Genomic DNA, 144,179 nt, shown 5'->3' with positions numbered 1-144,179 from the left:
GAAAAAAAAAAAAATTGGGAAATTTGGGCAATTTAGTGACTATAAGAAAATGGACCGGGATTATAGCAGAGCAGTGCAAAATCCCCAAACATGCCAAAACTAAGCTCCCAGACATTGCAAAAGCAGGAAAAAATGTCAAGGAGGAAGACACAACATGGAGGGGAAAATATAAGAGACATGGCATGGATGCTTAAAAAGAATTCAAAAAACCCGAAAAAAATCTTTCGCAAAGTCAAAGCCATCAAAAGTCATGGCATGTCATCAAGGGCAGGGACATGCACCAAAGATTCCTCTCTTGGTGGCCATTGAAATCGCAAGATTCCGTTTCCCTTCCCGAAAGGAAATTTCATTTCCTTTCGGGAAGGGAAACGGAATCTTGCGAACCCAAAAAGAAAGGCCAACAAACACTCTGGAAAGGAGATGGGATCAAATGAAATCCAAAGGAAAAAAAGGCAAAAAACTGCAGAAAATCGGGAGTTGTAGTGTCTTCAAGAAATGGTCTGTGAGGAAATGAGCTGCACTGCAAAGGACCAAAACATGCCAAAACTGAGCTGACAAATGTTGCAAAAGCAGGGGAAAAAGTCAAGGAGGAAGACAAAACCTTGAGGGGAAGATATGAGGGACATGGTATGGACACTGAAAAAGTCTAAAAAAAAAAAAAAGGAGAAAATCTTTCCCATATGCTATTAGTGCAGGCACATGCAGCAAAGCTTGCCAAAATTGATCCCCGCTGAAGGCCAAAAGAGAAAAGAAGGACTTACAAACAGGCTGGAATGGAGATACCTTCAAAGGAATTGCAAGTGGAGGAGAAAAAAAAAAAAAATTGGGAAATTTGGGCAATTTAGTGACTATAAGAAAATGGACCGGGATTATAGCAGAGCAGTGCAAAATCCCCAAACACGCCAAAACTAAGCTCCGAGACATTGCAAAAGCAGGGGAAAATGTCAAGGAGGAAGACGAAACGTGGAGGGGAAGATATCAGGGATGTGGTAAGGACACTTAAAAAAATTGAAAATGAAAATGGAAAAAATCTTTCCCATATGCTATTAGTGCAGGCACATGCAGCAAAGCTTGCCAAAATTGATCCCTGCTGAAGGCCAAAAGAGAAAAGAAGGACTTACAAACAGGCTGGAATGGAGATACCATCAAAGGAATTGCAATTGGAGGAGAAAAAAAAAAAATTGGGAAATTTGGGCAATTTAGTGACTATAAGAAAATGGCCCGGGATTATAGCAGAGCAGTGCAAAATCCCCAAACATGCCAAAACTAAGCTCCCAGACATTGCAAAAGCAGGAAAAAATGTCAAGGAGGAAGACACAACATGGAGGGGAAGATATAAGAGACATGGCATGGATGCTTAAAAAGAATTCAAAAAACCCGAAAAAAATCTTTCGCAAAGTCAAAGCCATCAAAAGTCATGGCATGTCATCAAGGGCAGGGACATGCACCAAAGATTCCTCTCTTGGTGGCCATTGAAATCGCAAGATTCCGTTTCCCTTCCCGAAAGGAAATTTCATTTCCTTTCGGGAAGGGAAACGGAATCTTGCGAACCCAAAAAGAAAGGCCAACAAACACTCTGGAAAGGAGATGGGATCAAATGAAATCCAAAGGAAAAAAAGGCAAAAAACTGCAGAAAATCGGGAGTTGTAGTGTCTTCAAGAAATGGTCTGTGAGGAAATGAGCTGCACTGCAAAGGACCAAAACATGCCAAAACTGAGCTGACAAATGTTGCAAAAGCAGGGGAAAAAGTCAAGGAGGAAGACAAAACCTTGAGGGGAAGATATGAGGGACATGGTATGGACACTGAAAAAGTCTAAAAAAAAAAAAAAGGAGAAAATCTTTCCCATATGCTATTAGTGCAGGCACATGCAGCAAAGCTTGCCAAAATTGATCCCCGCTGAAGGCCAAAAGAGAAAAGAAGGACTTACAAACAGGCTGGAATGGAGATACCTTCAAAGGAATTGCAAGTGGAGGAGAAAAAAAAAAAAATTGGGAAATTTGGGCAATTTAGTGACTATAAGAAAATGGACCGGGATTATAGCAGAGCAGTGCAAAATCCCCAAACACGCCAAAACTAAGCTCCCAGACATTGCAAAAGCAGGGGAAAATGTCAAGGAGGAAGACGAAACGTGGAGGGGAAGATATGAGGGACATGGTAAGGACACTTAAAAAAATTGAAAATGAAAATGGAAAAAATCTTTCCCATATGCTATTAGTGCAGGCACATGCAGCAAAGCTTGCCAAAATTGATCCCTGCTGAAGGCCAAAAGAGATAAGAAGGACTTACAAACAGGCTGGAATGGAGATACCTTCAAAGGAATTGCAATTGGAGGAGAAAAAAAAAAAAATTGGGAAATTTGGGCAATTTAGTGACTATAAGAAAATGGACCGGGATTATAGCAGAGCAGTGCAAAATCCCCAAACATGCCAAAACTAAGCTCCCAGACATTGCAAAAGCAGGAAAAAATGTCAAGGAGGAAGACACAACATGGAGGGGAAAATATAAGAGACATGGCATGGATGCTTAAAAAGAATTCAAAAAACCCGAAAAAAATCTTTCGCAAAGTCAAAGCCATCAAAAGTCATGGCATGTCATCAAGGGCAGGGACATGCACCAAAGATTCCTCTCTTGGTGGCCATTGAAATCGCAAGATTCCGTTTCCCTTCCCGAAAGGAAATTTCATTTCCTTTCGGGAAGGGAAACGGAATCTTGCGAACCCAAAAAGAAAGGCCAACAAACACTCTGGAAAGGAGATGGGATCAAATGAAATCCAAAGGAAAAAAAGGCAAAAAACTGCAGAAAATCGGGAGTTGTAGTGTCTTCAAGAAATGGTCTGTGAGGAAATGAGCTGCACTGCAAAGGACCAAAACATGCCAAAACTGAGCTGACAAATGTTGCAAAAGCAGGGGAAAAAGACAAGGAGGAAGACAAAACCTTGAGGGGAAGATATGAGGGACATGGTATGGACACTGAAAAAGTCTAAAATAAAAAAAGGAGAAAATCTTTCCCAGATGCTATTAGTGCAGGCACATGCAGCAAAGCTTGCCAAAATTGATCCCCGCTGAAGGCCAAAAGAGAAAAGAAGGACTTACAAACAGGCTGGAATGGAGATACCTTCAAAGGAATTGCAAGTGGAGGAGAAAAAAAAAAAAAATTGGGAAATTTGGGCAATTTAGTGACTATAAGAAAATGGACCGGGATTATAGCAGAGCAGTGCAAAATCCCCAAACACGCCAAAACTAAGCTCCCAGACATTGCAAAAGCAGGGGAAAATGTCAAGGAGGAAGACGAAACGTGGAGGGGAAGATATCAGGGACGTGGTAAGGACACTTAAAAAAATTGAAAATGAAAATGGAAAAAATCTTTCCCATATGCTATTAGTGCAGGCACATGCAGCAAAGCTTGCCAAAATTGATCCCCGCTGAAGGCCAAAAGAGATAAGAAGGACTTACAAACAGGCTGGAATGGAGATACAATCAAAGGAATTGCAAGTGGAGGAGAAAAAAAAAGAAAATTGGGAAATTTGGGCAATTTAGTGACTATAAGAAAATGGACCGGGATTATAGCAGAGCAGTGCAAAATCCCCAAACACGCCAAAACTAAGCTCCCAGACATTGCAAAAGCAGGGGAAAATGTCAAGGAGGAAGACGAAACGTGGAGGGGAAGATATCAGGGATGTGGTAAGGACACTTAAAAAAATTGAAAATGAAAATGGAAAAAATCTTTCCCATATGCTATTAGTGCAGGCACATGCAGCAAAGCTTGCCAAAATTGATCCCTGCTGAAGGCCAAAAGAGAAAAGAAGGACTTACAAACAGGCTGGAATGGAGATACCATCAAAGGAATTGCAATTGGAGGAGAAAAAAAAAAAATTGGGAAATTTGGGCAATTTAGTGACTATAAGAAAATGGCCCGGGATTATAGCAGAGCAGTGCAAAATCCCCAAACATGCCAAAACTAAGCTCCCAGACATTGCAAAAGCAGGAAAAAATGTCAAGGAGGAAGACACAACATGGAGGGGAAGATATAAGAGACATGGCATGGATGCTTAAAAAGAATTCAAAAAACCCGAAAAAAATCTTTCGCAAAGTCAAAGCCATCAAAAGTCATGGCATGTCATCAAGGGCAGGGACATGCACCAAAGATTCCTCTCTTGGTGGCCATTGAAATCGCAAGATTCCGTTTCCCTTCCCGAAAGGAAATTTCATTTCCTTTCGGGAAGGGAAACGGAATCTTGCGAACCCAAAAAGAAAGGCCAACAAACACTCTGGAAAGGAGATGGGATCAAATGAAATCCAAAGGAAAAAAAGGCAAAAAACTGCAGAAAATCGGGAGTTGTAGTGTCTTCAAGAAATGGTCTGTGAGGAAATGAGCTGCACTGCAAAGGACCAAAACATGCCAAAACTGAGCTGACAAATGTTGCAAAAGCAGGGGAAAAAGTCAAGGAGGAAGACAAAACCTTGAGGGGAAGATATGAGGGACATGGTATGGACACTGAAAAAGTCTAAAAAAAAAAAAAAGGAGAAAATCTTTCCCATATGCTATTAGTGCAGGCACATGCAGCAAAGCTTGCCAAAATTGATCCCCGCTGAAGGCCAAAAGAGAAAAGAAGGACTTACAAACAGGCTGGAATGGAGATACCTTCAAAGGAATTGCAAGTGGAGGAGAAAAAAAAAAAAATTGGGAAATTTGGGCAATTTAGTGACTATAAGAAAATGGACCGGGATTATAGCAGAGCAGTGCAAAATCCCCAAACACGCCAAAACTAAGCTCCCAGACATTGCAAAAGCAGGGGAAAATGTCAAGGAGGAAGACGAAACGTGGAGGGGAAGATATGAGGGACATGGTAAGGACACTTAAAAAAATTGAAAATGAAAATGGAAAAAATCTTTCCCATATGCTATTAGTGCAGGCACATGCAGCAAAGCTTGCCAAAATTGATCCCTGCTGAAGGCCAAAAGAGATAAGAAGGACTTACAAACAGGCTGGAATGGAGATACCTTCAAAGGAATTGCAATTGGAGGAGAAAAAAAAAAAAATTGGGAAATTTGGGCAATTTAGTGACTATAAGAAAATGGACCGGGATTATAGCAGAGCAGTGCAAAATCCCCAAACATGCCAAAACTAAGCTCCCAGACATTGCAAAAGCAGGAAAAAATGTCAAGGAGGAAGACACAACATGGAGGGGAAAATATAAGAGACATGGCATGGATGCTTAAAAAGAATTCAAAAAACCCGAAAAAAATCTTTCGCAAAGTCAAAGCCATCAAAAGTCATGGCATGTCATCAAGGGCAGGGACATGCACCAAAGATTCCTCTCTTGGTGGCCATTGAAATCGCAAGATTCCGTTTCCCTTCCCGAAAGGAAATTTCATTTCCTTTCGGGAAGGGAAACGGAATCTTGCGAACCCAAAAAGAAAGGCCAACAAACACTCTGGAAAGGAGATGGGATCAAATGAAATCCAAAGGAAAAAAAGGCAAAAAACTGCAGAAAATCGGGAGTTGTAGTGTCTTCAAGAAATGGTCTGTGAGGAAATGAGCTGCACTGCAAAGGACCAAAACATGCCAAAACTGAGCTGACAAATGTTGCAAAAGCAGGGGAAAAAGACAAGGAGGAAGACAAAACCTTGAGGGGAAGATATGAGGGACATGGTATGGACACTGAAAAAGTCTAAAATAAAAAAAGGAGAAAATCTTTCCCAGATGCTATTAGTGCAGGCACATGCAGCAAAGCTTGCCAAAATTGATCCCCGCTGAAGGCCAAAAGAGAAAAGAAGGACTTACAAACAGGCTGGAATGGAGATACCTTCAAAGGAATTGCAAGTGGAGGAGAAAAAAAAAAAAAATTGGGAAATTTGGGCAATTTAGTGACTATAAGAAAATGGACCGGGATTATAGCAGAGCAGTGCAAAATCCCCAAACACGCCAAAACTAAGCTCCCAGACATTGCAAAAGCAGGGGAAAATGTCAAGGAGGAAGACGAAACGTGGAGGGGAAGATATCAGGGATGTGGTAAGGACACTTAAAAAAATTGAAAATGAAAATGGAAAAAATCTTTCCCATATGCTATTAGTGCAGGCACATGCAGCAAAGCTTGCCAAAATTGATCCCTGCTGAAGGCCAAAAGAGAAAAGAAGGACTTACAAACAGGCTGGAATGGAGATACCTTCAAAGGAATTGCAATTGGAGGAGAAAAAAAAAAAAATTGGGAAATTTGGGCAATTTAGTGACTATAAGAAAATGGCCCGGGATTATAGCAGAGCAGTGCAAAATCCCCAAACATGCCAAAACTAAGCTCCCAGACATTGCAAAAGCAGGAAAAAATGTCAAGGAGGAAGACACAACATGGAGGGGAAAATATAAGAGACATGGCATGGATGCTTAAAAAGAATTCAAAAAACCCGAAAAAAATCTTTCGCAAAGTCAAAGCCATCAAAAGTCATGGCATGTCATCAAGGGCAGGGACATGCACCAAAGATTCCTCTCTTGGTGGCCATTGAAATCGCAAGATTCCGTTTCCCTTCCCGAAAGGAAATTTCATTTCCTTTCGGGAAGGGAAACGGAATCTTGCGAACCCAAAAAGAAAGGCCAACAAACACTCTGGAAAGGAGATGGGATCAAATGAAATCCAAAGGAAAAAAAGGCAAAAAACTGCAGAAAATCGGGAGTTGTAGTGTCTTCAAGAAATGGTCTGTGAGGAAATGAGCTGCACTGCAAAGGACCAAAACATGCCAAAACTGAGCTGACAAATGTTGCAAAAGCAGGGGAAAAAGTCAAGGAGGAAGACAAAACCTTGAGGGGAAGATATGAGGGACATGGTATGGACACTGAAAAAGTCTAAAATAAAAAAAGGAGAAAATCTTTCCCATATGCTATTAGTGCAGGCACATGCAGCAAAGCTTGCCAAAATTGATCCCCGCTGAAGGCCAAAAGAGAAAAGAAGGACTTACAAACAGGCTGGAATGGAGATACCTTCAAAGGAATTGCAAGTGGAGGAGAAAAAAAAAAAAAATTGGGAAATTTGGGCAATTTAGTGACTATAAGAAAATGGCCCGGGATTATAGCAGAGCAGTGCAAAATCCCCAAACACGCCAAAACTAAGCTCCCAGACATTGCAAAAGCAGGGGAAAATGTCAAGGAGGAAGACGAAACGTGGAGGGGAAGATATGAGGGACATGGTAAGGACACTTAAAAAAATTGAAAATGAAAATGGAAAAAATCTTGCCCATATGCTATTAGTGCAGGCACATGCAGCAAAGCTTGCCAAAATTGATCCCCGCTGAAGGCCAAAAGAGATAAGAAGGACTTACAAACAGGCTGGAATGGAGATACAATCAAAGGAATTGCAAGTGGAGGAGAAAAAAAAAGAAAATTGGGAAATTTGGGCAATTTAGTGACTATAAGAAAATGGACCGGGATTATAGCAGAGCAGTGCAAAATCCCAAAACATGCCAAAACGAAGCTCCCAGACAATGCAAAAGCAGGAAAAAATGTCAAGGAGGAAGACACAACATGGAGGGGAAGATATCAGGGACATGGTATGGACACTGAAAAAATCTAAAAAAAAAAAAAAAGAGAAAATCTTTCCCATATGCTATTAGTGCAGGCACATGCAGCAAAGCTTGCCAAAATTGATCCCTGCTGAAGGCCAAAAGAGATAAGAAGGACTTACAAACAGGCTGGAATGGTGATACCTTCAAAGGAATTGCAAGTGGAGGAGAAAAAAAAAAAAATTGGGAAATTTGGGCAATTTAGTGACTATAAGAAAATGGCCCGGGATTATAGCAGAGCAGTGCAAAATCCCCAAACATGCCAAAACTAAGCTCCCAGACATTGCAAAAGCAGGAAAAAATGTCAAGGAGGAAGACACAACATGGAGGGGAAAATATAAGAGACATGGCATGGATGCTTAAAAAGAATTCAAAAAACCCGAAAAAAATCTTTCGCAAAGTCAAAGCCATCAAAAGTCATGGCATGTCATCAAGGGCAGGGACATGCACCAAAGATTCCTCTCTTGGTGGCCATTGAAATCGCAAGATTCCGTTTCCCTTCCCGAAAGGAAATTTCATTTCCTTTCGGGAAGGGAAACGGAATCTTGCGAACCCAAAAAGAAAGGCCAACAAACACTCTGGAAAGGAGATGGGATCAAATGAAATCCAAAGGAAAAAAAGGCAAAAAACTGCAGAAAATCGGGAGTTGTAGTGTCTTCAAGAAATGGTCTGTGAGGAAATGAGCTGCACTGCAAAGGACCAAAACATGCCAAAACTGAGCTGACAAATGTTGCAAAAGCAGGGGAAAAAGTCAAGGAGGAAGACAAAACCTTGAGGGGAAGATATGAGGGACATGGTATGGACACTGAAAAAGTCTAAAATAAAAAAAGGAGAAAATCTTTCCCATATGCTATTAGTGCAGGCACATGCAGCAAAGCTTGCCAAAATTGATCCCCGCTGAAGGCCAAAAGAGAAAAGAAGGACTTACAAACAGGCTGGAATGGAGATACCTTCAAAGGAATTGCAAGTGGAGGAGAAAAAAAAAGAAAATTGGGAAATTTGGGCAATTTAGTGACTATAAGAAAATGGACCGGGATTATAGCAGAGCAGTGCAAAATCCCCAAACACGCCAAAACTAAGCTCCCAGACATTGCAAAAGCAGGGGAAAATGTCAAGGAGGAAGACGAAACGTGGAGGGGAAGATATCAGGGACGTGGTAAGGACACTTAAAAAAATTGAAAATGAAAATAGAAAAAATCTTTCCCATATGCTATTAGTGCAGGCACATGCAGCAAAGCTTGCCAAAATTGATCCCTGCTGAAGGCCAAAAGAGAAAAGAAGGACTTACAAACAGGCTGGAATGGTGATACCTTCAAAGGAATTGCAATTGGAGGAGAAAAAAAAAAAAAATTGGGAAATTTGGGCAATTTAGTGACTATAAGAAAATGGCCCGGGATTATAGCAGAGCAGTGCAAAATCCCCAAACATGCCAAAACTAAGCTCCCAGACATTGCAAAAGCAGGAAAAAATGTCAAGGAGGAAGACACAACATGGAGGGGAAAATATAAGAGACATGGCATGGATGCTTAAAAAGAATTCAAAAAACCCGAAAAAAATCTTTCGCAAAGTCAAAGCCATCAAAAGTCATGGCATGTCATCAAGGGCAGGGACATGCACCAAAGATTCCTCTCTTGGTGGCCATTGAAATCGCAAGATTCCGTTTCCCTTCCCGAAAGGAAATTTCATTTCCTTTCGGGAAGGGAAACGGAATCTTGCGAACCCAAAAAGAAAGGCCAACAAACACTCTGGAAAGGAGATGGGATCAAATGAAATCCAAAGGAAAAAAAGGCAAAAAACTGCAGAAAATCGGGAGTTGTAGTGTCTTCAAGAAATGGTCTGTGAGGAAATGAGCTGCACTGCAAAGGACCAAAACATGCCAAAACTGAGCTGACAAATGTTGCAAAAGCAGGGGAAAAAGTCAAGGAGGAAGACAAAACCTTGAGGGGAAGATATGAGGGACATGGTATGGACACTGAAAAAGTCTAAAATAAAAAAAGGAGAAAATCTTTCCCATATGCTATTAGTGCAGGCACATGCAGCAAAGCTTGCCAAAATTGATCCCCGCTGAAGGCCAAAAGAGAAAAGAAGGACTTACAAACAGGCTGGAATGGAGATACCTTCAAAGGAATTGCAAGTGGAGGAGAAAAAAAAAAAAAATTGGGAAATTTGGGCAATTTAGTGACTATAAGAAAATGGACCGGGATTATAGCAGAGCAGTGCAAAATCCCCAAACATGCCAAAACTAAGCTCCCAGACATTGCAAAAGCAGGAAAAAATGTCAAGGAGGAAGACACAACATGGAGGGGAAGATATCAGGGACATGGTATGGACACTGAAAAAATCTAAAAAAAAAAAAAAGGAGAAAATCTTTCCCATATGCTATTAGTGCAGGCACATGCAGCAAAGCTTGCCAAAATTGATCCCCGCTGAAGGCCAAAAGAGATAAGAAGGACTTACAAACAGGCTGGAATGGAGATACCATCAAAGGAATTGCAATTGGAGGAGAAAAAAAACGAAAATTGGGAAATTTGGGCAATTTAGTGACTATAAGAAAATGGACCGGGATTATAGCAGAGCAGTGCAAAATCCCCAAACACGCCAAAACTAAGCTCCCAGACATTGCAAAAGCAGGGGAAAATGTCAAGGAGGAAGACGAAACGTGGAGGGGAAGATATCAGGGACGTGGTAAGGACACTTAAAAAAATTGAAAATGAAAATGGAAAAAATCTTTCCCATATGCTATTAGTGCAGGCACATGCAGCAAAGCTTGCCAAAATTGATCCCTGCTGAAGGCCAAAAGAGAAAAGAAGGACTTACAAACAGGCTGGAATGGTGATACCTTCAAAGGAATTGCAATTGGAGGAGAAAAAAAAAAAAATTGGGAAATTTGGGCAATTTAGTGACTATAAGAAAATGGACCGGGATTATAGCAGAGCAGTGCAAAATCCCCAAACATGCCAAAACTAATCTCCCAGACATTGCAAAAGCAGGAAAAAATGTCAAGGAGGAAGACACAACATGGAGGGGAAAATATAAGAGACATGGCATGGATGCTTAAAAAGAATTCAAAAAACCCGAAAAAAATCTTTCGCAAAGTCAAAGCCATCAAAAGTCATGGCATGTCATCAAGGGCAGGGACATGCACCAAAGATTCCTCTCTTGGTGGCCATTGAAATCGCAAGATTCCGTTTCCCTTCCCGAAAGGAAATTTCATTTCCTTTCGGGAAGGGAAACGGAATCTTGCGAACCCAAAAAGAAAGGCCAACAAACACTCTGGAAAGGAGATGGGATCAAATGAAATCCAAAGGAAAAAAAGGCAAAAAACTGCAGAAAATCGGGAGTTGTAGTGTCTTCAAGAAATGGTCTGTGAGGAAATGAGCTGCACTGCAAAGGACCAAAACATGCCAAAACTGAGCTGACAAATGTTGCAAAAGCAGGGGAAAAAGTCAAGGAGGAAGACAAAACCTTGAGGGGAAGATATGAGGGACATGGTATGGACACTGAAAAAGTCTAAAATAAAAAAAGGAGAAAATCTTTCCCATATGCTATTAGTGCAGGCACATGCAGCAAAGCTTGCCAAAATTGATCCCCGCTGAAGGCCAAAAGAGAAAAGAAGGACTTACAAACAGGCTGGAATGGAGATACCTTCAAAGGAATTGCAAGTGGAGGAGAAAAAAAAAAAAAATTGGGAAATTTGGGCAATTTAGTGACTATAAGAAAATGGACCGGGATTATAGCAGAGCAGTGCAAAATCCCCAAACACGCCAAAACTAAGCTCCCAGACATTGCAAAAGCAGGAAAAAATGTCAAGGAGGAAGACGAAACGTGGAGGGGAAGATATCAGGGACGTGGTAAGGACACTTAAAAAAATTGAAAATGAAAATAGAAAAAATCTTTCCCATATGCTATTAGTGCAGGCACATGCAGCAAAGCTTGCCAAAATTGATCCCTGCTGAAGGCCAAAAGAGAAAAGAAGGACTTACAAACAGGCTGGAATGGTGATACCTTCAAAGGAATTGCAATTGGAGGAGAAAAAAAAAAAAAATTGGGAAATTTGGGCAATTTAGTGACTATAAGAAAATGGCCCGGGATTATAGCAGAGCAGTGCAAAATCCCCAAACATGCCAAAACTAAGCTCCCAGACATTGCAAAAGCAGGAAAAAATGTCAAGGAGGAAGACACAACATGGAGGGGAAAATATAAGAGACATGGCATGGATGCTTAAAAAGAATTCAAAAAACCCGAAAAAAATCTTTCGCAAAGTCAAAGCCATCAAAAGTCATGGCATGTCATCAAGGGCAGGGACATGCACCAAAGATTCCTCTCTTGGTGGCCATTGAAATCGCAAGATTCCGTTTCCCTTCCCGAAAGGAAATTTCATTTCCTTTCGGGAAGGGAAACGGAATCTTGCGAACCCAAAAAGAAAGGCCAACAAACACTCTGGAAAGGAGATGGGATCAAATGAAATCCAAAGGAAAAAAAGGCAAAAAACTGCAGAAAATCGGGAGTTGTAGTGTCTTCAAGAAATGGTCTGTGAGGAAATGAGCTGCACTGCAAAGGACCAAAACATGCCAAAACTGAGCTGACAAATGTTGCAAAAGCAGGGGAAAAAGTCAAGGAGGAAGACAAAACCTTGAGGGGAAGATATGAGGGACATGGTATGGACACTGAAAAAGTCTAAAATAAAAAAAGGAGAAAATCTTTCCCAGATGCTATTAGTGCAGGCACATGCAGCAAAGCTTGCCAAAATTGATCCCCGCTGAAGGCCAAAAGAGAAAAGAAGGACTTACAAACAGGCTGGAATGGAGATACCTTCAAAGGAATTGCAAGTGGAGGAGAAAAAAAAAAAAAAATTGGGAAATTTGGGCAATTTAGTGACTATAAGAAAATGGACCGGGATTATAGCAGAGCAGTGCAAAATCCCCAAACACGCCAAAACTAAGCTCCCAGACATTGCAAAAGCAGGGGAAAATGTCAAGGAGGAAGACGAAACATGGAGGGGAAGATATCAGGGACGTGGTAAGGACACTTAAAAAAATTGAAAATGAAAATGGAAAAAATCTTGCCCATATGCTATTAGTGCAGGCACATGCAGCAAAGCTTGCCAAAATTGATCCCTGCTGAAGGCCAAAAGAGAAAAGAAGGACTTACAAACAGGCTGGAATGGTGATACCTTCAAAGGAATTGCAATTGGAGGAGAAAAAAAAAGAAAATTGGGAAATTTGGGCAATTTAGTGACTATAAGAAAATGGCCCGGGATTATAGCAGAGCAGTGCAAAATCCCCAAACATGCCAAAACTAAGCTCCCAGACAATGCAAAAGCAGGAAAAAATGTCAAGGAGGAAGACACAACATGGAGGGGAAGATATCAGGGACATGGAATGGACACTGAAAAAATCTAAAAAAAAAAAAAAGGAGAAAATCTTTCCCATATGCTATTAGTGCAGGCACATGCAGCAAAGCTTGCCAAAATTGATCCCCGCTGAAGGCCAAAAGAGAAAAGAAGGACTTACAAACAGGCTGGAATGGAGATACCTTCAAAGGAATTGCAAGTGGAGGAGAAAAAAAAAAAAAAATTGGGAAATTTGGGCAATTTAGTGACTATAAGAAAATGGCCCGGGATTATAGCAGAGCAGTGCAAAATCCCCAAACACGCCAAAACTAAGCTCCCAGACATTGCAAAAGCAGGGGAAAATGTCAAGGAGGAAGACGAAACGTGGAGGGGAAGATATCAGGGACGTGGTAAGGACACTTAAAAAAATTGAAAATGAAAATGGAAAACATCTTTCCCATATGCTATTAGTGCAGGCACATGCAGCAAAGCTTGCCAAAATTGATCCCCGCTGAAGGCCAAAAGAGATAAGAAGGACTTACAAACAGGCTGGAATGGAGATACAATCAAAGGAATTGCAATTGGAGGAGAAAAAAAAAGAAAATTGGGAAATTTGGGCAATTTAGTGACTATAAGAAAATGGACCGGGATTATAGCAGAGCAGTGCAAAATCCCCAAACATGCCAAAACTAAGCTCCCAGACAATGCAAAAGCAGGAAAAAATGTCAAGGAGGAAGACACAACATGGAGGGGAAGATATCAGGGACATGGTATGGACACTGAAAAAATCTAAAAAAAAAAAAAAGGAGAAAATCTTTCCCATATGATATTAGTGCAGGCACATGCAGCAAAGCTTGCCAAAATTGATCCCTGCTGAAGGCCAAAAGAGAAAAGAAGGACTTACAAACAGGCTGGAATGGTGATACCTTCAAAGGAATTGCAAGTGGAGGAGAAAAAAAAAAAAATTGGGAAATTTGGGCAATTTAGTGACTATAAGAAAATGGCCCGGGATTATAGCAGAGCAGTGCAAAATCCCCAAACATGCCAAAACTAAGCTCCCAGACATTGCAAAAGCAGGAAAAAATGTCAAGGAGGAAGACACAACATGGAGGGGAAAATATAAGAGACATGGCATGGATGCTTAAAAAGAATTCAAAAAACCCGAAAAAAATCTTTCGCAAAGTCAAAGCCATCAAAAGTCATGGCATGTCATCAAGGGCAGGGACATGCACCAAAGATTCCTCTCTTGGTGGCCATTGAAATCGCAAGATTCCGTTTCCCTTCCCGAAAGGAAATTTCATTTCCTTTCGGGAAGGGAAACGGAATCTTGCGAACCCAAAAAGAAAGGCCAACAAACACTCTGGAAAGGAGATGGGATCAAATGAAATCCAAAGGAAAAAAAGGCAAAAAACTGCAGAAAATCGGGAGTTGTAGTGTCTTCAAGAAATGGTCTGTGAGGAAATGAGCTGCACTGCAAAGGACCAAAACATGCCAAAACTGAGCTGACAAATGTTGCAAAAGCAGGGGAAAAAGTCAAGGAGGAAGACAAAACCTTGAGGGGAAGATATGAGGGACATGGTATGGACACTGAAAAAGTCTAAAATAAAAAAAGGAGAAAATCTTTCCCAGATGCTATTAGTGCAGGCACATGCAGCAAAGCTTGCCAAAATTGATCCCCGCTGAAGGCCAAAAGAGAAAAGAAGGACTTACAAACAGGCTGGAATGGAGATACCTTCAAAGGAATTGCAAGTGGAGGAGAAAAAAAAAAAAAATTGGGAAATTTGGGCAATTTAGTGACTATAAGAAAATGGCCCGGGATTATAGCAGAGCAGTGCAAAATCCCCAAACACGCCAAAACTAAGCTCCCAGACATTGCAAAAGCAGGGGAAAATGTCAAGGAGGAAGACGAAACGTGGAGGGGAAGATATCAGGGACGTGGTAAGGACACTTAAAAAAATTGAAAATGAAAATGGAAATAATCTTTCCCATATGCTATTAGTGCAGGCACATGCAGCAAAGCTTGCCAAAATTGATCCCTGCTGAAGGCCAAAAGAGAAAAGAAGGACTTACAAACAGGCTGGAATGGTGATACCTTCAAAGGAATTGCAAGTGGAGGAGAAAAAAAAAAAAATTGGGAAATTTGGGCAATTTAGTGACTATAAGAAAATGGCCCGGGATTATAGCAGAGCAGTGCAAAATCCCCAAACATGCCAAAACTAAGCTCCCAGACATTGCAAAAGCAGGAAAAAATGTCAAGGAGGAAGACACAACATGGAGGGGAAAATATAAGAGACATGGCATGGATGCTTAAAAAGAATTCAAAAAACCCGAAAAAAATCTTTCGCAAAGTCAAAGCCATCAAAAGTCATGGCATGTCATCAAGGGCAGGGACATGCACCAAAGATTCCTCTCTTGGTGGCCATTGAAATCGCAAGATTCCGTTTCCCTTCCCGAAAGGAAATTTCATTTCCTTTCGGGAAGGGAAACGGAATCTTGCGAACCCAAAAAGAAAGGCCAACAAACACTCTGGAAAGGAGATGGGATCAAATGAAATCCAAAGGAAAAAAAGGCAAAAAACTGCAGAAAATCGGGAGTTGTAGTGTCTTCAAGAAATGGTCTGTGAGGAAATGAGCTGCACTGCAAAGGACCAAAACATGCCAAAACTGAGCTGACAAATGTTGCAAAAGCAGGGGAAAAAGTCAAGGAGGAAGACAAAACCTTGAGGGGAAGATATGAGGGACATGGTATGGACACTGAAAAAGTCTAAAATAAAAAAAGGAGAAAATCTTTCCCATATGCTATTAGTGCAGGCACATGCAGCAAAGCTTGCCAAAATTGATCCCCGCTGAAGGCCAAAAGAGAAAAGAAGGACTTACAAACAGGCTGGAATGGAGATACCATCAAAGGAATTGCAAGTGGAGGAGAAAAAAAAAAAAAAATTGGGAAATTTGGGCAATTTAGTGACTATAAGAAAATGGACCGGGATTATAGCAGAGCAGTGCAAAATCCCCAAACACGCCAAAACTAAGCTCCCAGACATTGCAAAAGCAGGGGAAAATGTCAAGGAGGAAGACGAAACGTGGAGGGGAAGATATCAGGGACGTGGTAAGGACACCTAAAAAAATTGAAAATGAAAATGGAAAAAATCTTTCCCATATGCTATTAGTGCAGGCACATGCAGCAAAGCTTGCCAAAATTGATCCCTGCTGAAGGCCAAAAGAGAAAAGAAGGACTTACAAACAGGCTGGAATGGTGATACCTTCAAAGGAATTGCAATTGGAGGAGAAAAAAAAAGAAAATTGGGAAATTTGGGCAATTTAGTGACTATAAGAAAATGGCCCGGGATTATAGCAGAGCAGTGCAAAATCCCCAAACATGCCAAAACTAAGCTCCCAGACATTGCAAAAGCAGGAAAAAATGTCAAGGAGGAAGACACAACATGGAGGGGAAAATATAAGAGACATGGCATGGATGCTTAAAAAGAATTCAAAAAACCCGAAAAAAATCTTTCGCAAAGTCAAAGCCATCAAAAGTCATGGCATGTCATCAAGGGCAGGGACATGCACCAAAGATTCCTCTCTTGGTGGCCATTGAAATCGCAAGATTCCGTTTCCCTTCCCGAAAGGAAATGAAATTTCCTTTCGGGAAGGGAAACGGAATCTTGCGAACCCAAAAAGAAAGGCCAACAAACACTCTGGAAAGGAGATGGGATCAAATGAAATCCAAAGGAAAAAAAGGCAAAAAACTGCAGAAAATCGGGAGTTGTAGTGTCTTCAAGAAATGGTCTGTGAGGAAATGAGCTGCACTGCAAAGGACCAAAACATGCCAAAACTGAGCTGACAAATGTTGCAAAAGCAGGGGAAAAAGTCAAGGAGGAAGACAAAACCTTGAGGGGAAGATATGAGGGACATGGTATGGACACTGAAAAAGTCTAAAATAAAAAAAGGAGAAAATCTTTCCCATATGCTATTAGTGCAGGCACATGCAGCAAAGCTTGCCAAAATTGATCCCCGCTGAAGGCCAAAAGAGAAAAGAAGGACTTACAAACAGGCTGGAATGGAGATACCTTCAAAGGAATTGCAAGTGGAGGAGAAAAAAAAAAAAAATTGGGAAATTTGGGCAATTTAGTGACTATAAGAAAATGGACCGGGATTATAGCAGAGCAGTGCAAAATCCCCAAACACGCCAAAACTAAGCTCCCAGACATTGCAAAAGCAGGGGAAAATGTCAAGGAGGAAGACGAAACGTGGAGGGGAAGATATCAGGGACGTGGTAAGGACACTTAAAAAAATTGAAAATGAAAATAGAAAAAATCTTTCCCATATGCTATTAGTGCAGGCACATGCAGCAAAGCTTGCCAAAATTGATCCCTGCTGAAGGCCAAAAGAGAAAAGAAGGACTTACAAACAGGCTGGAATGGTGATACCTTCAAAGGAATTGCAATTGGAGGAGAAAAAAAAAAAAAAATTGGGAAATTTGGGCAATTTAGTGACTATAAGAAAATGGACCGGGATTATAGCAGAGCAGTGCAAAATCCCCAAACATGCCAAAACTAAGCTCCCAGACAATGCAAAAGCAGGAAAAAATGTCAAGGAGGAAGACACAACATGGAGGGGAAGATATCAGGGACATGGTATGGACACTGAAAAAATCTAAAAAAAAAAAAAAGGAGAAAATCTTTCCCATATGATATTAGTGCAGGCACATGCAGCAAAGCTTGCCAAAATTGATCCCTGCTGAAGGCCAAAAGAGAAAAGAAGGACTTACAAACAGGCTGGAATGGTGATACCTTCAAAGGAATTGCAAGTGGAGGAGAAAAAAAAAAAAATTGGGAAATTTGGGCAATTTAGTGACTATAAGAAAATGGCCCGGGATTATAGCAGAGCAGTGCAAAATCCCCAAACATGCCAAAACTAAGCTCCCAGACATTGCAAAAGCAGGAAAAAATGTCAAGGAGGAAGACACAACATGGAGGGGAAAATATAAGAGACATGGCATGGATGCTTAAAAAGAATTCAAAAAACCCGAAAAAAATCTTTCGCAAAGTCAAAGCCATCAAAAGTCATGGCATGTCATCAAGGGCAGGGACATGCACCAAAGATTCCTCTCTTGGTGGCCATTGAAATCGCAAGATTCCGTTTCCCTTCCCGAAAGGAAATTTCATTTCCTTTCGGGAAGGGAAACGGAATCTTGCGAACCCAAAAAGAAAGGCCAACAAACACTCTGGAAAGGAGATGGGATCAAATGAAATCCAAAGGAAAAAAAGGCAAAAAACTGCAGAAAATCGGGAGTTGTAGTGTCTTCAAGAAATGGTCTGTGAGGAAATGAGCTGCACTGCAAAGGACCAAAACATGCCAAAACTGAGCTGACAAATGTTGCAAAAGCAGGGGAAAAAGTCAAGGAGGAAGACAAAACCTTGAGGGGAAGATATGAGGGACATGGTATGGACACTGAAAAAGTCTAAAATAAAAAAAGGAGAAAATCTTTCCCATATGCTATTAGTGCAGGCACATGCAGCAAAGCTTGCCAAAATTGATCCCCGCTGAAGGCCAAAAGAGAAAAGAAGGACTTACAAACAGGCTGGAATGGAGATACCTTCAAAGGAATTGCAAGTGGAGGAGAAAAAAAAAGAAAATTGGGAAATTTGGGCAATTTAGTGACTATAAGAAAATGGACCGGGATTATAGCAGAGCAGTGCAAAATCCCCAAACACGCCAAAACTAAGCTCCCAGACATTGCAAAAGCAGGGGAAAATGTCAAGGAGGAAGACGAAACGTGGAGGGGAAGATATCAGGGACGTGGTAAGGACACTTAAAAAAATTGAAAATGAAAATAGAAAAAATCTTTCCCATATGCTATTAGTGCAGGCACATGCAGCAAAGCTTGCCAAAATTGATCCCTGCTGAAGGCCAAAAGAGAAAAGAAGGACTTACAAACAGGCTGGAATGGTGATACCTTCAAAGGAATTGCAATTGGAGGAGAAAAAAAAAAAAAATTGGGAAATTTGGGCAATTTAGTGACTATAAGAAAATGGCCCGGGATTATAGCAGAGCAGTGCAAAATCCCCAAACATGCCAAAACTAATCTCCCAGACATTGCAAAAGCAGGAAAAAATGTCAAGGAGGAAGACACAACATGGAGGGGAAAATATAAGAGACATGGCATGGATGCTTAAAAAGAATTCAAAAAACCCGAAAAAAATCTTTCGCAAAGTCAAAGCCATCAAAAGTCATGGCATGTCATCAAGGGCAGGGACATGCACCAAAGATTCCTCTCTTGGTGGCCATTGAAATCGCAAGATTCCGTTTCCCTTCCCGAAAGGAAATTTCATTTCCTTTCGGGAAGGGAAACGGAATCTTGCGAACCCAAAAAGAAAGGCCAACAAACACTCTGGAAAGGAGATGGGATCAAATGAAATCCAAAGGAAAAAAAGGCAAAAAACTGCAGAAAATCGGGAGTTGTAGTGTCTTCAAGAAATGGTCTGTGAGGAAATGAGCTGCACTGCAAAGGACCAAAACATGCCAAAACTGAGCTGACAAATGTTGCAAAAGCAGGGGAAAAAGTCAAGGAGGAAGACAAAACCTTGAGGGGAAGATATGAGGGACATGGTATGGACACTGAAAAAGTCTAAAATAAAAAAAGGAGAAAATCTTTCCCATATGCTATTAGTGCAGGCACATGCAGCAAAGCTTGCCAAAATTGATCCCCGCTGAAGGCCAAAAGAGAAAAGAAGGACTTACAAACAGGCTGGAATGGAGATACCTTCAAAGGAATTGCAAGTGGAGGAGAAAAAAAAAAAAAAATTGGGAAATTTGGGCAATTTAGTGACTATAAGAAAATGGACCGGGATTATAGCAGAGCAGTGCAAAATCCCCAAACATGCCAAAACTAAGCTCCCAGACATTGCAAAAGCAGGAAAAAATGTCAAGGAGGAAGACACAACATGGAGGGGAAGATATCAGGGACATGGTATGGACACTGAAAAAATCTAAAAAAAAAAAAAAGGAGAAAATCTTTCCCATATGCTATTAGTGCAGGCACATGCAGCAAAGCTTGCCAAAATTGATCCCCGCTGAAGGCCAAAAGAGATAAGAAGGACTTACAAACAGGCTGGAATGGAGATACCATCAAAGGAATTGCAATTGGAGGAGAAAAAAAACGAAAATTGGGAAATTTGGGCAATTTAGTGACTATAAGAAAATGGACCGGGATTATAGCAGAGCAGTGCAAAATCCCCAAACACGCCAAAACTAAGCTCCCAGACATTGCAAAAGCAGGGGAAAATGTCAAGGAGGAAGACGAAACGTGGAGGGGAAGATATCAGGGACGTGGTAAGGACACTTAAAAAAATTGAAAATGAAAATGGAAAAAATCTTTCCCATATGCTATTAGTGCAGGCACATGCAGCAAAGCTTGCCAAAATTGATCCCTGCTGAAGGCCAAAAGAGAAAAGAAGGACTTACAAACAGGCTGGAATGGTGATACCTTCAAAGGAATTGCAATTGGAGGAGAAAAAAAAAAAAATTGGGAAATTTGGGCAATTTAGTGACTATAAGAAAATGGACCGGGATTATAGCAGAGCAGTGCAAAATCCCCAAACATGCCAAAACTAATCTCCCAGACATTGCAAAAGCAGGAAAAAATGTCAAGGAGGAAGACACAACATGGAGGGGAAAATATAAGAGACATGGCATGGATGCTTAAAAAGAATTCAAAAAACCCGAAAAAAATCTTTCGCAAAGTCAAAGCCATCAAAAGTCATGGCATGTCATCAAGGGCAGGGACATGCACCAAAGATTCCTCTCTTGGTGGCCATTGAAATCGCAAGATTCCGTTTCCCTTCCCGAAAGGAAATTTCATTTCCTTTCGGGAAGGGAAACGGAATCTTGCGAACCCAAAAAGAAAGGCCAACAAACACTCTGGAAAGGAGATGGGATCAAATGAAATCCAAAGGAAAAAAAGGCAAAAAACTGCAGAAAATCGGGAGTTGTAGTGTCTTCAAGAAATGGTCTGTGAGGAAATGAGCTGCACTGCAAAGGACCAAAACATGCCAAAACTGAGCTGACAAATGTTGCAAAAGCAGGGGAAAAAGTCAAGGAGGAAGACAAAACCTTGAGGGGAAGATATGAGGGACATGGTATGGACACTGAAAAAGTCTAAAATAAAAAAAGGAGAAAATCTTTCCCATATGCTATTAGTGCAGGCACATGCAGCAAAGCTTGCCAAAATTGATCCCCGCTGAAGGCCAAAAGAGAAAAGAAGGACTTACAAACAGGCTGGAATGGAGATACCTTCAAAGGAATTGCAAGTGGAGGAGAAAAAAAAAAAAAATTGGGAAATTTGGGCAATTTAGTGACTATAAGAAAATGGACCGGGATTATAGCAGAGCAGTGCAAAATCCCCAAACACGCCAAAACTAAGCTCCCAGACATTGCAAAAGCAGGGGAAAATGTCAAGGAGGAAGACGAAACGTGGAGGGGAAGATATCAGGGACGTGGTAAGGACACTTAAAAAAATTGAAAATGAAAATAGAAAAAATCTTTCCCATATGCTATTAGTGCAGGCACATGCAGCAAAGCTTGCCAAAATTGATCCCTGCTGAAGGCCAAAAGAGAAAAGAAGGACTTACAAACAGGCTGGAATGGTGATACCTTCAAAGGAATTGCAATTGGAGGAGAAAAAAAAAAAAAATTGGGAAATTTGGGCAATTTAGTGACTATAAGAAAATGGCCCGGGATTATAGCAGAGCAGTGCAAAATCCCCAAACATGCCAAAACTAAGCTCCCAGACATTGCAAAAGCAGGAAAAAATGTCAAGGAGGAAGACACAACATGGAGGGGAAAATATAAGAGACATGGCATGGATGCTTAAAAAGAATTCAAAAAACCCGAAAAAAATCTTTCGCAAAGTCAAAGCCATCAAAAGTCATGGCATGTCATCAAGGGCAGGGACATGCACCAAAGATTCCTCTCTTGGTGGCCATTGAAATCGCAAGATTCCGTTTCCCTTCCCGAAAGGAAATTTCATTTCCTTTCGGGAAGGGAAACGGAATCTTGCGAACCCAAAAAGAAAGGCCAACAAACACTCTGGAAAGGAGATGGGATCAAATGAAATCCAAAGGAAAAAAAGGCAAAAAACTGCAGAAAATCGGGAGTTGTAGTGTCTTCAAGAAATGGTCTGTGAGGAAATGAGCTGCACTGCAAAGGACCAAAACATGCCAAAACTGAGCTGACAAATGTTGCAAAAGCAGGGGAAAAAGTCAAGGAGGAAGACAAAACCTTGAGGGGAAGATATGAGGGACATGGTATGGACACTGAAAAAGTCTAAAATAAAAAAAGGAGAAAATCTTTCCCAGATGCTATTAGTGCAGGCACATGCAGCAAAGCTTGCCAAAATTGATCCCCGCTGAAGGCCAAAAGAGAAAAGAAGGACTTACAAACAGGCTGGAATGGAGATACCTTCAAAGGAATTGCAAGTGGAGGAGAAAAAAAAAAAAAAATTGGGAAATTTGGGCAATTTAGTGACTATAAGAAAATGGACCGGGATTATAGCAGAGCAGTGCAAAATCCCCAAACACGCCAAAACTAAGCTCCCAGACATTGCAAAAGCAGGGGAAAATGTCAAGGAGGAAGACGAAACATGGAGGGGAAGATATCAGGGACGTGGTAAGGACACTTAAAAAAATTGAAAATGAAAATGGAAAAAATCTTGCCCATATGCTATTAGTGCAGGCACATGCAGCAAAGCTTGCCAAAATTGATCCCTGCTGAAGGCCAAAAGAGAAAAGAAGGACTTACAAACAGGCTGGAATGGTGATACCTTCAAAGGAATTGCAATTGGAGGAGAAAAAAAAAGAAAATTGGGAAATTTGGGCAATTTAGTGACTATAAGAAAATGGCCCGGGATTATAGCAGAGCAGTGCAAAATCCCCAAACATGCCAAAACTAAGCTCCCAGACAATGCAAAAGCAGGAAAAAATGTCAAGGAGGAAGACACAACATGGAGGGGAAGATATCAGGGACATGGAATGGACACTGAAAAAATCTAAAAAAAAAAAAAAGGAGAAAATCTTTCCCATATGCTATTAGTGCAGGCACATGCAGCAAAGCTTGCCAAAATTGATCCCCGCTGAAGGCCAAAAGAGAAAAGAAGGACTTACAAACAGGCTGGAATGGAGATACCTTCAAAGGAATTGCAAGTGGAGGAGAAAAAAAAAAAAAAATTGGGAAATTTGGGCAATTTAGTGACTATAAGAAAATGGACCGGGATTATAGCAGAGCAGTGCAAAATCCCCAAACACGCCAAAACTAAGCTCCCAGACATTGCAAAAGCAGGGGAAAATGTCAAGGAGGAAGACGAAACGTGGAGGGGAAGATATCAGGGACGTGGTAAGGACACTTAAAAAAATTGAAAATGAAAATGGAAAACATCTTTCCCATATGCTATTAGTGCAGGCACATGCAGCAAAGCTTGCCAAAATTGATCCCCGCTGAAGGCCAAAAGAGATAAGAAGGACTTACAAACAGGCTGGAATGGAGATACAATCAAAGGAATTGCAATTGGAGGAGAAAAAAAAAGAAAATTGGGAAATTTGGGCAATTTAGTGACTATAAGAAAATGGACCGGGATTATAGCAGAGCAGTGCAAAATCCCCAAACATGCCAAAACTAAGCTCCCAGACAATGCAAAAGCAGGAAAAAATGTCAAGGAGGAAGACACAACATGGAGGGGAAGATATCAGGGACATGGTATGGACACTGAAAAAATCTAAAAAAAAAAAAAAGGAGAAAATCTTTCCCATATGATATTAGTGCAGGCACATGCAGCAAAGCTTGCCAAAATTGATCCCTGCTGAAGGCCAAAAGAGAAAAGAAGGACTTACAAACAGGCTGGAATGGTGATACCTTCAAAGGAATTGCAAGTGGAGGAGAAAAAAAAAAAAATTGGGAAATTTGGGCAATTTAGTGACTATAAGAAAATGGCCCGGGATTATAGCAGAGCAGTGCAAAATCCCCAAACATGCCAAAACTAAGCTCCCAGACATTGCAAAAGCAGGAAAAAATGTCAAGGAGGAAGACACAACATGGAGGGGAAAATATAAGAGACATGGCATGGATGCTTAAAAAGAATTCAAAAAACCCGAAAAAAATCTTTCGCAAAGTCAAAGCCATCAAAAGTCATGGCATGTCATCAAGGGCAGGGACATGCACCAAAGATTCCTCTCTTGGTGGCCATTGAAATCGCAAGATTCCGTTTCCCTTCCCGAAAGGAAATTTCATTTCCTTTCGGGAAGGGAAACGGAATCTTGCGAACCCAAAAAGAAAGGCCAACAAACACTCTGGAAAGGAGATGGGATCAAATGAAATCCAAAGGAAAAAAAGGCAAAAAACTGCAGAAAATCGGGAGTTGTAGTGTCTTCAAGAAATGGTCTGTGAGGAAATGAGCTGCACTGCAAAGGACCAAAACATGCCAAAACTGAGCTGACAAATGTTGCAAAAGCAGGGGAAAAAGTCAAGGAGGAAGACAAAACCTTGAGGGGAAGATATGAGGGACATGGTATGGACACTGAAAAAGTCTAAAATAAAAAAAGGAGAAAATCTTTCCCAGATGCTATTAGTGCAGGCACATGCAGCAAAGCTTGCCAAAATTGATCCCCGCTGAAGGCCAAAAGAGAAAAGAAGGACTTACAAACAGGCTGGAATGGAGATACCTTCAAAGGAATTGCAAGTGGAGGAGAAAAAAAAAAAAAATTGGGAAATTTGGGCAATTTAGTGACTATAAGAAAATGGCCCGGGATTATAGCAGAGCAGTGCAAAATCCCCAAACACGCCAAAACTAAGCTCCCAGACATTGCAAAAGCAGGGGAAAATGTCAAGGAGGAAGACGAAACGTGGAGGGGAAGATATCAGGGACGTGGTAAGGACACTTAAAAAAATTGAAAATGAAAATGGAAATAATCTTTCCCATATGCTATTAGTGCAGGCACATGCAGCAAAGCTTGCCAAAATTGATCCCTGCTGAAGGCCAAAAGAGAAAAGAAGGACTTACAAACAGGCTGGAATGGTGATACCTTCAAAGGAATTGCAAGTGGAGGAGAAAAAAAAAAAAATTGGGAAATTTGGGCAATTTAGTGACTATAAGAAAATGGCCCGGGATTATAGCAGAGCAGTGCAAAATCCCCAAACATGCCAAAACTAAGCTCCCAGACATTGCAAAAGCAGGAAAAAATGTCAAGGAGGAAGACACAACATGGAGGGGAAAATATAAGAGACATGGCATGGATGCTTAAAAAGAATTCAAAAAACCCGAAAAAAATCTTTCGCAAAGTCAAAGCCATCAAAAGTCATGGCATGTCATCAAGGGCAGGGACATGCACCAAAGATTCCTCTCTTGGTGGCCATTGAAATCGCAAGATTCCGTTTCCCTTCCCGAAAGGAAATTTCATTTCCTTTCGGGAAGGGAAACGGAATCTTGCGAACCCAAAAAGAAAGGCCAACAAACACTCTGGAAAGGAGATGGGATCAAATGAAATCCAAAGGAAAAAAAGGCAAAAAACTGCAGAAAATCGGGAGTTGTAGTGTCTTCAAGAAATGGTCTGTGAGGAAATGAGCTGCACTGCAAAGGACCAAAACATGCCAAAACTGAGCTGACAAATGTTGCAAAAGCAGGGGAAAAAGTCAAGGAGGAAGACAAAACCTTGAGGGGAAGATATGAGGGACATGGTATGGACACTGAAAAAGTCTAAAATAAAAAAAGGAGAAAATCTTTCCCATATGCTATTAGTGCAGGCACATGCAGCAAAGCTTGCCAAAATTGATCCCCGCTGAAGGCCAAAAGAGAAAAGAAGGACTTACAAACAGGCTGGAATGGAGATACCTTCAAAGGAATTGCAAGTGGAGGAGAAAAAAAAAAAAAAATTGGGAAATTTGGGCAATTTAGTGACTATAAGAAAATGGACCGGGATTATAGCAGAGCAGTGCAAAATCCCCAAACATGCCAAAACTAAGCTCCCAGACATTGCAAAAGCAGGAAAAAATGTCAAGGAGGAAGACACAACATGGAGGGGAAGATATCAGGGACGTGGTAAGGACACCTAAAAAAATTGAAAATGAAAATGGAAAAAATCTTTCCCATATGCTATTAGTGCAGGCACATGCAGCAAAGCTTGCCAAAATTGATCCCTGCTGAAGGCCAAAAGAGATAAGAAGGACTTACAAACAGGCTGGAATGGTGATACCTTCAAAGGAATTGCAATTGGAGGAGAAAAAAAAAAAAAATTGGGAAATTTGGGCAATTTAGTGACTATAAGAAAATGGCCCGGGATTATAGCAGAGCAGTGCAAAATCCCCAAACATGCCAAAACTAAGCTCCCAGACATTGCAAAAGCAGGAAAAAATGTCAAGGAGGAAGACACAACATGGAGGGGAAAATATAAGAGACATGGCATGGATGCTTAAAAAGAATTCAAAAAACCCGAAAAAAATCTTTCGCAAAGTCAAAGCCATCAAAAGTCATGGCATGTCATCAAGGGCAGGGACATGCACCAAAGATTCCTCTCTTGGTGGCCATTGAAATCGCAAGATTCCGTTTCCCTTCCCGAAAGGAAATTTCATTTCCTTTCGGGAAGGGAAACGGAATCTTGCGAACCCAAAAAGAAAGGCCAACAAGCACTCTGGAAAGGAGATGGGATCAAATGAAATCCAAAGGAAAAAAAGGCAAAAAACTGCAGAAAATCGGGAGTTGTAGTGTCTTCAAGAAATGGTCTGTGAGGAAATGAGCTGCACTGCAAAGGACCAAAACATGCCAAAACTGAGCTGACAAATGTTGCAAAAGCAGGGGAAAAAGTCAAGGAGGAAGACAAAACCTTGAGGGGAAGATATGAGGGACATGGTATGGACACTGAAAAAGTCTAAAATAAAAAAAGGAGAAAATCTTTCCCATATGCTATTAGTGCAGGCACATGCAGCAAAGCTTGCCAAAATTGATCCCCGCTGAAGGCCAAAAGAGATAAGAAGGACTTACAAACAGGCTGGAATTGAGATACCATCAAAGGAATTGCAAGTGGAGGAGAAAAAAAAAAAAAATTGGGAAATTTGGGCAATTTAGTGACTATAAGAAAATGGACCGGGATTATAGCAGAGCAGTGCAAAATCCCCAAACACGCCAAAACTAAGCTCCCAGACATTGCAAAAGCAGGGGAAAATGTCAAGGAGGAAGACGAAACGTGGAGGGGAAGATATCAGGGACGTGGTAAGGACACCTAAAAAAATTGAAAATGAAAATGGAAAAAATCTTTCCCATATGCTATTAGTGCAGGCACATGCAGCAAAGCTTGCCAAAATTGATCCCTGCTGAAGGCCAAAAGAGAAAAGAAGGACTTACAAACAGGCTGGAATGGTGATACCTTCAAAGGAATTGCAATTGGAGGAGAAAAAAAAAGAAAATTGGGAAATTTGGGCAATTTAGTGACTATAAGAAAATGGCCCGGGATTATAGCAGAGCAGTGCAAAATCCCCAAACATGCCAAAACTAAGCTCCCAGACATTGCAAAAGCAGGAAAAAATGTCAAGGAGGAAGACACAACATGGAGGGGAAAATATAAGAGACATGGCATGGATGCTTAAAAAGAATTCAAAAAACCCGAAAAAAATCTTTCGCAAAGTCAAAGCCATCAAAAGTCATGGCATGTCATCAAGGGCAGGGACATGCACCAAAGATTCCTCTCTTGGTGGCCATTGAAATCGCAAGATTCCGTTTCCCTTCCCGAAAGGAAATTTCATTTCCTTTCGGGAAGGGAAACGGAATCTTGCGAACCCAAAAAGAAAGGCCAACAAACACTCTGGAAAGGAGATGGGATCAAATGAAATCCAAAGGAAAAAAAGGCAAAAAACTGCAGAAAATCGGGAGTTGTAGTGTCTTCAAGAAATGGTCTGTGAGGAAATGAGCTGCACTGCAAAGGACCAAAACATGCCAAAACTGAGCTGACAAATGTTGCAAAAGCAGGGGAAAAAGTCAAGGAGGAAGACAAAACCTTGAGGGGAAGATATGAGGGACATGGTATGGACACTGAAAAAGTCTAAAATAAAAAAAGGAGAAAATCTTTCCCATATGCTATTAGTGCAGGCACATGCAGCAAAGCTTGCCAAAATTGATCCCCGCTGAAGGCCAAAAGAGAAAAGAAGGACTTACAAACAGGCTGGAATGGAGATACCTTCAAAGGAATTGCAAGTGGAGGAGAAAAAAAAAAAAAATTGGGAAATTTGGGCAATTTAGTGACTATAAGAAAATGGACCGGGATTATAGCAGAGCAGTGCAAAATCCCCAAACACGCCAAAACTAAGCTCCCAGACATTGCAAAAGCAGGGGAAAATGTCAAGGAGGAAGACGAAACGTGGAGGGGAAGATATCAGGGACGTGGTAAGGACACTTAAAAAAATTGAAAATGAAAATAGAAAAAATCTTTCCCATATGCTATTAGTGCAGGCACATGCAGCAAAGCTTGCCAAAATTGATCCCTGCTGAAGGCCAAAAGAGAAAAGAAGGACTTACAAACAGGCTGGAATGGTGATACCTTCAAAGGAATTGCAATTGGAGGAGAAAAAAAAAAAAAATTGGGAAATTTGGGCAATTTAGTGACTATAAGAAAATGGCCCGGGATTATAGCAGAGCAGTGCAAAATCCCCAAACATGCCAAAACTAAGCTCCCAGACATTGCAAAAGCAGGAAAAAATGTCAAGGAGGAAGACACAACATGGAGGGGAAAATATAAGAGACATGGCATGGATGCTTAAAAAGAATTCAAAAAACCCGAAAAAAATCTTTCGCAAAGTCAAAGCCATCAAAAGTCATGGCATGTCATCAAGGGCAGGGACATGCACCAAAGATTCCTCTCTTGGTGGCCATTGAAATCGCAAGATTCCGTTTCCCTTCCCGAAAGGAAATTTCATTTCCTTTCGGGAAGGGAAACGGAATCTTGCGAACCCAAAAAGAAAGGCCAACAAACACTCTGGAAAGGAGATGGGATCAAATGAAATCCAAAGGAAAAAAAGGCAAAAAACTGCAGAAAATCGGGAGTTGTAGTGTCTTCAAGAAATGGTCTGTGAGGAAATGAGCTGCACTGCAAAGGACCAAAACATGCCAAAACTGAGCTGACAAATGTTGCAAAAGCAGGGGAAAAAGTCAAGGAGGAAGACAAAACCTTGAGGGGAAGATATGAGGGACATGGTATGGACACTGAAAAAGTCTAAAATAAAAAAAGGAGAAAATCTTTCCCATATGCTATTAGTGCAGGCACATGCAGCAAAGCTTGCCAAAATTGATCCCCGCTGAAGGCCAAAAGAGAAAAGAAGGACTTACAAACAGGCTGGAATGGAGATACCTTCAAAGGAATTGCAAGTGGAGGAGAAAAAAAAAAAAAATTGGGAAATTTGGGCAATTTAGTGACTATAAGAAAATGGCCCGGGATTATAGCAGAGCAGTGCAAAATCCCCAAACACGCCAAAACTAAGCTCCCAGACATTGCAAAAGCAGGGGAAAATGTCAAGGAGGAAGACGAAACGTGGAGGGGAAGATATCAGGGACGTGGTAAGGACACTTAAAAAAATTGAAAATGAAAATGGAAAAAATCTTGCCCATATGCTATTAGTGCAGGCACATGCAGCAAAGCTTGCCAAAATTGATCCCTGCTGAAGGCCAAAAGAGAAAAGAAGGACTTACAAACAGGCTGGAATGGTGATACCTTCAAAGGAATTGCAATTGGAGGAGAAAAAAAAAGAAAATTGGGAAATTTGGGCAATTTAGTGACTATAAGAAAATGGCCCGGGATTATAGCAGAGCAGTGCAAAATCCCCAAACATGCCAAAACTAAGCTCCCAGACAATGCAAAAGCAGGAAAAAATGTCAAGGAGGAAGACACAACATGGAGGGGAAGATATCAGGGACATGGTATGGACACTGAAAAAATCTAAAAAAAAAAAAAAGGAGAAAATCTTTCCCATATGCTATTAGTGCAGGCACATGCAGCAAAGCTTGCCAAAATTGATCCCCGCTGAAGGCCAAAAGAGATAAGAAGGACTTACAAACAGGCTGGAATTGAGATACCATCAAAGGAATTGCAATTGGAGGAGAAAAAAAACGAAAATTGGGAAATTTGGGCAATTTAGTGACTATAAGAAAATGGACCGGGATTATAGCAGAGCAGTGCAAAATCCCCAAACACGCCAAAACTAAGCTCCCAGACATTGCAAAAGCAGGGGAAAATGTCAAGGAGGAAGACGAAACGTGGAGGGGAAGATATCAGGGACGTGGTAAGGACACCTAAAAAAATTGAAAATGAAAATGGAAAAAATCTTTCCCATATGCTATTAGTGCAGGCACATGCAGCAAAGCTTGCCAAAATTGATCCCTGCTGAAGGCCAAAAGAGAAAAGAAGGACTTACAAACAGGCTGGAATGGTGATACCTTCAAAGGAATTGCAATTGGAGGAGAAAAAAAAAAAAATTGGGAAATTTGGGCAATTTAGTGACTATAAGAAAATGGACCGGGATTATAGCAGAGCAGTGCAAAATCCCCAAACATGCCAAAACTAAGCTCCCAGACATTGCAAAAGCAGGAAAAAATGTCAAGGAGGAAGACACAACATGGAGGGGAAAATATAAGAGACATGGCATGGATGCTTAAAAAGAATTCAAAAAACCCGAAAAAAATCTTTCGCAAAGTCAAAGCCATCAAAAGTCATGGCATGTCATCAAGGGCAGGGACATGCACCAAAGATTCCTCTCTTGGTGGCCATTGAAATCGCAAGATTCCGTTTCCCTTCCCGAAAGGAAATTTCATTTCCTTTCGGGAAGGGAAACGGAATCTTGCGAACCCAAAAAGAAAGGCCAACAAACACTCTGGAAAGGAGATGGGATCAAATGAAATCCAAAGGAAAAAAAGGCAAAAAACTGCAGAAAATCGGGAGTTGTAGTGTCTTCAAGAAATGGTCTGTGAGGAAATGAGCTGCACTGCAAAGGACCAAAACATGCCAAAACTGAGCTGACAAATGTTGCAAAAGCAGGGGAAAAAGTCAAGGAGGAAGACAAAACCTTGAGGGGAAGATATGAGGGACATGGTATGGACACTGAAAAAGTCTAAAATAAAAAAAGGAGAAAATCTTTCCCATATGCTATTAGTGCAGGCACATGCAGCAAAGCTTGCCAAAATTGATCCCCGCTGAAGGCCAAAAGAGAAAAGAAGGACTTACAAACAGGCTGGAATGGAGATACCTTCAAAGGAATTGCAAGTGGAGGAGAAAAAAAAAAAAAATTGGGAAATTTGGGCAATTTAGTGACTATAAGAAAATGGACCGGGATTATAGCAGAGCAGTGCAAAATCCCCAAACACGCCAAAACTAAGCTCCCAGACATTGCAAAAGCAGGGGAAAATGTCAAGGAGGAAGACGAAACGTGGAGGGGAAGATATCAGGGACGTGGTAAGGACACTTAAAAAAATTGAAAATGAAAATAGAAAAAATCTTTCCCATATGCTATTAGTGCAGGCACATGCAGCAAAGCTTGCCAAAATTGATCCCTGCTGAAGGCCAAAAGAGAAAAGAAGGACTTACAAACAGGCTGGAATGGTGATACCTTCAAAGGAATTGCAATTGGAGGAGAAAAAAAAAAAAAATTGGGAAATTTGGGCAATTTAGTGACTATAAGAAAATGGCCCGGGATTATAGCAGAGCAGTGCAAAATCCCCAAACATGCCAAAACTAAGCTCCCAGACATTGCAAAAGCAGGAAAAAATGTCAAGGAGGAAGACACAACATGGAGGGGAAAATATAAGAGACATGGCATGGATGCTTAAAAAGAATTCAAAAAACCCGAAAAAAATCTTTCGCAAAGTCAAAGCCATCAAAAGTCATGGCATGTCATCAAGGGCAGGGACATGCACCAAAGATTCCTCTCTTGGTGGCCATTGAAATCGCAAGATTCCGTTTCCCTTCCCGAAAGGAAATTTCATTTCCTTTCGGGAAGGGAAACGGAATCTTGCGAACCCAAAAAGAAAGGCCAACAAACACTCTGGAAAGGAGATGGGATCAAATGAAATCCAAAGGAAAAAAAGGCAAAAAACTGCAGAAAATCGGGAGTTGTAGTGTCTTCAAGAAATGGTCTGTGAGGAAATGAGCTGCACTGCAAAGGACCAAAACATGCCAAAACTGAGCTGACAAATGTTGCAAAAGCAGGGGAAAAAGTCAAGGAGGAAGACAAAACCTTGAGGGGAAGATATGAGGGACATGGTATGGACACTGAAAAAGTCTAAAATAAAAAAAGGAGAAAATCTTTCCCAGATGCTATTAGTGCAGGCACATGCAGCAAAGCTTGCCAAAATTGATCCCCGCTGAAGGCCAAAAGAGAAAAGAAGGACTTACAAACAGGCTGGAATGGAGATACCTTCAAAGGAATTGCAATTGGAGGAGAAAAAAAAAGAAAATTGGGAAATTTGGGCAATTTAGTGACTATAAGAAAATGGCCCGGGATTATAGCAGAGCAGTGCAAAATCCCCAAACATGCCAAAACTAAGCTCCCAGACATTGCAAAAGCAGGAAAAAATGTCAAGGAGGAAGACACAACATGGAGGGGAAGATATCAGGGACATGGTATGGACACTGAAAAAATCTAAAAAAAAAAAAAAGGAGAAAATCTTTCCCATATGCTATTAGTGCAGGCACATGCAGCAAAGCTTGCCAAAATTGATCCCCGCTGAAGGCCAAAAGAGATAAGAAGGACTTACAAACAGGCTGGAATGGAGATACCATCAAAGGAATTGCAATTGGAGGAGAAAAAAAACGAAAATTGGGAAATTTGGGCAATTTAGTGACTATAAGAAAATGGACCGGGATTATAGCAGAGCAGTGCAAAATCCCCAAACACGCCAAAACTAAGCTCCCAGACATTGCAAAAGCAGGGGAAAATGTCAAGGAGGAAGACGAAACGTGGAGGGGAAGATATCAGGGACGTGGTAAGGACACCTAAAAAAATTGAAAATGAAAATGGAAAAAATCTTTCCCATATGCTATTAGTGCAGGCACATGCAGCAAAGCTTGCCAAAATTGATCCCTGCTGAAGGCCAAAAGAGATAAGAAGGACTTACAAACAGGCTGGAATGGTGATACCTTCAAAGGAATTGCAATTGGAGGAGAAAAAAAAAAAAAATTGGGAAATTTGGGCAATTTAGTGACTATAAGAAAATGGACCGGGATTATAGCAGAGCAGTGCAAAATCCCCAAACATGCCAAAACTAAGCTCCCAGACATTGCAAAAGCAGGAAAAAATGTCAAGGAGGAAGACACAACATGGAGGGGAAAATATAAGAGACATGGCATGGATGCTTAAAAAGAATTCAAAAAACCCGAAAAAAATCTTTCGCAAAGTCAAAGCCATCAAAAGTCATGGCATGTCATCAAGGGCAGGGACATGCACCAAAGATTCCTCTCTTGGTGGCCATTGAAATCGCAAGATTCCGTTTCCCTTCCCGAAAGGAAATTTCATTTCCTTTCGGGAAGGGAAACGGAATCTTGCGAACCCAAAAAGAAAGGCCAACAAACACTCTGGAAAGGAGATGGGATCAAATGAAATCCAAAGGAAAAAAAGGCAAAAAACTGCAGAAAATCGGGAGTTGTAGTGTCTTCAAGAAATGGTCTGTGAGGAAATGAGCTGCACTGCAAAGGACCAAAACATGCCAAAACTGAGCTGACAAATGTTGCAAAAGCAGGGGAAAAAGTCAAGGAGGAAGACAAAACCTTGAGGGGAAGATATGAGGGACATGGTATGGACACTGAAAAAGTCTAAAATAAAAAAAGGAGAAAATCTTTCCCATATGCTATTAGTGCAGGCACATGCAGCAAAGCTTGCCAAAATTGATCCCCGCTGAAGGCCAAAAGAGATAAGAAGGACTTACAAACAGGCTGGAATGGAGATACCTTCAAAGGAATTGCAAGTGGAGGAGAAAAAAAAAAAAAATTGGGAAATTTGGGCAATTTAGTGACTATAAGAAAATGGACCGGGATTATAGCAGAGCAGTGCAAAATCCCCAAACACGCCAAAACTAAGCTCCCAGACATTGCAAAAGCAGGGGAAAATGTCAAGGAGGAAGACGAAACGTGGAGGGGAAGATATCAGGGACGTGGTAAGGACACTTAAAAAAATTGAAAATGAAAATGGAAAAAATCTTGCCCATATGCTATTAGTGCAGGCACATGCAGCAAAGCTTGCCAAAATTGATCCCTGCTGAAGGCCAAAAGAGAAAAGAAGGACTTACAAACAGGCTGGAATGGTGATACCTTCAAAGGAATTGCAATTGGAGGAGAAAAAAAAAGAAAATTGGGAAATTTGGGCAATTTAGTGACTATAAGAAAATGGCCCGGGATTATAGCAGAGCAGTGCAAAATCCCCAAACATGCCAAAACTAAGCTCCCAGACAATGCAAAAGCAGGAAAAAATGTCAAGGAGGAAGACACAACATGGAGGGGAAGATATCAGGGACATGGTATGGACACTGAAAAAATCTAAAAAAAAAAAAAAGGAGAAAATCTTTCCCATATGCTATTAGTGCAGGCACATGCAGCAAAGCTTGCCAAAATTGATCCCCGCTGAAGGCCAAAAGAGATAAGAAGGACTTACAAACAGGCTGGAATTGAGATACCATCAAAGGAATTGCAATTGGAGGAGAAAAAAAACGAAAATTGGGAAATTTGGGCAATTTAGTGACTATAAGAAAATGGACCGGGATTATAGCAGAGCAGTGCAAAATCCCCAAACACGCCAAAACTAAGCTCCCAGACATTGCAAAAGCAGGGGAAAATGTCAAGGAGGAAGACGAAACGTGGAGGGGAAGATATCAGGGACGTGGTAAGGACACCTAAAAAAATTGAAAATGAAAATGGAAAAAATCTTTCCCATATGCTATTAGTGCAGGCACATGCAGCAAAGCTTGCCAAAATTGATCCCTGCTGAAGGCCAAAAGAGAAAAGAAGGACTTACAAACAGGCTGGAATGGTGATACCTTCAAAGGAATTGCAATTGGAGGAGAAAAAAAAAAAAATTGGGAAATTTGGGCAATTTAGTGACTATAAGAAAATGGACCGGGATTATAGCAGAGCAGTGCAAAATCCCCAAACATGCCAAAACTAATCTCCCAGACATTGCAAAAGCAGGAAAAAATGTCAAGGAGGAAGACACAACATGGAGGGGAAAATATAAGAGACATGGCATGGATGCTTAAAAAGAATTCAAAAAACCCGAAAAAAATCTTTCGCAAAGTCAAAGCCATCAAAAGTCATGGCATGTCATCAAGGGCAGGGACATGCACCAAAGATTCCTCTCTTGGTGGCCATTGAAATCGCAAGATTCCGTTTCCCTTCCCGAAAGGAAATTTCATTTCCTTTCGGGAAGGGAAACGGAATCTTGCGAACCCAAAAAGAAAGGCCAACAAACACTCTGGAAAGGAGATGGGATCAAATGAAATCCAAAGGAAAAAAAGGCAAAAAACTGCAGAAAATCGGGAGTTGTAGTGTCTTCAAGAAATGGTCTGTGAGGAAATGAGCTGCACTGCAAAGGACCAAAACATGCCAAAACTGAGCTGACAAATGTTGCAAAAGCAGGGGAAAAAGTCAAGGAGGAAGACAAAACCTTGAGGGGAAGATATGAGGGACATGGTATGGACACTGAAAAAGTCTAAAATAAAAAAAGGAGAAAATCTTTCCCATATGCTATTAGTGCAGGCACATGCAGCAAAGCTTGCCAAAATTGATCCCCGCTGAAGGCCAAAAGAGAAAAGAAGGACTTACAAACAGGCTGGAATGGAGATACCTTCAAAGGAATTGCAAGTGGAGGAGAAAAAAAAAAAAAATTGGGAAATTTGGGCAATTTAGTGACTATAAGAAAATGGCCCGGGATTATAGCAGAGCAGTGCAAAATCCCCAAACACGCCAAAACTAAGCTCCCAGACATTGCAAAAGCAGGGGAAAATGTCAAGGAGGAAGACGAAACGTGGAGGGGAAGATATCAGGGACGTGGTAAGGACACTTAAAAAAATTGAAAATGAAAATGGAAAAAATCTTGCCCATATGCTATTAGTGCAGGCACATGCAGCAAAGCTTGCCAAAATTGATCCCTGCTGAAGGCCAAAAGAGAAAAGAAGGACTTACAAACAGGCTGGAATGGTGATACCTTCAAAGGAATTGCAATTGGAGGAGAAAAAAAAAGAAAATTGGGAAATTTGGGCAATTTAGTGACTATAAGAAAATGGCCCGGGATTATAGCAGAGCAGTGCAAAATCCCCAAACATGCCAAAACTAAGCTCCCAGACAATGCAAAAGCAGGAAAAAATGTCAAGGAGGAAGACACAACATGGAGGGGAAGATATCAGGGACATGGTATGGACACTGAAAAAATCTAAAAAAAAAAAAAAAGGAGAAAATCTTTCCCATATGCTATTAGTGCAGGCACATGCAGCAAAGCTTGCCAAAATTGATCCCCGCTGAAGGCCAAAAGAGATAAGAAGGACTTACAAACAGGCTGGAATGGAGATACCATCAAAGGAATTGCAATTGGAGGAGAAAAAAAACGAAAATTGGGAAATTTGGGCAATTTAGTGACTATAAGAAAATGGACCGGGATTATAGCAGAGCAGTGCAAAATCCCCAAACACGCCAAAACTAAGCTCCCAGACATTGCAAAAGCAGGGGAAAATGTCAAGGAGGAAGACGAAACGTGGAGGGGAAGATATCAGGGACGTGGTAAGGACACCTAAAAAAATTGAAAATGAAAATGGAAAAAATCTTTCCCATATGCTATTAGTGCAGGCACATGCAGCAAAGCTTGCCAAAATTGATCCCTGCTGAAGGCCAAAAGAGATAAGAAGGACTTACAAACAGGCTGGAATGGTGATACCTTCAAAGGAATTGCAATTGGAGGAGAAAAAAAAAAAAAATTGGGAAATTTGGGCAATTTAGTGACTATAAGAAAATGGACCGGGATTATAGCAGAGCAGTGCAAAATCCCCAAACATGCCAAAACTAAGCTCCCAGACATTGCAAAAGCAGGAAAAAATGTCAAGGAGGAAGACACAACATGGAGGGGAAAATATAAGAGACATGGCATGGATGCTTAAAAAGAATTCAAAAAACCCGAAAAAAATCTTTCGCAAAGTCAAAGCCATCAAAAGTCATGGCATGTCATCAAGGGCAGGGACATGCACCAAAGATTCCTCTCTTGGTGGCCATTGAAATCGCAAGATTCCGTTTCCCTTCCCGAAAGGAAATTTCATTTCCTTTCGGGAAGGGAAACGGAATCTTGCGAACCCAAAAAGAAAGGCCAACAAACACTCTGGAAAGGAGATGGGATCAAATGAAATCCAAAGGAAAAAAAGGCAAAAAACTGCAGAAAATCGGGAGTTGTAGTGTCTTCAAGAAATGGTCTGTGAGGAAATGAGCTGCACTGCAAAGGACCAAAACATGCCAAAACTGAGCTGACAAATGTTGCAAAAGCAGGGGAAAAAGTCAAGGAGGAAGACAAAACCTTGAGGGGAAGATATGAGGGACATGGTATGGACACTGAAAAAGTCTAAAATAAAAAAAGGAGAAAATCTTTCCCATATGCTATTAGTGCAGGCACATGCAGCAAAGCTTGCCAAAATTGATCCCCGCTGAAGGCCAAAAGAGAAAAGAAGGACTTACAAACAGGCTGGAATGGAGATACCTTCAAAGGAATTGCAAGTGGAGGAGAAAAAAAAAAAAAATTGGGAAATTTGGGCAATTTAGTGACTATAAGAAAATGGCCCGGGATTATAGCAGAGCAGTGCAAAATCCCCAAACACGCCAAAACTAAGCTCCCAGACATTGCAAAAGCAGGGGAAAATGTCAAGGAGGAAGACGAAACGTGGAGGGGAAGATATCAGGGACGTGGTAAGGACACTTAAAAAAATTGAAAATGAAAATGGAAAAAATCTTGCCCATATGCTATTAGTGCAGGCACATGCAGCAAAGCTTGCCAAAATTGATCCCTGCTGAAGGCCAAAAGAGAAAAGAAGGACTTACAAACAGGCTGGAATGGTGATACCTTCAAAGGAATTGCAATTGGAGGAGAAAAAAAAAGAAAATTGGGAAATTTGGGCAATTTAGTGACTATAAGAAAATGGCCCGGGATTATAGCAGAGCAGTGCAAAATCCCCAAACATGCCAAAACTAAGCTCCCAGACAATGCAAAAGCAGGAAAAAATGTCAAGGAGGAAGACACAACATGGAGGGGAAGATATCAGGGACATGGTATGGACACTGAAAAAATCTAAAAAAAAAAAAAAGGAGAAAATCTTTCCCATATGCTATTAGTGCAGGCACATGCAGCAAAGCTTGCCAAAATTGATCCCCGCTGAAGGCCAAAAGAGATAAGAAGGACTTACAAACAGGCTGGAATGGAGATACCATCAAAGGAATTGCAATTGGAGGAGAAAAAAAACGAAAATTGGGAAATTTGGGCAATTTAGTGACTATAAGAAAATGGACCGGGATTATAGCAGAGCAGTGCAAAATCCCCAAACACGCCAAAACTAAGCTCCCAGACATTGCAAAAGCAGGGGAAAATGTCAAGGAGGAAGACGAAACGTGGAGGGGAAGATATCAGGGACGTGGTAAGGACACCTAAAAAAATTGAAAATGAAAATGGAAAAAATCTTTCCCATATGCTATTAGTGCAGGCACATGCAGCAAAGCTTGCCAAAATTGATCCCTGCTGAAGGCCAAAAGAGAAAAGAAGGACTTACAAACAGGCTGGAATGGTGATACCTTCAAAGGAATTGCAATTGGAGGAGAAAAAAAAAAAAATTGGGAAATTTGGGCAATTTAGTGACTATAAGAAAATGGACCGGGATTATAGCAGAGCAGTGCAAAATCCCCAAACATGCCAAAACTAATCTCCCAGACATTGCAAAAGCAGGAAAAAATGTCAAGGAGGAAGACACAACATGGAGGGGAAAATATAAGAGACATGGCATGGATGCTTAAAAAGAATTCAAAAAACCCGAAAAAAATCTTTCGCAAAGTCAAAGCCATCAAAAGTCATGGCATGTCATCAAGGGCAGGGACATGCACCAAAGATTCCTCTCTTGGTGGCCATTGAAATCGCAAGATTCCGTTTCCCTTCCCGAAAGGAAATTTCATTTCCTTTCGGGAAGGGAAACGGAATCTTGCGAACCCAAAAAGAAAGGCCAACAAACACTCTGGAAAGGAGATGGGATCAAATGAAATCCAAAGGAAAAAAAGGCAAAAAACTGCAGAAAATCGGGAGTTGTAGTGTCTTCAAGAAATGGTCTGTGAGGAAATGAGCTGCACTGCAAAGGACCAAAACATGCCAAAACTGAGCTGACAAATGTTGCAAAAGCAGGGGAAAAAGTCAAGGAGGAAGACAAAACCTTGAGGGGAAGATATGAGGGACATGGTATGGACACTGAAAAAGTCTAAAATAAAAAAAGGAGAAAATCTTTCCCAGATGCTATTAGTGCAGGCACATGCAGCAAAGCTTGCCAAAATTGATCCCCGCTGAAGGCCAAAAGAGAAAAGAAGGACTTACAAACAGGCTGGAATGGAGATACCTTCAAAGGAATTGCAAGTGGAGGAGAAAAAAAAAAAAATTGGGAAATTTGGGCAATTTAGTGACTATAAGAAAATGGACCGGGATTATAGCAGAGCAGTGCAAAATCCCCAAACACGCCAAAACTAAGCTCCCAGACATTGCAAAAGCAGGGGAAAATGTCAAGGAGGAAGACGAAACGTGGAGGGGAAGATATCAGGGACGTGGTAAGGACACTTAAAAAAATTGAAAATGAAAATAGAAAAAATCTTTCCCATATGCTATTAGTGCAGGCACATGCAGCAAAGCTTGCCAAAATTGATCCCTGCTGAAGGCCAAAAGAGAAAAGAAGGACTTACAAACAGGCTGGAATGGTGATACCTTCAAAGGAATTGCAATTGGAGGAGAAAAAAAAAAAAAATTGGGAAATTTGGGCAATTTAGTGACTATAAGAAAATGGCCCGGGATTATAGCAGAGCAGTGCAAAATCCCCAAACATGCCAAAACTAAGCTCCCAGACATTGCAAAAGCAGGAAAAAATGTCAAGGAGGAAGACACAACATGGAGGGGAAAATATAAGAGACATGGCATGGATGCTTAAAAAGAATTCAAAAAACCCGAAAAAAATCTTTCGCAAAGTCAAAGCCATCAAAAGTCACGGCATGTCATCAAGGGCAGGGACATGCACCAAAGATTCCTCTCTTGGTGGCCATTGAAATCGCAAGATTCCGTTTCCCTTCCCGAAAGGAAATTTCATTTCCTTTCGGGAAGGGAAACGGAATCTTGCGAACCCAAAAAGAAAGGCCAACAAACACTCTGGAAAGGAGATGGGATCAAATGAAATCCAAAGGAAAAAAAGGCAAAAAACTGCAGAAAATCGGGAGTTGTAGTGTCTTCAAGAAATGGTCTGTGAGGAAATGAGCTGCACTGCAAAGGACCAAAACATGCCAAAACTGAGCTGACAAATGTTGCAAAAGCAGGGGAAAAAGTCAAGGAGGAAGACAAAACCTTGAGGGGAAGATATGAGGGACATGGTATGGACACTGAAAAAGTCTAAAATAAAAAAAGGAGAAAATCTTTCCCATATGCTATTAGTGCAGGCACATGCAGCAAAGCTTGCCAAAATTGATCCCCGCTGAAGGCCAAAAGAGAAAAGAAGGACTTACAAACAGGCTGGAATGGAGATACCTTCAAAGGAATTGCAAGTGGAGGAGAAAAAAAAAAAAAATTGGGAAATTTGGGCAATTTAGTGACTATAAGAAAATGGACCGGGATTATAGCAGAGCAGTGCAAAATCCCCAAACACGCCAAAACTAAGCTCCCAGACATTGCAAAAGCAGGGGAAAATGTCAAGGAGGAAGACGAAACGTGGAGGGGAAGATATCAGGGACGTGGTAAGGACACTTAAAAAAATTGAAAATGAAAATGGAAAAAATCTTGCCCATATGCTATTAGTGCAGGCACATGCAGCAAAGCTTGCCAAAATTGATCCCTGCTGAAGGCCAAAAGAGAAAAGAAGGACTTACAAACAGGCTGGAATGGAGATACCTTCAAAGGAATTGCAATTGGAGGAGAAAAAAAAAAAAAATTGGGAAATTTGGGCAATTTAGTGACTATAAGAAAATGGACCGGGATTATAGCAGAGCAGTGCAAAATCCCCAAACATGCCAAAACTAAGCTCCCAGACATCGCAAAAGCAGGGGAAAATGTCAAGGAGGAAGACGAAACGTGGAGGGGAAGATATGAGGGTGTCAAGGTTTAGGGCAAATTTGGAGGAGAATTTCCAAATTAGGGCTCTTCCAGTTAGCAAACCCACACAGCCTCTCCCCCCAACCTGTTCGGGAAGGATTTCTCGGAGAGGAGTGGAAAGAACCTGTTTATTTAACAAGCACAGCACCCCCCAACACACAAAATGAACAATACTGGATGACACCACTCTGAAAAAGATGACAAATTCAGAAAGTCTCTCTGGGGGTGGTCACTCTGGTCTCAGTCCCTCTGGCGCTGGGGCTGCTGCTGCAGGCCAGAAGGTGCAGGATCTTGGTGTTTCTCAGGTCCCAGTCCGGAGCAGGTTCGAAGTGATCAGAAAAAGGAAAGGAGAAACCGTCCAGGAAGAAATTGGACAGTTTAGCTGAATTAGCTAAAGAGCAAAAGCAAGCAGAAGCAAAGCGAGCAAGAGCAAAAGAGCCAAAGCAGAAAGCAAAAGCAGCAAAAGCAAAAGCTTCAGTCTCTGTGTCCCGCCAGGCTGATAAGAAAACCAAAACAAAACTTTCCCGCTTCAGAGCCGGTCTTAAAGTTACAGAACATAATATCCAACATTAACAGAACACATGAATGGGGATACAAGCATCATAACGTCACCCTAGGACATTCCACCCCTTATCCCCATATCATCAACATACTACCACACATCATGCATTTATTCATACAAAATTTCCATCTGCTCCCCCACAATTTACAAGCAACACCCATTATGTCCTCATCACATCCCCACACTGGACCACTGAATCCAGGCCCCATACTACAGTGCTGCAGGATTTCACCCCTTTCACCTTACTCACTCAAAGCTCCATCTATCACTTGCTCAGACCTTCGACACTTGCACATCTCCTTCTCCATCTCCCACTTGCCCAGACCTTCAACACTTACACATTTCCTTCTATCTCATGTCTGTATGGTTTAATGTACAGACAATGGCAGTAACATCCAACAAACAGTGATATTGCATATCATTTTCACCCCACAATCAGATCTCCCTGTGGTACACATCGTGTTGTTCCATCTCTTTGCATTATCCACCATGTGCAACCTGGTCCCTGAGCAAAGACAACCCCACGAATGGGTTTGTCTGTACTCAAGGCAGAATTGACCCACACATTCTTCCCTAACAAACCTCTGACATGTACCACTGGGACTTTATCTCCATCTATTACATTCAGGGAGTCAGACTGGGCAGGACCTGCTCGGTTGGTGGAACCTCGGGTGTTAACTAACCAGGTGGCCTTTGCTAAATGCTGCTCCCAATTTTTGAAAGATCCCCCACCCAAAGCTTTTAGCTGGGTTTTTAGTAGTCCATTGTACCTCTCCACTTTGCCTGCAGCTGGTGCATGGTAGGGGATATGGTACACCCACTCAATGCCATGTTCGCTAGCCCAGGTGCTGATAAGGCTGTTCTTGAAATGAGTCCCATTGTCTGACTCAATCCTCTCAGGGGTACCATGTCTCCACAGGATTTGGTTTTCCAGGGCCAGGATGGTGTTCCGGGCAGTAGCATGAGAGACAGGGTAGGTTTTCAACCATCCAGTGGTGGCTTCCACCATGGTCAGCACGTAACGCTTGCCCTGGCGTGTCTGGGGCAGTGTGATGTAGTCTATCTGCCAGGCCTCCCCATACTTGTACTTGGACCATCGCCCACTGTACCATAGGGGCTTCACTCGCTTGGCCTGCTTGATGGCAGCACACGTCTCACAGTCATGGATAACCTGTGAAATACTGTCCATGGTTAAATCTACCCCTCGGTCTCTTGCCCACTTATAGGTGGCATCTCTGCCTTGATGGCCTGAGGCATCATGGGCCCATCGAGCTAGGAATAACTCTCCCTTGTGTTCCCAATCTAGGTCTATCTTTGACACCCCTATCTTTGCTGCCTGGTCTACCTGCTCATTGTTTTGGTGCTCCTCATTGGCTCTACTCTTGGGGACATGGGCATCTACATGGCGGACTTTCACAGGTAGCCTCCCTACCCTGGTAGCAATATCTTTCCACTCATCAGCAGCCCAAATTGGTTTTCCTCTACGCTGCCAGTTAGCCTTTTTCCACCTCTCCAGCCATCCCCACAGAGCATTGGCTACCATCCATGAATCAGTGTAGAGGTAGAGCTTTGGCCATTTCTCTCTTTCTGCAATGTCCAGGGCCAGTTGAACGGCTTTGAGTTCTGCAAGTTGACTTGATCCACCTTCTCCTTCAGTAGCTTGTGCAACCTGTCGTGTGGGGCTCCATACGGCTGCTTTCCACTTCCGGTTCATCCCTAAGATGCGACAGGAACCGTCAGTGAAAAGAGCATAGCGTGTTTCCTCTGGGGGCAGTTGGTTATATGGAGGAGCCTCTTCAGCCCGTGTCACTCGTTCTTCATCTGTGACACCAAAATTCTCACCTTCGGGCCAATTTGTAATTACCTCCAAAATCCCAGGGCGATTCAGTTTACCTATATGGGTGCGCTGAGTGATAAGAGCAATCCACTTGCTCCATGTGGCACTGGTGGCATGGTGAGTGGAAGGAACCTTGCCTTTGAACATCCACCCCAGCACCGGTAGTCAGGGTGCCAGGAGGAGTTGTGCTTCTGTACCAATCACCTCTGAGGCGGCTTGGACTCCTTCATAGGCAGCCAAGATTTCCTTCTCTGTGGGAGTGTAGTTGGCCTCAGAGCCTCTGTAGCCTCGACTCCAAAATCCCAGTGGTCGACCCCGAGTCTCCCCAGGCACCTTCTGCCAAAGGCTCCAGGACAAGCCATGGTTCCCGGCTGCAGAATAGAGCATGTTCTTCACATCTGGTCCTGTCCTAACTGGGCCAAGAGCTACTGCATGAGCTATCTCCTGCTTGATCTGGACAAAGGCCTGTTGCTGCTCAGGGCCCCAGTGGAAAGTGTTCTTCTTGCGGGTGACCAGGTAAAGAGGGCTCACGATCTGACTATACTCAGGAATGTGCATCCTCCAAAAGCCTATGGCACCTAGGAAGGCCTGTGTCTCTTTCTTATTGGTGGGTGGAGACATTGCTGTGATCTTGTTGATGACATCTGTAGGAATCTGACGCCATCCATCTTGCCACTTCACTCCCAGGAACTGAATCTCACGAGCTGGTCCCTTTACTTTGCTCTTTTTAATGGCGAAACCAGCTCCCAGGAGGATTTGGATGATTTCCTTTCCTTTCTCAAACACTTCCGCAGCTGTATTCCCCCACACAATGATGTCATCAATATATTGCAGATGTTCTGGAGCCTCACCCCTTTCTAGTGCAGTCTGGATCAGTCCATAGCAGATGGTAAGACTGTGCTTCCACCCCTGGGGCAGTCGGTTCCAGGTATACTGCATTCCCCTCCACGTGAAAGCAAACTGAGGCCTGCATTCTGCTGCCAGAGGAATGGAGAAAAATGCATTGGCAATGTCTATAGTGGCATACCACCTCGCTGCCTTGGACTCAAGCTCGTACTGGAGCTCTAATATGTCTGGCACGGCAGCACTCAGTGGTGGAGTCACCTCATTCAATGCACGGTAGTCCACAGTCAATCTCCATTCTCCTTCAGATTTTCGCACAGGCCAAATGGGGCTGTTGAAGGGTGAGTGGGTCTTGCTGACCACCCCTTGGCTCTCCAGCTCTCGGATCATCTTATGGATGGGGATCACAGCATCTCGAGTGGTTCTATACTGTCGTCGATGCACTATGGAGGTGGCAATTGGCACCCGTTGATCTTCTCCCATCAGACATCCTACTGCAGATGGATTCTCAGACAGCCCAGGCAAGGTGTTCAATTGCTGGATGCCCTCTGTCTCTACAGCAGCTATCCCAAATGCCCACTTGAGTCCTTTTGGGTCTTTGAAATACCCACTTCGAAGGTAGTCTATGCCCAAAATACATGGGGCCTCTGGGCCAGTCACAATAGGATGTTTCTTCCACTCATTCCCAGTGAGGCTCACATCAGCTTCCACCAACGTGAAATCCTGGGATCCCCCTGTCACACCAGCAATAGAAACAGACTCTGTCCCCACATGTCTCGACGGAATTAATGTACATTGTGCGCCAGTATCAACCAAAGCTTTATACTCTTGTGGTTCCGATGTGCCAGGCCAACGAATCCACACAGACCAGAAAACACGATTTTCCCTGGCCTCTACCTGGCTAGAGGCAGGGCCCCTCTAAGCCTGGTTATCCTTCTTTCCCTGGGCATATGTCTTGGATGTTCCTTCAAGGGGATCAGACGTGGCATCATCAGCATCATACCTGGTGGTTCGGCTACGGGCAACTGGAGCTGCTTTCTTGCTGGTGGCTTCCTTCAATTCACGCACCCGTCGTGCCAGAACAGCAGTAGGTTTTCCATCCCACCTCCTCATATTTTCTCCACAGTCACGCAGGTAGAACCACAGCTCTGTTCGTGGGGTGTACCTTCTCTGGCCATCTGGGGAACGTCTGCCTTGGATACCAGAACCTCTGATCTGTACTGCTGAGATTTGGAGAAGGTCTTCTTTAATCTCCTCTCTGAGCTTCTTATGATTCTCCTCTATCTTATCCTCTAAGTTCTGCAGACGTGTTTCTACCTCTGCAATTCTGGCATGTGTTGGGCCATGCACAGCATCTGCATATGCTCGGAGCTTCCTTGCCATATCCAGCACAGTCTTGTCCCTCTCATCCCGCTTCATTATGGCTAGGGCAGAAGCATGTTCGTGTGGCCCAAGTCGCACAAGTTTCCGCCACATCACAGACGTGCATGGCACCAAGTCTGGGTTCCTAGTTGTCACATCATCTGAGAAGATAATCTCTGCCACTGCCATCTCTCTCAGGCGTTGGATCCCTTGCTCTATGGTCTTCCACTGTGTCTGTTGCATATAAAGATCATCTGCACACAGGTATCTTTGTGCAACACTTTCCAAGACCCGTGCCCAGAGGCTCTGAGGGTTTGCCCCCTCATCATTCCTTGGTCAATGACAGGATCCTGTGACAGGGATCCCAAATGCCTCGCTTCTGTGCCATCCAGAATTGTAGCCTCGCCTGCAGCATCCCAGAGACGGACTAACCAACTAATTATAGATTCATCAGGTCATCTGGTGTAATCCTTCCGTAAGCCACGAAGGTCCTTCAGGGAAAAGGACTCAATATTTGCATCTGGTCTTGCACCTGCCGCTTTGACTCCTGACTTTATGTCAGGAGGCATTGAGGTTCCTTCTGCTGCATCATCATCATCATCCACTGGTCGATTGGTCTTGTCCGTGCATTTCCCACTTCTGGTACTGGTAGCAACAGCCATTGGTTTAGCTGCTGGCTTAGGCTCACTATCTGGTTTGGCTGCTGGCTTTGAGCCTGTGGTGTTGGCTGCAGCCTGAGTGACTGGGACAGCTGCTGATTTATCTCCCTGCCCCCTGCCTCCGTCTGCTGTCCTACAGTCTCCAACAGAGTGCGATAAGCATATGCCAGGGCCCAGCTCACTGCAATGACCTTTCTCTCCTTAGGCTCATCCTGGTATTTCTCTTTCAGATATTTCCCCACCTCAGCTGGGTTCTGAATTTGTTTATGGGGAAAATCCCAGACTATAGGGTTGGAGAATTCCTTCAGGATGTGGCCCATTTCCTCCCATTTCCCACACCACTCAGGATGTTTCACACCTGGGTCTACTCCTAAGTCAGGGGTCTCATCAGCCCGTCTAGAAATCTCAGCCCTCATTCTGGAGAGACAGCAGACTGTATAGAGGAAGGTTACCAGATTGAATACAAGAAAGATGGTTTCTCTAACATTCAGGGGAAACTGAACATCCTTTACTACTGATGCAACCGATTCATAGAAGAAGGAAAGCAAAGGCTGAAAAGCCTCATTCCCTGCTGCTCCTCCTCTAACAAACTGGACGAATAACCATAGCCAAGAACCATTCATACCTGGAGCAGACCCCAACATGTTTAAAAACTTCTTGCACATCATTGCCATCAAGCCCAGCAGGATAGCTATTCTGGTCACTGCCCCTCTGCTGTAAAAACTACGTATGAGGGACAATACTAGAACTATTTCAGGATAGGAAAATAAACCTAGGGACCACAGAGGTATTAAAATCTCGAAAAACCCTAGGGACCAGAAGCACATGCAAGCCTTCACCCCAACACTCATCATGAATTCAAAAAGCATGGCTATTAACTGCTTCAAACAGAGAGTAATGGCAACCAAAATACCCTCAAAACAGGGTTTTTCCACTCACTCTCTCGAGCCCAGCGTTGGGCGCCAAAATTTTGTCGAGGTTTAGGGCAAATTTGGAGGAGAATTTCCAAATTAGGGCTCCTCCAGTTAGCAAACCCACACAGCCCCTCCCCCCAACCGGTTCGGGAAGGATTTCTCGGAGAGGAGTGGAAAGAACCTGTTTATTTAACAAGCACAGCACCCCCCAGCACACAAAATGAACAATACTGGATGACACCACTCTGAAAAAGATGACAAATTCAGAAAGTCTCTCTGGGGGTGGTCACTCTGGTCTCAGTCCCTCTGGCGCTGGGGCTGCTGCTGCAGGCCAGAAGGTGCAGGATCTTGGTGTTTCTCAGGTCCCAGTCCGGAGCAGGTTCGAAGTGATCAGAAAAAGGAAAGGAGAAACCGTCCAGGAAGAAATTGGACAGTTTAGCTGAATTAGCTAAAGAGCAAAAGCAAGCAGAAGCAAAGCGAGCAAGAGCAAAAGAGCCAAAGCAGAAAGCAAAAGCAGCAAAAGCAAAAGCTTCAGTCTCTGTGTCCCGCCAGGCTGATAAGAAAACCAAAACAAAACTTTCCCGCTTCAGAGCCGGTCTTAAAGGTACAGAACATAATATCCAACATTAACAGAACACATGAATGGGGATACAAGCATCATAACATCACCCTAGGACAGAGGGACATGGTAAGGACGCTTAAAAAAATTGAAAATGAAAATGGAAAAAATCTTTCCCATATGCTATTAGTGCAGGCACATGCAGCAAAGCTTGCCAAAATTGATCCCTGCTGAAGGCCAAAAGAGAAAAGAAGGACTTACAAACAGGCTGGAATGGTGATACCATCAAAGGAATTGCAATTGGAGGAGAAAAAAAAAGAAAATTGGGAAATTTGGGCAATTTAGTGACTATAAGAAAATGGACCGGGATTATAGCAGAGCAGTGCAAAATCCCAAAACATGCCAAAACTAAGCTCCCAGACATTGCAAAAGCAGGAAAAAATGTCAAGGAGGAAGACACAACATGGAGGGGAAAATATAAGAGACATGGCATGGATGCTTAAAAAGAATTCAAAAAACCCGAAAAAAATCTTTCGCAAAGTCAAAGCCATCAAAAGTCATGGCATGTCATCAAGGGCAGGGACATGCACCAAAGATTCCTCTCTTGGTGGCCATTGAAATCGCAAGATTCCGTTTCCCTTCCCGAAAGGAAATTTCATTTCCTTTCGGGAAGGGAAACGGAATCTTGCGAACCCAAAAAGAAAGGCCAACAAACACTCTGGAAAGGAGATGGGATCAAATGAAATCCAAAGGAAAAAAAGGCAAAAAACTGCAGAAAATCGGGAGTTGTAGTGTCTTCAAGAAATGGTCTGTGAGGAAATGAGCTGCACTGCAAAGGACCAAAACATGCCAAAACTGAGCTGACAAATGTTGCAAAAGCAGGGGAAAAAGTCAAGGAGGAAGACACATTGTTGTTCTATTATTTAGCTAGAGTCCCATACTGTTGTTATCAGACTTCTAAAATCCATACATATTTGGTGTATTCTCATGGCTGCAGATCTTCACAGCATAGACTCGTTCTTCTGCATGCTGTTCTCTCCCAGGTCAGGGATCCTCCAAGGTTCTCCCTGACTGTCTAACCCACCCCCTTTTATCTCAGTTATCTTCATTGATCACAGCTGCCACCCATCAAGGGCCACCAGGACCTCTGGGGCAAAGCCTCTATCCAGATATTTTAACAACACATTTCCTCTACTATATTTCCCCCTTTTCTTTTACTTAATTTAACTGTTGTACAAATGTTTAAGTACAATACATACATTTCCCCATGACTCACAGTCCATGTACAACACCCATATACTCTCATGACTCAGAGGCCATGTACAACACACATAGCTCCTTGCTCAAAGGCCATACCCTTTCACAGCTCCTTTACCCAAAGGCTATGTTCTGTCATAGCTCTTGGCTGCCACAGCTCTCAGCTGGCTTATCTTCTACTAACTATCACATCAGGGACACCAATTTTTGTTGTTCTAGAGTCCCATAATGATATTATCAGACTTCTAAAGTCCATACCTCTTTGGTGTATCCTCATAGCTGCAGATCTTCACAGCATAGACTCCTTCTTCTGCATGCTGTTCTCTCCCAGCTCAGGGCTCCTCCAAGGCTCTCTCTGACTGGCTAACCCGCCCCCTTTTATCCCAGTTATCTTCACTGGTTGCAGCTGCAGCCCATCAAGGGCCACCGGGACCTCTGGGGCAAAGCCTCTATACAGATATTCAAATACAATACATTTCCTCTACTATAACACAACTTGGAGGGGAATATATGAGGGACATGGTAAGGACACTTAAAAAAACCTAAAATTAAAAAAGGAAAAAAATCTTTCCCATATGCTTTTAAGTGCAGGCACATGCAGCAAAGCTTGCCAGAACTGATCCCTGCTGAAGGCCAAAAGAGAAAAGAAGGACTTACAAACAGGCTGGAATGGAGATACCATCAAAGGAATTGCAATTGGAGGAGAAAAAAAAAAAAATTGGGAAATTTGGGCAATTTAGTGACTATAAGAAAATGGACCGGGATTATAGCAGAGCAGTGCAAAATCCCCAAACATGCCAAAACTAAGCTCCCAGACATTGCAAAAGCAGGAAAAAATGTCAAGGAGGAAGACACAACATGGAGGGGAAGATATAAGAGACATGGCATGGATGCTTAAAAAGAATTCAAAAAACCCGAAAAAAATCTTTCGCAAAGTCAAAGCCATCAAAAGTCATGGCATGTCATCAAGGGCAGGGACATGCACCAAAGATTCCTCTCTTGGTGGCCATTGAAATCGCAAGATTCCGTTTCCCTTCCCGAAAGGAAATTTCATTTCCTTTCGGGAAGGGAAACGGAATCTTGCGAACCCAAAAAGAAAGGCCAACAAACACTCTGGAAAGGAGATGGGATCAAATGAAATCCAAAGGAAAAAAAGGCAAAAAACTGCAGAAAATCGGGAGTTGTAGTGTCTTCAGGAGCATTTTGGGGTGTTTGGGGAAGTTTGGCTCAGTTGTAAAGGAGGCAGCTCTCATGTCTTAGAAAGGGTCATAAAATCATGAAAGACCCTCAGACTCATTCCTTGGCCTTCCACCAGAGGTGTGCTCCCTGCCGGGGAGGAGATGCTTGGGCATTCCTGCATACACCTGAACATATAATAATCCATTGAACTCCATGTTTACTGGGGCCCCCACTGGGAGCAGGGTGAAGAGGAGCAACAGGATGCCACTGGATCTGTGGGGGTAGTGGCTCTCTTCCTCTTCTACTTCTTCTGTTTCTCATCCTCTCTTCTATTTCTCTGTCTCTCTCCACCTGATATTTACTTTTAAATAAAATCTGTACTATTGACTTTGGCACATCGTCTCACCTGCACTTTGGTTCGGGCAGAGGAATCTCTCTAATAAGCATAATCAGATCTTAACATTGTGTCAATTCATCCAAACAGGAAGTAATTTTTTAAAATAACAACACTGCATGACTTTTCCTGATCTTGCCTTTTGTACTGGCAACTTTTCCTCTGCTCCAGCCTTTGCCTGGCAGACTGTACAGGCAGAACCAACTCTGCTTTAAGGCTGTGCTCACCCCACTGTGACAACTCTCTGCAAATAAGGTCAGTTAGTTTGGCTACATGATTGCTGTACAAGTCAGTAGTTCTAGGCTGGGAACAAACATTTTATTCACTCACTGTCAAAAGCATTCAGGGATGAAGCAATTTGACATCATCAATTCAGATACTTCCATGAACTTCTCAACCAGTTATAGCCTTGATCATAGCACACTCTTCCCAATAAAGAGAAAAAATCAGATTGTTTATTCTAGCAGATACCGGAGTGAGATTTTTTTTTGTTATTTAATCCCTGCAGTCCTAATTTTATGATAGAGCTGCACCTGAAAAAAGGCAAGTATCCAGTGAGCCAAGCATTTCCTTGCAAGACAACCCTCGTGTCATCTCCTCTCCCCACCCCCAGTCCCAAATTTACTTCTGAGCATTGCCAGAACCATAGAAGTTTGACCTCAAGTTTCTTTCCCCTTGGACATAAGATATCCATAAACACTCTAGTTAAACCTCAACTCCTCTGCATTTTAGGTAGAAATTATTTCTCAAAAAAAAAATAAAAAAAAAAAACTATGAGGTTTATGATTCATCCATTTGCAAACACAGCTCTACCAGAAAAAAGAAAAAAAGGCTAAAGGGATATTTTGTAAGCCATGCACATAGACTAGAAGAGTTCTGAAAACCCAGAAATATTACAAAAAGACCACAAGACTAAATGAAAGTAAGAAAAATATTTGAGAGGAGAGGAGAGGACAGGATGAGGAGGGGAGACAGAAAAGGATCTTTCTATAGTTTGTGCTACAGAGAAGGGCAGAAACAAATATATCAACTGTAGGTCTGAGAAACTGGAGGTGACTGTGGAGGGTTGTACTGAATAGCACTATGCAACATTGTTCTGGGCAATAAATAGTGGCTGACTGTACAGATGTCTCAAATTTTGGAAATTACTCTTCTATGAATAGTCTTCTGAAGCTGGCCTTCTCTACAGCCAGAAAAACCATCTTTGCTGTTGTTGTTTTACGGCTTTGGGAGGGGAAAAACAGAAGCTGTTCTGCATGTTGTGTTTCATTTGATTCCTGAGAATTCAGTAGTTTGGTGGAGTCATTTTGGCTATGACTCTAGGGAAGTGGTCAATCCCCCGAACTTTTATTGACTTGCCAGTTATTTTCTTGTTTTCTGGGAGGACTGCATTTGGAGTAAAAATGCAAGGAGGGCTGGAGCCCTCCAGGACATGTTAGGAAGGTTTGCAAAAGGATTAAGAAGACCAAAGTAGTGGCATTATAGTAATATAAATAAATTGAGATATACAGCCATAATTCAGTTTGGCTATGCATGAAGTGTTATGAGACAAATGTATGTCAGTCTCAAAAACTTAAACACTTAACAAGTAAGATATTTTATTAAATCATATTTAAAATTTCAAGAAGGCATAAATATTTTTGCCTTTATAATATCCTTGAGGTTGCAAAGTCAGAGGGTGTTGTATTTTAATTACTTTTTGTTCGTCATTACTTTTATGCCTCATCTCTTCTGCCAGGAAGGTGCTGTTGAAATATGAGATGTTCCCTATGCAAGTTTGTTCATATGTGCTTTTCAACATGATTCCTTTGCACCAAAATCATATCTCCAATACTCCTGTTCCATTCTGTTGGGATGTTTCTAACAACTACTCTGCCCCAAGCTGTGTTCTCTGCTTGTATGCAACAATTCCAATCCCCAAAGGAATGCAAGGACATGACTCTTCAAGACTGATATAATTTGAAAGGTGTGTACAAAACACTATGGCTGGTATGGAAGAGGTAGTAAAATCTTATGCTAATCTGACTTGCTGCTCTTTGATGCTAAGGACACCTTGAATATTTTCATCAGGCAACTGAACTCCTTTTTCTTCTCTTTTCTTCTCTTTTCTTCTCTTTTTTTTTCTTTTTTTTTCAGACACAAATTTGAGCTGGTCTTCTGAAATTGTTTCGAGAGGGAGAAGGGAGGAGGTTCCTCAGCTAAGTGCTGTGTCTTTCATCATTAGGTTTTGCCATGTAGGTATGCAGAGGATCTTTTGATGAGGTCCTTAACAAAATCAGACCAAAAGCTTTTAAGGAAAGCAAAAAGTACAACATTATCAAATGCTTTACCAGGAAACCATTTGTCTGATAAAATTTCCTTTATCTGATTGATGAAGAAAAAAAGACTTATGGGGAATGTAAATCAAAATGAGAAAGGAGAATGCAAATTGTTTAAAAATTGTTTAACCCAGTTCTAACACAAGCTCCTTTTAGGAGTTTCTTGTTTTGTTTTTTCTACTTATGCAGGGTTGCAAAATTTTCCATGGATACTCATTACAGGATACTTCCCACTGTGCTGAGTGGTGCCTAATGACCATTAGTCATTATGGTGCTAATAGTACTGATTTGCTTTTAATGGGTGCCAAGGTAACTTGCGTGTTTATTCTGTGCAAGATGCTGTGGGCAAGGGGAGGAAGAAGACTTAACAGGATGGCACAGGACTGGGGCTAGTCTGGGCTGCTGCATGGGAGTCATCTTGGATGAGAACAAGTATGTGACAACTGCACCTCTGAATTGTGCTGCTTCTGAGGTAGTGATGGGGAAATCATTATTTTAAAAATCCAACAAACCAACAAGGCAAGTCAACAAACCCAGAGTGTCAGCTTGAAACTCAGGCAACAGCCTAGCAGGAGAATCTGAAGCCTGAGAGGCTGTGGCATTCCTACTTATGCTGTCTTCTCCCTCAAGGATGATCAGAACAACCTGGATAAGCTCCACACCAATCGCTCTATTGATGGCTTTTTTTCCACCAGATGTAAGAGCAAGGTTTGGTGACACACAGTGCAAGATCTGCCCAAGATCTGCAGATGTTATCTGAAAAACCCTAAAGACTTTTGTTTTAAATTATTAGTCCAGATGCAGGTTTTCTGGAAGAATAAACAGGTGACTGTGGATATCCCTTGAGCTGGCAGTGATGTACTTCACAGAGAAAACCCTAACAAGAGGCTGTGAGCAGTAAACTAGTAATTTGCAGGGAAGTCTGGGTTTGGACTGAAACCTCACATCCTACCAGGGATAACAAGAGTATGGTGCTAAAATAACACAGATGCTCCTGAAAATGCTGAGGAGTCAGACTCTGGTCTATACTTAGCACTGTGAAATTGCAGTACAGCACCCACAAACTAAAATTCATTACATGTAGACCTTCTATTTAATTGAAAACTGAGATTTTGGCTATTGGGACATCAGGCTTGTAAGAATAGAGAGAGATGAATGAAACTAAAGAAAAAACTAAGTATTTTTGATTTAAAGTCTGTAAAATGGCACTACTTACTGAAAATGACACACTGTTTATCTAGGTTGGAAAGTAGAGGTCAACAACAGCATTGGTATCAAATGAGCCTTCTGAGGTTGTGACCACAGATGGATGTATACTGTGACTGCCTTCTCCAGCTTCCAGAGGGTCTGGAAAAGATGCTGAATTCACTTTTTCCTTGAGGAGCTCTCAAGAACTAAAACTCCTTTAGAAGTTTCTAAAGCAGAACCATTATGGGTCTAGATATGTGACCTCCAGAGGGTTATGCTGCCAGGAAAAAATGTTGATCTCACTATGGTGATATTTTTCTCCTGCTGACTGAAGAAAAAGGGAAAAAAGAAGAAGAAAAAGAAAAAAGCTTCTTTTCCTGATAGAGTAGTGTATAAAAACATCACTTGTCTTCAAAATGCTGTATCATAAAGAAATCATGGAGTGGGGAAGAACTTTCTATTTACAAGGTGCTTATAAATCAAGCAAGGACCCCAAACCAGTATCACCTACATATTATATATGTAAATATATGTAAATATTAATATTTAAATACCTAAATATTATATATCTAGATCTCTATATAAAGTGTTGACTACAGCTCCTCCCAGAAGTGCCCACAAATAGTCCATGGTTATTGAGTTCAGCTGGTACAGCCACATGTCCAAAGGTTGCTTATATAAGTTTGAGTTTCAGGCTACGCTCTCATGGGTATAGTAGCAAACCTGTCATCACCAAAAACTGAAATCACATGTATTCATGCATTGGATTCGTATTGTGTGCTCCAAGCAAAGATTTGTTTAGTTATGTTTGGAATACTCCAACTTTGGTGAAGCGAGCCCTAATTTGAATAAGTTTGTGCCTAGGAATGTCAGGCAGCTGCAAATCTGTACTGTAGTGCTCATATGGGAGCATCAGACAACTGCTTTTCTCCTGATGTTTAGAAGAAAAATCTGCAGTAGTCTGGAGTTCAACTTTCTGAAAAACTCTAAAATCTGTCCATCATACCTACTGTTTTTCTGCAAGACTTGCATAGTGTCTTTGAAAAAATGTCAGTGATTTGTAAAATAATATGTATTGGTAACACTGTATCCTCAACATAGCTTCTTTATAAAAGAATAAGAACACAAACGTATAAATAATTCTATTAAAGTATCTCTTAAATAACCAGATTCAGCATGAAACTGCCTTTCCAGTTGGTAGATCCTGGCAGAGGGGACACAGCACAGCAATGCTTGTCTTCTTCCCAGGTGGCAGAGCCAGTTCTACTTTGTCTCATTGTTTCACACTGGAAGTTCCTGCTCCGTAGATTTTTTACCAAAGGTTAATACCAAGGGTCAGTCTCTTTCAGCATCACAGCTTTCAGCCTACTTTTTCTATCGTATACCTGTGGCTTCATTTTTTTTACACTTGATCTTGTGGTTCTGCATTTTTTTATTTCTTCTCAAGGCTGTTGTATCCGTGGATGTTATTAATACAATGTCAATAGGTGATATAATTTGCTAATTTTAGGGATTTTCATTTCATTGCTTTTTGTCATATTCCTTTCACAATAAGAATGCTTGTCATTCTAGGTTGTAAACTTGACAAAAACATCCATGACCATGACAAGCAACTCAAGAAATTCAGGAGAAATGTCCAGACAATTTCATGATGGCCATGTTGAACATCGTCTCTTGGAAGTCTTATGTTAGACTCCCTGTTGAATCAGCAGGCAAGAATCTTATCTCTCAACCTATGTACACTTTATATACACACATTTATTTATAAACTCCACATTTCAACAGAATTTTCTTTGCTTTAATACAAGTCATCCTGTGTGTGTGTAAGTGCCTGGGGGCGGGGATGGGAGTGTTTTACATGCAGGAACAAAATGTATAGCATCAGTTCAAAGTAAAAAAAGCTCATCAAAATGCTTAAAAAGTTGTAGACATGGGTATTTTTTTTTCCACCACAAAACGTCCTCCTTCTCAAAAGAAAAGTTACTTCTCCTGTTTGCATTAGGAATTTAGCACTGACTTCAGTGAAAACAGTTTGGGTTCGATATTTTGCTGTGTCGGAAAATTCTGGAGACATTTTCCTTAGATGGAGTAACTGCGAGCAAATCTTAATTTGTGGGAAAGACAGATGTTTCTGTGGTTGTCCAGAAGATGCAGAGATTTGGCACCCTGCTACATTTTTGGTTTTTGTGTGCATTTATAGGCTTGACTGGCTATGCAGGCTGTTTGCATAGGGGGTAGAGCATGGGGATGCTCTCCCTTTCTGCAGAGCAACACATACCCCCAAAGGCATCAAGTTCCTCCTCCTGCTTGCCTTCTGTTTTATGTTTGTTCTGCTAATTTTAACATTATAAACAAGAGGGGGAAACTAAACCCAAAGGTCAATTATGCTCTCTGAATCCATCTGTCCAATTGGGAAAAAAAAAGTAGAGATTGTTCATCTAGATTTAGAATACTGGATGGCAACTGAGCTTTGTGAAGGCTGCACAGGAGGGATGCTCTTCATTTTCTGGCAAAAATCACACAGGCTGAAAACCTATATCCACCAGCTGCTTTCTGAACAAGATCAAGACAAAACAAGGCAGTGAGAGGTAAGGGCCAGGAAGTGCCTTCCTCCCCTCCAAAAGCAGCCGTGTTGGCTCCCACACATAAGGTGCAGAACAGCAGTCATGGGCCTAAACTGCTGCTTCCAAGATCAGCCACTTAACACAGCTTTCTAACAGGAGGAATGATGATGGATCAGAGTTAATTCTACACAAAGGGAGAAGGAGAAAGGAGAAGAGAAAAAAAAAATTGCACTGATAGATATCATAATTGGAAGGCTAGACAGACACCTCTCAGGTCCGATACAGGAAAAAGGTGATCCTGCCCATGAGTCAGGGTTTGGCTTAGGTGGTCTCAGAAAGTTAATTGTTACCTGGGAAGTGCATTACTCAGATAAAGACTTTTAATGAGTTCTGGAAATGTGAAATGCACTTAGCTTCCTGGTTTTATGTTAGTGAGGGTGCTCCCAGATGTTGATAGGAGCAGAGGAGCAAACAGCAAAGATCATAGATCCATAGAATGGTTTGGGTTGGAGGGGACCTTAAAGGTCATCAAGTTTCAACCCCCCTGTCATGGGCAGGGATGCCTGCCACTAGATCAGTTTGCTCAGAGCCCTGGCCTTGAACACTTCCATGGATGGAGCATCCACCATGTCTCTGAACAACCTCTTCCAGCGCTTCAGCACTCTCACAATTAAGAATTCTTTTCCTAATATGTAAATATTATATATCTAGATCTCTATATCTAATATCTAATGCTAAAAAGCATTTAAACTGTCTATGTCCTGTGTGGCAGATGGACAGACAGCTGGAATTGTAAATAATTTAACAAAGATATATATGAAACATAAGCAACCATTTTAAAATGGTACTTTATCCTTAAAAGTACATATGTTAAAAGCTATTCCACCTCACAGAACATCAGCACCAGAGCAGATACACCCAGTGATAAGTAAAAAAACTGAAATTAGGTTTAGTTCAAATGAAAGGGAATTAATTCTTCCCCACACCTGAAGAGACCTGTGTAAAAATGCCATTGCTGAGGTATCCACTTGTGGGACCTGCTATGAATCAGTGCCCAGGATTACACTGCACCTAAGTGCCTCCTTTTGCAGAGGTGCTCATAAAAGAGGGGAAAAGACCACAACCACAACCAAGGGAAGTGAGAAACTCTTTGCTGTAAAGCCTTCTGGCTTTTCCAACTGGTCTAATAAAACTCTTGCCCTCCAGTTTTCTCTCCCAGGACAAGTAAGAAGTTTTTATGAACTTGAGTCAAGGTATTTGGAAATTTGGCAACATCTGCAGAAACCAGCCTGCTGATGAGGAAAAGAAAGCTAAATCAGTCTGCTTTTGCCCTGAGCACAGGGCTGGGTAAATATTCTTTTTCTAACAATGATTTTATTTTTGTCTCCTCAGGCAAGTAATTTAAAACATCAACAGACATGAGTCCAAACTCATCATAAGAATAGCTGAAAGCAAGCTAGTCTTTATTTATACTAGTTTGAGATTAACAGAACTTTTAAAATGCAGATTGTAGGTAGCAAGCAAAAATCCAAAATTATCCTAACCTGAGCCAAAGTCAGGCTGAATCAAGAAAGAAAGCTAGAAATGGTTCACCTCTGTACCTACTGGTCTCAAACTTTGCTTCCAGCTCTGGTGATTAATGTATATCACTTGATAAGAAGAATTTGCATCTCCTCAGTATGCACATTGCATCTCCTCAGTATGCACATCTGAAAGCAAAACCAACTGTGTCTTCTTCTCTAGTACTCCCTGCAAAAGAAAAGAAAAATTCAAAACAAGGACATAAAATGCATAGAATGAGAACTAAAAATTTCTAAAAACCTTCATACAAGTACTCTGTTTACAGTGATCACTTAAATCATAGGCATTTTCCACTTTAAAATGTAAAAAAAAAATTCAAGTATTTGGGAAAAGGCCAAGATGGGAATAAAGCTTAAAAAACCAATACACACTTCTGTTACATTTACATGGCTATATTGCTATTCTCCCCAGTGCATCTTTAATCAGCATTAATAAAATAAGCATGGTGCTTTGTCCTTTCACCTTAGTTAAGGAGGTTAAGACAACAAACAAATTTTTTTTCAAACAAAGTTTTTTTTCTTTAAGATATATACTTTAAAACATGTTTAAGGGCAGCCAGGTTATCATGTGTGCCTGAGGAAATGTATGATGCTGACAGAGGCATGGGTGGAATGTGTCCACCTTGCTCTTGAAGCATTGGACTTGGATCAAGACAGAAAAGTTTTCTAACCCCTTCAACCTGTGCTGGCAGTAATGTTTCCTAGGAACTCATCCTGCTGGCTCAGCATTCCAAAGACAACATCCAGTTCAACCCAAAACTTTTCCTGCTCTAAGTTCCCTGTCCATATTGAACACAAACTGGATTGTCAGTGAAGATGGTTTTATTCTGAATAAGCATTACCCCAATGTAAAAACCTTCCAGCTGGATCTGCAAGATGCTTCTCTAACCCTTTTGCATTGCATTGGTGTCAAAATCTGGATTCATGGAGATCAATACAATGATAAAAATCATTACATTTAAAAGGTAAATAAATGGTGATTAATTTACGTTTCACAGGTGAGAGCAGAATTCTTGTTGCCCTCTATTAGAAAGATGATATAGCTATTGGCTATCTACTTTACAAAAAAAATTTATAAGACTTTGAATTAATTATTAGTATAAAATCAATGTTCAATATTCATGAATTTCCTGCATAGAGGCTAAATTGTGTAAGAGAAAAGCCAGCAAACAACTAACAAAAAGCATGTCACATAGTACAAGGTATACATTAGAAATAGGCTGCGACCTAACCTTTTTATGCCTTTGAGAAATCCTGCTGCCTGCAAATGGACGGGACACACAGCTCTTGCTGGACTGCTCTCTAGCAAGAACACCTCAATGCCAGGATACACCAGCAGGGATAAACCAGGTGATAGGTCACTACCCATCATCAGGCCAAATCTTCATAATTAATTGACTCATTAAGGAACAGTAGAGAAGCGCACACTTGAAAAACAGGATGCCATCCCGAGGCATGGAATCTCATGTGGTTTAACAATTCCAGGTACAGGATGCTGTATCTGGCTTGAGGTAGCACCAGGTATCAACAGAGTTTGGGGGATGAACAGACTGAGGGCTGCCCTGCTGAGAAGGACTTGGGAGTGCTGGTGGGTGAGAGGCTGGACATGACCCAGCAATGTGCACTTAGAGCGCAGAAATCCAGTTGTATCCTGGGCTGTCTCAAAAGCAGTGTGGCCAGCAGGGTGAGGGAGGGGATTCCTTCCTTCTATCTGCTCTGGTGAGACCCTACCTGGAGAGCTGCATCCAGCTCTGGGGTCCTCAGCACAAAAAGGACATCACTCTGTTTGAGCAAGTCCCAAGCAGGCCACCAAGCTGATTCAAGGGAGGGAAAGCCTCTCCTGTGAGAAAAAGGGTAAGAGAATTGGGATTGTTCAGTCTAGAAAAGAGACACTTAGGGATAACCTAATTTTGGCCTTCCAGTACCTCAAGGGAGCCTACAAGGAAGAAGAGGAGAGACCTCTTACAAGGATACATAATGACAGGACAAGGGAGAATGGCTTCAATCTGAAAGAGTAGGTTTAGATTAAATACTAGGAAAAAAACCTTCCCTGTGAGGGTGGTGAGGCACTAGAAGAGCTTGCCCAGAGAAGCTATGGATGCAGCATCCTTGGATGTGTTCAAGGCCAGGTTGGATGGGCTTTGAGCAACCTGGTCTAGTGGAAGGTGTCCCAGCCCATGGCAGGAGAGTTGCAACTCTCCAATCTTTAACACAGACCATTCTATTATTCTGTGACTTTTTAATCAGTATTTCAGTATATGAGCCATGTCATGCAATGGTTTGAGGGAGAAATGGACAAGCTGATATTTAGTAATGGTAGTAAGAGTTTTTAAAAAAGAAAAACACTTGCTGAATCTCTCTGGACTTGGTTAGGTGACTGCCTTCCTCCAGAAGAGGAGGTTCAGTTCAGAGAAGGTGGTAACCTGATGTATCCATGTGCTCCTGCTAGCAGCATTACTTATAGGCCAAGATTAGATTTAGAATTATATAGACTGTGTTTTCTTCATATGTTTGGTCTCCTAATGATGCAAAAAATTTCTGATGAAGTTGCCAAAGTCTCCTAATGTGAGTTTTGGGAATTTTGCAGCCCTACCCACAAAGTGCCTCTTCTACTAGGAAAGTTTTATTACATGAGCATTGTTCTTGGGATTATAAATAGCAGCAAGTTGAAAAAGGTTGGTTTTGTCACAGTATTTGTAGATCAAGTGTGCAGCTCTGTAAAACTGTTTGGATGATTTATTTTAATGGAAAAATATTTGCTGGAAATTGGAAAGGAATAGGACTGCTATTCCTGCACTTCTACTGGTCTGAATGTTGCCATCATGATGGGGTGAGCAGTGCTGCTGAGTGTGGTGTAACTCTGGAAGACAGGATAGCATCGCCACCAGGTTTTGGTAGAAAGTCACAAGGATTTGGGATGTACAGACTTCAGAGCTGCAAAGAAGTAGCAGGCTGACCCTTGAGCTCTGCACAGACAAAATCATCTAGTCCCATAGGAGATTTCAAGAATTCAAGCATTGTTTCTATTCCAACTCTCAGTGTCCAAAATGCCAAATTTCTCTGCATAGGCAAAGTAAAGCTCAGGAGCAATCTGGTGGTAGCTCCAGAGCCATGGAATAGGGATGCCCTGGCCACTGGCTCTGCCAACACAGGACTCCCATGCTGGGCTGGGTGGAACTGCCCACCCTCCATGGCCACTGCAGCTCACCAGAAATAGCACAGCTGTTCCCTGTGAGTGTTACCACTTCTACCAGACCCACTACAGCAAAACTCTGGCCTGTCTTGCCTGACATACTGCAGTGTGTCCAAGGCACTAGATGGTCCTGCTGCTTTGGCTTTTGGCAGAATGACTGAGGAGATCCCAGCCACACAAGTTTGTGTGTGTTGGAGTTTTCTTTCTGTGCCTGTTTGCTGTGAGAGGAGCAGGGGGTTGGACATGCAGGGGCAGGGTTGTATGGGGGGGTGTGCAGCTGTTCCTCTGACAGTCTCTGCAGTGCACACCTATCTCCAGCTCTGCTTCCCTCATGGCATCTGCATCCAGGCTAGTTGGGAAACCCTATCTCTATCTGTTGTGCTGTGTAGCCCAGCATGCTGTGTGGGATAGTCCATCAACCCTCCCTGTACTACAACATCCCATGTTGTGTACAGGCTCCTAAAATGTCATCAGCACCACCCTTACCAAACTGAGAAGTGCTGGAGTACTTCAAAGTACATTTTGCACTCTTTTGTACAAATGCTTATACAATGCATGCTCTGGGAAGCACTAGTTGGACTTCAATACCACTGCTGTGCTTTAAAGGCAGCAATTTTGTACTAGATGTACAAATTTTGTACTAATTTTGTACTAGATTCAATCATTCTTTTGAAGAGCGAGTTTGTCATCTCTGTGTGATTGAAACTTTATCTAGGGGTTTCTAAGAACATAATGCACAGTCTTAGTAGAAAATTAATAAAAAAAACTGCATTTAAGAAACATTCTTCATTCCTCCATCATCCTTGCCCTCAGAAAAGATAAATGTGCACTTTTGGAATTGTCCTAAGGATCCCTCCTTTAGCACACAATTTTACAAAGGCTGAGTGCCCCCAGTTAGGTGCCAAGGTCACACCTTTGGCCTTGGCAGGGCCTATCACACACCTGCAATTTCTCCTTAAATTAATCCATATCCACTTGCAGGTGTTAACGATTTTGTAGAAGAGAATCTAAACACTCAGCATCTCATAATTTTCTGTTTTGTCAGTAATTTGAGTCTGTACCTTTGAAGTTACTGCTGTAATTGCAAGAATAGTCACACTAATCTATTCCCTCTAAAGATTGCTTTCATTTCACCAGTCTTTAAATTTTTTTCCTCTAATTTCTTATGATGCCTTAGGTAAAAGTAATTTTTGGTACTTATCCTTTTGTAAGCATTTTCTTTTCTAAAAGTTGTTTTGTAGTTTGATACATTCCTCACATTACAATGGGTGGCTGTATTCTAGAAACCCTAGTGACACTTGTGAAATATTGTCACGCAAAAGCCAAAAAAAGGGAAGCATTACTAATTTCCTTTATGTACTAATTTGATCGGTTTTTACTGAATTAGTATGCATTTTTGGTTGAGTACCAGGCTCTTTCATTTAAATGGGAACACATTTCAAGTAGCATACCTTCCTTTTAAAACTGATTTTACAGCTCAGAGCTTTCAAGGGTCAATATGACTTCTTGTGGTCCCTAACTTTCCCGTTTTGGGTGCCACGCTTTTTTTGTTTCCTTCCAGATTTGCAGAGGGCTGGGGAACATTCCTCCAAGAGCATCTTTCTGCTCGTTGCTCTCGCCCCCGCCGCGGCGGTGATGCTGTGAGCAGGGCAAGGGGAGGCAGCTTCTGCTACGGGAGCGTCAGGGACCGCATGGCCGGGCTGGCCGAGCGGCGGTGCTGCCGGGGATGGCTGCGGGGCCGTCAAGGGACGCGAGTGCGGTTTTGAGATGTGCTTTTGTAGCCGTCTCAGTGCAAACCACTCGGGGGGGTCCCCGTTTTCCACTTAAAATGCAAAAGAACTCTCCCGACGGGGGATCTCCTGCTTAGCTCCGTCCGTCCGCCGCACCGTGCGCTCGCACTGAGTGAGGAGGCGGCCGAGAGTGGGGAAGCGCTCGTTTGCCTCCGGGCTTCCTCCCGTGAATTCTTCCAGCGGAGTTAGAGTTGCCGGGAGGCCGGGGAGGTCTCCCGTCCACCGCCTTCCCTCCGCTCCCTCGGTCAGGAGGAGGGTGTTGGTCGCTAACGCGAACTCCGAGCATCTCGGCGAGAAGCCCCCGAGGCCAGTGCCCGGCAGGTGCTCCCGGCGCGGCGGGGTCCGGCCCAGCCCCGACGGGCAGCGCCGGGCCGGGGCGGGGGCGAACAAAGCGCTGCCGAGGGCGTGCTGCCCCGACGGGGCCGGCGCGGAGCCGCCCGCAGCGGGGGCGGGGTGACCGGGGCACCCGGCCCCCCTTCCCCACACACACACACGCACAGACACACAGACACAGACACACAGCCCCCGCACACGCACACCGCGCCCGGACACACGCCGAGACGCACAGGCGGCCGCTGGTGCGCGGCGAGAGGATGCGGCGGCTGCGCCCCTGGGCGCTGGTGCTGGGCGGGCTCCTGTGTGCCTGGGCCGGTGCCGGGGCCGGGGCCGGGGCCGGTGCCGGTGCAGCGGCGCGGAGCTACCCGCACAGCGCGGTGCTGGACGGCGCGGGCGCCTACCGCCTGCGCTGGGGCCGCCGCGGCAGCGCCCTCGCCCTCCGCCTGGAGGTGCGCACCCGCGGCTACGTGGGCTTCGGGCTCTCGGCCAGCGGCGGCATGGCCTCGGCCGACATCGTGGTGGGGGGCGTGGAGAGGGGCCAGCCCTACCTGCAGGTAAGGCCCTGCTCCTTCCCCTCGGCCGCCGAGCCGGGTCCTCCTTGTCCGCCCACTTTCCCCGCGCTGTCGCTCTCTCGGGACGCCCTTCTTTCCCTGCCCCACGTTTCTGCTGCAGCCTTCTTGTCCTGCATCCCTGTACCTCTTTACTTCTTCCTTCCACTCTTCGGGTAATCCCTATTCTTCTGCTTTCCTTTCCCCTGGAGGAGACAGTTCTTTTCGATCCTCTCTTTGCCAACCTTCCCTCTAAACTTCTACATAGATTTCGTTAGAGGTGTCAGGTTTCTTTGCTCTTTATCCAGAAGATGTTAACAGCCCTATCCTCTCTCCTTTGGGCACTCTCTCCTGCCTGCCCGCTGAGCCTAGACCCGCGGAGGAGAGGGATGGGAGGGCAGAGTTTCTCCCAGGGAGGTGTGGCACCTTTCCTTTCACCTTGCTAACAGCTGGTGGAGCTTGGCCCTCCCGGTGCTGCCTGAGCTTGCTCTTTCTCATCCCCCCGGCATGAGGGCAACATCCCACCAGCTTCCAGGCCTGCTGACGTCCCCTTCTGCTGGCGCACAGCTGCTCCTGTTCTTGGTGTTCCTCCTCTCCTCCCCTGGAAGTGTTTTGACCCAGAAGTTGCAGAGTAACCACTGGGAGGACTCCTGGTACATGTCCTTGGTCTGGCAAAGCAATCTCAGAGGTGCCCAACTCTACTGGTATAATTTCCTTGGGATGTTTCTGTAGTAGTCTGGATATTGTCAGGGCTATGTCTGGAACAGGAGTGTGGAACAGTGGCCTTGCTGGTGCTTACAGCAAGTCATCCCCTCCAAGAGGGACTGGGGGCTGGTGAAGTAGGAGCCGTGACAGGGGAGGGGACCCACACCTTTCCTCCCATCTCATCAACCTGAGATCCAGCTGGCAGGAGTTGCTCTGGGGTCAGGGGAGCAGGGACAGCTTGTCCCATGGATGACTGAAAAGGCAATCGGGCCTGGAATGACATGTTGTCATCCCCAGATGCTTGAGTCAGAGGTGCAGTTTAAGAGCAGAGTGGTTGTTAGAGTATGGCCTAGGAGAAGTCATCTGTCTTTCCTTCTTTATGCTAGAGCTAGATGATCTTTCAGGCTGCTGCTTAAATTTAAGAGGTTTTCCCATAAGAATATGGATTTTCTATTAACAATTCACCATAAGAAAACAAAATGCAGAATATGATCTCCCTACTGTTTGTCAAGGTTTTATAAAATCAAAACTTTTCCAGAAGAACTGAGCTTTTGGTACAAATATTTTCCTTTAAAAATGTCTTTTTCTTTTCTCCATTCATTTGCTGTATGAAGTTTAGGCAAATATTTGTCTTCCTTAACTGCAGACCAGTGATTTTCAGAATATTGCTTTCTCCATATTTCAAAATGAAGATAATTTTTCTTGAAGGATAAATAAAAGACTAATAATAGTAAAAAAACCCACTCTAGGCTGTTCATTGAGCAGTGAGCTCTTCACTCACAGAATGAAAGGCTTTCTGAAAGGCTTTGCAATTCAGAAGACACACCTATTAACCATTAAAAGAAACCCCAGCTTTTTTTTCTGGTGAGTTCATAGATCCTGTTAGGCTAAAGCAAGTATTTTAGAGAGGCATCCAAAGACATCCAGTGGTGGAGGATCCATCACTTCCCTTGCTAGTTTGTGTCAATAACGGGTTTCTTCTGTTCCTGATTGCCAGGATTAGTTTGTCTTGGTTTAGCTTTCAGCTATGCATTTTCTCTACTATATTAAAAACTCGACTCCCCTTGCATACCGCCTTCATAAAGTTATTTATATACTGCAATTGAGACAAGTCGCTGCTCCATTTTCTTTTTTGTTAAATAAATAGATTGAGCTCTTTAGCATCACAGGACATTTCCCCCAGCACTCACAGCACTTTTGTGGCTCTTTTCAGCACCCTTCACAGGTTTTCAATATCTTTAAAAATGGCCCCATGCTAACTCCATTCTTCCACCAGGTTTTATCCACCAACATTCTGTTACAAATAGAAAAGGACTGTAGCAAATGCCCACCAGTAGAAACCTACTGATATTTTTCCTGAAACACTTATTTAGTACATAAATTGTTATACTAAGAGCTATGAGTTATTTTGTTGCACTTTTGAGCAGGTAAGAAGAAATACTTTTGTTATGCTTGCTTGCCACTTGAGGCTTGCTCCATCCCCATTCCTTCTTCAGTTCTAGGGAGCATGGTTTCTTTCTAAACTGAACTGAGGTTTTTTTAAAAGTTGCTCGGTTAAAATTTTTCCATACTTGCACCAACAAGGAACGGCCAGAAACAAAGATGATAAACAAAATTTGTTCAGAGGCTTTTTCTGGTCAGGCAGCAGGGATTGCTAGAAAATGAACAAATTGTTCTAGGATGTTGTTTCAATAATATCCAATTCTTCACTCTACTGGACAAACAAATACAGTTAATATTTTAAAAATACATTCTGTGTTAAGTGTATACCATCATAATTTAGATTATTACTACTGAAAAAGATTTTTTCATAGATAGCACCCTTGAAAGATGTGGTTTTATGCCTAGCTGAACTCCATGAAATATGTACACCCTATAATGAATGAACTTACTTTTCTTTTTGGTTTTAGAAATATGTTTTTATTCCATGACCATCCGTTGGAAAATGTACATCGTGGTCTAAACTCTTAGAGGGGTCATTTTTTGGTTTCTTTGAAAGTTTTGAGATGCTTGTTAGTGGCCTGACATTCAGATATTCTGAAACACCTTTTTAGCCTTTCAAGTGGGCATTGAAATTGCTAGTCCCTTGGGTCAGTTTTGCCTTTTTTTCCCCCCCCAAATTCTCTCACCTTCTTTAAAAATAGAAAGTGTTCTCAGAGGTAAGAGTTCTCTTCTGGGAATAAACATGTAAATATAGTTAGACTACAGCTGCCAGTTCGGGTAAAAGCACATAATCCTGTCTGTGGAAGATCCATGTATTGGGGTAGAGGAAAACTGCCAGGTAGTTTTCAGAGAAAAGAAAAAAAAATGTTTCCTCTGGCATTTAGTCTTCATCCTCTCAGAGCAAGTAAATGCTATTACCACCATCAGCAGCCTTGAAAAAACTCAAAGTCCTGGATATCCTGGGTTGGATTTTACTTTCTCAGTTTTCAGTGTATCCTGAACTTGGGTGCAATGACCTGTTTGTTTTGGTTTGCTTTTTTGTGTTGGAGCTGTATTTAATCTGAAAAGGTGTCTGACATAAGGAAAGGCTAAAACAGTTTGTAAGCCTGTGGCTTAGTTTTGTCTAAATATATCAGGATGGAAAGTGTTACGATGTCATGAAAGAAGAAGAAAAAGTTTTTTGAAGAGCATTGGAATGATCAGGGAATTATACATTTACAGTCCTAACATTTAAGAAGTTTGATACTTGAAATGGGAACCTTGACATATTTTGGGAAGACATAGAATGGATATGTGTATACATACATGCATGACTTAGTGCTTTGTCATGAGGGAGGCACCTCCACCAAGCAGAAGGAGAAAAAGGAGATCAGTGAACAGACTGTTCTCACACATTACTGAGAGCCTGTGTTGTCAGAGCAGCAGATTGTGTAGTGTTTGGCTGAGCATGTTTGAGAACAAGAAGATGCCCATGGGGGTCGGTATTGGAAAGCTGGGAGCTGTCTTTGTCTCTATAGGGAGGAGTTGGACTTAGGAGAGCTCATTCTTAGCAAAATGTTACCTTGAAATATTTCCATGGTCATTTGCAGCATGTGTTACTCTTCATACAAGATCTTGGGGCAGCCTTAGATTTTGCATCTAGTTTTCTTCATTCTTTTCTTTTTTTCTTCTTTTTTTTCTTTTCCTTTTTTCCTTTTTTTTTTTTTCCCTAATGCATCTCTTTTGTGCTTATGAATTGACACAGCATGCATTTTCTTGCTAGACCCATGCCTTTTCCTTGGTCTCCACCCCTGTCTGGAATTGTGCATCCCCACCCACAGCACGTAGCTTCTGAGAGCCCCATTTTGGGGAGAGTAATCCTCCTTGATGAATGCCTATTTTGTGCAAGTTATACAAGAGGGTTGCATTGTTAGAATCTTCTGTTGAACTTGCACAAAAATAGTCCCTACTCAGGGTGAATAGGGACTGTATGTCACTAAAAAGTACTTTATTATTCATTAGAGCCTTGCTTGTTAACTGTCACCCAAACTAAAGAATATCTGTTATCAAATGTATCCCATAGAGTTAGCTTAATTGCTCACAGGGAAGTACTTGGAAGAGATTTTAAAGGACAGAAAACAGTGAGCATTTTCAGTACTTAACGATATGCCGCTTTTAAGTGCACTCATGCCAACAGCAACAAAAGAAGTGTTTAGAAAACAACTTGAAAGGCACCAAGAGAGAGATGCGAAGCGAGTGCCACACTGACATATCTCAGTCGGTGTTTTGTTGGAGGTATTTAATGCCTTTGGGCATTGGGGCAGAATCTCCAGATGACTAATGTCTCCCTCTTGGCTTCAATGTGGGGCATAAAGAGACACTCCAGTGTACATCTCCACTGGCTGGGTGCTTTGTAGTTCCCTTTGAGAGGTACAATAGTTAGGACAAGGAAGCAACAGTTGGTGAACAAAAGATGAGAAGAATTCTGAAGCTTGTAATTTGCAGGCCTTCAGGGGACTGTTTTCAAGTGTTTGGTTGGGATTGTTTTTCTTTTTTCTTTTTTTTCCTTTGTCATATTTTTTGTTCTCCTTTGGATTTTGGAAACACCAAGAAAATGAAATTTTCTCACATCTCCCCAAAAATATGGAATTTTAGCCACTGTGAGTGATGCAAAGACTTAAAATAGTGGGGGGATGATTAAATTCCCCATATAAACAAGTACCACAGAAGTAGGAAAGGGAGGAAGGGAGATTTTCTAAGGCAGATCCAGAAATTTTGGGAACAAGCATCCCTAATTGTTGTGCTTGAAAATCCCCTAAGTGTTTTTAATCTTCCTCATAATTGAAGTAATTAAAATAATTAAACCCAGAAAACTTGTACTGAATAAATGTGGCTCCTATGTAAGGAATGTTCCTTGTGATAAACTGCAGTTCTAAGATTGTATCGTGCAGTATCTCCTCATTACTGATTTTCTTTCCCTTAAAACACTTTGTTACATGTTTTGTCTAGTCTCTTTCTGTTAGGACAGCCTTTAATCTAGCTTTATATTTTCTGATATAACTGGAATATAAACTCTTGAACTGACATTTATTCTTGATGTAAAGACTTGTATAGGGCCTTGGGACTCCACCACAATGTCAAATTATCCATGTCAATATGCAATGTCATTGTCATGGGGTGACTTTATGATGTGGAATTGTATCCCCATTTGTCTTTTCAGCCCAGAAATAAGTTTTGCACCTTTCAAACTAGATCTGAGAGTGAAGGGGGGGAGAAGGAGAAGTGGTGGATTGTCTGAGGTCACTGTATTCAAAAACATAGAGATGAGAGCTTCAGCATTCCTGCTCACAGACTGTGTTGCCTGCAGCATGAACAGCAGGAGAGAGCTCTCCTTTGCTTTTGAGTAGGTTTTTTTTTTGAGCTACCTGAGGCAGAGAAGTACCTTGGACTGTGGCTTTTCTTTTTCTTGGAACTGACTGGCCATGCTCTGGATCAAAAATCCAGAACATCAGGAGCTCACACCTGTGGCCCACTGGGGCCCAGGACACGGCGTTTTCCAGCACAGGAGGGACAGATAAGAGACTGAGCAAGCCAAGCTACAGCCCATCACAAGGACTCCCTGAATTTGCCATCTCTTCAGGACAGCAAGAGGTTTTATTGTTTGTTACTATTCAATTTTTATGCTTGTGAATACTTTGTTTGCTAAATAAACAGTTTTCTTCCACTTTTCTCCCAGGAAATCTTTTCCTGAACCAGCTGGGGGAGGGGCAGCTTGAATCTGCTTTCTAGAGGAACGCCTTTGGAAGTTTCCTCCCAAATTTGTCCTAAACCAGGACAGTCATATTTCAGCCTGTAGCCACTAGTGCCTCTTATACCTTCTTGTGCTAAGTTAGACAGGTCTCCACACTCCAGTGTTTTCATTTGTGTGCAGAGAAAGTGATGTGTTTTACTTCTCATGAATTTCAGAAAAACAAAGGGATGTCACTGCCAGCTGTAAGCCACCCTGGGCACCATTTAACTGGATATAAGAAATATACAGAAGTGTATTAAAGTCTGAATGAGAAAAGGCATATTTATAAATAAATAATTGTGTTTCATGTATAAAAAACCACAAGCCCTCTTTTGTGAAGAAAATATATGAACATGTACACACACATACAGGCATTATCTGTTTCTGTAAATACACAAATGGAAATGTGTGTCTTTGTGTATATGTTTATGTTTGCATTTAAAGTACAGACACACACAATTATTTGTTAGAGATAAAAATTTTCTGTCCTTGTCAGAGTTAGTAGTACAACTGAAGTAAATAATCCACAACCTAGTACATGTCAGCTAGTTTAGTTCCTGGAGTTGTACCAGGAATTGTGTACAGCTTCTCAATACTGCCCATGTGAGAGAGATCCAGGCTTCCTAGCAAGGACTGAATCACTTCTACTAATCTGCTGTGTAGATAAGAAAGCAAAGCCCAAAAACCCAAGCCCAACCCCCCCAAAAACCCGCCCACCCAAACAACCAGAAGCAAATAAAAAAACTCCTGAACAAAAAACCAATGCAACATGCCCCCACCCCCCCTCAAACTAATAAATCAATTATAAACAGACTGCCCATGGGACAGTGGCTGTGAACTTACTGATCTCAGTTACTTTAGGAACTTACTTTAACTACTTGATTGCTGTTGTTGTACCCTTTTGTATGGTTATTTTTTCATTTGCAGCCAATCTCAAGATTGGTTCAGTCAACTGGAATGCTCTCAAGGTGTTCTTACACAGAACAGTGATGCTTTCAGGCTCCTGCCTCATGTTTGGCTGCTGTGAGTGGGCTCTGCTTTTCCCCAGCATAAGAGCATAGTAAGATCTTTGCCTGAAACTCAAGCTGAAATTTATTTGAGGTTGCAAAACAGTTCGGTTTGCTTATTTGTAAACTCATGCTCTGTTTGGTTCTTGCCAAATACAGTGTAAAACCAGCTTCTTTTAGGTGGTAACATCTAGCGTGTACTGGAACCTTGAGTAGCAGGATTCCATTTAAATTGAACGCAACAATAAAAAAAAGAGAAATGTTAACCACAGTTATTTTTTTGGAAACCCAGAAAGGCATAACTTGGTGCTTATTTCAAACAAATGTTTGGTTCCATTCTTTTCCTTACCGTAGCAGTTTATCCAGCCTATTTATACTAAGATAAATCCTCTCGTACACCAACTTTCATCTTTGTTACAGCTTCATGATCCTTTTTGCCAGGCTACTCTTTGGTGCTGGTCATTGGCATCAGCTTGGTAATTTGGGGATTGTCCTAGAGTGACTTTATGATGCTTGTATCTGAAATTGTCTGTTCTGTTCATGCTGGATATTAAGTTCTGCACCTTTAAAAGTAGATTGAAGTGGGGAGAAGGGTGGAATGTCTGGGGTGACTGTATTCAAAAGCAGAGATAAGAGCTTCAGCATTCCTGCGCACTGTGGTGTCTGCAGCATGGAGAGAGCAGGAGAGACCTCTCCTTTGCTTTTGGTTAGTTTTTAGCTAGCTGAGGCAGAGAAGTTCCCAGGACTGTTTTCTTGGAACTGATCAGCCTGCTTTGGACCAAAAAATGCAGAAAAACACCGGGAGCTCACACCTGTGGCCCACTGTGGCCCAGGACATGGCATTTTCCAGCACAGGAGGGATGGATAAGAGACTGAGTAAGCTGAGCTAAACCCCACAAAAAGGACTTCCTGAATTTGCCATCTCTTCAGAACAGCAAGAGGTTTTATTGTTTGATATTATTCATTTTTTATGCTTGTGAATACTCTGCTAAATAAACAGGTTTTTTCCACTTTTCTCCCAGGAAATCTTTTTCTGAACCAGTTGGGGGAGAGGCCACTTGAATCTGCTTTCTAGAGGAACCCCTTTGGAAGTTTCCTCCCAAATTTGCCCTAAACCAGGACAGGGATGTTTCAAATTCCATGGATTTGCTACAGAACATCAGTGAGGACAAGTGGAAACTCAGCTTATTTTCCTGTCATTGCCCGTTCCTGACTTGTCCCTTTTTCCACTTTTGAGTGTTAGACTGGTGCTGGAACAGCAGTGATGGCCCAGTTAGAGAAAGGCAGTGCACATAAATGGGGTGGCTGAGTTTCTCACAAGCTGAGCTCATGAGGTGATTACTGGATGGGGCCACAATCTGAGAATTATTTTATGCTCCTTGAGGTTGAAAGGTGATATATATAATTTAGGACGGGAAATTGATATCATAAACAAAACAATCTTGTACATTGAAAAGATCTGGGGGGAGAGTCCCATAAGCACCTGTTTCAGTGTGTGATGACAGCTGGTGGGGCTTTTGGGGTCGGGCTTCCCTCTGCAGCTGTGCTTGCATTCTCGAAGGAGAAACCAGCGTCTTTTCACATCCTTAAGAAATTACTCTCCCTGACTGTTTGTGGAACAGAAATCAGAAACCATATATACCACAAAGTATTTTTTTTAAGAAGGAGAGTGGCTAATGGTATCTGAAAAACTGTATAACATGATCTGCCTCACATCTGGAAAAGAGCATACAATATCTTGTAATGTCAGGAAGATTTTTCATTTTCCATATGTTGTTTCAACTTTTAGGTAATATGAGGAAGGAGATACTTAATTATTTGATGGATTGCATAACTTGTCCAGAGTTCAATATGCCATTTTTTGCAATATTATCAAAGGAAGTACAATAAATTTAATTTTTTTGCATGTAAACAATTTACATACCTAAATCCTGAAACAAACATCTTTGTAATCATGTAGGATGACCAATAACACTTCTGAAGCTTTTTTAAACACTTAGTCTTTAAAGGACCAAAAGAAAAATATAGTGAATTCATTCTTCTCTTCAATTCTTATACTTCTGTAAAGCTGATGAGTAGTTTGAAAACTTTATTAAACATATTTTTTGTGTGTATAAGAAACTGGAGAACCTGGATGCAAGTGCAGAATCAGTATATAAAACCATATTGTGGGTTTCTCCACATACATGTGAGTGTTTTAGAAATCCAGTTTTCAGGACTTTACAATTATTGTAGATCTGTTGGAATTTCATGAAATTCAGGGGACATGTATCAGTATAATCTACCCTACAAAAGACACAGGTTTTCTGGCTAACTGTCTGGGGTAGCAAAACCAGATCTGTGTAGGAAAAGATTGCACCATGTTAGAGCCTTTTTCTGCTTGTTGGGAAGGATAAACTGTTCCAGTACAAAGCCCATTTTAGAACTATCTGTGATAGATATCAAAGCACTGTAATGCTGTGGATTAAAACATCCCACTCCTTTCTTTACAGAATTAAATAAGTAAAACTTGTGAATTTGGATGAGCTCTGTGTTATAGTAGTCTGGGCCTGAGAGAGTTTCAAATTAAATTTATATTCCCTTAGTTTAACTGAAACCCAGATGCCCAGTTTACCCTCTCTGGGCTCTGGTAGATCCATCCTCTGTACTGCCACATTTCAAAGGCCTTCAGAGCTATATAGCTTTTTCCCTTGACTAGACAAAAGAGTGGAGTGTAGGCAGTCCAAATGTGATGGTTTTGATTGCATTTGCACCAGGACTTTTGGCAGCAGGACTTTATTTTTATTTTTCTACTCTGAAATGAACCATAGAATATATATAACAATACAGACATATAGCTAGATAGATATATGCAACATTTTTTTACTTTACCAGATTGCAGATTTTTCCAAATTGTGGCTGAAAAAGATGTGGCATCACAGATTGTCACTTTGTTGTCATTTTTGAAAACCTTTTGTTCATTCTGTTTTGTACACAAACACATCTTAAAGGCTTTTAAGCTCTGATGAGTAAATTGAGCAAAGTCTACATAGTTTGACTTAAAATCTTCTGTGTGAACAGAGAGGGATTCATTTGGTTCCTGGACAATGTGGCATTATTTTGTTTTAAAACTGGAACACAAACCATTTTCATGTGAGAGGTTGAGCAATCAAATTTTGAGTTGTTCAGGCTTTTTGTTTTTGCTGTTTTATGTTGTTGTTCTTTGTTTTGTTTTGGGGGATTTTGTTGGTGTCTTTTTTGTGTGACATAATTTGATTTTATTTTTATGATGAACATCTGGATAATTTTCAACAAAGGAAGTAAAAATAGCATTAACTACATAGAGCCACCAAATAATTTCAGTGAAATCACTGAAATCAGCAAGGTTCTCTTCATTTTTGACAGCAGGGGTGGGCACCCAGTGCCTGAGCAGGCAGCAGTGTGAGTGCTCAGTACAGTTCTCATCCCATGGGGAGCAGCCTGGTCCTCTCTGGGGACCTGGGATTTGGGGCCACCTTCCCCAAAGCATTCACCAGCAGCCACAAAATGGGCCCCTCTTGGTGAGCCAGAACTGTGACCTGTCTATGACTGTCATCCAGCTGGGTGAGATAATTACACTGACAAGCACATTATCAAGGCATATCTGAGCTTATACCTTAATTACAGAACTTCTTTGCATCGTTGTTGTATTCTTGCCTCAGGCTCATGGAAATCAGGACTATATCACAAGAGGATTTTTTTCTGGTTAGAGCTGTGTCCTCTAGACTTGTGATGAAATTTTGAAGCTCACCACAAAACATTTGAGTGTGCACATCTTTTCTTCACATTTCTCAGCTTCCCTTCACACTGGTTTCAGGCAAAGACTTTGAGTCTGTTCACATGAGCAAAAGCTGCTCTTGAATTTGTATTCCTCAATATTTCAAAGTGTAGGGGCATTCACTTAGAATGTCTTCCTCCAATTTGAGGTAACATTTAAGCAAAGATATCACAGTTAATAAAACTGATGTTCACAGGGTTACAATTCTTGTCCAGGCAAACGCTTACTAAAAGATGGAAACAGAGATTCCACAAAAGAGTGTTTTCAGAGCAGGAATTGTATTCTGTATAGGCAATACACTGCCTCATTCCAAGTTCTGATGCATGGTAAAAGTGGAGGGTTTTGATCCCATAAAGTATCTATCTTCAAAGAACCAGCGCAAAACAACTCTTATTATTTCTGTCTGGAAAACAGCAAATCCAAGTTATTTCTCTAAACAAATACAACTCATCAGTTCACTTTCTTTCAGGTCCCAGGCCTGTGTTTTGTTCTTTTTAGTGATTATTTTTCCATTTGCCTATTCTCTCATGTATGTACTTAATCATTTGTATTTGTAAGAAGTGGTGACAGGAAAAGAAGAACTCTCTGGTGTCTTGCCCACACACAGATTTCTAGGGTGGAATTAAGTTTAAGATTACAGCTCCTAAATGACCCTTTAGTGAATTAATGAAGTTTCAGTTATTTTTTTTACTGCTATCAAAATACTTGGACATAATCTTTTACTGTTTTTCAGATGGTTACCTCAACCTTAATGAAAGGGGAAAGTTAAAAAGTGAACAGAGGTCCAAGCAGATACAGAAATAAATGCCTGTTGGGACCAGACAGTGCTGCATTATTTTGCAAAGACACCACACAATTAATGGTGTCTGCCAGTAGCCTGTTTGGCATGAGAAATACATTGCTTACTTTCTACCCCAAAGACCCTTCCCAAAGCAAGCAGAAACAGCCTAAAACTCAAAGGAGGGTGACCAGAGGAGGTGCATCTGAGGCAGTGGCCAGCCCTTCCTAGGTGGCCAGGGTGGGAGGAGAGGGAGGGACGGGTCCCAGCTGCGCGGGGCTGCAGGAATCCGGGGTGAGGAGGTTAATGACCTGACATTGCTGCCATGCTACTCCTTTGTGCTGGACCTCTGCAGAACCCTGGATGGGAAGCATCTTTCTTACAAACAGCTCCCTTGCCTCTTCCAAAACCTCAACCTAATCCCAGCAGCTTTTGTATGAAATGAGCACTTTTCGTGCTAGTTAAGCCGTAGGGTTTCTGGTTCCAGTCAATGTTCATTCAAGAGGTTTGTTTTTTGTGGGAAAGAAAAAAGCATAGGAAAAGTTGTGGAAAAAAGGAGTGACACTATTGTTGATGCAAGTATTAAGTGAATTTCATTCTCTCTGTAATTTCTCCTCTGTAATTTATGATCTCCCAGTTATGATAAATGAAGCTTCTTGGTTGCTGGGTCCAACCTTTATTTCTGCAGTTACATACAGGCAGCATGTTGCTAAAATTACTTAAAGCATTCTTTAAGCTGTTTATCAAGGAGGGTTGCTTTCTTGGACATTTTGTATGAAAAATAGTTCAGTGCCACCTCAAATTTATTGTTTATTTCAAAACTGACACTGCAGAATTTTACATGTTTTGAAAAAGGCTTCAGTACTGGACATCGAGTTTCATGTTTAATATTAGATTTTAATAATGGGCCACCTTTCTTTCATAACAGGATTATTTTACAGATGAAAATAGAGTACTAAAAAAGGACCCCCAACAGGATTACCATCTGGAATATGCCATGGAAAACAGTACACATACAATACTGGCTTTTAGCAGAGAGCTGCACACTTGTGACACAAATGACAAGAGCATAACGGTAAGAATCTCTGACTGTATGTAGACAGGTGAAGTAATTAACACAGGATAAATGTGTGTGTGCTTATTAAGCTGGTAATTAAAATATCTTTTTAGTAAAAGGACAGAATTAGAGAAATTTACTTTCCAAAATATCTGTTTGCTCAGGTAAAATACTTGTGCTAGTTTTTTTAAACTATTATGTTTAAATTTCAGCTTTCTTTGTTTTTGTACTTTAATACATTATGTTCTGTAATTTCTAACAAGTGGACACAAGATTGGAATAGATACTTCTGTGCCATCAAGTCCTATATGCCATTGTTACAACCATTCAAGGGAGGCCAAATTGAGAAATATTTTTAAGATTCTGCACTAACTTTTAATTGATCTAAGAAACAGATTTTTTTAAAAAATTGAGACTATGTATTTAAAGGGTCTGTTTGCTTTATTCAAAATTAAAAGTGAAAAAAAATTATGGTAAAGCTTTCCATGGTAAAATAATTTTCATGGTAAATTCTTCTGTTGCCCTAGGGATTGCTGTGCTATTTCCTAAATATAATCTTAAATTACATGAAGGTGATGACATTGGTATTGGAAATGATAGAAAGGTTAGAGAGATTTGCAAGGCTTTCTCTGCTTTGGCTTATTTACTTCTTCTTTTGGAAGCATTACTATAGGAGTAAAACACTATATTAATTATCTGTGTTTTTACAATATATGCAATTATAGCAACATGAGAGGCTGAAAATGCAGGAAGCAAACGCCACCTGTATAAACCACCAGTTTCCCAGGCAGTCAGTGGATCTCTGGTTTGCACACCTGCTCCAAATTCTCAGTATAATTTAGCATTTTGAGACACTTCAGGATTTATTATAGCACTTTGTCTCAAGGGTCATTCTTGTAATCTGAGAATGGTTTACAGAGAACTGATCTGTGTAGTGGCTGTAGATTGATTTTTAAGATGTAAATCTGTTCTGTAATTGAATGTTAATTATCCATAATATCTAAGGACAACAATTCACTGAAGGTATTCACATCTTCACAGACTTGAGCCTGGAAAATGTCTGGCGGGGAAACATTCTGGTTGCTGATCAAATAAATAACATCTCTAGAGAAATATTTGTAATGCATTTAGCGGGTTACTTCTTTATGAGTCTTTTCTGCCATTTGAAGATACGATTTCAGTTCACAACATTAGGGAAGGAGTCTTTCAGAGAACAATTTAATTTCTGTGTATTTCCAGTTAACCCGCTGAGTATAAAACGTTATTTATTTCAAAGCCCAAATTCTGTAGGTAGATGACTGCTCCTCTAGAATACATTGTGATTGCTTAAATACACCTGTGTCACAGCTATTGTAGGAATTATAAGAACTGTGTAAGGAAGATGTTGCTCCTATCCCTTGAGGACATTCTGCTTTGATTTTTCAGGAGAGCACAGTGCGGGTAATATGGGCCTACCACCACAAAGATATGGGAGAAGCAGGGCAAAATTACCACGGATCGAATCGTGGTACAAAGAGTCTGCGCTTGCTGAACCCTGAGAGAGAGGAAGTCTCATCTGCCTCTTTGCCATACTTTGACTTGACAAACAAAGACGTAAGTTACTCCTACATGCTGTAGGTTTCTGTGCACATGGGAATAAGGTGGTAGCCAAAGCCTTGACTCACACAACGAGTAGTGTGACTTTTATATGTAGATTAAACATAAGGAAGAAATTCTTCACTATGAGGTTGATGAGGCATTGGAACACCTTGCCTAGAGAAGCTGTGGATCCCTGGAAGTTTTCAAGGGATGGGGCTTTGGGCAACCTGGTCTAATGCAAGGCGTCCCTGCCCAAAGCAAGGGGATTGGAACTGGATCTGGACCTCTAAGGTCCCTTCCAACCCAAACCATTCTGTGATTCTATGATAATACTGTGTTCGTGCCCTTTTTATTAAGACAGGTGCCTGTGCCAGACAAGGACACAACATATTGGTGCCAAATGTTTAAGATTCCTGTACAACATGAAAAGCATCACGTGACAAAGGTGAGTGATTCAGACTCAGAAAATTTAGAGGAATTTAGATTATAGTTACACTTCAAATCAGTTCTTGCACTTTTGAAGTTTTTTTCACTGCTTACTGGAGGGAAACAAGACCTCTTTCTGTATTCACAAATATGGATCAAGTGTTTGTGTATGTGAGCCCAGAAACTGGCTCAGGTGTGCCCTTCAAACTGCCCTGAACAGTGACAGAGCCTCTTTCTTGCAATTCTTTTCTCCTTCATCTTCTCTCCCATAAGAAAATGAGGTTGAAAATTATTTGTATCTGTAAATATTTCTGACAAGGACTAAGTAAAATTGTCTAAAAGCATGTTACATCAAGTTTTTACTTTTATATAGGAATTTAATGAATTTCTTTTAACAGATAGTAATTTTAAATTTAAAAAATAATTAAATGGTGATGTTTGTTTAAATAAAGGGCCAGGCTCTTATTTGATTCCAGTTGTCTTTCTTGTGATGACCAGTGTGGAGCCAGGGTACATCACATAAGAACACACACCAGTGTTTTCAGCAGTTTAAAACCTAAATATTATTTCAAAAAGAGACAAACATTGCCTTTTATTAAAAAAATAATGAAAATGTGTGAATAAACATTCACACAAGGCTCACCAGGATCCTAGGTGACTTGAAAGCTCATACGCATAAGCACGTTTTCCTATAACACGTTTTGTAACTTTTCTTTCTATTTTAAATTGAAAGCTTGAGTGCTGAGGGAAAGATGATTCTCACATTTCTCCCCAAAAGCAATATACTGAAGACCTAATGAAACAACAAATTCTTATTTTTCTAATATGCTGAGGATAGCACAGTGAGATAGTTCTGGCCCTCATTTTTATCTTTGTTTGAACCCACAGATGCATTGTGTAGAATTCTACTTCTTCTGTTTTGTTACCATTGCAGTCTTATTTCTTCAGTGCATTCAGTAAGGCTGAAATTTTTAATTAATTCAGAGAACTCTAACATGTGATATCAATGTCTGTATGATAAATACCTTTAATTACTCTGAAATATTGCATGTTTCTACACTTTGCAAGGCCCAAATTTCTGCCTTCAGGTACTTGATCTTTAATCACATTTGAAATTTGTGACAGCTACTTTCACCGTATGAAATAGAGAATTTGCTTGTGTTATTATATGTATGTCAAGATCCCTAGTTTTTCTGCTTTAAAGTGAGAGACCTTCAAAATGGTAGTATCAGAATCAAGCTTCTCATGTTAAATTTGGTGGAAGTTGTGGTTATTTGCTGCTCTGCTAAAAAAGTTCCCCGGAAGTATTCATTATTTATAATTTCTGATTTTATTTTCTAAATGCTTTGCCTGACTGCACATACAGTTGCTCAGTCCTTAAAAAATAGTGTTTGGTTGAAGCTAAAACAAAATTTTAGCTCAGAAATACACTGGTTGATTTTTCAAGATAATTTTATATTCTTGGTTTTTACAATAATGGATAAAAAATATTAAAGTTTTAGAAATCATATTTTCAAATCAGCATATATTTTATAAAGTTAAAAATTAGAGTAAAACCCTCAGTGATTTTCCATCTTCACAAAAGCAAGAAAATTTCATTTTGTTGCTTAAAAATTTTTAGAGAGTGAAAAATGAATACAGAAAGAGAGTAGATTTAAGTAGGAACACTTCCATAGCCTTTCTTTTCAGGGGCACAACTTATATTTTCCTTTAAGTGGCACTTTTAGATGCCACATAGAGGGTTGTTGTGGAATTGTATCTATGTGCTCTTGCAAACTGATTAAACATTTCCTAAAGCCTACTGATACACAAAGGATGGGGCTTATGGCTACTGGGGAAGATATTAGCTGTGCAAACAGAGCCTGAGTTCCACAAAGGGGAGGGCGGACGAGCTCTCTGCCCTGATCAAACTGTCCGGGTTAGTTAAATACTTACATAGATGTTGATTCTGGATTCCCCCTGTAGCACAGTTTTCACACAAACCTACACATCTCATTTTTGCAGACAGAAAAAAAGAGGTGTAGACATGGTGCAAATTTCTCTGTGGCATAACTTAGTCTACTTCAGCAGTGTACATGCGAGCTGGCTTTGGCCGTTTCTGTGCTCCTGTAAGGTTTTGTGGAGTGTTGAACTACTCAGTTTGGCACTTGCTGGACAATGTGTGCCATCAAGTGTGCACTTAGCTGAACTGGTGTGTAAATCTGACGGTGACCTGGGATCTCAAGGAGGTGCATCAGCCATAATTGGAATTTTTTTTCCTATGTTCCACCGTTCTCTGTCATTTCTTCCTTGAAATTTGCTCTAAGCACTTTATAACAAAGTACTTCTTAAATATCAGTTTCATCTGGAAAGCATGATGTTTTAAGAAGGACACTGAAAAAAAATTATAACTGTCATTAAAGGTAGAGGTCAAGACTTTTAATTGTCTCTGGTTAACAAATACCAGATTCTGAATTCAGATTCTGAATTTAAAGTGTTTTTTAATGTCTATTAAAAATGCATCATTAAAAAAATATTGTCTTTAAACCAGAATATATTTAAGGTATTTACAGATATGTATTGTAAATACAGTCTAATGGTGCCAAAGCTGGGTACCTGATAACACATGGGTCTTAGGGTTCACCTGCAGTAGTGTTTTAGTTTCTTCTGTTTGCACAAGATGAAGAAATAACTAGTGCAAGAGATCTCAGTACTAATCAAAGATAAATTTATGTAAGACCTTAGGTCTTTTCTTTCTCTTTAGATAATATTCATGTTACTTTCCAGGAATCAGAGGTAATGGGAAACAGCATATTTTCATTGATCAAGCTGCTCTACAAGATATGTAAATTGTGCAACAGATAAGATTGTAATCTTCTGTTCATTTCAGAGGTAGAATAAGGACATGGACATGCACTGCATTTACCAGTGGAGAGCAGATCTTCACTGCAATAAGGGGACAACCATCCAGGTTTAGAACTTCTCTGTTAAATCTTCTTTTGTTTCATATTTCTTGCAACATTCTCTTCAGGGAAGAGATTGTGTCTTCCTCCTACATGTCCCTACAATGCCTTCTGTTTCTAATGCCTCCAGGAACTTCTGGAGAGACAGCTCATAATAACATGACTGCTAAGAAATGAAACAGAATAAGACAGCTTCTCAATAGCTGGGCATAATAGTGACAATAGTGATACAGGTAACAACCAAAACCTGGCACTGAGATGGTTTTGTGGCTCTAATGGTTTGCATCACTCCTCAGCTTTAAACTGCCTAGCTGGCTGAATTGTGGCTCCTTAAAATTTTATTAAATTTCTATAGGATTTCCCCCCACAGCATTTTCTATTAACAGAACTAATGATAAGGGTAATAGGTAAATTTTGAAAATAATATAGGCAGAACAGATGGAAAGGCTTGCTTGGAGGTAATAGCAGGCATTCAAATCAGATATTTGCAGGATGGCCCTGCAGTGGTCCCAAAGTGGTGGACTTTGGCTGCTCTTCACATGCACTCACTCGGCTGCCTGTCTGCAAACTCCTCCTGCAGCTATGTACTGTGCATTGACCTGTTCTGCTGCTCTGAGCTTCAGGCAGTGGTGTGTGCCTCAGGCTCACTACCCAAGGGATTTTCACTTTTCTCACATGCAGAAGTTAGCTAGGAGCTTTCTCAGAAGTAGGTTTCTTAGAAAAGTGCATTCCACTTATTAGCCCAGACTTTCTGGTGATGGGTTTGAGACTATGTCTTGCTAGGATTATTTGCAGTTCTCTGTAAATGCCATTATTCCGACTGGTCTTGAATGTGCCCTTTAATCACATTCCTAAAGAAAATTCTCTGGTTTCGCCAACTGCACCTCAGGAAGAAACTCCACTCCAGCAGGACCTCTTAGAAGGAGGGAGAGCGGGATCCACTGGTAGAGCAGACATCCAGGCAGGTCCACACACCTACCTTTGCATGAAAATGTCTTTCTGTCTCCCTGCTAAAGCCATGCTGAGGGCAGGTTCCTGGGTGTGAAGAGCCCACACAGGCAGAGACACCACTGCACCAGGCTGGGAGCAGGGCTGAGAGAGGTGATCATCCCAGGGAGCATATCCTGAAAACAGGTCTCTGCAGTATCCTCCCCCTTGTAAATTACCTGGATTGTCTCTTTCTTTTTGCTCATTCAGTTGAAAAAAAAAAAAAGTTATTCAGTGACAGTCGACTGGATCTTTTGTATTCTTGTCATTTTTGTACTGTTGAGATGTCCGATTTTCATGATTGTCACTGTGTGTGGATCTGTGTGTGCTGACACACATCTCTCTATTTTAACATGTTTTAAGACTATTTGCTGATAGATTTTTTCAGCCTATTTGCTGAATTTATTTTTTCCTTTCTGTGAGCAGGCATCATGAAGGTATTTACCAGCAGCAAGAAAGTGAAAATTTGTTTCACATTCATGAGAAATACTTCCCAGTGTTTCAGCTCTTGCTTTATATTCAAAGCTTGTTCTTAACTGCTTTTTCTACTTGTGGTTCTACAGCTCTTTTTTATTACTATCTTTAGTTTAGGTTTCAATACTCCATGTCTTCTGTCACTTCAATTTAACTGTATTGCTTATTCAAATAACTGCATCTGCTAAGGATTCATGACTCTGTCTTTGCATTTACATCAAGTCTTCCATGTGCTTGATTGTTTTTTCTGCTGCAATTAAAAGACCTTAAGATACAATGTTTCTTCTACTGTCTACATTTTCTGTGAATCCTATAGACCTGTGGTCTCCCTCTCCACCTGACAAAGTGTTTAATGCTGTGTGTAAACTGGAAATTTAGAGTATATACTGGTGAAAGATCGGTATGGATATCCTACATTCCAGACGTGCCATAATCTATTTGTGTGAGACTTTTCAGCATAGCATGCCTGTGCTAGTTCCAACACTAAATTTCCCCACTATGTTTTCTTAATTTATTTTAAAAACACTGTGTTTTCCTCAGGAAAAGTAGTTCCTCAGGCTTCATTAGTAATAATCCCCTAGTCAAAAACATGTCAAATATTGAATTTTCCTCCAAGAGTAGGAAAAAAATTTTATGTAAAATAAACCCCAAAATTGGGTAGTACAGTCACTTGTATCTGCATGTCTTTTCTCTAAGAATAACTCATTTTTCCTTAGTTCTAAACTTTATAGGTTGTTACTAGTATAGTCAGAGAAATATGAGGAGAAATGCTGTGATGTGGCTGTGCCCAAGAGCATAAAATATTTCTTATTCTGGAAGAGAACTTTTTAAATGGGACATCTAGTATTAGAGGGCATTTGGCATTGGAAAGGAGGATGGCTGTTGCATTTTGTAAGCTCTTAGAATCTTTGGTTCTTGTATAAAGCAGTCCTTCCACGTGCATTATTCGAACCTGCTTATGAGAATGGTGTGAGCAGGTTTAGCTCTGCTGAAACGGGGAAGAATCCCCACACTGGGGATTAAGCTGTGTGGTCAAGATGCAGTATCTCTTCAGTATGACTTAGGGATACTCAGGCAACATATTAGAGACAGTAAATTTTCAGCCATAGAGAGTCAGCCAATTTCCTCTCATCTAACCTGACTTATCTGTGGGCCTGAGCCAGCTGCTTAATTGACTTCACAGTGGCAACACTCGCTGTTTGTATCATCCTAGAGGAGTTGTCAGAAATGTATGAGCTCAAGCATCCTGTGTATGGTTCAATCTCTCTCTCCACTGATGGATGAGAGAACCCAGACCACCAGCCTGTGTTAGATAAGTAATGCCCAGATGAATGAATCAGGGAAGATATATCAGAACCAAAAAGGTCAGGAGAGAGAAGAGACTGTGGTAAAAGCAAAAATTGCAAAATAATACTTAAAAAAAAAAAAATTGCCCGTGGGAAAAATGATCTCTCAACCACAGCCCTGTGTAATTTTTTGGCACTAAGCCTGTGATGTGACTAGTGCAACAGGCTAATCATAAAAGCAGAAAAAACCCCTAATTATTTAGCAATAGCTGAGAAGTGTTACATTAGGCATATTTTTATATCAGCACTAAAGTTTTCCATTGCTGATGTCCTTAGAAGAGGGAGTCTCTTTTCAATTAAAGGAAGGCCTGTATTAGAACACACCAGCAGCTGCCAGTTAATCTTCATGTTCTGTTTTGGGGCAAACTGATAAGGAAGTAAAAACTCCAAAAAACTTGTTGCCATGGGTAACTGTGCTTTTTGACAGTGGAATGCTTTAGTAATACCAAAGACCCCAGTGTGAAAATACAAAGGGACTCCAGTTTAAGAGACTGATTGATTGGAAGCCAGAAGGGCAGCTTGTAGCCTGCAGTACCTAAATGAGGGCACTGATTTTTAACTTGAGTGATAGCAGACAGTAACTGCTTGTTACTCTCTGGCCTGAACTTTTACATTTTGCTAAATGTGATAACTCTAGCAAATTGCATCATGCAACCTGACATAAACAAATGTTCTATATTTTCCCATGCATTCCCCTACAAAGCAATTTCAGCCCAAGTAAATTAGATTGGCAACCAAACAATCATCTTACGCTGCAGAGCTTGTAAGCTATCTGCCCTTTGATCTGCAGGGCTGGCTCTTTGGTGCAAGCCTGAATTGGCCCATTAGGCTTTCCAGTGCTGAGATTCATGTAACTGAACAGGCTGAAAATTAAAAGTTTCCCAAGCACTGTCTGAAGAAATAACAGAAATGCATTATTTTCTCATATTCTGCTAAATTATTTAATATACAAAATTGTTTAATGTATTATTCCATTCTGTGACCACAGATTAAATTATACATGACCACAGATTTTGCTGTCCTACCAATCTTTATATTTCTTACATATTTTTATTTTGTGGTAGTCTTCTTTCATTTCACTTGAGTATCTTAACTAAAAGAATTATTAAATTATGCAGCTATTGCTGCATTATTTATTCCATATTTGACATGCAAAAATAAACTACTTCTGTCATCAGCAAAGTTGAATGTCTAGTTAATTTAATCCATTTTCTTTGGTTTTTGCTTTCTAAATAAAAGCAACATCATCCATTATGGCAACGTATTGACTATGCCAGCAGGTGGTAGGAAAGTATGTGTGCTGTGTGATTTTTTGGTTAAATAAAAGTCAACCTTATTTTAAAATGTGACCAAAAGTAAGCATGGAAAAGGGGGAAGTACAATTTTTGTGAAGATCTCTGAGTTTTACCTCCCAATTCTGAGAGAATTTTTGGGGTGATCTTCAGGAGACCATTGCTATTGGTTGACCCTATTTTGTCTAGTGCCATGTCTTTATTTTTTTTTTCCTTGTTCTTAGCTTTATATATGATTTTAAAGTAAACCTATGACTAGGTGATGCACTGAAAAGATAAGAAAATTGTCTGCAGCCAAACATCCAGCACTTCTTATCATAGCAGGCAACAAAACACTTCAGAGTAGCATTTGTCCTTAAATGAGCAGTTCCAAAGCATCTTTCGTGGGAGTACCAGAACAGCAAGCTCATAGGTAGTAAAATCTCTCTTGATGATTGTGTGGATGGATCACAAAACAAACCTAGCTTGGTTCTGCTAGCATCTTGGCATTGTTTCTGAAGTTCAACCTTCTAATTCAGACAAATCACATTGTAGCAGCATCTTAAACAGATTTTCAATAAGGCAAATTAAATTGCTCCTATGGTATTTAAATGGAACACAACTATCTATTCCCATCTAATTGAATTATTTCTCTTCCATACCAATCTTTTAATCTGCAACCCCAGCTACTGGTGGTAGTTTCAGAAAATGATATTATGACTCTCTCCCTCTTTGCTTTCACTTGCAGTGCGCAGTAGTCACAGCTATGAACAAAGCATAGATTCATAAACTCCACATTAGTAACAGTGAAAAAATAGACAGACAATGGTCAGAAAAGGCCTCTCCACCATGTCCATGCATAGCAGACTGTATTGGGTTTGCATGGCTATGTTCTGATGGCAGGGGGGCTACAGGGTGGCTTCTGTGAGAAGCCACCAGAAGCTTGCCCCATGTGCAGCAGAGCCAATCCCTGGTGGCTCCAGGATGGACATTCCACTGGCCAGGGCTGGGCCCATCAGAAATGGTGGGAATGCCTCTGTTATAACAGATCTAAGAAGAAGAAAAAGAAGAATTATTGTGCAGATGTAATTGTGGCCAGTGAAAAGCAGAGTGAGAAGAGGAACAACTGTTCAGACCCCAAGGTCACTGAAGAAAGAGGGGCAGGAGCTGCTCCAGGTACTGGAGCTGAGAATCTGCTGCAGCCCCTGGTGCAGACTGTGGTGAGGCAGCTGTGTCCCTGCAGCCCATGGAGGATCTCAGGGATGCAGAGATCCACCTGCAGCCTGTGGAGGAGCCCATGCTGGAGCAGGTGGATGCCTGAGAGGAGACTGTGACCCTGTGGGAAATGTGTCTGGAGCAGGCTGTGCCTGGTGGACTGCATCCTGTGGAATAGTGACCTACTTGGAGCACTTTGTGGAGAACTGCTGTCCATGGGATGGACTCGCATTGGAGAAGCTCATGGAGATCACCTATGACAGGGACCTGGAGTAGGTGGAAGTAGGAGTAGGAGGAAGACTCGTCTCCCTGAGAAGTGGGAGAAACAAGGTGTGATGAACTGACCATAACCCCCTTTTCCCTTCTTCTTGCACTGCTGTGACCTTTCCATTACTGTGACTGGAACTTCTGGGACTGAAACTGTGTCTTTCTGATTTATGAAATGCCAATCACAGTTTTTGTTTCTAGAGAATTGCTATAGTATAATTTTAATGCAGACTTTCAAAGAATCATGGTATCTGATAATAGCCCTTCTTGTGTGACTTCCTGCATGTGTTGATGGGTGATGAAGTCCTGCAAAAGGGTATACCAGGATGTGACTCTGGGTGAGAAAATGTGGAAATAGTATTAATGTGATTGTTACTTAACTACTTACTTGTAAGCCCTCTTATGTTTGTATATTAACCCTGCAGATACAAATTTTTAGAGGGCTATGAGCAATAGTTTCTGAGTGTTGCTCTGGAGTCTGTTATGTCAAAATCAGGAATCTTGTGCTTACTTTATCCCCTGCTTTCCCTTCAAACTGAAGGTGCTGGGGTGTGCAGGTTGGTGGCTCCTCTGGGAGCTCATACCCAAACACCTAAGGTTTTTCTCACATATGGTTCTTTTTGGTAGCCCTTCACAGAAGTCAGCATGTCATTTTCAGAAAACATGTTTCCTGGTAGTGTACTTCTGCACATGCAAAACAAGAAAGGGACACACTGTCAATTCTCATGTGTTCTGTCTTCAGGCAAAGCTGCGCGCTCACTCATAAGCAGGAGGAGAAAAAGCGTAATGTTATTTTAGCTGCATGATTGAGGGGATTGTTTTGCAGTTCTACAATAGAATCAAAGCCTCTGCCATTTTGCCCTCGAATGGTGATTCCAGGAACAAATGGGAGTACCTTTGCTGACTTTATTATTTATACTGTTCAAATTGTACGTTCCTCTTGAATAACTATAAACTCTTTATTGGTTACCTGCTTTGGCCTTAGACCTGATACATATTTGGTTACATGTTAATTTATTATGATACTGTTTTCATAAGGAAGTAATGATGCTCATGATTAATTGCCAATTAATTCCGCTTGAAGTGTGTCAGCTGTGCTGAGAGACTATGGTCATCCTTTAGACCACAACCACTGCCAGTGGCTCTGCTGCTTAGGAGTACAATGAGTGTACTGCCAGGATGCTTAACCAAAAGAAACATGTTTTTGCTTGACTTGAGCTTTTTATGAGATTTCTCCTCAGGGTTATACTTCTTAACTATTAGTAAATGCATTATCTTAAATCTTCAGGCGTACGTCAGGCAGAAACAATGTTTTATTGGTATTTCTTTGAGCTAAACTTCTTTTGGATTTAGTCTAAATTACTGTAAGTCTTTAAAGTCTGAAACTCTTTATGAGTGGCAGAGTTCCAGGTAATTAATTAGGAATAAAAATTTAGGAATGGGCATTATAACAGAAAGAACAAGAAACCATCTCTAACTCTCATTTTTAAATGTTTGGGCTTATTGTTTATTATGTTTTTTGATTCCTCTTTCTTAATTAAAATATTTAAGTTGTGCTGCAGAAATTCTGGATATACAGTGTAATTATTATTAGGACTATATGGGGATAGAAAGATTTATGTAAATTTAGATATATAGCCTTCTCTCCAAGCTAAAAGCACAGCAGCCCTTAAATTTTACCTGAAAGCACATATTTTTTTCCAATAAAAATTCTAAAGCTTAAAACAGAGGTATGGTAATTCCTTCTTAATGCTGTAGAGAAACAAAACCTAAACAAGAGCCTTCATTGAACAACACAGTCACAGAGTAAACAAATCCTTTTTTTACATCAAGAACAGGAAATATCTGTGCTTTGAATTAGATTTTCCATTTACGTGGTAAGGATCTTTCCTCCTCAGTTATGTTAGAATTTTTATTCTACATTTAAAAGAGTACCCAAAACCAGGTAAACCCAAATGTCAACAATACAGCTTAAATCAATAAATCAATCAATCAATCAGATTACATTGTTATTTCAAATTAAAATTATTATTTTAATCTCACTTCAGGGGGGGGAAACCTCCACACATTGCATAGAACTTTCAGTCTGGAAAACTTCCATCCTCCAAGGAAACCATACCTAATCACATTATGAGATTAGGGCTGGGGATGGTTTCTGTTGCCTGGGCCTTTTTCTTGTCTACATCTCTGTTTTTATTCAAGTACAAAAATCAAGAGCTGTCACTAAATGCTCAGGTTAGATTTTTCTCCAGCTTGAAGGTACGAAAAATCTGTATGAGAATAATTTGGTTTAACATTTTTACCTTTGAAGGGCAATTCAAGTTAAGCAGTAATGCTCCCTCTTGTACCTCAGAAATAATCATCCCTGATGACCATGAGGGAACCAGAAGCAGTGGCTTTGCTCTATTTCCTGCAATTAACTCACCAAAATATGCACCTTTCTAAGTGGCACAGTATAAACTCAGAAGCCCTTGTAATAGAGAATGATTTAAAGGGATTTGTTAGAGGTGATGACTGAATTTAAGATCTGGATTGTACAGTCAGGAAAACAAAATGAGCACTAAGCTGTGTTATGTTCAAATGATCTCAGGAAAGATTACAGCAGCTAGTCAACACTAGACTGCAGCCAGCTGAGCACTGGAAGTGTCTCTTTCAGCTTTAACTATTCTGTGGCATTAATTTAATGCTTTCTGACAGATGGGGTAGGGTGGAGGCATGGGGAGGGTGGTCCCTGCCTGACCTCAGAACGCCGTAACTCTGGGCTGAAAGTCTGCAGCAGATTCGTGTCCCAGATGTGACACTGGTGTAGGCAGGCTCTCCTGGTAACGTGAGATAGCTGTTCAGTTGTTGGTGCTAAAATCCTGCTCCACCCTGCAGTCAGGGACTTCAACATCTACCCCAGCCTAGAGGTGTTTCCAGCTCTTGTTTTAGCTCAGCACACCTCTGGGTTTTGTGCAAGAAGCAGTGTTAGGCAACAAATGTCTGGTGGTTTTCTTTCAGAATGTTTATAGGAAAATAAAGCCATATTACTGAGAATATTTTTCTGGAATACATAGATTTTTTTTTTTTCCTGAAAAAGACCTAACTTTATAAAGCCAAATATTTTAAGTATTTGCTTTTCTAAAGAAAAATCTAAAACCCAAAAGGTAATGTTTTAGATAAATATTTGTTCATTTCACAATTACACTTTAAAAACCTCAGAAAAATATTGATGAATTCTAATGAGAAGAAATCATGTCCCCCTTTGAAAAAGTATTCTAAGTCAGATAATTATTTAATATATATGCTTGGTACCCATTTTCAAAAGTACAAAGACCAAAGTAATCAGTAAGCATGTAATAGTTCTTCCTGATGAGGAGTACAGGAAGCAGAGACCCTATGACTTGGTCTGTAGTGAAAATTTTCAAGTGAACTCTGCCAGTACTCAGTTTCACAGCCATCACTTTTTGCTCTGAGTTAATCAGACACATGGCAAGTTCATATAAATGAATTAAACAACTCTCCTAGATGCAGCAGTGCTAGCATAAAAATCAAATTTTTACTTTCCATTTTGAGATGAAAGAATTACATTTTCTTCCCTGTGTCACCAATGTCTACCTGCATGAGGTGTTGTGTAAGGCCTTATTCAGAATCATTTACATGGCAATATATCATACCATTGTGTCTTTAAAATGTAAGATTAATTTCGTATTATCTGTTTGAGCCCCAGAAAAAAAATCATTAATTTCTTTGACATTTTAGTGTAGTAACATTGCTGCAAGGAGATCAGTCACCTGCTGCTATTTCCATATATAAAAATAAAGTCAGGTTTTTGTTTTCTGACATTTGGTGGGCCATGTTTTCTAAATAGGGACTCTATGGTGAGACTATGGATATATTTTAGTAACTTTCATCATTTGCACAAGCAGGCATAAAGAACAAACCATGTTTGTTATCATCAAAGAAATCAGAGGAAATAAAAAGGTAGAAAAACAGGAATAAGCAAGAAAGACTTCCAGGTTTCTGGAGGTGTTTTTAACTTGTAGGAAGTTTAACTTCTTGGACCACTTGAACTGTTTGCATTTTCCTCCTGTTTAATACATCACACATTAGTATTTTGACCCTGCTTATCATCAGCTTGAGATGCAAAGCACTGTTATGTTAAAATTTTGGCTTCTTTTATAAGGAAAAAAACCCTAAACATATGACAATTCTCAGACTGTGCATTAGATAAAGTGATAATAGGAAACAGAGAAGAGAGGAAGAAGAATTGAAGATGAGTAAGCCAGACCTGGAGCATATAAACATTTTCTTTGTTCATGTGATGTCAGCCTGTTGACTAAAACAAGGCTTCTGTAAAAATGAGAGGTGAACAGCATATATGACATCTGGCTTAACATTATAATGACTATAATTTTTTTTTATTTTGTATTTTTTGAAAGTCAGCATTTTCACAAGTCCTAAGAGATTCACTGCCATGATGGGAGCTTTGTAAAACCTCTCAGCCTGCCTGATGAGTACAAACCAAGCACCATGAACATAACCCATACTTTTGGTTGCAGAAGGCATTACCTTCACTTACATTTGATTGTGATATATTTTAAATACCTCCTTCCTTGGGAGCCCTGATTTGAAGTACTGGTGGTTTATAGTACATCTATTTTTTTTTTACCTCTGTTAGTGGGAGTGTGGTTCATGTATGTCAGTTGCTCAGTTTGAAAGACTTTTTGGCCAAGCTTTCAAGAAGAGTGGAGAGAAAGAAGCAGAAAGCAAACAATCATGAAAAATAAATAATGATCTTCTTCCTGCAAGTTTCATGAAAAACAGAAGAGGTTGTGCCTTGTTGCATGCACTTATGTTTTTGCAATCCCAAACACTTTGGGCATTTTGATGTAGAGTTGATGTAGGGCTTTTGTTCTCCATGCCTCTGGCAGTTAGGAAATGTAAAGCAGAAAATGCACTTTGCCTGCAGGAGAAGAAGTCACTGAGGTGCCCAGTGGTGCAGTATCCCTGCAGGCTCATTCACAACACGGCAAAGAGATGAACCCTGACAGCTGGGTCTTCCTTGCATGTCAGCAACAGTTAAAATTCCACAGATGGTCCTCAAAGAATGAGGTAAAATGGGGAAGATAGGTAGTTATATGCATATTCCATTTTAGTATGTATTAGTGCATTTTTATGCATTTTTAGTCACCTTCCAATTTCTTCCTTTACTTCTTTGCCTAACAAGAGATTGGTAGGAAGTGGCAAGGACTGAGGAAGGAAATACATTTCAAAGTCACAGGTTTCTTCATAATTAATGAAAATGAAAGGTGGATTCCCATTTTCACTACATCCCATCGAAATTACTTAATTATTGCTTATCTTATTGCTTGGCTCCAAGTGTTGTTTTAGTGTTCCCTTGTAGTAAGAGAGCAAACAAGGCTGTGTATAAATAAGAATCCAAATAAAAATTAGCTGTTGACTTACATGTGCAGAGTTTATTGAATATTGTGTACCATGCCTGTTTTTATCAATTTTTGTGTATATTTCACTCCTGAAGTGGCCCTAGTGTGCAACTTTGAATTATTTTCTTTCCATGATTATCCTAAAAGTTGCACAAATTAACAAAACGGTCCTGGTGACTCTTCAGGGCTGGTCGCCTATCATTGTGACTGGAGACCAGGAAAAGTAGAGCTCTGAAAATTGTGTTATCATTCATTGAGGCTATAAGTACTCTGGTAAACAGGCCACCCTGATCTAGATACTTAATTATGTATACCTACTTTAGCAACTAATTTTACACCTAACACTACTTACGTGCACTTCTGAATGCACTACAATTTCCTGAATTTGGCTCCTTATTTGAGAAACTCAGTTGTTATTCATCATTACTTTTAAGGCTGGCCAGAAGACAAGATTGTTTTTATTTGAGGAAAAAAAATGAGATTTGGGAATTCCTTTCTGGCTTGGAGCAAAGTGATCTGTACAGATGTACTTTGTGGAAAGTCAGAGAGGAAGTATGAGGCAGCCTAAATAACTAATCTATTCTAAAAGCTAAAATGACCAATAGCTGAGCAAATGGGGCAGCACTCACCCGGGATATAGAATGACATACTGAAACTCCTGCTCCAGTTAAACACTACAATAGAGTATGGGATTGTATTTTGTAATTTTGTTTTCTGCTGAAGTTATCCTAGTATGTAAATACAGTTAATTATTCTTCAGATCAGAGAAGTGTCTAAGAGCTCTGGTCCTCTTCCTTCTCTTGTTTCATTTAGCAGTAGTGCTGTGAGCCTTAAGGAGCTAGCCATTAAAATATTTCCATGCATTTTGGAATAATGCAGGATTAATGAGATTTTCCTAAGATTTTTTTAAATATAATTTCGACCTCTCTAGTATTTTCTTTCTTTCTTATTTATATGCTATTTAAAAGTGGAAAAAGAAATTTCTCTTTAACCACCTTGTAATAAAAATGTGTGAAAAGCATAACTTCACTGCTGCTCTTTGTTATTTATTTCTGCATCTGAAGAATGTAAGTTTTTCTACAAGATGCATTGGAAAGATGTGTAAGGATTTGTTTTAGTTTTTGTTTTTCTTTTCTTCACTAAAGAAAGCTGAACAAAACTGCTTTTTGAAGTGCTGTAATTGTTTAGGTAACTGACACTAAAAACTAGTGACAGGATGTGAGTTTCTAATTTTGGTGATGTCCCATTGTTTTGAGGGGAAGCTGGTTTTGAAGTAGTGATTGTAAGCACAGCAGGTGTTGGGACCTTGTAGGCAGCAGGCAGAACTATCACATGTTGGGACAAAAGTTCCCTTTTTTTCTTGGTAGATAGAGAGATAATATTCCCACAACCATTTTCTTGACTAACATATACAGTATGCAGAGCTTCAAAAATCTAGAGGCACATTCTGTTATTTAATATATAAGCTGCCCTGTTTTGGCTGTGTTTGGGCTCTGCAGTACTTGGATAAATATGCAGGTGTGTGATGGAAAGAGGGAAGAAGCAGCATCAAGCTGGAATGGATTTCTGAATCTTTGTCATTCAGTCTGATATATTGGGGAATACATTCTTATTTCATGGAAAAACTGACTCATCTTCTTCAAAAATACCTTTTACTTTCACAGTGCAGTAATTCACCATGATGGTAATGCTAACTGAAACAGGGATTACTGAGAACGCTACAGATGATCCCCTATGGAGTATTTCAGTCTTGCCTCCAGAATATAACTTTGGTGCATCTGAATCAATTGGCATCCTTCCACTGATTTCTAAGTGCAGTGAAGTGGGTTGTGCTCTTCTTGGGTGGACATCTCTTGCAGGTGCTCAGCAGCATCTGACCCCTCCAAGAGCCCAACTTCAGTGAACTTTGCAGATTCTTGTAAGCAAGGGTGGCCTTGATGCACACAGGCTCTGGGTGCTTCCTCCTGCCCTTCCTCTTTTGTAATTAATCTAGTGGTTTGAACAAAATGAAGAGAGAGAAATTGTTTTGACAATATTTTAATAATGTAATAAACTGCTCCTGCTTACCCTGTTGTTGTCCTCCAGTAGCACATGAATGTGCCTGCAAAATGAAATGGATGCAAATTTAGGATGCATTTATATTCTTCTCCTTTTTAAAGTAACCCTCTCTTTTCTAATACTGAAATGAAATACTGCATGGCACCCTGCATCTTAAGAATTGCGTTGTCGAAGCTTTACTTTTCTTGTGAAAGTATTAATCTTTATCTTATTGAACTTGAAGGTAGATATGATAGAATGGGATGAAATCTTTGAAAGGAAAAGCAAGGGAAGATCTCCTTTCATTTTAATACTGTCCTCTATATGCTGGTATTTTGTGGAATATGATCATTCTGAAATGCAAAATAATTATTTTCAGAAGTATTCATATTTGCCCCAGGAACATCATCTCTGACAGAGATGATTTAACATCACCCATCCAAACAGGGAGTGAACACTTACATGGAAATTAAATAATTCTAGCCTATGCAGAAATTCTGTGGTGTAATTATACTGGGGGCACTGGAGCACCCCTGAGAGCCCTGCAGCTCATCCCTGCCATAAACAGGCTGGAGCATCCAACTTCTCAAGAATGACTTCATGTTAATAAAGTCTTTACAACTGAGTGAATTAAAAAGAAAAAAATCTAATTTCTTGTAGATGTCAAAAAAATTTCAAAGTCCATTTTGATCTGCTGAGGAATGTGGGGTATACCTCTAGGCTCACCCTAGATATACAGAATTTATGGGCAGCCATCTTTTGAAATAGTACAAAAGAGGCAGAAACAGGGATGAAAACCTCTGAGTAGTTCAGACACCAAGCTGGTTCAGCAGAACACATTTTCAGCTGGTTTATATCCCCCCTCCTGCTGGAATGTGGCTAAACAAGATTGGGCAGGGAGAAAGAAAAGTGACAGTGCAAGGCTAGGATGGGAGAAGAGAGAACAAGTAAGATTGTAACAGAGGTTTTGTCCAGATGCTGAATGTTTTTCCTGACCCTCAGAGATGCAAAAGAAAACTTGGGCAAAATGAAAATTTTGGAAACTTCACTCCTTGAGTTTGCAGAGTCCTGGGGTTACATCTCAAGCTAAGTACTATCTAACATCGAGTCTCCTCTTCTAAAATGAAAATACCATAGAATTTTTAGTCCTGTCTTCATACCTGCATTGAAATAGTCACATTGACATATGTTTTCTTTTTTTTTTTTTTCTTTTAATTTTCCCACTGACAGGTTCAGCCATTGATCCAAAAAGGCCACGAGAACCTGGTGCACCATATCCTCCTGTACCAGTGCAGCAGCAATTTGAATGACAGTGTTCTGGACTATGGGCACGAGTGTTACCACCCCAACATGCCAGACTCTTTTCTTACATGTGAGACAGTCATTTTTGCTTGGGCCATTGGAGGAGAGGTAGGATGAATGTCTGTCTAGCATGGTTCATCAATGGGGCTTTTTGAGAGTGTGTATCATCAGGAAATTTCTTCCTAGTATATTAGTGATTACTTAATCTGTGTGTTCTTAAGGGTATGGGATCCCTAAATGCCTCAGCAGTAAGTCCTCAACCTCCTCTAGGCCTTTCAAATATGTAGTGCTGTGGTAATCCTGAGTGACAACCCAAAAGTAATGAAAATAGTAGAGAGGCAGTTGATGCCTTAGGGGAGAAAGATAGCTTTGGAGCATGGAAATCTCTTGCTGTATCAGCTTGTCTTATCTGACATGGAAATACAGTGCATCCAGCAATGACCAGTATCTGCTACCTGTGGATAATGACAGAAAGAAAAGCAGTGTCTCTAGGTGGCTTCATAAAAGACACAGAGGCACAACTCTCCAAATGAAGTTATACATGAATTTAATTAATTTGGTGCCTCACCAGGACCTGGTTTCACTGTTGCCCCATTCAGGCATATCATTCTGAAGTTTCTTACCTGTGCAAAGAAACATCATTTCTGTGATGGAGAGATCCTGTGTCAGTGCAGGGCCAGCATAAGGACCACTTTACATATGGCAGTGGGGCATATCTACTGAAAATACAGGCTGTGATGCCATGCTCACCCCAGGCTGTGTTTGCAGCTTATTTCATGTTAATTTAGGCTGCATTAAAGTAAATGCTTTCAGCTGACATAACACAGCATGACTATCAAAAGAATCCCAGCTCTTTACACCCTTGATTCACTGTGTGCCCACCCAAATGATGGCTTGGGCACAGAGAGGGACTGGGGTGATGAAACTTTCTGGAACCTTTGTTTGCCAGCCTGCAGTCCAAAACCATTTGCACATGCTGCAGTGTGAGGAAGCAAGAGTTGTTACATGGACCCATCAAAAGAAGTGTAGTCCACTAGGAGCATTATCCCTGGTGTATGCTTTGTGCATTTTTGCCATCAGCTATGCTCTGACCTAGTATTTGTACTTTTAACTGTCTTAATCTAAGTGAAATTAAAAACTCATATAAATAAGTTATCATTTGACAAGCCCTATGGAGGTTTTTGCAAGGATGATCCTGCTGTTAAAGATCTGTAGAGAGGAATCTGACAGATCTGGGTTACATTCAGGTTTGCCCAAGTACCCATTTCACTAACTTTAGCTTTTACCCTTATGTAGAATGAAGGTGATAATTATTTTTATATATAGTACAATTAATTCATTAATGTCCATCAAGCTGGATTCCAGAAAGCTGGAATCTCAAATTGCACATTTCAGAAAGTTAGAATGTGAAATTGCACATTAAAATATTATCTATATACTATAACATAGTGGAGATTAATTCAAATCAAAGTGAATTTGGTAAATGAGTTCGCTTAGGAGATACTGGTATTTTGGGTTGAATCAGGAGTGACCTTTTGAAGTAAATCTCCCAGTTATTCCCACTTACAGATCTTTGTTTATCATCATGAGTGGTTTGAGAAGTTGCACAGGCCTCTCTGGGATGAAGTTAAAATAAATGTGCAGGGGTGAACTCAGCACCTTGAGCAATAAATGTGACCTGACCAGCACTTGTCCAGAGGAGCATCATTTGGGGGCAGTGGGTCCAGCACAAGCTGTTTCACCATGCAGAGCTGCTTCTTTATTGGCTTGCTAATGGAAACATAGCCATAAAGATCACCTTTATCGTTCAAATAATTTTACTTAGAATAGAGTTATTTGTGCACAAAAAGCAAGTTAATTACATGCAACCTCAGTATTCCCTGGAAATTACTGCTTTTAGAAGCTGGAAACATTTGAAATGTTGATTTATTTCTTCATAAGGGTTTTATTGTCAGACTAAGTGCTTGATGATGCAATGTTTGTAAGTTTAAAATGGAATTTTCCTTTTCTGCTCAAACAATAAATACAGAATAAATAATCATAAGATCACAGGATAATGCAGGTTGGAAAGGACCTCAGGAAGTCTCTAATCTAGCCTCCTACTCAAAGCAGGGTCAGAGGTGAAATTAGACTAGTTTGCCCAGAGCCTTGTCCTCTGGGAAGCATTAGATCTACTATTTTGTATTGACATAGTTTTTAAGTTTATTGAGTACATAATAAGTATATTTTATCACAATGCCATGTTCAGAAAGCTGTAAAATAAGTGATATTTGTAAATTTTATTATTAATATGATGATATCTTGCAGTGATGATATCATTGCAAGAAGGAGTCAATGTACTTACAAAGAGAAATTAACTCTTAACTATGGCAAAAAATACCTTAACTCTGTATTGATTTCTTTGTGTATTGGTTTCCAGGGCTTCACCTACCCTCCTCACGTTGGCTTATCCATTGGCACAGCAGCTGACCCTCTGTTTGTCCTTATGGAGGTGCATTATGACAATCCATCAGAGACAGAAGGTTTGTAGCCCCACAGGCTTTAAAACATGCCAGACTGGAAAATGTACTACACACAAGTGCTCATCCCTGCACTGCATGGCAAACAGAGCAAATAAAAAGCTGAGGGTTATTTTTGCTCCTGATCAATAGTTCCTGGTTTACAGTGTTTTTCTCATTGCCCTTGAATTTTTTTTTCTGTATTTTTTAGATATACATCTACCTGAACAGTGGACAGTTTCTGAAGTAATATAAATGCAGGTGTCTAGACCATTCACTGGGTAAAATCAGTTTATCTTAAAAGATAAGCTTTTAATTTGTAATAGTGTTTTAAAATTGTTCTTCCTGAATTTAATTTATATTTAGAAGAAGTAGAAGGGAGAAACAAAAAATCCCAGGAAAATCAGGGGAACTTTGAAGATGCCTCTTGGAAAGATACTTTTTTGTTCTGAAACAGAAGTTTATTAACCTACTGTACCCAAGAATATTGTGGTGAACAATATGAACTGAGTAAAATCTAATGCAGCATAGTATACTGGCCTTTCTTTACACCCCTATGTGTTAAAAGAAATTTTTCTATGTGGGCTATGCCTTACTGTCATTTCCCATCTTTTAAATTAATTAAATTTTTTTAATTTAGTGACAGACTCTGTGCTTTCAGCATGTGGGATGCAATAAACTTAATTTGCATCCTTGATATTGTATGCTTTTTCATCAAATGTTGCATGAAAGCCAAAGAAATCATGTGCTGAAAAATTGTGTCCCTTTGATTTGGTTGCGTTCTTAAATCCATCATTTTAATTTACTGTGCTGTATGATAGTGTTGGTTTAGCTGAAGTGGCACATACGAAAAACTGGAAATTGGTAATGTTTTGTTTCCTTTTAAGCTATAGGAACAATTTTGCCTTGCTGGGACAGTCTCAAAAGACCTGGGAAAATTCAGACAGCATAGGCAGAGCAGCGTGTTTGTAATCCAGGTCATGCTTCTCCTCCTCCCTGGCAAAATACACAGTGCAAGATTGTGCCAGGAATGCAAGAGAGCAGACCTGGGTGCTCCATCTGCTTCTGGTGGGGACAAATGAGTTCTCCTGACACAACAGCAAACCTGCCACTGGGTCACCTTCCTTTGTGGGTTTTGGCACCTGCATTTTCCCAGTTTGGTGAAAGGCTGCACTGTTTGCCTCACATTGTGACCTGGGGTAATGTTTTCCTAAGTGACTCAGATTGGTAGTGGCTTTTGGCTCCCAGTTAGGAGGAGTTGAAACATTTTTTAGTTTAACATGGATGGGTTTCACTGTTTCTGGTTTCGTAGTCCTTAACATTCACTTCTCATTTGAAAGGTGGCCTGTTTTGAGATTGTTTATCAGAAACTCTGACATACCAGAGTTTTGACATACAGAAGAGTGTATGACTACCATTCTTAATTGGCTATGCATAGTTCATATCCTTTGTTCCTTAATATTTATATGCACTACTCCATCTTAGCTATTTTAGTGACTGTGTAACAGTCCCTGCTCTGTACCTCTGACATTTGCTTATCTTAAAATAGACTGCTGATATCATATTGATGTAAAATTTGGCTTCAGGCACTGCTATGTCTGCTTTGTTTTTCAGAAGACTAATATAGGTCATTAGGAAGCATCTTACCTTCTCTGAGATATTCGATATGTTTTTGAATTTTTCATTTTCAAAATTGAAATTATTTCAGTTATTATTCAAAAATACAGAGATGAATAGATGAGCTAACAGAATTTAGTTCCTGTGCACAAACAGATTAATAATTTTTTGTGTATATCTTTACAAATAAAAATGACTAAAAGAAGAAAAGTATTCTAAGCATTTAGATGATAAAGGCAACATAAATTATTAGTAGATGCACAAACAAACACATATGGCTAAACATATGTGGGTGAAAAAAATAGATTTGTATTATTTTGACTCTTAGAAACACAGCCTCCAAACAGCAGGCTTCGGTTCTTTAAACCAATTTTTGAAATCAAGATAAGTCCTTGAGTCAGAGCAACATTAACGTACTCTGTAATTCTCTTGTCTGCTTCACTCAAGGTGGGGGTATTGTCTACAAGTGTGGGATTTAGTAAGGCAATTTTCAGGTTTAATTGATGCTCTCTTAATTGGAAAGATTGTAAAAGGGATGTATTTTTTTCATCTCAGATAGTCTGTAATGTAACAGGCAATCCAAAGCAAAGGGAAAATATAATTAATGGTAGCACACAAGATGAAGAAATAGATAAAATTGTCAACTAGAAGAGAACATGTGGCTTGAAAATTTTAAAGAGAAAAAACACTTCCTGCATATGGTTTCACACATTTCCATAATATTGAGATTGATTCCTTGATTTTCATGTAGAAAACTTATGACACAGCATGGAAAACATGAAGCAATATGGTTTGGGGTTTTTTCTCCTTTAAAAATCTGATTTTTAGCCACAGCTAACTGTGTTCTTTTGTTGCAGGCTTGATAGATAACTCTGGTTTGAGGCTAATTTATACTCCAGTTTTAAGGAAATATGATGCTGGGGTTATTGAAGCTGGTCTTTGGGTCAGCCTGTTCCACAATATCCCACCAGGCATGCCTGAATTTGTGTCAGAGGGTCACTGCACACTGGAATGTCTGGAAGAGGTATGTCCCTTGCCTGAATCCACTGGTTTTCATTCATGGAAATAATTGGAAGAGTCACTTGAGCTTCTTAGAAAGATTGATAGTTTCAGTTGAAAGATGTGAGCAAAGACATCTGATGGTACATGTTGTCCTCCAAAATGTTGTCCTTTTGAACTGGGTACTTGGCATGCTCACTACTCAGGCTTCTTTATTTATTTGAGTAATAATGGATGACACAGGGCTTTTTATTTTGTGTTTATGTAAGCATACACTGCTTTCTGTGGCAAAGCTATTAATAACTTGGTATAGCTAGCCCAGAAAAAAAAGTTTAGACTAATTCAGACCTGGGAATGTGCAAAAGGCTTCTAATGATGAAATGAAAGCCTGAAAGGTATTCTTACACCAGCCACAGAAACTGAAGACCTGAGAAGGTTTTACATTTATTAAGTTCTTGGTTTCATTAAGATAATTTATATATCTCTGCAATTAATGGAAACACTGTCTAAAATCTGTGGTAACTGTATAATGGGAGATTCTCATATACTTTGTCATCTATAGGGAAAGGTTGAATTAATAACATGGTTTACAATGAAGCTAAATTAGATAAAAAATTTAGATTTGTTCTTGGTGGTGTTAAATGTTGGGTATTGTCCTGGCATTTTCAGCCTTAAAACTCTTGAGCAATTCATTATCATGAGGCTTCTGACCCTAGGGCTGTTCTTGAAAGGTATTGTGATGACAGATTATTTCTACCTTGAGCTCTGAACAAGAATTAAAGCTGAGCATACTCAACATAAAGTTTAGATCAGTAGATGTCAGTTAGATTGGGAGTGATGCCAGATTTGTGTCAATTTGGAAAAGTTAATTTGCAAATGTATTTGACCTGGAAAAAACTTCTAGATGTAAACTTATGGTATTTCCCTACCAGTTCACTTAAAGATGGAAAGTAGAGGATGTTACAACTGCAACCTCTCAGTTTAAAGTGTGTCTCTTGGCATCATTCATAACTGCAGAGAAATTCATTTTCACAATAAACATCCACATTCATTAGTGTTAGCCATTAGCACCAAAATAATGTGCAGGTTTTAGTACTATTCCTTTGAAAGTCTTAAAACTATTGAGAATTATTTGCAGTCCAGTTGATTTTCATTTTAACAAATGGGTTCATATAGGAGTAAAAATATGTTTTTGTTTTAAAAAATAATCAAAAAACCCCAGCCTTTTTTGGACATAAACCCTGAATTTCACTTAATGTTTTGGTTTTGCTCCAGACTGCATTTTTCGGTAAACTGAGTGAATTCAAAATGCATTAATGAATGTATTTGTAGATGGAATTATATTACATTACATTACTTTTCATTTGGGAACACTGATGGTGTTGGTTTCTCTTGGCCAGGCTCTGGGTGCTGAGAGACCTGCTGGGATTCAAGTGTTTGCAGTACTTCTCCATGCTCACCTTGCTGGCAGAGCTATCAGGATGCGCCACTTCCACAATGGCGAGGAGCAGAAGCTACTTGCTTATGATGATGAGTTTGACTTCAACTTCCAGGAGTTTCAGTACCTGAATGAAGAAAGAACCATCTTGCCAGTATGGCACTCTTAATACTTTTCCTGGAAGTGTTTAAGAGATCACGTGCCTATCATTTTCTCACCTTTAGGATTAAATTTGCCACAGAACTTCTTAGCCTAGCATCATAGAATTCTTGGATGTTCTGTTAATTTTTCCATTTATCGCAGAGTCACTCATGCATTAAAGTTTCAGTGTCTTGGGAGTGTCCACATGAGTCACCACAGAACTGGCGTGGTTCATCAAATCAAGCTATTCTTTGGGTGCATTTGATATCCATAATAACCTGAACTTTACGATCACAAATGTTTGAACAAAGCAGATTAGAAAATCCCTTGTGTGCTTGGCTGTACCATCTTCATCCATCCAGAAAGATGAATAATGGAAATGCCTCTGTATGGCTTTACAGAGCTGTGGAACCAAGTAGCATATCTTCAGTATTTGCACCCAGCAAGTATCCAGCCTTACAAACCTGTTTAAAAATCAGCCAAGTCTTCTGTTTGTTTCACACTTTTTCTTGTTGGGAGTAAAACTCCATGCTCATGTTCCACCCAATATTTCACTAGTAAACAAAACCTTTTGAAAGAAGAAATCATACAACTCCATTTACTGTATTCCTGAAAATAGTGCAACAGAACTTGTAGAAATATTCCAACTAAAATTATATTATAAAGCAATAGCTATGCATAGTTATTGCATGAAAAGAGTCTGCATTTTCAGTGTGTCACTCATTTAAAAATTATTCACTTTTCTTTTGTTCTACCCAGTATCTACATTTAAGTTTTGGCATGATGACAGAAATTTTAATGCTGCAAAGCCTGGATGCTCCATATCTGTCCAGGAGAGCAGCTTGTCCTGGTGCATGTGAACAAGCATGTTTTTAAATTGTCAGTTGCAAAATGCCAAAAAATTGAATTTATTTACAATTAGAATCACTAAGGGAGACAGATCTGAAAAGAACATTGAAATGACTGAACTTAAGTATGGTCAGGAGCCCCATGGTTTAAACTTCAGGGGCTTCTCTTCAAGCCTCTTTCTCTCTTATGTCTCTTCTCCCACACTGTAAGACTTTGATATTTGTACTTTAGAGACAAGAAGCTAAAATGCTAACTTTATAGTTTAATTTCTACAGCAAAACCTGGATGTTCAAGTGCAGAATTTACTCTTTGAAGTAAAATTGCTCATAATCTAGGGGCCTCAAAGACAAAGTTACCTCCTTCAAGAAAGAAGGTTGAAGGGTTTAGGAAGAGGGCTGGCAGAAGATGACAGGTTTGCAGAGAAAGCCTGTAACATTTTTAGGAAAATTCATGCAATTATAACAGAAGGCCTCTTAAAATTCAAGAACATAAGGGAATAGACAACAGAAAAACTATAAAGAGCATTTGATAGTAACAGCAGAACAACAAAAAAAAACTAGGTCAAGTAGAAGATGGAAGTCTTTCTCTGAAGAGAACCATTTTTTATGCCTTTCATTTTCATCTTATGCAAAACTACCAGTGCAACTTTACATACATCATCTGGTGTAATTCAGAGAACAGTTTAATCAATTAACTAATACTATGATTTTTCATGTAAGTTCTTGTTAGTCTCTCTTTCTACAAGCTCTCCCAAGAGTGTAACCTTCTTTCAGCTTGTGGAGCACATGTTATTTTTTTTCCTCACATAGTAGCACTCTCTTCTCCATTTGGAAGCAGCAGATCTAGTCTCACAGAAGGAACAATTTTAGTGAATGTTATCCAGTCTGTAAGATACGAGAGCCAGAGACCTCATTGACAGGAACAGAGTATTCCCACTGGAAGCAGTGACACTGTGCCAGCTCAAGCTACTTCAGAAACCTCTGTCTCCATTTGGCTGACATGAGGCTGATGCACCTTCTTCCAGCAGTCTGGAGTACAGATTGTGCTAGCCTTGATCTGGAGAAACAGCCTATAGGAAAGGAGAAATTCTCAGCCTTTGAAGGGTGATCTGTTTCTTTTTAGGGAAGCATAATGGTTGATAAGGGAAGATGATACAAAAAAATTCGACTTGATTATCACGGGGATTTTCAAATTTGTACTTGATTAGGTATAGGGAGTTAAAGTATTACCAGACTGTAAGTATTACCAGTTTGTCAAGACACCAAAAAGTTAATTGTATGTGCTTGAGAAGGTAAGTATTCAGCCTTTCCCATACATATCTGTCAATGTAGTGAAGTCTTTGCCTGCCACTCCTCTACTCCCAGGCTTGGCAGAGATATAGTTGTTTTTGTGATGTGGAAAGCCTTCTTTTCCTCATTTGCCAAATATTTCTATTGAAGTTGGCAGTGTAAATTAGCCTGGGTTAAGTAGCACTGGATGAGTTTTGCAGCAAGAATAATTTGTTTACATTGTCTACTATATAATTTTCCAGAAAATTGGATGGTAACTGGGTACCTTCATTGCTACTTTAAAAGAAAGTCAAACAACACTCTTATTAAAACTGTTTAAATCCATGGGGGATCCCTGAGGATCTGGATAATATGAATGCTAAGTGCCAAGGCCTTAACATATGGCAATTGCCTAATCCTTCACTCTTTCAAAACATCATATCCACTGCTCTGATATTTATTACTTCAGTGCTTGCTGTCATCTGTGGTTACCTGAAGCTGGTGTTGATAAAGTTCAGAACTGTGAACTTCCTAAATTTTGTATTTCAGGGTGATAATTTAGTCACAGAATGCCACTACAGTACTGTGGACCGAATTCGCATGACGTGGGTAAGCAATATTTTGGTGGATCAAAATAAGTACACAGATAATATTGGGGACTAAAACCTTTTTCACAGAACACTGTTTTAAAAAAGTGAATTTACTTACTAATTCCTGTGTGCACATAACTATTTATTGTCTTTCCTTTCATAGATTTTTAGGTTTTAAAGTCATCTGAGCTATTGTGATCTTAGTCTGATCTTTTGCTTAAGGCATTCATATGACTAGTTTGTAAAATAAGCACGTCAGCTCATAAAAAATCCTTAGAAGTCAAACTTTTCTGGTATAAGGAGTGCTTTCTTCACAACATGTATTAACATGCAAATTCTGCGTACTGTAATGAATCATTTTTATGAAGTTGTTACGCATTTTTCCTGGAATTGTAATTGCCAGTTCTTTTGTATTGATTTTTAGATAAGCTGTGATCAGAAGGTTTTCCAACTATTTAGTTTTGCGCCTAATACAGAATCCAGGCAGAATGAAGGTCCTTTGGGTTGGGAAGAGGTGTTGCGAAACCACCCCTCCCTGATGAGGGTGTCCAGTTCTGGTTTGGCACAGTCTCCCAGAAGCAGCTTGATAGATTAACAGAGGCACTGGGCGTTGCAGTGCAGTCACTAGGTTTTGGAGGTGAAGTAAATTTGGTTACTCGGACATGGGCTGCACTGTCCCAGTTGTCTAGGAGCACATAGAGTGATGCCAAACCCACTATGTCTATGGGAGGGATATAGCTGCCTGTGCCAAGGTCTGATGCTGCTTCCTGGGGGAGTGGCTGGATCCAAACCTCTGGGAAGTGAGACCTGAGGGCTGTCTGTTTTGCAGGGAAAAGCTGTTCCTGGCATCCAGAGAGCAAAGGGATACTTCTCCCTGAGTAATGGATTGCATGTAGGCATATGCAGTAGTTATTTAATGAAAAGCAAAAGAGCAAGAATGAAGGCTTTTGAGTTTTATGTCCTGTTTTCTTGTGTGGTGACCACACTAACTCTTGGCTCATGTGTTTTCTCCATTCCTATTCCTGTGGTTCCATGAGACTTGTGGAAGTGTTCCCACCCAGGATTTAGGAACATGTAGTTTATAATCTTGTCCATGTTTACCAAGATTAATTTTAAGTTGGTTGTTTGCCCCATGGTTCTCAATGGAAGATTGCTTAAGAATCTGTTTCTTCTGTTAGCTAGAAATATTATTCTAATAACTAATTTTATAATGCATGCTCATTTTTTCTTGAGTCAACATTATCTGTTAATAGAAATAATTCTTTTCCTTCTTGCTTTTTACTGGCATATGTACTTACAACCTAAGTTCATAGGTTGTAAGGAGTATGAATCTTCCATCCCAGCCTCTGTTTTACTAGGCAAAGCTCAATTAATTTCTTATTAAACATATTAATTGTCCTACAAGATTTTTTTCCTTATTTGTTCCACTTTTCTGAAATGTGGTAAATCTAAGTACCTTGGGGGCAACTGAAAGCAAACCTGAACTTCTCAGATAGTACACTTCAATATAATATGAGCCTTATTTTATTCACAGGTGTTCTTTCTGATGTCTTTTAACTTAGAAGCTATTGCTTGAGCTTCCAGAGTATTTTGTAATTAATTATGTAATAGCTTCTTGCTACTTGACAACCTCATGTACGAGATAAACTTGTCAAATTTGGCCTTCTGATACATTTTCATTAGCATCTGAATGCTAATCAGTGGTTTAATTTGTGGGATTCCAGTGCTACCCTGATTAATGAAAAATCCCATTTTCAGGGTGGTCTGAGCACCAGGAATGAAATGTGCCTGTCATACCTGCTCTATTACCCGAGAATCAACCTCACCCGCTGTGCGAGCATTCCAGATATAATGGAACAGCTCCAGTTCATTGGTGTTAAGGAAATCTATCGACCAGTCAGGTATGTAAAATTTTTATGAATATGTGCAGCACCTCTCTCTCTGTCTGTGGGATTCTTGGATCATTTTTATACAACTTTTCTTTCTTTCTGGTAGAAAGAAAAGAAACATAGTCACTGTGCCACTTCTTTTGGTCAATATGCTGTGCTGCCATTTTTCCTGCCAAATTATTTTGCATCTTTTTTTCTTCTGATAGAAAAGCAGTTTCTTCTTTTAAGGAAATAATACTGTTAACATTGTTTTTGTTTTTTTTTTTTTTTTTTTTTACCACATACATCTGTGAAAAGGCTATATATCAATATTTTAAATCTATCAATTTATTAAAACATGTCAATGTTTCATATATAGAGAAGTAATTTTGAAAAAGAGTTTGTGAGCTGGTTATTGAATTTCCCTCAGTAGTTTTGTTGACAGGAATTCCGAGGACAAAAATATGTTCCTTATAGTGCTTAAAATTAAAGCATCTCAACAGGAGATTGTAAACAGTGAGAACAGTCAAAAGTGGAATGTTCCCAAATGAATGAAATGCAGAAAAATAATCAAACAATAAAAAGTTGAATGAACATTTTCTGGTGAAAGGTGAATTGCATTTGCATTTTTAGTTGCACTAAACTACTGTAATAGTAAGATTTTAAAATCAAATGGACAGAGTAATAGTGTGTCATCACAAATTTTAAAAGTTGTCTTTGCTTATACAGTTTATCTTAGCAAACCATATAAAGCTATTATTGCAAAATAATTTGACATACAGGCTTAGTGGTCTTAGTTCTGAAATTTATATTCAAGAAGAGTTTGAAGGAAGTCACAGTGCAATCAATGTCTACATAATTTTCCACACTATTTCCATTTACAACCTCTTTTAATGCAGGGAGAACAGAGTTTCTAAATTAGTCCTATCTAAAAGAGTCTTTCTGAGCTTAGAAAGAAAATATTCTAACAAATGTATGCTCTCTTGAGTGTTCATTCATGATAACTGTACTTAAGGAAAAAATGCACATTTGGCCTGGGGAAATAAAGATGTTCTGAATAGAGTAAGTATGCAGACTGTCTGCCACAAATGGAATAGTAATTAGAAGAGGAGATTATTAATGCCTCTAGTATTTATGACCTAATCCACAATTCTTGTTTCATTAAACTCTGTCAGCCTAAGGATATGTGACCTGATCCTCATCTCTCTTGTGTCAGTCTAACACTAGAATTGCTTCACTGACTTTTTCAAAGTCTCTCTTGACTTACAAATGCAAACTGGGAGTAGGATGAAGGTGTTGTGGCTCACTTAAAAACATTTTTCCTCTGTTTGGTGGCACAGACACCAGTTTAAATCATGAGGAGAAGAGATAAAATTGGGCTTGAGTACCATAATACTTGGTTAAAATCACAGTCTCTATGCCTAGATGTTGAGTGGAGCAGAACTCTGGCATAGACAATTTCCCCAAAGCAAGTGGGAGACAGCCTACTACAAGATAACACAGATCTGTTTAAAGTATTCTGAAAAGATAACTCATGCTCCAATCACAGTATTAATTAGGTACTTGATAAAGGTTTAGATACTTCTGTTCTTCCTCTAGCTGTATTGATTTTGTGTTTGTAAAAGTTTGATTCCTCCACCATGTTTTTTCCGTTCATCTCAGTAAAGTCAAACAAGGAGAAAGCAGAAACAATTGAAAAGGTTGTGGGTTATGGATTTTTGGTTTTTCTTTTAATTTTCCTATGTTACTTTTTTTAGTTTTCTTTACTGAATGAAATCTCATTCCTTCCCTTTCCATGTGGCTGGTGAGAAATGAGATTGTCCCCATTTGTTCATGGGAAGGATTCCCACACTTGGCCAGCCAGATCTTTCAGAGCAGTGCAGCAGGTCTCTGAACCACCTCTGGCCAAAAGTACCCTTGCAGCCAGCTTGTAGGAATATGCCAAAGGGAGAGTCCACAACCCTGGTTATTATCTGCTGCCCACCAGTGCAGAGCAACTCCTCAGTTCTGACCTGAGCTTGGCAGAACCGTCTGCAAGCAGCTTTCTAATGGCAAAGGTTCCTTGGCAACCTGGCCTGCCAAACCTCAGAGAGCGTGTGGCTTTCCTTTGTTTTTGTTTTTGTTTTCTTCAGAAGTTACAGCAGATCTGCTTTGTATTGCTTGTGCATTGAGTTTGTGGATCAGAAAAGAGCAATGTACCTCTTGAAGTCCTTCATTTCCAAAAGCATCTGGTAGCAAGTACTAACCTGCTGATAGCCTTTCATGAGTCTGTCAAAATCAATGAAACTGCATCAGTTTTCAGTAGAAGAGAACTTTGTTGAAAAGAGAACTTTGTGAGCTAGGCATAATATACATAGCTGTAGTGCGTTTATTTTTCTAAGTTCCCCAGAAGTTTTCCTCGTTCATTTCAGCCTGATAGTTTTTTATCTATTTTTTAAAATTAATTGTTTGTTTTTCTTTAGGACTTGGCCTTTCATTATCAAGAGTCCTAAGCAATATAAAAACCTGTCTTTTATGGATGCAATGAACAAATTCAAATGGTCCAGATCAGAGGGTCTCTCCTATAATCAACTTGTGCTTAAACTACCTGTGAACGTGAGATGTTCTAAAACAGATAATGCTGAATGGTCGGTAAGTCTGTGTGCTGAAAAGGAGGCAATGATGACATGAAACTACTTTGATTTACTGTGTTTCAATGCATGTGAGTAACTATATGATTATATGTCTTTAGGATGTTTACACAGCTATATTTCATTTACATACAATAACAAATGATGAGAATGTTTTACCAGTGCTTTCATCTAGCTTGAGTTCTAGAAGCATTTAAAAAGAATAGAGAAGTTGGAGCTTTAATCAGCACCTGGGATCAGTAATAGGAAGATGGAGTCTTTCAGTGGGGCTGGGACTGATCAGAGAGCAGCCATGTACATCAGGTGAAGTGACCACGCCAGGAAACTGTCCTACCTTGGCTACCTCCATGGTCAGGGACTTATGTTAGGGTCTTGCAACAGATGATTTGAAATCCCTAAATCAGGTTTCCTCTCTGAGACACCTTCTAGGGGAAGCTTACTGACTGCATAATGAAGCCTCAAGAATCTGCCTTCTTAACTTGGGCATCTAGAAAACCTAAAGCTGTATGAATATTCTTGCAATAAGTCATGCTTTTTTAATGATCCTAGAATTGTCTATAGTATTGGGCCAGAAAAACAAAATTGGATAGTCTGTTCCCTTTGTGCAACTTATTAAGATTTTATCTTCCATGGTTTTACTTTCCCTATTGTCTTGATGAAAAAACCTGTAAGAGAAAATATAATTCCCCAATAAATTATTATTTATTCTAAATATCTATTGGTATTTTACCAGAACACTGCTGAGAAAAGTTGTCATCTTCAATGTTGATGTTTGTTTAAAAAGGATGGCTAGTGCATGTCATATCATCCCTAAAAAAAATGCTTTAAAATATGTATTCCTCTTTGAACTCCTTTACAGACTCCAAATTCGAGGCTTTTACATTTTTGAGATTTTCTGTTCAGAATTAGAGGCAGTCTCACTGTACCAGCTTATTTCCTATTGTGATTTCAGTCCAGTGTAGCAGAGCTGCTGTGAGATACTACTGATGAAGTAATTCCTATGAAAGGATTTCTGCCTCATCCTCCTTACCCTAGAAGATAGCCCATGCTTCCTCATAATGTGTCACACAGTCCTTTCAGGTGTTGAAGAAATTGCCCCTCCTACAGCAGCGTTCTTGTGTTTTTCCAACATAGGTCAGACTGTTCTGTCCATTGGATGACAAAGGAATACTGTGCGCTATAAGTAATGAAAGAGGTTCTGTCCCATTGTAGACCTCCTGTGGAAAGTAGTTGTAGACAGAAAAAAAACAGTTGTAGACAATACTGTGACTTTTCACCAGTTTTGGTTAAACTTCTTGACCTTTACAGCTGATGACTAGTAGCAATTGCATAGCCACCCTTTCACTGATTATTTGTCAGAGGACAAGTCAAGATGATGAAAAGCACAGAAATTTTATCAAGAGGGGATAGGCTGAGGTTTTTTTAATGGTATACTTTCTGGAAAATGCTGTTGCTCTTTATCTTACAGGATGAAGGAACAATACTTACAACTCAAAGAATGAGCTCACTGAAACTGGGAGTTCTTAGCTCTTCCTTAATCATAGTTTCCTTTTTCAAAATGACATATTCAAAATGGGCATATTCTTCAAAGCTAAGATTAGGACTCTTTCCTTTCCCTTCCCTTATTAGTGATATTACACTTAAATGACCATCCTCATCAAAATCAGGGACAGATTTAACCCTCAGTTGTTACAAGACTGAAAAAAATTGAAGCAGGGGAACTGAGTTGAAAATACCTTCTTTTTTCTATAGAGTTGGTCTGTATTTCAGTTTTACTTTTGTGTTGTGTTTGCTAAGATTAAGTCAATATTCAGTTGGGGTTTCTTTCTAGGGTACAGAATAATAGCAACATAGATGAAGTCCTCAAAGCAAGCATATGCTGTACAGGTGGGCATTCAACCTTTCAAAAATGTGCCCAGGAGCTTACTTTCTGCAAAGCTTATTTTCTTTAACATGTAGGGAGTAAATTTAGGAAAAGCAAGCTGAGCTGTGTACACAAATGTCTCCAATTTCATGTCAAAACTATAGCAAACACGTAGTTACGTCAAATCCCATAAAATTGCACTGAGTTCTATGGGAAGAGTGAAAAATGCTCAGTACATAGCAATATGACACTGCTGTATGTGACCTTGCTTGAGCAGGGACATGGAACCCAATGACCTCCAGAGATCCTTTCCAACCACAACCATTCTGTGGTTCTGTGGAACAAAACCTGTGTACACAGTTTTAGCTGTTTTGTACGTGCAAGTGTGAGTCTTGCACTCAGAAATGAACACATTCAAATATCATCCTATATCCCCACAGCAGAGTGACACTGCCAGCTTTCGTCTGTATTTGACAGAAAGATGAAAACAACAACCAAACCTGCCAAACAACCCCATAAAGCAAAATAAGGTTACTCAAATAAACCAACCAAAGTCTATCCTAGCTTGACTGTAGAGGATGCCAGTGTGTACTGCTGCTCTCGAGCTGAGAATGTTGGATATGCACACTGGCTGATCATTTGGCATGCAGTATATTCATATTTTTACTGAGCTTGATGTTTCCACAGTGACAATCACAGCCCAAGTACAAAACTATCAATAGACTATCAGGCAAGCTGCCAATTATCTTGAGAGCAAAAAGAGTTTTCTAATCTTATGTGACAAAACTCTGATAATTTTTTGCTATTTTAATTTCAGATCCAAGGCATGACAGCTTTACCTCCTGATATAGAGCGACCATACAAGACAGAGCCAGTAATATGCAGTTCATCTTCCTGTTTAAGTTGCAGTTTATTCCTTACCCTGTTGTGTATTGTATACATCACAGCCAGTACCATAGGAAACACTGAGCCCTTTGTATAATAATTTTTATTCATCTGTGTTCTGTATGCCATGCAAGTTCTGATGTGTTTGCACTGTTGCTATTGTAGATTTATTTTTTTACTTATTAATGAACTACATTTGCTGGATCAAAACAAAATGTGTACATCCTTTGGAAACTGTGGGGTTTTTGGTTTTCAATGTAAAATATGTATGAAATACAGTAGGTACACTGACACATTGCATATTGAAATATTTTCCTGTACCATTTTCTTATACTTTGTCCTGCCTCTTTCATGTGGTGCTTTCAAAGTCATCTATGTATATGGGTAAAATTAATAAACTAAAAGCAACTTAGTTAACCACAATCAGCCTGGTCTGTGTTGTATTATTTTGCCTTGATTGTTGTTATCTGCAGGTAATGAAATCACTGCTATATGGACAGGACTTGCAAACATAAATTTGGGCATGTCTGGCTGACATGTGCCATAAAGCTATGGGAAGGATTCATTCAGTCTGGACATTTCTGGGAGCAGCACACTACAAAACCATCTTAGCTCCTGAGATATGAGAACTAAGGGTGCTAAAGGGATGAAAAACACAGGCAGAACCCCAAATCTCCTCATTGTGAATCCTGTACAAATCCTTTGGCTTTGTTGGCATTTCTTTTTCCCGATCCCAGGTAGTTCAGGGCGTTGCTTGTGTCCTAAGATATTTGCACAGTGAATAAATCTTTGGTGAGAAGTAGGCATTCCTTTTCTAGATTTGATCTGGACAGCAGGAGCAATAAAGATTTATCTCACATTTAGGCTCTGCCATGCACAGGGAACTGAGCCTTCCAGCAGCTATTGTTAGCACATGCTGAGCATTGCAATAGGCCAAACTGCTGATTAAGAGGTTGTTTTTCTGTCTCATATGTACAAAGTTTTATTTATATTCAGAAATTGGCAACTTTTCAACTCAGATGGTGCTGGGTAGGGAAGATTCCTGAAAGAGACAAAATTTATTGCTCCCCAGTGAAATTATGCCACACAGTAGAAAAGGACTGAACATTGAAAAAAAAAACATTCATTTTTGTAGCCCCACTGCAGTTACAGTAAGCTATAATTTTTTCAGTATTGCATAAACATTTTTGGAGTGTGGCTGTAAAAATAAGTTAGTCTGGACGCTGAGAGTGCTTCCCTGATCTCTGCAACACCTGCTCTACAACTAACCTCTGTAGACTTAGTTACACACAGGCTTTGCTATGTACATTTTATGACATTGAGCACTTCTGTGCAGTGTGGTGAGTCCAGAGCAGATCAAGAACCTGAGCTGAGATAAAATGCTTTTCTGCCCATTTTTGTTCATTAACTGTTAACAACTGATATCAGCTCTCCATGCAGCTCCTCTTCTTAAGCAGGGCAGGCTGTTTTATGCAAAGAAATATCACATAAGAAGGAAGATGAGGAGAGGATCTGGCATCTGTCTTCTCTGAATTTGAAAAGTAAAAAGGAAAGCATCACAGAGCTGGTAGGGCTCCTCTGCATGTAGCCAAAATTGCAATGCATGTGATAGCTGACAGGAGAGAGGCACTGAAGCAGCTCCATGTCTCAAGTAGAGATGAAAGATTTAATCAAGGGTAGATTAATTTTCTAGGAGCTATAGCAATCTCATTAGAGAACTTATGCATAAAGGGAGTTTAAGGTGGGCCATGAAGGTAAAAGTTCACAAGGCCAGCTTTATCCTTCTGATGCTGTATCTGTACTTGGCTTGGAAAAACTCCTACATGGGAAAATTCTTTATCATTGTTGGGGAGGTTTTTGCTCCAAATATACCTGGACTGTGATATATTCTGTCATTCTTCCCTTTGGTTCTGGATGAACTAAGGAAGTAGTGTATGCCAAATAGCATGTGGGTTTTTTTGGGATTAAGCTCCTGAAGTTTCAATAAAGAAATGTAACTATGTAGGTGTCTTCTTCCTGCCAGAAGAACTATGTTCTTCTGTTTTGTAGTCCCAAATATAACTGGTTGAAAAGAGTAGTCATGGTGAATTATAGGCAGAAAAGTCTTCTGACTGATTATTTTTACAGATCTTTTCTGAATGTAAAAAAAGTGAGGGGCATCCTCCATCTACTAAGATATCATGAAGTCTAGGATGCATCCTATTCTAACAGGAGTCAGCAGGGACCTTGGCCTTTCTTATGCTCAAACCCATCCCTAATCTAGGCATGTTTTAACAGCTTTTCTTCAGGGAGCAAGGGGAAAAATAACAGGCAATGAAATGAGAAAAGAGCTTTTGTGTTGGATAGAGGAGCCCTTTCACATGCAGTGTTGTGTCTCATTTGCTACTACTGGCATCCATCCTGGGTTGACTTGATTTGCAAAACATATAAATCAGATCTAGGGTTAATTTCCATTCTGTCTGTTCTCTGATTTGATGCAGTTTCTTATCTACAGGGATTTCCTTTCTGTGGGCACCCATCCTAGGAACACGTGAACAGATGGGTGTTTGTTTTTGCTATCCAGTATGGCACAAGATGATGTAAAGCAAAGCCAGCTCAGAAAGGATGTCTGTGAGAGATAGCTGCCAGCATATCAGGCAGACCTGTCATATACACTAAACACTCATTTTTGTTTAACCCACAAGTGTTTTATGATTTCTGGGGGAATGGAAAGGAAAATTTTGCTTCACAGGTAAATAAAAAGAGAAATTGGTGATAGAGTTCTGGGATATTTCCAAATAAAAGAATCCAAGACAGATGTGAACACATTATTACAGAAACTTAAAACCAGAAAACAAATAAAAACCAGTCTGAAATTGTTGAGAATTCAAACAAGGATAAAAGTGAGAAATGCTACGAGTTAACTCTATGTCACTGAAGAAAAACATGTAGCAAGCACACACCTAGTCACACTGCACAGGAAAAAGCTCTCAGACACAGATCTCTGTGGTTTTCTCTCATTATTGAGCTCTAGTAAAGCATATGGTCTTTGTGTTTCTACCCAAAGCATTTATAATAGTTATAGTTAATAGCATATACAGTAAGTACTATTATCAAGCAAACCATGGTGGTGAAGATGTGTATACATTGGAAAATCTATGACTTGTAGATGATGAGCACAAAAATGACTACACACAATACATTATTTTAACAATTATGTCATTCATGCTTTTCTTTGTGTGAAAAAAATAGTTAAAAGTTTCTAGTGAGAAGCCAGATACGTAAATATTTTAGTGGTATTAAATATTTGGTGGATTGCATTCTCCAATAGTTGCTGAAAATCCCATTCTGTTTTAATAATATTCCTCACAAAATGATCCAGTCACCTATCACCTGCAGACTATCTATAGATGTACTATTTATAGTATTTAATCCCTTTTGGGTCTATTATTTATCCATTACAGATCTTCCATTTAAACATGTGGCTCTCCTCAAATATCCCTCTCATCTAAATTGACAACCATTTGGGATTTTGCCTGTGTGTAGTGAAAACAGGATGCAGGACATCTGAAATAGGAACACTGGTGTTTACGTAGCTATACCATTTGTCCCTGTAGAGGAGAATGTCATTTTCTGATCTCATTTCCCCTGCTGGAGGCCCTATACAGGCATCTATACAACCCCATGTCAGCCCATTCTTGGCTGCATAGCGTGACATCTTGGCAGGGTGCAAGTGTGGACCAGTGCAAGGGTGAGAGGCTGAATCCCAGCTGTGGGAGTGCAACTGTATTGGGCTTAATTCCTTTCACTGGGGAGGTCTGGCTTGTTTAAAAGAGGCCTGTTTGGCCATATTATCCCAGATGCCATAGGGGCACAAATTTAATAAACAAAATCCAGCAGAAACACTGGCCTCATTCTCCTCTTTCCTCCCATCAAGCAGAAAGTGACTATTTTTAGACCAATCATTACTACTGGAATGTTTAAGAATTTTCATTCCTTCTGCCCTTTGCCTCTTATTTCTGATTTTTGGTACATCTGTGTCTCCTATAAGGGTGAGGGGGAGAGAGAGAGAGCAAACATCCTCAACCTTTTAGCAGAGGGTAAAGCTGGGAGAAGAAAATGACAACTGTGACAGAGAAAGCCCCTCTAGCCCCCTTCCTCCACTCCCAGAGAGCTCTCCCTAGGTCATGGGTGCCCTCACAAGCAGTTGCCATCCCCTCACCAGTGTCCTGCACTGGACACTGGGGGTGGGTACAGCCATGGAGTTTCCCTACTTCAGCCCCTGCAAAGTGCAGGTGGTGCAGGTGCAGTTGCCCTATCACCCAACACCTAAGGCCTGGTGCTTAGGGTACTCACCTAGGTGAAAAATGTAAATATAATTTATGTTTGCACATCAAATTAAGCAAAGGAGACTATTCACATAGATTGAATTTTTAGTTTTGTGGTGTTTCCAGTTTACAGGAAAATGGTAAGGCACCAGGCAAACATTGGGAAATTTAAGATGACTAAAAATGTGACTTACAGTCTGCTTCTGGGCATACTAGAAAAATATTTACTTCAAGAAAATGTCTTTTTGCTCTGCATGCAACAGACTCCTGTAACAGGAAATCTGGGGCTTCACATCCACTCTAGGACAACATATTGCAGTTGCACTACCAATGGCAACTAACAGTGTGCTGTGGAGGTGAGCTCTGAGGGACAGAAAGCTCTGCTTGTGAAACACAAACAGATTGTGTAAATACTCCTGGAGACTCAGAGACTTATTGGCAAGGTAAATTGCCTTTTGTGAGGCTGCTCTCTCCTTTCCTATGGGTGTCTCCCTTGGGTTGCATATACATCACCTTGTAAATGCTGAGTTTCTTGCATCCTAGCAAGCAAGAAACCAGCTGGGAGCTGAATGTGCTTCTTTCACTAGAGACGCCAGACCAGACAAGTTGTAGAGTTTACAACGCTGTTACAAAATTATGGCAAAGAAAAATTATGTCTTTTAGTTTTAGAGGCTTGAGCAAGTGTTTCCTGAGCGCATTGCCATTATTTAATCATGATTTAAACTTCCCTCTTTGCAGTGATTTTTAAGAAACATAGCTGTATTTTTCACTAAAAATTTCCAATCTCTTGAGAGAAAAATTGGCAAAATCCAAGCTGCTAACTCCTTCCCCGCTCTAACGTGTGACCCAGAGAATAAAAGGTTCTTAAAGCTTGACATGATACTGTGAAACATTTTGCATTATGAAGAAATAAGAAAAATGTGACAATCTCAAATGCCTATGATCGCAAATTCTCAGTACAAGAGAAAATACATTAAAAATGCCCACTTTTTAAAGACAAATAGCATTTCTGTGGGTCTCCTGTTGGTTTCCTGGAGAGTTTATGCTCTTAGGTCTAAAAGAGGATGTTGTGCAGTATATTTTTCTTTCTCACAGGTTGTCTTGAGATTGCATGACTAGTTTGTCTTTAGAAGATGTCTTAAAGTGTTTTAGAGGATAAGGTTTGAAAACTTCTTGATAACCTGTGCAAAACCTTGCAAAGGATTTCTGGGGAATACAGTAAATTTATATATAACAAATCTGCACTATTCTGTGCAAAACATAGAAGCTGCTCGAGTGTTGGCCATTATTTGTAGCATCATGTAATAAATCTGGGTGAAGCTATTCCCAGATTGTGCCTCTCTGGGAGACTCTAAGTGAAATACTGAACCTGGACACATTTTTAGACTTGGCAGGTTGGATTCGCTGCTGATGTAAGGTGACACAAATCCATTATAGAGCTATATGGATCTTCCTCCTCCTTCAGCAGTTGAGGAGTTAGTGTTCTAAGGCTGGAAAGACAGAGAAAAGTAGGTCAGAAAGTTGAGAAAGGCATCTCAGGAACCAGACCATGGGGAAAAAATTAAAGATAGATGTGTCCAACTGAACATACCTCCAAAGGTTAGTGCTTTTTAGCTAGGGTGTGGAAGAGCTGAGCTACAGAGAGAAGAGAGATGATCACTGAATATGAAATTTGTTGGTATTTTTGAAAAGCATGATGGATGGAAAGAACACCTGAGTTCATAGTTAAGGTGTTGAACAGAGCTAAGGAGTCCCAAGTTCAGTAGTGTATCCATGCCATTACCAGGAATATGTCTCCAAACCCTTCAAGACAGGGTGATGATGGATAAATCTGTGAAAATGGATACCACAGGGAGACAGAGAACTCCCACATATATACAGAGACTGTAACAGTGCTGAAGTAAAGAAATTATTAAAGAGATTTTATTGGGAGGAGAATTAGGCAAAACAAAATTATGGAAGGCTGGAAAAGACAAGTAGCCAAGAGTTTCAGATTATGAAATCTGTCCATCTTGTTGTTCTTCTCCTATATGAAGTCCTAGCAATTTTTATCTGGGACAGGTAATCTTAGATTTGGCAAAAACTTTCCCCTTTGAGGGACATTCCTGTCTTGGCAGAAGGTAGTTTGGTAACCAGACAAGATCTTTCCCTTGTAAATAGAAAGATAAAACATGCCTTTTCTAAGGACCTCCTTTTTCTATCACTAGGCCTGTGTTAAAGGCCTAGTATCTGTCTGCCAAAGTTGATTCTTAGAAACTGTTCTTTTCTGGGTTTTTTATTTTTTTGGTTGGGGTTTTTTTGAACCAGATTAGGGTTTTTAAGAATGTTTCACTATTTTTCCCTAAAAAATATTTGTATGACATTGCAACAGGTTAAAGTTTTTGAAATGGCAAGGTAAGGAAAAGATTTCATATTAGAAAAATATACAGATTATGTTCTCTAGTCAGCCTCAACCCCAACAGGGAGAGTAAAATAGATCCATCTATATAACATTCTCTTCAAAGTTTAACTCCCAATTTTCAAATATTGCTGTTCTCCTTCTATTAGTAGTTGTTGGACTAAGGGATATCTTAATTTCTTTGGATTTAGTTCCCAGCTGGTTTACCACAATAATTTCCTTTCTCTGTCACTCCCATTATTCCTATTCTAACCCTAGCTAGAATTTTTCTAGTCCTCAGCTACCTTAAAACAGGTAACACAAGATCCCAGCTAATGATGGTGTTACTAAGAAAGGTTTTCACTTTTCTTTGTCTTTTTTTTTTTTTTAAAGCCACGGATTTTACTCTCTCTGACACAAAGACATTGTTATTTTGCTTCTTCGGCTGCGACAAATGCTTGAAGTATTCTCTCCTGCTCCTGCCTACAGAGTGGGATAGCAGCAGAGTCAGAGGAGGAATTTTAAAGTGTTGACTTCTAGTATGGTAGCGGGTAATTGCCAGTTTCCCCACAATATGCTGTGGTCTTACCCCCTGCCCATCTGCTAGCCTTGAAGCAATGGACAGCTGAGATACCCAGGCAGGAGAATGGACTTGCCAAACTTGAGAGGTTCTTCATGTCTTTTTTTGACCACATCCATCTTAATTTGTAGAGGAGGGAGGGCTCCTTCCTAGCAGAAGGAATAAAATATTTTTTGCCCCCACTTCCCCCCCCCCCCCCAAAATCTTTCATGGTTTCCTCTTCGATTTTGCTTTAAAACCTGAAAAAGAGAGAACCAGACTGAAAAAATAACTGCTTATTGAATAGCACTCTCTGCTGTCCTCTGAGAGATCTGCACATGCTATCAGCTCTAAGCTTTTCGATAAAAGGGACACTTCATACCCTGGAAGAAACAAAGAGCTCATGTTAACCAGTCTTTTGTGCCGACCCTAAACCCTGCTGTTTGCCTTGTTTGCCTTCCCAGGCAAGAGAGAGAGCTCAGTGGCAGTGAAGGAAAGGAGGGAAGGCCCAAAGTACACTCAGCCATTAGAACCCCATCCTCAGCACCCATCTGGTTTAGTGCCTGCTGATGTAGTGTCAGGTGCAGGTGCAGAGGTCAGAGGGGAAGAGCTGAAATCAGGCACTATCAATGCACTTTACAGAAGTAGAAAACCCCCCAACAACTGCTAAGCATCTGCCTTCTTCAAAAAATAAGTCATTTTACGAAGGTGTTGTACAGGGACAAAAGACGGAACATTTTATGTGTAAACTGTTATATCTGTAATTTATACCAGTATAAAGTTATTTGCAGTGGCTGGCCTACTCCCAGAAAGAAAAGGGAAAAATTGGTACAAAAAACAGAACCAGAAAAGTGCACCTACCTACACCAAGTTATACTTATAAAGCAGAATTATTTTTAAAGTGTTCAATCCCCTCCAGAGCTAAAGCAAAGCTGCTATGCAGACAAAGAATCATCACTAAAGACACATCATTCATACTCACCTTCTAAGTTTAACAATGTAAATAGCAGTATCCGAGAGTGTCAGGCAACCCAAAAATGACAGGAAAAAAAAAAAAGCAGAACCAATAAGGCAGAAGTAGAAAAGATTTAAAACTAAGGTCCTGCCATCTTGTGGTACTGAGGGAGAATTACTCGAGTTCTGCAGCCGTCCTGGTCTTGCTTTTCTGGCAGCCAGCAGTGCCTCAAACACCCATCACTGTTTAAAGAAAATGATAGGCTGTGTGAGACGCAGGGGTTAAAATACAGCATTATTAAATGACAGCATTATTGAAATACAACATTTCAGTTGTCACCTAATGGAAACTATTAAAATACTTTTATTGATTTTATCTGCCTATTTTATTTGTCCATTTCACCTTCCCATCAGCACACAGGGTGCTTACGCTGCATTTAGAAATACCGTAACTATTTGGGTTTGCTGATTCTGGCATCCCTAGAGGGGTGAAGGTGCTGCTGCTGCATGTCCCCAAGTCCAGCCAGTGGCAAGACTGAGCGTGCATCCCCAACAGGCACACCTGCACAAACATGAGGCATGCATTATATGCAAATACACAGACTGACCCCAAAAAGCAACACCAACAGTGACACTTGCACATGCACAGACAGCACAAACAGCCTAACCCTGTTCCCTCCCCCAGCAGCTCATGATGAAGACCCATCAGTGGGAAATGTTTGCATATATGTAATGGGAATCCCTCTGATAGTTGTCCCCTGCACAGACAAGGCCCCAGGTCCCACCACCCTGCTTCATTTGCTGGTGTTCAAACACACACAGAGACATCCCCCTCAACTCCCAGGCAAACCCCTTGTTCTGCTCAGCAGCTAAACCAGTGTAATACCGTCTGATAGTCGCACACTGACACATAAACCCTCTCCCACTCTGGGTGCTGGTACCTGGAGACGTGACCCTGCTCCAGCTCCTGACACTTCTGCCCCCTTACCTACACACAGAGAGAAGGAAATAATTCAAAGTGGAGCTGGGTGGGAAGCCAGGACAGGATGTGCTGATGCAGTGCCAGGCATGGCCATACAAGCACACAGCCCAGCAGGCTCCCAGAAGTGCCCCACTTCTATGATGGATTATTAGGATTTCCTCCCCAGCACCATACCTCTGTATTTCCTCTGTGCAAAGAGATGAGACACATAACAATGTACTTTTTCCTATGCTGAATAAGCAGCTGGTGCATTGCTTAAAACCTGCCAGCCAGTTCTTAGAATTATTCATGTTTCCCTGTGTTTATTCTCTACAACTGATAAGGCAGACACCTTGTACAAACCACAGATGAAAAGAACCTGGAATATGTTCTTTTTTTCCCCCTGCAATTTCATCCTTAAAAATAGCAAGAAAAGAAAATCAGACAGAAGCTGCTAGGTGCTGCCCGTGGAAATGCCAGCTGCTTTTCCCAGGTGTTGACAATCCAGCAGCCAAATGCCCACAATTCAGTTTCTCCTGGACAAGGATACAGAAGGATTTGCAATTTTTGGTCAGCCAGGGAGCATTCCAAGCATACAGTCCAAAGCTCCCTGGTTCTTGCAGACAGCTGCACAGAACTTGCACAGGAGTGATAGGCAGAAGAGGAATGAGCCAACAACAGATTTGTCAGACATCTGCTGGAAGAAGCCCAGTGAAGAGAAACTACAGGGCTTGCTGATTTAATTCCTATATATTAGAGTGTTCCCTAGGCCCACCTGTACTGAGTACCCCTCTCCTTTCAGCCTTTGTGCCAAGCCCAATCCCAGGTTTCAAATGAGAGGGATACTTCAGTGCCTTCAGGGAAAAGGGATCAGAACATTTTTACTGTGTGAAAAACAATGTATTTTTAACTAACCTCTTACTTGGAAACCAATGAATCATTTTGGCTGATTTTTTCCACAAACAAAGCAGCCTAAAGCAGACACTAGACATGGAAAATTTCATCCAAATGAAGCATTCAGAAACATTATATGCTACTGAAAACAGGACCTGCAAATTGGAAATGATGGGGAAACCTTGGTAGTAACTGATTCTGTTCAGCAGTTTTAGACTAATCCCAATGGAATGATGAATAATTCAACAAAAATGTTTTTATTCTTTTGCACCTTTTTTTAATCAATGCTGATATTTACCTCTCTTCTAACTCATCTTCTGTGGACATATATAGCAGTAGCTGAGACAAATTAATGAACTTTTCAAAAGCAAATATAAAATATTACCACTCACTGTTATCATTCTGTTCTTCAACATCTTGATTACCTGGGGAAGAACTGGGAAGATTTTTCTGAACTGAGATTATTAGAAGTGAGAACTACAAAAAACTTGAAATTCAGTATTTTTGTTGAGTTTCTTGCAGGCTTATCCAGACTCTCCCACAGCTGTTTATTCTTAATTCAATTGCAAATTTTAACAAATTCTGTGCTTTTATAATGGAATGTAAATCACCTGGAAAATGACATATCAAAATCACTTTGTTTGCCTCCCTTCCTCTTCTGCTCTATTCTCAAATGACTTTTCAGTAGACCAGGGCATATGCCAACAATAGATTATCAATTTCTTTTTTAAAATAGTAGGGTAGGGAACAGTTACTTGAAAAATATTACAGGGGTGTTTCTACTGTATCACCCCTTCCTTGGAAAGGTTCATACTTGCCCAAATAACAAAAAAATGGTAAAAAAGAAGACTTATAGAGGTTTGCACAATATGCCTAAATCCATCTTCCCACTGACTGTCCTGAAGTGAGCGTTCCCCAGCTCCCTTGCCAGCATGGGGCAAGGGCCTCTGGCTGCCAGCCTTCTCCCACAAACCAGAGGCTGGATCACAAAAACAAAGCCAGCTTGTTATTGCCTCCAGAGCTGAGACAGCAGGTCCGAAGGTAAGAGGGACCATTTTGTCCAGTTCTGTAGCTTTATTCAGCTCTTTTGGACTGGGTTTTGGACTGTTTTCTATTCATCTTCCTTTTCTGTTTTCAGCCCTATGCCCTGGTGGATAGGTGACTGGACACGTGGGCTCCCTCATCCTTGTGTGCCTGTTTCTGTGCTGCTGGCAGCCAGGGAAAAAGCAAGTGGGCATTGCATCAAGAGTAAAATTGAGCTCATGACATCAGAGGATCTGAGGAACAAAATCCCTATTCAGGGTGAAAAACAGGGGCAATGTGTAGCCTTGACTTCCACACAGAGCCCAGCTGAGAACTATTTTAACCAGATACAATAAAACTAATAGAGACTTTGCTACAGCTGTCAGTGGTGAAAATACTCCTTTCTCCTTCCCACAACAGACCTCTGGTAGTATCTGGAGATCACCAATCAGCACCTATCAAACGAACTCTCCTCTTGCAGGACTTTTTTAGTGGAGCTTTAACAGTCCTGCTCAGCACATTAGAAAGAAAAATTCAAACCAGACAATGCAAGACAAATCATTTGGTGCAGTGACAGAGGGTTAGACAGCAGGCAGACCAAACCTCAGCAGGCAATCATTTTACTCACTGTTTGGCTCTCTCATTCTCTAGATTTTCTTTTTGTGAATGTGAATGACCCAGAGTCACTGCAGATGAGAAGCATCATTAGGGCAGGAAGGGGCTGCCAGAATGATCTCTTCCTTCTATTCCCTGCAACAATTCTGCCAGGTACCCGTATCAGTCACTGACACTCCTCCTTTCTGCAGCTGTGGCTTCAATGCAACACATCCGTGCATCTTTAAGATAAAAGCAAAACTGGCAAGCATGGCAAAAGTTATGTTCAAGGGAATTTGTTATGAACTGGTTTTGGGTGCTTACTAAACATTTATACATGAGCTCTCAGACCATGTATTTCCCAGGCAATTAATCACCATCTCTGAAGATAACTATGCCCTTTTAGCTGTAATATTTTCCCTTCTTTAAACTCACATTCTTTCCTTTCTTTGGCAAGCCAAGAAATGTCATTTTCCATTGGAGACAGTGAATTAATTAAGGTTGTGTCTGTTAATTCATGCTTTCATCAGTCAATGTGGAAAAGGTTGTTTCCTAGGAGCTGTAGAGGCTCACAGGGCTTGTTTTGGAGCCTTGTGTTTTAACTCTTCACACTTTCTGACTGCGTCCTTCTCCAGAGCCCTGTGAAGATAGCCACCCTGCAAATCAATCACACAATGCACCTCATGAGTATGGAGCATGTCAGGAAAAGTAGCTGAGTAAGGGATGCCTGCTGCTGCTAATCAGCTGTGTTTATCTAGAGTGAGTTAACAAATATGACCAAGTCAAGATGGTGAGTCTACTGTCTGTGGCAGCTGGCCAGGAGTTCCTGGGCAAAGAGAAGAGCTCAGTGGCACAGGAAGGCAACAGGCAAATGTTTGCTGTTGATACACAACTGTTAAAACAACTTACGCAGATCGCAGTGGGCTGAACAATCAGCAAGGTTGATATGATGACCTAGGAAAAGGCTGGCATCCTGGTATGATATCTGGAAAAATTTTCAGTTTCTTTCTTCCTGTTTTCTTCAGGCTACAGTTTGGAAAAAAAACCCCAAAGCAGTCTGATGGGGAAAATATTTTCTCTGTACAGAAGCTATCCTCATAGCAAATATTAATCAATGGCAAATGCTTTCTTTCCTCTCTGTTTCTCTGTCTTTTTCTCTCTTTTCATATCACCTACAGTCTATTTTTCTCTATGTACACACACACACACATTGTTGAAGAACCAACAATTCATTATCTGCAGGATGCTGTTTCCCTCACCACATATCACAGTGTGTTACTGGATGACTGTAAGCAGGATGGCAGCATACAGGTTGAGTTGCCAGCTGAGACTCTGGGCTGGAAACTTAAAGATGGGGAAAAGACTGGATATCTGACAGTCTCTAACTAGCACTCAGCCTGAATCAGTCATTAGCTCCTTGAAATTTCTTGGCCCTCTGCACCTGGATGCAGACTCAGTCAAGATGTTCTCTCTGCTTCTGAGCTTTCCCAGATGGTCTGTTATCTTCAAATTGGTTTACACCTATTTTAAATTAGAGCTTTAACCACTCTCTTCATTTAAATTAGTTTCTCTTTTAATCTCAAGTGTTGAAGAACAATTTATTTTAATGCATGTGAAATTGCACTTCATTTAATCTCACTTTAATTAATTTATGACCACGTAAATAGAAGACTGTAGACTGTAGAAGTCGTAGAAGTTTTGAAAAGTACAATCTTAAATCAATACAAGAAACATACTGAATCTCAGAGGCTATTTTAAAAGTGAATTTTGATCCTCTTCAAGACAGATGACCTGCTACATCCACAATTAACAAGAACAACAAAAACAACAATTTAAAACAGTAATCATCTCAAGGTTTTGGTTTTCTGAAGTTTCACAAGACAGTGTCAGATGATCTTTCTACTGATTGTTTAATGAAATGAGTAACTGATCATTTATCAATTTCATTTCTTTGAAGGGAATTTTGATGCTCTGGATTTCTGACAGACACCCAAACTGGGTGCTCAAAAGCATTGGCAAGAGGAACCTAAAATAATTTTTGAAAAATTCCTCATACCTTCCTATATATTCAGAAGAAATCTGATTCAGCCTCATGATGACTACTGACTCATGCAACCTTTAAAAATCAGCCTACAGACTCTAAATATAATTTCTTATTCAAATCTATTGCACTGTTCATGATTTCTAAATCTCTATCCTTCTCTTACTTCACCTATCTAAGGAGTGACAAATATTTTTAAGACACTGTTGGTGATTATTTCATGACAGAGGGGTATAACTGCTGGGATGAGCCACAGCTGTGTACTTAGATTTGGTGTCTCTGCAGGTCTAAAAGGATTTTAATACCAAGAGAGCTGTGCCAACTTCTCACAATAGAAGACGTCATCCATTGTGTTCTGCAAGCATCTGTGCTCAGCATATCCAGAAATTCTCTAGAAAGTGGCTGGGAAGCGAAGTGGCAGAATTTACCAATAATAGCAAGTTTTTAAGGTGGTAAAGTTGAGAGTCAACACTGAAGGGATGCAGCAGCCAATCAGGTTACCTCTATGTTGGTAATGTTGGATGTTTTCATAAGCTTACTACTTCCCTTAATCACTGAGAGACTTAAGGAGCCAGTTCCTGACTCATCCTTATTATATATTAATGGGCATTAATCCAAATTTTAGTACTGATACCTCATAGAAGATTTCATCTCATCATATAATTTCTCTCATCAAGGTACAATATGGGATTCTTTTTATTCTCCTAAGCTGCAGGGTCCTAGAGTCATAAGAAATCAGTAGGAGTGTCATTAATTCATTCTTTGGGCTTTCAGCACAATCAGGGGAATAGAGAGCCAGGTTCTGGTCCTCAGTGACATCAATGCCTCTTAGCATGCCTGCATAAACACCAACAGTGTTCAATTTCTCCCAAATATAACCTCAGGAGATTTCTCACATGCAATATAAAGTTAGCACAATTGGTCTTTCAGTGCCTTACTCTACCTCTCCTGACACCCATGGCATACAAGTGAGAAAGAGTGGTTTGTTCCTGGCCAGTTCTGGGTAATAGAAAGGTCTGGTAATATCATGGATGGGAGACTGCACATTAGAGCAGCTCATGAATTTGCCCAGATTTGTGCTGTGGGTACCACAACTGCAGGCAAGAATCAAAATGGCTGAAGAATAGGACTGAAACAGAGATAGTGATCTGGTGAGCTGTGGCAGACCATGAAAAACTGCAGCATTTATTCATGTCTGGTTCAGAAAAGGTGAGAGGAATATGGTCTGTAGAAAACAAAATCACAAATCAAAGCTCCTCTGTTATGTTGTGTCATAACACAAAAAGAGATTTGTAGTTATTCTTGGGCAACAATTTAAGAACAAAAATTGCAAATTTTTTGTAGTCAGTTTATAAAAGTCATACCATACATTTTTAAAGAGTCCAATGCACACGTGGGTTTAAAGTCAGTTGGATAACATTTTTCTACTACTGAGGGATATTTTGTTTCAACTCATAAAACATACTTCTTGTGGTCAGAGTGAATATTCTTCAAATATACAGCAGAGGGATGGTTCAAAGTGTGTCTTGTGGGTGGAGAAGTAGTGCCTTTAATTATTCTATTATTCTAATTACTGAGGAAGTAAAGAAGTGTCAACTAATTTACATTAGATGTGATTCACTCCAATGAATCTCAAATTAAAATCACACATGACATTCTCCCCAGTGTGTAAATATCTGTGGATACATGTGAGACAAAAGACCCTTCATGGCTGCCAGCTGAGACCTCCAAGTGGATCTCAGTGATGAGACTTCTCCGTGGAGAAATGGGTGTGTTTCCTACCAAGGTGCCTGTCTTTCCTTCCATGAAAGGCGTGTGCATACCTCTCTTCCTCTGCTGACAGCTTACCCCTGACCAGGAGTTACCTCCTCCCAGCAGCAGAGACCCGTCCAACTCCCCTCCATTCATGAGTACCCACTTGAGCCTTTCCTGTCCCAGCTGTGGAAAAACACCCGCTCCTTGGCCAAGAACACCCAGCTCTCTTGGAGAGCCCAGGCAGAGCAGGCTCCAGGGCTGGATGTGAATGTGAGGAAAGGACCAGGAACAGCACAGTACCAATGGCTTGGCCTGCAGTCAAGGCACTCAGGGCTCTCCAGCAAGCTCCTGGGGGATACACCTATACTTGCATCTGGATAATCATTGGAATACACAGCCTTATTTTTCCTTGCCTACCCTGGATCTCAGCACAAAGTGCACTCTAGGTGATTGATTTCTGAGAAATGTAACATTGGATCCGTGATAATAAGCTACAGGCAACATACAAAATGTTTATGTTCCACCAGAGAGTCCAAATTTGTGAAATAAATATTTGTGCTCTCATATGTCTGTGGGATCCTGCCATAGAGAACACTATGTGCTATAATGTGTTTAAGAGACGCCCATGGCAGGACTCGGGCAGACCTTTCCCTGGTTGTTCAGTGCAGGATTTCCTTCAGACTCTCTTCTCATTTTCTCTGCTTCTTTGGAAAAAAACACCTTTAGAATGTATTTCTGTTAATGTGTCATCTACTATAAAAACTATAAATTGTATATTGAATAAGGTATAATGTATCTCCTTGAAAGGTTGGACTCTTACTGTGCTGAAATGTATTCAGACACATTAAACAGGATCTCTGCCCAGAAACAATAAAATTCAGCAATACTTAGGAACTGAAGTGATGTAGAAAAAAGAGATTAGAATAGAGGTAGGAATGTACCACATTGAGGGAGCACCTGCCCATTTAGCAAGTTCTGCATAGTTAAGAAAATTTATTGTTAATATTTGGTCACCTAAGCAATCCCTACTGTGTGTCATTAAAAGATATCAAAGAAGCAAATGTCCCCAAATCACCTCATGTTAAACGATCAGGTAAATTCACTAAGAGTACTTCATGAGTAAAAAAGCAAGCGTTCTTTCCAAGAACTCTTTCTGTTCTTGTTTAAGAATAACATATGTTTTCCTTTAAGTTCCTTAGAGTGAAATTTTGCTAGGGGAGCTTATTATGAAGCAATTCTAATCATAAGAAATGTACAGAGAGGAACATCATAGCACTAGGAAATATTGGTCCCAGCTTGAATTTTGTATGTACCTCCTCCTCTGAAAATGTCATTTTCCCTTTTGACCTTCAGACAGCTTTACCTTTTCTTTCTGCAATATATGAAATTATTCTAGTAAAATATTTTTACCTACCATAAATATTTAATCACACAATTCTTCAGACTGTTGACACAAATCTAGGGTTTCCTATTATTACTTGTTTAAAATTTATCATTTACTATTTGGAATAGTAAGCAATAACAGGAAAAATAATCTTTTTTTTAGGAGTGAGCAATTTAGAATGGTTTGATGATTAATTAATGTTTCATCCTTTTTTTTTTCAGTTTAACAGACTGGCTTGTTCCTGAATTCAGTCTATGTATATGTAAAATAATGTAATTTTGGTGTGTTGAGTCTTTTGAATGGTGTGACTGTACAGTGAAAGACTAGGAGATAGATCTTCAGATCGAGATAAGAATTTTTCTTCAGATAAGAAGTTTAAGTATAGCATCCTTTAGATTTGGCTTAATTCTGTTCCTAGGATTTTGATCTATCACAAAAAGAGGTGAGGAGAAACGTGACAGGCAATAGCATCATCAGATTAAAGACATTAGAAAAGAGATAGTAAGAAATCCAGCATCTAGTTCACTGCATGCTTAATATTTAGCTCAGAGTGATGGGCTTGTAAGAAGCCCTGATTTGTGTCCCCGGAGCCATGGTCTTGGGTCGTCCGATAGAGAATCACATTATGGATCAACCAGAAGACAGATCTGCTCCTTTGCCAACAGGAAATAAATATTCTAGGAGGGTAAGGGAAGAGGAACCATCTCCCAGGCTTGTGTACTGGAGTAGAGTGGCCAAGTGGCCCTTGTGTTGAGTACCAGGGAAAGCCTTAACACTGAACCATTTCCAGTGCCTCTCAGCAGGCATGGCTGGCTCGCTGACCGCCTTCACCAGGATCCTAGCCTCCATGAGTTACAAGTACTAAGGAACAGGGAATGAAGATTTCAGCCATCTTCTGGCAAACAGAAGCTGAAAAATTTTATTCCCAGTGTGTTTCATATAATCACATCCCATCTCCAAGATTGCCTCATTCTTCAGTTGCTTTGAGTATGCTGCTTGCTGTCTGCTGAGGGTTGGGGAAGAAGGGAAAACTAATTTATATGCCACCATAGGCACCAAAATTACTTTCTTTGGCCCTGCTTGCAGTGTTTTTTTTTTTCTTTTCTCTCTCTGCTTTTGCACATTTACCTTTTAAGATGTGACAATGTTCAAGTATCTCATGGATGACAACTCTCTGCTAGACTAACTAGCTGAAGTAACACTTCAGTCTCATTGACAGTGACAATGACCAGGACTTGCAGTTCTCAGAGCTGCTACTGAAAATTTATCTTGCCAAATTAGATTTTGTGAGTAAATTACTCTCAAATTTTATTCAATGTCTTTATTTATGCATATATACACATATGCTGAACACATAATTTTAATCCCTGAAATCAGTTGCAAATTCTGTGAGCACAGTCTTTGAATTTCTTTGTATAAACTGCATACACTTGAACACTTAATATTTCTTTTACCATGTTGCTGACTAAATTGCTGAAAGCCAGGAGCAGAATAGGGTATCAAAATAAAGGATGCAAGAAAATTCACAGCTATTAACAAGGACTTTTTTGAGTCCAATAGCACAGCTCTTGCTTCCTCATACAGCCTGCCAGTGCTGCACACTGAGCTGTGACAACCAGTAGCTCTGCCACACTGAGATGTTCCACAGATATGCTGTCAAACCTCTCTTTTAGCATCTCTTGAGTGAGCTATGATGGCTTTATTATTTGTGAAAATTCTGGAAAATGCCTGTCTTCCTCAGCATGAGTTTCTGACTAAGCCAGTAAAAGCAATGAAAATAACCATTTACATACTTTCCAAATGAAATTCAGATCAGAAAAGCATGGAAATTCTTGCAACTTCTCCTGGGAAACAGTGAAACCACAGCAAGACCCGACCTTGACTTGTGCGATCTGTGCTCTCAGCTGAGCTACATTCATATTTTCCATGTTTTCAGTAAAAGACACACGCTTTGAGTGAATGTTTCTGCCTTGGCCCACCCCCTCTTCACACCCTGAAAAGAAAGGTCCTGTAAAGGGCCAGGACTGACATGAATTCTTCTCCCTGAGGGCAGAGCCTGGGAGAGGCAACTGCCCTGTGGCCATCAGATAAATCCTGACAGTTGCCTTCATCCAAAGGTTGGAAAGAGACATCCAGCCACTCCTGAGCATGGAAGAAAGACAATGAGAGCTTTCTCAGGCTTGATATTTTTCTTATATTAACCAGAGCACAGACACTGGATTACATGGTATTTCAGCTCAGCACTCATCAGACCATGTGTGGGTGCTGCCTTCAGCTGGGTCCTCTGTGGGAATTGCATGGACAAATTGGAACAAACTCAGTGGGGGCCTCTGAAGAGTTAGGAAAAAAGGCATTCTTCCTGTGCAGAGAGGTGGAGAAACAGGGCTGGTTTAGCCGGGGGGAGGGATCTGCACCCACGAGCAGGTGGTTGAGAAGAGGCAGCCAGGGGCTCCACTGTTCTTGCATGAGGGGAGGCCAAGGAACAAGGGACCTGAGGTGAAATGAGAGGTCCAGCATGGGCATAAGGAAAAGCTTTCTCATGCTGAGGACAATGACCCCTTGGGCATTTGCCACACCTGAGTGAACACAGTCCTGGGCATCCTGGTCTGAGGGTACAGCTGGCCCTGCTGTGGGCAGGTGTTTGGAATAGAAATTCCTGCTCAGCCTCTGGCTCAACTCTATGATTCTATAATATATAAATAAATACATAATAAATGAGAATCATTCTTCAGAAGCAACTGCATGCTGCAAAGGGTATTTGACTTATAAAGTCATCAGTCTTTCTTTCTACTCATCAGACTAGAAAAAAAACTCTAAATAACGGGTACTGTAATATCTTTTAATATTTTTTTCATTCTGCAAAAGAAATTACCAAACTTTACCATTGGAGGGAGATAGTGATGAATCTTTTGCTCTCAGATGAAGTGGAACAGTACATGCAGAGGGGAAAGGCAGGAGAAACAAATGCTTCCAGGCCAGGTGGTATACTTCATATACCTAAATTTGATAGTAAGTTTCTGACTGCCATTGCATTTGCTATTACTGTTAACCCTATGAATAGATATTGCTCTGCAGACACATGGAATGGCAGATCCCTACCCTGAAGGCTGTAGAGATAAACTTTAAAAAAGCACCCAGAATAATGTGGATCAGTGGGAATTAAACTAAAAATCTGCTGCTCAGGATGGAATTTTCAATGTTGTAATGCAGCTTTAGTATTTTAGATGTCTTAACTCCACTGCCTAAAAGGTAAGAATCATACTCTCCTTTTGCAATATGTAGAGAGCTCTAAATCCTCATCACCTAGATCAAAACAAAGCCAGTGTGGTTAAAAATAAACCAGAGGAAATATTATCTGAAATTCTACTTCTTGACAATCTTCAAACTGCAGGAAACTGGAGGAGGTTTTTTATCAGAATTCACTATCCTCAACTCTCTTCAATCCCTAGCTGCCTGTGCTATGCTAAATTCATACAGAAATGGCCATTTTGAGCTTTCTTCAATAATATGAGGGCTAACAGAAACAGGACCAGAGGAGAGAAGAATGTGAAATTTAATTCCTTTCCTTTGCATTTGAAAACCGGATGCAGTATTTCTAGATAACCATTAAACCACTGTGAGTATTAGATTTCCCAAGACAATCTATGGCAAAAAAGCAACATTTTACAGGGGAGAGCCTTGAGGAACTGTGAACCATGGAAGAGGGGCTCCTCTCCCAGAGGTAAAACCTTCAGCAACATAGTCAAGCTGTCAAAAATTATGGCAGGTGAGATGCTTTCCTGGCCATGAGAATATCAGACCCAAGAGTCTGTAAAATTGTTCATTCTCTTTCTCTGATTTAATGAACATGTGGTTATTTCACTGTAGTTTATTACTCAAATCATCAAGGAGGATCTCAGAGCAGTCTATTGCCTGGAATTGATGGTGTTAACCTTTAAATGCTTGGGACATGAAAAGGCCTTTCAGAAGAGGATGGAATTGAGACTGAACCTCCCACATTGCAGTTCAGAGCTTTTCTTGCAGTTCAGTGGGAAGAGGAGGATGGAGCTGAATATTATCTGAGGCAAAAAGGTAGAAGAACTTCTACTGTGGTGATACTTCATTAGCAGAGGTAAGAGCACCTGCCAGATCAGATGGGCAAAGCAGACCAGCCTGAGATATGTTGCACAAAGATTTAGAAATCTGACAGAATGGAAGTGCTTGCAATGGCTGAAAGCAGATGAGTAAATTCCAAGAGGGGTTGGAAATTAGACACTTCCAAAGCAATTAGGTTGGAGTTATTTGCTGTGACCTGCTGTGAACTGTGACCTGCTGCACCTATGAACACACCTTAATGCTCACAGAGTCAGAAATTGAATGATAACATAAGATGATGGCAAGAGTCAGATGAGATGCAGTCACTAGCCAGATATGCATACCTAGTTCATGCAAATACTAAGCAAAATTGGATGTTTTGTCTGACCCTTCAGATAGCAGGGTCAGACATTAGATACATTAAGTTGGGACCTATTTGATACATTAACTTGGGACCTATCATGCCCAATGATTGTGTCTCATCTGAGGAGATCACCTACTGAATCAAGGTCTTAGACTTCAGCCTGGCAAGTCCTAATATCTGTATTTAACTTAATTCATGCTAAACACAGTAGTTCTTGAATCAGTTCAATCATGTATATAAATATTTTCAGCATAGAGTCAAACCACAATACATTTTGGGTTAAATTTATCCATAACTGACATTCTGTTCAGGACCTTATTGATTCATTAATGCTGAATTGATTTGAGCATTTGCAAAAATCAATCAAAACACTTAAAAGTGGGAAGGCTTCTCATTCCTGAATCTCCATTTGAACTTCAAGGATTCAGCAGAGACTGAATGTTTGATTTTCAAACACAGACAAGGGCATGTAGAAGGACCAGATTTCCTAGCATGGGAAAACACTACCAAATGCATGTTCAGATTGCTCAATTAGGAAGACCTTGCCTAATGATGCTCCAAAAGTGTCCACTTTAAACATGATCTGCACGGACCTGGGCAGTATCCCAGCACAGCATGAACATGCTGAAACAGAGGATAGCAGTGGTCAGTCAAGGTATGAGAAAGAGGTTAGGGTGAAGGGTGGAAAGGACCTTATGCTGCTCTCATACATTTCCAGTGGCAAGCAGTCCCTGAGAGGACATGTCCCTGGTAATAGACATCCCTTGGTTGATCAATAAAGTTAGCAACTGATTGTTACATTTATATGTGTGTTAAGGTTAAATTATGGATTGAATAAAGGTATTTTGGGTCAAACATGCTTTCAAGGTAGGGCTTGATGCCTGATGACATCATGTGGCAAGTGGAGAAAGAATAAAAGCTTTGGGCATGGGGACCAGGAGGACCTGGTCCATGTCAGGACACTGTTTGTCTGGGCAATGCACAAGCATCATAATTCTTTCCAGCTTTCAGCCAACACATATTCCCCCAGAAGGCTTCTGCAGGGAACATAAAGAAGGAAAGACAAGTAACTGCTCCCTCATCTCTCCAGACATTTTGAGACACTGGGTCTGGGTCTGGGAAATTATAAAAGCAGTTCAGAGCTGCCTTTCCCACCTATTATACTCAGGTGCCTGATATATGAACTTTGTGTACAGCAGATCTGATTCTTTACTGTGGCATCTCTAACGTATGGGAAAGTGATTATGAAAGCAGGGTTGGAAAGTGAGATACTGCAATATCTATAACTTTGCTTGTAAAAATGAGTGTGCTATAGCATATTGCACATAGTTTTGATGTAATGAAAAAACCTTAAGTACATGCAGTATGCACAGTGACTTTACCTGGGGTTCTTTTTTATATCCCCTATTACTCAGAGTTTCATCCTTCCCATTCTGCTTCTCTTTTCCTGTCTGTCCCTTCCAAGGTCAAGAGCCCCCTCTACATTGAAGCACACTCTGGTTATACCATGATCACTACATGGTGCCCCACAGCCTTTGGCAGCTGCCTCACCAATTGCACATTGAGCTTGGATAAAGGGATTGCTATGGCCAAACACAGCTGGATCTCCATTACCGTGAATGTTCAAATCTAGAAACCACCAAGTTGGGAGAATAATTTCTTTGCCTCACTCTCATGAAACTTCTGAGGCTAGAGCACAAGACCATTGCAAATCTTTCCATCCCTGGCACTGGGCCAGTTTCACCTCTAAATATACTGTGAAAGATACAGTAAAATCAGTGAAGAGGCAAAATGTCATTGCTTTGTTCAGAGGTTACTATTGGCTATTTAAGTATTTTCTTTTATGACTAAACATAGGAGCTGAAAGGTCTACTTACATGCATCTGAAAGATAACAGCTTCTGAAGTGATTGAGACACTTTTTAGGTTTGGAAATAAGGAGCTGATTTGGATTTGATGGGAATAAGTGGCTTTTGTTCTGTAGAAAAGAAATTATGTACCTAGAAGAAATTTAACCATGATGATACTAAACTAAGATCTTAACATGGTCGTCCAAAGCACTCTAATTGTGCTGCTCTAGTCTATATGAGTATTCTTACAGATTTTGTGGTATTTTGAAATAATTGAGGCATCATTTAAAATTTGCCTTCCCAAAAAGGCTTTATTTCCTTGAATTCAATTTTGCAGTCTAAAAGATTAACATAAATACACTCAAAAGTAGGTTCCATGGCCATATAAATGGTTTTATTTTCCCAGAATTTGGGTACCTTACAGTTGCCCTTGGAATGACTAAGTCAACAGGAGATGCCTGGATTCCCAGTGCTTATGAAATTCAATCTATTTCTTTAGGTGCATAAGTAAGAATTCAGGGCTCAGATACATGATCTAATTATGTGGTTTAGCAAGTTGACACTCACCTTGTGATGTGTGATAAACAGTCCTTTCACTTAATGCAGCTCAAGTCATCCTCAGAACTCAGAATTATTTCTGCCACAGACGTAAATGGCAGAGCTCCAGCTGTCTGGAGTGGAATAAGTTCACTGCAAGCCCAAGATGCTTTGCTTCAAGCTGCATGCGTGTTGACATGCCCATATGGCATTTCTTCTGGCTCTGTCATCTCCTCCCTTGCAGCTGGTGTTTGCGCAAGGCTATGGATGCAAGCCCTGTTCCAGCTGCAGCTGTGCCAACAAAAAGATGAGTGCCACAGCCTCCTCCCCACTCTGCTACTGGAAGCTACCAGCCCCTCAGAACTGCTGGCCAGGCTCTGCATGTGACTTCCCATAACTTGTTTCAGTCAAATAACTTGTTTCAGTCAAAATAACAGGGGCAGTCTCCTTTAAATTCTTAACATGGTCCCTTCTATTTTGGATGGATGTTGGATAGGGGCCACAGAGAGAAGGTGATGAGCACATGGGGATAAGGTGGTGTTGCTTCAGTGACCTGCTCAGCTGCTGCAGCCACAGCCATGAGGGTGCATGTCCACAGCCTATGTGCAATTGCAAATTGAGTCCACGGCTGTCAAGAACCCCTATATCCTGGCAGCAAAATTGTTTGTAAGGCCCAATAAATTCCTGCAGTCAATATTAATGTAGACTGATGAATATGCTATTCGTTTTAAAATTTCTAAAAATTAAATAAAGAAAAGTCATTAAATAAAGCGTTTGTATTAAATTAAATTAAATTAAATTAAATTAAATTAAAGCAAGTCAGGATTCCATTTGGGATGGTAAAGCTGAACAGAACAGGAACAGAAATAAAAAGGGTTGCTGTAATGTGAGAGGTGGCTACCACACAAACAGATGTGTTTATCTTTGAGGTATATTTTTAAATTTTTGAGCTGTTTCATTTATACATAAACCACAGCGTCCGTCATATTTCTCTTGGTTTTCAGTGACTATTATTTTTGAACTGTGTGTATTGTTGGGAAATACAAAGAGGACTTAGTACAGACAGCTATACCAAGCCAATGACTAATTTTACTTCTGGATCCTTTCTGGATGACTTTTTGTGATGAGTTTCAATTAAACTGCAGTTTATACCTATGGTTGTCAAGAGAACATTTTTCATTTCATGTGCAGTTTCTTCCTACACTCCCCCTTAACATGTGAGACAGACTTCTTGGAAATGTAAACCTGGTGAAATGCATTGTACCAATAAATCCCAGCATTTGCAAGAAAGCTGGGCTAATCTGGAATTCAGAGCAAGGCATGAAGCAGAAAGTCAACAGGCTACTTTGCACACTACAGCTTGGGAAGAATAAAATTGAACTAAATACAGAAGGCGTCATTCCAAATGAAATATCTTCTGCAGGAAGGAGGCAAGGCCCAAAACACTGGGTTCTACAGAAGGAGAGGGTGAAGAGTTGATCTCTCATAGGATCAGCAGACAGAAGAATGTCCCAGGAGTAAAGCTGTTTTCTATCATTCTTTTTTACCTAATGTAATCTTCAATGGGGACAACTTTGCTTGTTCTGGTGCAAAATACGGTACAAAGAAAACTTGAAATCAGGCAGCCTGGGTTATTGTCCTGGATTATCAAATGGGTTAACATGGAGTGGAGCTGACAAATCAAAATACCGAGGCAATCTTTGTTGTTGTTCAGACTGAGTCATAACTGTGTACGGTACAGTTTCCAGTAAGAAGTTATCTTTCAAACAGCTTACACACGGATTGCCATTCATCAAGGAATGTGGGGTTACTGTAAGCAAAGATAAACCAAAAGGCAATATACCAAAATAATTTATGGTGTGGGCTTAGTGGGGAAAAACAATGAATGACTGCTGAAGGAGTCAGTCCTGATAAATTCAAAGAAATGTATCAAAATGAATATTTGATGTAATTTCTGAGTCCAAGGCTATAATCTCATTCCTGAAACTGATGTAAAAAATATTATAAACTTAGTTCCCATTCACCAGCTAAAGAAGGACTACCAGTGCTGTTTCCTAGCAGTCAAAAGTACACAGCACCTGGCTCAAGATACTGACCATTTCTTGGCTAAATTGTGCAATTTTCTCAAATCCCATCGCCAAAACAGGACAAAGGTGTAGCTGAGCCACTGTGTCTGAATTCTGCCTTTTCATCAGTGGATGGTTGACATGGTGGGAGAAAAATTTGACACTGAGTGTTTTGGGTTTTGAACATTTATTTTACTCTAAAAATAACTCATAGTGCTGGTTTCATTTTTTCTACCATATGACATTTTTAGTTTTGTCATGGACTTATTAAGTTAAATTTTCTTTATCTGGGGAGAGGTTTAAACTGAAGATAATTTAGACTAAATTAAAGCAGCCTCTTTGATCTCACTAGGAGCGACCTAGAAGAGACAGAATTCCCTATGACTTGCTCTGCAAAAACCATTGTGGGGAGATTAACTTTTCTAGATTAACAAATGCACAAAAAAAATCTGTTAGATTGGTGGTGCCTCAGGGACCATCCCTCCTTTCCCATTCCTTATGGTGTCTATTTTGGACCTAATTTGCTTTAAGTTTTGTCTAATCCTTTTTTGAACCAAGAGATTTGCTGTGGTTCCTCAGCATGCCTCCAGTGGCAGCATGTTTCAGAAGTGCACTGTCTCCTCTTCAAAGTGACTTTTATCTGTTTAAAACTGAATCCTGTTCTAGTAGTGGAGAATTTGGATGAACATCTTCTCCCTCACCTTCTCCACTTCCTATCTTGTTGTACAAACCTTACCCATACTGCTCCCACCAGGTGAGCCATCTCAGCCTGCTGCACCTCATAGCCATCTCATCCCCTAAAATGACCTGCAAATATCCTCCTCCAATCCTTAAGGGGTTAAATGCATGAAGAACTTAGCCCTTATGTAGTGTAAAGCAGAGTTTTTGGAGAAAAAAGTTTATGCTACATGAATATTAGGGAGACCAATTGTTACCTAAGCCCACTGTGTCTGGTTTGCAACACTGAGCTAGCTGAAAGTCACCATAAAAATAACACTCCACAGCCTGCCACAGCAATGTAGAAACACACACCTTGTTGCCCACTGGAAGATTTGAGGTATTTTGTTTTGGAAGAATTTAGATCTGGTGGTGAAATCAGGCAGCTCAAGTCCACAATTCTTCATGGTTTTACTCTGTTTCCCCTTTTTCAGGAAAAAATGGGCACTCTACCCAGGCAGCTGAAAACAGCCTCCCTCTGCACAGCTAAGTAAACCATCATTGTCAGGAATGTGGGCACACTCCGGTTTGTGCCAGGCTGTGTGTGCGCTCCCTGCAAAAGCATTTCCTTTAGCAAAACAAGTAAGTGCCACAACGACAAATACTACAACAGTCAGTCAATTGATGGGCTCAAATGCTCCTTTGCCACCAAGAAGTGAATCTCTGCATGGAAAACACAGGGCCTGGGGAATTGCTCTTCCTGCATCTTATATCAGCTTTTTTTTCTTTTTTCCCATGGCCCAGATCTGACATGAGTTGCTTCTTAAAATTCAGAGACCTGAGACATTATTATGGCAATTCAGTGTAATATAATGTTTAAATGTGTCCTCACTCACCCTCTTTTGCATGACATGAATCAAACATACTGTTGGTTTGTCTTGGTAGAAGTATGGACCTATATGAAGAAGGCAAACAGGATATGTGTTCTGATGGTCCTTCTAATACTTTGCAGAATAACAGCACCTCAAACAGAGATGGCTGTCTGGGAGTAAAGCAGATATTTCAGGCTATGAACCATTGTCACTTCGAATTGTCACTGAAAAGTGTCACAAGGAACCAGGATATTTTGGCTCTTCTAAATATAACACATATAGTAATAGTATTTTTCCTAAGATAGTCTGGAAACTCAAGAAAAAAAAGCGTTTTTCTCTTTTTTTCCTTCTAAACTAGCAGAAGTGGCTGTGTGGTCATTTGGTCTTCTTCTGTGTAAAAAATACAGTACATTCCTTACTCCCAGCCACCTTGACCACTAGCTGTTGTGTTTCCTACGTCAGAGGAGATGAGATCATTAATACCACCAGTAATGATACCTACAGAAGCTCCTGTCTTTTGCCAGCTCATAGAATGGGTCTGGATGAACTATGAAAAGGATCTACGACCCATTTAAACTCCTGGCTGTTTAAATTGGCGATTAGAGTTCTGCCGTCACTGTCATTTCTTGGCTTCCTGAGGAGAGAACAGATGACTTTGCTGAGCTATCTTGGTTGAGGAAAAATCCATGAAAGCAGAATTTTGAAAAACTCATTGAGAAGGGAGGCAATAACAGAACTTTTAATTGAGACAAGTGTGGAAAATAAGACAGAAATTTGAGGGAAGAAGAAGAAAATGGTAAACCTTCAAGCATAATCCAGTGAAACAAATTTGTGATCAGATTATGTCTCATCATGTATTCAACAGAAGCCTGACTGTGTCCAAATATTGCTCTAATAAAAGAGAGTGATAAGGTTTTCACACATAATTTAATGTGATTTAATGTTGAAAAATGGTTTTGCAACAAAGCTGTACACCAATAAATGTTTTTTTTTCATGTTTTACTGACCTTTATCTATAGAAAATGAAGAAACCAGAGAACACAGAAGAAACCACCAATTTATAGATAGCACAAGAAACACCTAGCTCATTCTATTGTGCATTGCAAGAGTTGTTTACTTTAAAATGAGTAATGAGGAGGCTGTTTGTGAAAAGCAGCATTCAGGGCTGATATTTAGCTCTTCTCCCCATGAGCATCTGAAAGAGGCAATTCAGGCTGTGGAACAAGAGAGCTGGCTGAATCTCAAGAGGATGTCCTCTTAGAGGTGGTCTACTGGAGGCTGTAGGCATGATTCTTCAGACAACACTGAAAAGAGCTTCTGCATCCTTGTGAGGCAAAAAATAATGCAGGACACAAAGGATGAATTATTTTTTCACTTACTGAGGTCAGAGAGGAGAGTGTCACAGACAACAGGCCTCTACAAAGAAGAGTGCATTATGGGACATACTATGATATTTTAATTACCCCTGACCTCAGACCTCCAGCTCAAAGAAGGATGAATGCATTTAGGAATAACTGACAAGACTTTTGCTGCTGAGTATGTCTGCAAGGAAGCTGCCTGGCAGAGTAAGCCCTGGTCCTGCTCATGTCCAACAGACACAGAGAGGTTTGAAGGACTTGTTAGAAGCAGACTGCAATATGGATTAATTTCTGTTCCTGTTTTTTGCTAAGGTGCTTCTTTATTTCCTGGTCAGCTGGCGCACAGGCCGTGACATCCCTGAGGAGATAGAGGGATGGTCTGGGAGCTGATACCAGCACTATTGATACAGTGCCCTGTGTTTTGGAACAATGCCCTGGAAAGACACAGAAAAAAGATGTTTTCTGAACTTGGCCTTTCTCCTTCTACATTCACCCACACTTAAGAGGTTGGTGAAGGCTAGCTGTAATCTATCCAAAAACCAAGTGCTTTAACAGATGTAGTTTAAGATGTTACTTACTATATAAACACATGGGTTGTTTGAAATTTTATTTTCCTTACACACTTTCTATAAAATAGAGTGTACAGCAGCAATATTTAACTGGATATTCTTACTAACCTTATTCTTTTGTTGTTTCTGCAATGCACTGACTTCTGATATTAACATGATTTCTTTAAAGGAACATATCATAACTTCCACATTTCTGAAGCATTGAGCGTTTTGAGGTCACATTGACTGAAATCTCAGAAGCTATGAGATTGTATAATGTACTTCTGTGGGTGTGTCTCCCATTCAGGGTCCAAAACACCACTCAAAATCTCATTTATAATAAAAAATGTGGGTTAGGGTTTTTTTTTTAACTGGATGGTTTTTAAATTATGCTTATGAGTTGTATCTTGGGCAGATTTTAAAACACCAAAGTGCATAAAAGTACAGCTTGCTTGCTCTTTTTTTTTCTTACATTTACCAATAGCATCTGACTGGGGAGTCTAGGAAAAAAGCACAAATGATAATGGAGTGATAATGATGAGGACAAACACCACTAATACTGAAAAAATGGAAAATGCAGAAAACCTGATGCTGCACAGATGTCAGCCTATGCACAACTAATATTCTGACATGCAGGCACTCAGTCCTTTGTGGACTGCTTTGTCTTTTCCCAGTACAGGCAGACTGAGTCACTTGGAATTATACACCAAAGTGGTCATGTGCTCCTTCTGATAATTTCCAAAGTACACAAATGCAGGCAGAGTTTTAGATGTGTGTGTATATGTATATAGTAAAAGCTGAAATATACCGAACCAGGAATGTTTCTAGAATATTTAGTCTAATAATTGCTTTTTGATTTGCAGATGTTGCTGTGGGTTTTTGTGAGATACCTACAGAGGTATGTGAGTTAGTTTGCTGCCTTCACAGAAAGCTGTAAATCCCAACAGATTCGGAAAGGAAGTGGTTCACAGTCTGAGCCTGGGTTGATAGTGATAAGCAGAACTTTATTGAATAGTAAAAGCTCATTACCACCCAAAGCTCAGTCAAAAGAATATCTTGACAGAAAATTGTTCTCCAGACAATGGGAAACTGCCTTTGATGTAATCAGCACAAAAGCACATTGCCCTCCTTCTGGTAGCCATCAAAATGCTTTGTTTTCTTAACTTGAAAATAAACAAGCCTCAAGGAATTTGTGGTTTCATACATCTCACACAGTCTTTTGGGTGGGCTCTTTTTTTCAAACCTGGATGAATTTGCAAATATTTAAAAGTTGTGAAGTAACTTTCCACTCTGGTAAAGAAGAATGAAAATAAAATTCCTTTTTTCAAAGACTTTAAACAGTCTATCCCCAACCCATACTAAATACTTGGATGCAAACAGCTGCCACTGCTGCTTGGGAGGAACAAAGCACTTTACAAACAGATTTTGCTGCCTTCATAATGTGACAATAGAAATATAATTTCAAAGTCTACATGGATTGTTTAAAGTCCTTATTTTCCCATCTTTAATCTCACTGAGATTATTTGATTGCTGCTTTGGAATTTTTAATCTGTAATTCAGGTTTGCCATACAAGACTACATAGCTTCCCTTGTGTGGGAAGCTACCACCTGGGGGGTGGGCCCAGCTCTCTTTTAAGGATGGGGGTTGTGTTTGTGTTTGTGTTTGTGTTTGTGTTACTGTGCAGTGACAATTTTTCACTGAAATGCAGAGTCCCCAGAGCGGATTTTTTTTCCTGAGAGCAGAAAATGGCAGCCCCTCCCCTTTGCTTCTGCCACACAAGAATTACATGGAAGCCCAATGTGACATTCTAATGGGACTAATGGTGATGCAGGCAGGCTGTAGATATACAAGATTATCCATGTACTAGAGGAGTGTATTAGAATGACAGGGCTCTAAATTCCACTTTTGTGGAGACAATTGCATGAAACTGACCATATGGTGACAATTGTGCTGAAACCTACAGGAGCATGCCTTGAAATGCCCTGATTATTTAGGAGGTGTGTCGCAATGTCTTCATTAAGATTACAAAACCAAATATGGAGATACATTTCAGCCCAGTTTTAAGGGTTGTTCTTTCCCTTTGCAATGATTTTCTGAACCTGTTCGGCAAAGGACTGTGGATGGGTTTTAGAGTTCACCAGCTAAACACAGTGGAACTTCACAGTGGAATGCTTAAAAACTCAGCTGAAATCTTAAGATGTCAATATTTG

General features: G+C 40.5%; 1 protein-coding gene across 1 annotated transcript; it reads left to right on the top strand.

Moving 5' to 3' along the window:
- The first annotated feature begins 63,567 nt into the window (after positions 1–63,567).
- Positions 63,568–113,217, top strand: MOXD1 (monooxygenase DBH like 1). The gene is made up of 12 exons (XM_054630486.2): positions 63,568–64,327; positions 76,748–76,894; positions 78,302–78,469; positions 78,816–78,899; positions 96,076–96,255; positions 98,567–98,669; positions 101,120–101,286; positions 102,662–102,853; positions 105,507–105,566; positions 107,306–107,448; positions 109,878–110,046; positions 112,727–113,217. Exons 1-12 carry the CDS (start codon positions 64,031–64,033, stop codon positions 112,889–112,891), a joined length of 1,875 nt encoding a protein of 624 aa, XP_054486461.2. The 5' UTR covers positions 63,568–64,030; the 3' UTR covers positions 112,892–113,217.
- Positions 113,218–144,179: the final 30,962 nt, after the last annotated feature.

The sequence above is a fragment of the Agelaius phoeniceus genome, chromosome 3 (assembly GCF_051311805.1).
Source record: "Agelaius phoeniceus isolate bAgePho1 chromosome 3, bAgePho1.hap1, whole genome shotgun sequence".
Classification (NCBI taxonomy): domain Eukaryota; kingdom Metazoa; phylum Chordata; class Aves; order Passeriformes; family Icteridae; genus Agelaius; species Agelaius phoeniceus.
The sequence above is the reverse complement of the archived record's forward strand: the minus strand, read 5'-3'. Positions and strand labels throughout refer to the sequence as shown.

What these genes read in the sequence shown, in the direction of transcription:
- MOXD1 (XM_054630486.2), top strand. Translation starts at nt 64,031, where the DNA reads ATGCGGCGGCTGCGCCCCTGGGCGCTGGTGCTGGGCGGGCTCCTGTGT. An exon ending in GGGGCCAGCCCTACCTGCAG is followed by an intron (nt 64,328 to 76,747) that starts GTAAGGCCCTGC and finishes CTTTCATAACAG; the next exon opens with GATTATTTTACAGATGAAAA. An exon ending in CAATCCATCAGAGACAGAAG is followed by an intron (nt 98,670 to 101,119) that starts GTTTGTAGCCCC and finishes CTTTTGTTGCAG; the next exon opens with GCTTGATAGATAACTCTGGT.